Genomic DNA, 143,492 nt, shown 5'->3' on the forward strand with positions numbered 1-143,492 from the left:
TCGTGCCCTTGATATCCTGGCAGCACTGCTCCGACAGCGTGCGGTGTAAAGCGAGTCCAAGGACAGCAGATCGGTCTGTGTGACGTGCTGCGCCGTGTTCACTATCTGCTGCAGCTTCTTTCGGTCTTGGACAGGACAACTTCCATACCAAGTTCTGATGCACCCTAGGAGAATGCTTTCTACGGTGCTTCTACAAATAAATAAATAAATAAATAAAATAGTGAGGCTTTTAGGGGGCAGGACAAATTTCTGTAGTTTTCTCCGGAAGTAAAGGCGCTGGTGGGCCTTCTTGGCAGTGAGCTCTGCTTGGTTGGACAAAGTCAGATCATTTGTCATATTGACCACAAGGAACTTAAAGCTTTTGACCTGTTCCCCTTGCGCACCACCGATGTAAATTGGGTCGTGCGTTCCGCTACTCCTTCTGAAGTCAACAACCAATTCCTTCGTCTTGCTGAGGTTGAGGGATAGGTTATTGTCTTCGCACCATGCCGCTAGGTTCTTAATTTCGTCTCTGTACTCAAACTCAACATTACCAAAAATACGGCCTACAATTGTTGTGTAATCAGCAAACTTATATATTGAGTTTGATGGAAACTTGGCTACACAATTATGGGTGTACAGTAGGTACAGGAGGGGGCTGAGTACACAGCCTTCCGGGCACCGGTGCTCAGAGTGATTGTAGGGGAGAGCTTATCCCCTATTTTTACAGCCTGTATCCTGTCTGTGAGGAAGTTGACGATCCAGCTGCAGATCTGAGTGCTGAGGCCCAGGTTCCGGAGCTTAGGAATTAGTTTATTTGCGATGATGGTATTAAAGGCAGAGCTGCAGTCAATGAGAAGGAGCCTTACGCATGCGTCTTTATTCTCCAGGTGTTTCAAGTAGGAATGTAGGGCCAGAGAGATGGCATCTTCCGTTGACCTGTTGCTCCGGTAGGCGAATTGCAAAGCATCGAGGTTGACCGGTAGGCTGTGGTTGATGTGTGCCATAACCAATCTCTCGAAGCATTTCATAGCAAATGATTTCAGAGCCACAGGTCGATAGCCATTCAGCCATGCCACCTTGCTCTTTTTCGGCCCTGGGGTTATCGTTTCCTTCTGAAAACACGAGGGGAACTTAGACTGAAGCAAGGAGCAGTAGTTGATGTCAGCAAACACTCCAGCTAGCTCACTTGCACACGCCCTGAGAAACCGTCCTGGGACGCCGTCTGAGCCCGTCGCCTTCCTTGGATTTATCTTCAGGAAGGCCCATCTAACGTCCTCCTCGGTGACGATGAATCTCGATGCCACCAGGTCCGGTTCATCCGGAGGGAGCGTGACGCTCCTCTTCTGATCGACTCTTGAGTAAAATACGTTAACTTCGTCATGAAGAGAAACGCCACAGTCATTGATGTAAAGAAAAGTTGGACATCATCGGAAAGGATAAATGCAGGCCTGAAGGTGTTGAATTTGAACGCACGCGGTAACACAAAGATGAACTTGCAGCACAGTTGCAGATTGGCATGCGTGATGTTGTAGGCGTCACTGAATCATGGAGGAAAGATTGCTGTGGGAGCTTCATGTCCCAGGATGCACATTCTGTCGAAGGCACGGGTGGGGATGCAGAGAGGGCGTCTTTGCTTTGTTGGTAAAAATGAAATCAAGTTGTAATAAAGCGAGGACATCCAAGCAACTGACACAAAATGCTGGAACAACTCAGCAGGCCGGCCGGCATCTCTGGGAAAGAATACAGACGACGTTTCGGGCCGAGTCCTTTCAGCAGTAACCTAGGGTCGCTGGGTGTTGAATCACTGAGGTTAGGAATAAGGTAACGCTACGATATGATCAACTGGTCGGAATTCTATACACACACCCAAACAGTAGTAACGATCTGGCCTATAATTTACAAAGGGACATAGAAAATGCATGCCAAAAGGACAATGTTGCTATCGTCATGGGGGACTACAGTGTGCAGGTAGATTGGGAAAATCATGTTGGTGCTGGATTCTAGGAGGGGTACTTCTCGAGTGCATACGATTGTCATTTTAGAGCAACTCTGGATTGGATGTTGTTCAGTCAACCATAACTGATTAGATAGCTTGAGGTAAAAAAAGAAAACAACACTCGGGGGCGAGTGATCATAATATGAAAAGTTTCATCCTTCAGTTTGAAGAGAAGAAGCTCAAATCAAATGTATCAGTATTACAGTAGGGGAAAAAAGAATTACAGAGGTATGAGGGAAGAGTTGTCCAGAATCGAATGGAGAAGAACACTGGCAGGGATGACGGCAGAGCAGCAATGGCTGGAATTTCTGTGAACAATTCGGAAGAAACAGGATATGTAGACCCCAAAGAGGAAGATCTATTCTGAAGGAAAGCTGACACAATCGCGGTTAACAGATGATGACAAAGACGACATAAAAGCTAAAGAGAGGGCATATGATAGAGCAAAGATTGGTGGGAAGATGGACGATTGAGAAGTGTTTAAAAACAAACCTAAAGTAATTTAAAAAGTAACTAAGGAGGTAAAGATGGAATATGAAATTAAACTAGCCGATAATATTAAAGAGGATGCCTAAGGTTTCTTCAGATAGTTGAACCGGAAAGAGATGCGAAAGTGGATATAGGACCGATGGAAAATAATGCTCGACAGTTAGCAATGAGGAGAAAGAAATGGCAGATGGAAGGAATAAGTATTTTACACTAATCTTCAATGTGGAAAACACCACCAGTATGGTGTAATTTACAGGCGTCCGGATGCCTGAAGTGTGAGAAGTTACCATGACGAGAGAGAAGTTTGCTGGGATACGGAAAGGTCTAAAGGCTGATGATCCAAACGGACTTGCTGGTCTACACGCCTAGGCTCTGAAAAAAAAAAGTGGCTGAGGAGATCGTGGAGCCACTGGTAATGATCTTTCAAGAAACACTAGTTTCCGGAATGGTTCCGGAAGACTGAAAATTAGAAATGCCACCACTTTTTTCAAGAACAGAGAAATACAGAAGAAAGGAAACTATAGGCCAGTTAGTCTAACCTCGGCGGCTGGGAAGATAGTGGAGTCCATTATTAAAGATGAGGTCGCAGGTTACTAGAAGGGCACTACTAAGATAGGCTGGGGTTTCTTTGAGGGAAAATCTTCCCTGAAAAATCTGTTGCAATGTTTGCTGGAATAACAGTGAGATCCACAAAGGAGAATCGGTTGAAGTCGTGTTCTTTGGATGTCGGAAGGCCTTTGACAAGGGGCTACACATGAGACTGCGCACAAGCTAAGAGCTCATGGCATTGCAGGAAAGGTTCTGGTACCATGGCTGCCGGTGACTCACCGTGTTCCACAGGGGTCTACGTTTGCAGCGATACGTTTTACATTATATTTCCATAACGGATTTGAAGGACTTTTGGCAAAGTTTGCAAAACATATGAAGATAGGCGGAGGGGCAGGCAGTTTTGAGGAAGTAGAATGTGTAGAGGACGACTTAGACAAAATAGGTGAACAGTCAAAGAAATGTCAGATGAATACAGTGTCGGGAATGGGAACGCCCCGCACCTTGGCAGAAGAAATAGTAGCGTAGCCCATTTTCGAACTGGAGAGAAAATTAAAAAAAAAACAAACTGAGACTGACACTGACAGGGACTTGTGAGTCCTTGTGCAGGATTCCCTGAAGGTTAATTTGCATGTTGAGTCTGTGATCAGGAAGTCCAATGCCATGTGACCATTTATTTCCAGGGAATATAAACACACGGATTTTACGTTCTGAAATCATTATGCACTGGTGAGGCCTCTCGTGGAGTACTGTGACCTGTGTTGGGCGCTTAGCTTACAAAGGCTGTGCGGAATCTGGACAGGGCTTAAAGGAGGTTCACGGAAATAACTTGGGGTTTAAAACGATTGTCATATGAAGAGCGTATTTTGGTTCTGGCACAGTATTGATTGGAATTCAGAAGGAAGAGAGGTGACTTCATGGAAATCTTTCGAATGGTAAAAGGTCTTGCTAAACTGGATGTGGCGATGATTTATCCTGTACTGAGCGTGGCAGAGACCAGAGTGTACAGCCCTGGAAGAGAGGGACGTCCTATTTTCACGTCTTATCCCTCTGAATTCCAGTGAGTACAGGCCCAGACCCATGAAATGTTCCCCATATGACAAGCCATTCAATCCCAGAGTCATTCGTGTCAACCGTCTTTGAACCTTGTCCAATGTAAGCTCATACTCTCCTCGATAAAGGGCCAGAAACCGCCCTCGACGCTCCGAATGAGGCCTCGCCAGTGCCTTATAAAGTCTCAAAATTACATCTGTATTTATATATTCTGGACCACCCGCAATGAATGCTATCACCACATCTGCCTTCGTCACCACTAATTCAACCTAAAATTTACCCTTAAAGGAATCCTGCACGTGATCTCCCAAACCCCTTTGTAACAAAGACATTGTAATTTTCCCTCCGTTTATTCTCCATTTCCTCCACTCTCTCTGTTCACCGGGATTTGTGAGGGGGATGGGGGAAAGTTGGCAACGGGTTTTACTCCTTTTCCCACCGACTATCGGTCCCTCGGTTCTGGGCCTGTGCGCAAATGTGTGTGGATAAGCCAGTCATGTAGCTCCTGTCGTGTGCAATCTCTCCACCCCGCCCCCGTCCACTCCTCGCCCTCGCTTCCTTCCTCTTCCCTCCTCACCACAACGGCTCTCAGACACGCAGGAGCAACTTCTGAGGCAGACACACAATTCAAGCTTCTGGAACTGAGAGAGGTAGGGAGGTGGTGGGGAGGGGAGGAATGGGGAGAGGGAGAGCAGGAACGGGTGACCAGTGAGGGTGGTAGGTGAGGGAGATGGAGGGAGAGGGAGGGAAGGAGTGATGAGGGTGGGGAGTGGGGGAGAGGGTTGCAGTGAAGGGGCAAAGGGAGGGAGGGAGGGAGGGAGAAAAAGATGAACAGTGCTGTGGTAAAGAATGAGAAGCGAGGGAGGGGTCGAAGGAAGGGACAGAGAAAGGAAGTAGGGAAACGGGACGAGGGGAGTGCGGGGAATGGGGGAATCGGAGAATGCGAGAGATGGCTGGGTGTCCCGAGCCAAAAAGCTTCTCAACCCCTTCTCCAACGTAGAAAAGTCGGAATTGACGTGAAAAGTGTTCGGAGAAAATAGGCGCAATAACACATGGTCACGGCGGAAGGTCTGTTGGTGGTAGAGAGGCAAAAAAGAATGGGGCAGACAGATGCGGGAAAGAGAAGGTTCAGATAATAGGGAAGGTGATACTGAACGGGAAAGTGGGGGAAGTCCGACAAAGGTGTGGGAGAGAGTTGGAGGGGAAAAGGAAGAGAAGTGGAAGGAGAGAGAGGGGAGCAGAGAGAAAAGGGGAAAGGGAGGGAGACGGGGAAGAGGGGGAGAGAGGATGGGAGGGTAAAAGGAGAGAAAGAAGGGGAAAGAGGGGAGAGGTGAGAGGAAAAGGAAGTAGTGAAGAGGAGAGAAGGGAGGAGAAGAGAAGGGAGAATGAGACAGCGGAGAGAGAAAAAAGGAGAGATGGAGAGAGAAAAAAAGAGAGGGAAGAGAACCAGAGAGAGAGAGAACAAAGCGAGACAGAGAGAAGGAGCAAGGGAGGGAGAGAGAGAGAGAGAGAGAGAGAGAGAGAGAGAGAGAGAGAGAGAGAGAGAGAGAGAGAGAGAGAGAGAGAGTGAGAGAGAGAGAGAGAGAGAGAGAGAGGGGGAGGGAGGGAGAGAGAAGGAGGGTGGGAGGTTGGGGAGAGGGAGAGATAGAGATGGGACAGTGACAGAGAGTTTTGTATCTGAACCTGAAGTGTATAATGTTGCATGTTAGAGTGTGCGAAGGGATGGTGTGGAGTTGCTGAGAGCGTCCCCTAGTGTCTTATCTCGGGATTGTGTGATTTGGCCAACAAATCGAGTTTCACTGTGAGGACCAGGAGAGAAGACCTGAGGCCCTGGCGATAGGAGGAGAAGTGGGACCGTCCGATGCGAAATCAAGGATCCAACAGAGGATGAGGCAATGGTGGGAATGCAAATTTCCAAGAGAATAGAGAGTCTATATGAAAGACACAATTATCTCCGTATTTCCCTCGTCCTCTCTATGCCCCTCCTTCCATTCTTTTCCTCTTTCTGCCGCCTTCGATTCCCCTCTCCCTCCATTGTGTATATTCCCTCTTTTTCAATCACTTTCCAAATCTCTCCTCCCCTTCTATTTCCACTTTCCCGATACTGCACTCTCATTGCTGTCGACCACCCCGACGCACACCATCAATCCCTCCCCAACCCGCACACCCCACCCCTTTTCTCGGTTCTTCTCTTTATCGCTTGTTGGTGGGCGACGGCCTGGCAGCGCGGGTTTCCTCTATTGACGGTAGCATTCCTTTGTCAGGATCGGAGACTCGACAGGATGGCCGAGAGCGAGACCTACGGGAACATGCAGCTCACAAGAACGGACTCCCGGGCTCCTTTGACAGGTGAGTGGGCGGAGAGAGGGAGAGAGCTTCACTCTGTGTCTGACCCCGGGAGTGTGTAATGGGATGGTGTGGAGGGAGCTTCTCTCTGTGTCTGACCCCGGGAGTGTGTGATGGGACGGTGTGGAGGGAGCTTCTCTCTGTGTCTGACCCCGGGAGTGTGTGATGGGACGATGTGGAGAGAGCTTCTCTCTGTGTCTGTCCGCGGGAGTGGGTGATGGGACGGTGTGGAGTGAGTTTCTCTCTGTGTCCGTCTGCGGGACTGTGTGATGGGATGGTGTGGAGAGAGATTCACCCTGTGTCTGACCCCGGGAGTGTGTGATGGGATGGTGTGGAGGGAACTTCTCTCTGTGTCTGACCACGGGAGTGTGCGATGGGACGATGTGGAGAGAGATTCACTCTGTGTTTGACCCCGGGAGTGCATGATGGACGATGTGGAGAGAGTTTCACTGTGTGTCTGACCCCGGGAGTGCGTGATGGGACGGTGTGAAAGGAGCTTCATTCTCTGTCTAATACCAGGAGTGTGTGATGGGACGGTGGGGAGGGAGATTCACTCTGTGTCTGACCCCGGGAGTGTGTGATGGGATGGTGCGGAGGGAGATTCACTCTGAGTCTGACCCCGGGAGTGTGTGATGGGATGGTGCTGAGGGAGATTCACTCTGTGTCTGACCCCGGGAGTGAGTGATGGGGCGGTGCGGAGGGAGATTCACTCTGTGTCTGACCCCGGGAGTGTGTGATGGGACGGTGCGGAGGGAGATTCACTCCGTGTCTGACCCAGGGAGTGTGTGATGGGACGGTGTGGAGGGAGCTTCACTCTGTGTGTGACCCCGGAAGTGGGTGATGGGAAGGTGTGGAGGGAGCTTCACTCTGTGTGTCTGACCCTGGGTATGTGTGATGGGACGGTTTGGAGGGAGATACACTCTGTGTCTGACCCTGGGAGTATGTGATGTGACTGTGCGGAGGGAGATTCACTCTGTGTCTGACCCTGGGAATGTGTGATGGGACGGTGTGCAGGGAGAATCATTCTGTGTCTGACCCTGGGAATGTGTGATGGAACGGTTTGCAGGGAGATACACTGTGTGTCTTACCCCGGGAGTGTGTGATGGGACGATGGGGAGGAAGCCTCACCCTGATTCTCACCCTCACTGTTCTGTCACCAGCTGAACCTGATGTGTCATACGTGCAACTAGATGTCACGGCCCTCTCAGCACCCCGGGTCCGGAGAGATGGAGGTCAGTTTCATCTTTGTTGGTTTGAATCTTTTTAGCTGATGTGTCCAGTCTTGTCGAGACATCTCAGGACAAGCGCACAGTTGACCCTTGTGATTCCCTCTTTGAGACTATGTCAGAGGGAACGCGTGAAGAGGCGATGAGGAAGGAAATCTGTGGGAAGTTCGGTGTAGAAGGTACCGTGAGGATTGAACACGGTGGAAGCGGGAGCCAGTGATTGGTGGGGATGGTGCCCTCTGTGATGGGAAGAATAGTGAACGGAACGCTGTTGGACTGGGTAGAGGGATTGCTCAGAAGGAAAAAAAAAACATTGAGGAAGGAGTACTATGTAGTGGAGGGAATGCCGAGGGAAGGGTCCGTGAGGAGGCAACCCTGTGGGAGGGTAGGTAATTTGGGAACACCATGGTAGAGGTGGAGAGGAGGGTTGACAGTGGAATCGGCGGAGAGCAGCGACAGAGCTATAAATTTTGAACGACTGTCTACTTTCTAACCCACCTGCTCTCTCCTCTCATCTCCCTTTCTCTCCTTTCCGCCCCTCTCTCCTTCTCTCCTTCCACTCCCCGTCCCCTCACCCCCTCACTGCCCCATCCCTTCACACTCCGCTTTCCTTCCCCTCGGTCAATCACTCCATCTTTTTCACCACTCTTTCCCACTCTCCCCTTCTCTTCTCTGCCTACTGTCTCTAAACTCGCCCAATTATCAATGTCCTTCTCTCTTTCTCGCTTTTTTCCATTTCTCTGTCCCTTTCCCTCTCTCCAAACCTCTCCTGCTTTCCCCCACTGTCTCGCAGTCTCTCAATCCCTCACAAACCCAGGATTTCCGCATTCTTCAAACTCGCCCCTCTATCACACTACCCCCCCTCTCTCTCTTACGCTGTCTCCCCTTGTCTTTGCTCACTCTCTCTCTTCTCTCCCCGTCGCCGTATCTTCCGTTCATTTCCCACTCCGCACCCTATTCTCACTATCGTGCCTTCCCTCCCCCCCCCCCACCTCGCTGATGATCTTCTGCCTCTCGCTTCCCCACTTCGCACTTCCTCGATCTCTTTCCCCGGGCCCTCCCACTTTTCTCCTTCCCTCGCTCTCCCATCTCCCTTCCCTCTCTTTGCTATCTCGCTCAACCCTCTCACTCTCCCCTCACTCTTACCCTCTGCCACGCACTCTCTCCCTCTGCCACCCTCGCCCCGTTCCCTCTCTCACGTTTTCCCACCCATCGCCCTTATCGCTCACCACACTCTCCTCCTTTCTGTCCCTTTCTTTCACTCTCTGTCTCCACACTCTCCCCGTTCCCTCACCTTCTGTCCCCCTGCCTGTAAACTTTCTCCCTCCACTTCACTTTACCCTCTCTCCCGACTCTATCTCCGTCTCACTCTGCTCCCTCTCTCTTTCCGCACTCCCCCCATACTAAAACCGATCTCTCCTCCTGTTATTTCTCTCCACCTCTCACATTCTCTATCTTTCTTTCCCAGACGGCCTGACTTCCACCTACGCAGAGGTGAACTTTCCGAAAGACCAGCGTGTCATCGGTGAGGATGATGCTCCTCCCATTGTCCCGGGGCCCAGCAAGCTGCCAACCAATGCCCAGACAGGTCAGAGTTCACAATAATGACGCCATTGTCGAGAAGGTCACTTGTCAGATGCAGACCTGTGTGTGTGTGTGTGTGTGTGTGTGTGTGTGTTTGTGTGTGTGTGTGTGTGTGTGTGTGTGTGTTTGTGTGTGTGTGTTTGTGTTTGTGTGTGTGTGTGTGTGTTTGTGTGTGTGTGTTTCAAATGCTTCAAACTTATCTCCCTCAACCACATTTCAGCCTGCTCCACATGCGGTCCACACCTTCTGGGTGCCAATATTTGTCACTAGCGTACCCAAATAAATTTATTTTCTCTCTCTCTTTACACCTGTGAGCTCTCGTCCTCGATTCTGCTTGATGTGCACATTTACCCTACCTGTGCCACTCAAGGTTGGATAGCCCTACTCTCCAAGGTATAAAGTCCCAACCTGCCCTACCTCTCTCCGTTACTCAGTCCCCCGAGTCGCGGCAACACCCTTGCAAATCTCCCTCTGCACTCTTTCCAACTCAGTGGCACCTCAAGGGTGGCGTTCTCAGGATTGCTGCCAGTGCTACGTGATAGTGATGGTATGAATTGGAGGAGATGGCAGTTGAATGTGTGGCTAAGGAGTTGGTGCAGGGAGCAGGGTTTCAGATTTTCAGATCATCAGGATCTCTTCTGGGGAGCATGGGACCTGTACAGATTGGATGGGTTGCACCTGAACTCGAGGGGGGAGCAATATCCTTGTAGGTAGGTTTGCTAGCATGGTTCGGGAGGGTTTAAACTAATTTGCGAGTGGGATGGGACCCCGAGTGATAGAGCAGTGAAAGAAGTGCATGCAGTAAAGCCAAATCTAACATACAGACAGGCTTTGAGGAAAGAGAATCAAAATAAACCGTGTAAAGACAGTAAGGTAGACGGGCTGAAATGTGTGTACCTCAATGCAAGAAGCATCAGGAAGAAAGGTGATGAACTGAGAGCTTGGATACATACATGGAATTATGATGTAGTGGCCATTACAGAGACTTGGCTGGCACCAGGGCAGGAATGGATTCTCAATATTCCTGGATTTCAGTGCTTTGAAAGGGATAGAGAGGGCGGAAAAAGGGGAGGAGGGGCGGCATTACTGGTCAGAGATAGTATTACAGATACAGAAAGTGTGGTCAATGTAGCAAGATTCTCTTTTGAGTCAATATGTGTGGAAGTCAGGAACAGAAAGGGAGCAGTTTCTCTCCTAGGGGGTATTCTATAGGCCCCCTGGTAGCAGCAGAGATACAGCGGAGCAGATTGGGGGGCAGATTTTGGAAAGCTGCAAAAATAACAGGGTTGTTATCATGGGTGACTTTAACTTCCCTAATATTGATTGGCACCTGATTAGTTCCAAGGGTTTAGATGGGGCAGAGTTTGTTAAGTGTGTCCAAGAGTGATTCCTGTCACAGTATGTGGACAGGCCGACCAGGGGGAATACCAGACTAGACTTAGTACTAGGTAATGAACCGGGTCAGGTCACAGATCTCTCAGTGGGTGAGCGTCTGGGGGACAGTGACCACCGCTCCCTGGCCTTTAGCATTATTTGGAAAAGGATAGAATCAGAGAGGACGGGACATTTTTTAATTGGGGAAAGGCAAATTATGAGGCTATAAACCTGGAACTTGTGGGTGTGAATTGGGATGATGCTTTTGCAGGGAAATGTACTATAGACATGTGGTCGATGTTTAGAGGTTTCTTGCGGGACTTTAGGGATACCTTTGTCCCGGTGACGAAGATAAAGAATGGTAGGGTGAAGGAACCATGGGTGACCAGTGAGGTGGAAAATCTAGTCAGCTGGAAGGCAGCATACATGAGGTTTAGGAAGCAAGGATCAGATGGGTCTATTGAGGAATATATGTTTCCAACGTCTATACATCATATGTCTGGAACAACAACAAAAAAAAAACAACAAAGCGGGCAAAGAATAATACAACTGTGAAGACTAATAAACTCTGAATCGAAACGGCAAATACCCCCGTGGATCCCATATATCATAATCCTCTGGATAAATCTCCCTGCGGGACCTAGTCAAAAGCCAAAATTATGTTCCCATAGTCAAGATCCACGACTGTAACTTCATGGATTACCTTAGAGAGAGAAACGAAAATCTATAGAATCAGGCAGACGCTTTCAGCAATTACCGAGACAAGGAATTTGAACTCACAGCAATGACGGATAAAAGTAGATGGGAGTGAGAGAGGGAGGGGTTGATCGTGGTGGAAGGAGAGAGTGCGGATGGTGGGTGGAAGGAAGTACCACTGGGGGAGACGGCTGAATTCACGCACACGCTGAATAATCTCTTTACAGGTACGCATAAACAGCAGCCGAAAGAGAACATCGGAAATAGATCGTACCTTAATATCTGCCTACTCTGCCCCGTTACGACCATTCTTGTCGCGATAGTGACCGGGCTCTTGATCTACGGTGAGTCGAACGGGCTCCGGGTGGAGTACGGCAGTAAACAAGCAGAGTGCAATAACATGTTAGCGTAAAGTCTCACAGTGATGACGACACGCCCCTGAACGTAACACAGACACACCCCTCACCGTAACACCGAAGCACCTCTCGCCGGAAACCTGACACACCTCGAATCGTGACAATGACACGGCCGTTACCGTTACACAATCAGGACTCATCCTGACACCGGCACGCCATTCACCTTAACAGCAACGATCCTGTCACCGTAACACGGACACGCCCCTGTACCCGACACGCTTACGGCCCTCACCGTGACACAGACATAGCACTCACAGTGATAGCAACGTAACCCTCACTGTGACATCGACATGCCCCTGACTGACGCACTTCTCAAGGCGATACCGAAACACACGTCACAGTGACACCGACACGTCTCTCACCGCAACACGGACAAGTCCCCCACTGTGAAAGGAAATCCAGAATCACCGTGATACTTACACAGCCCCCATCGTAACGCCAACAAATCTCTTATCGGGATACTGACGTGCCGGTCAGTGTGACACAGACACGCACGTCACGGTAGCGCAGACGTCCCTCGCTGTAAGTCCAACACACCTGCAACTATGATATATACACGATCTCCACCGCGATAGAATCACGCCTCTCGCTGTGACACGAAAGTAACACACTTTCACTGCAACACTCGTCACCGTGACACTTATACGCTGCTGGACATGAACAGCACCGCACCGTGTCACTGACACACCACCACTGCGTCCCGCCCAACACCGTGACGCCGACTCACGGGTCAGTGTAAACTCTAACCGTCCTTCACCATCTCTCTCAGTGTCACAGATTCATCAGTCTCAGATCACCTCCTACCGAGATTACCAGCTACTTTGGGAGCAGTATCAGGAGATGAACAGGACACAGATCCAATATCGACATCAGGTCCATGAGCTGAAGTTAAGACTTGAATTCAAGACATCCGAGAACTCCCGTCTGAATCTCTCCCATGGCGCCTGTCTCCAGAATCTTTCTGTCCTCAACAACCACATCTCCATCTTCGAAACGAAGCTCAGAACTGTCAGCGGAAACAAGGTTCAAATCTGCCAATTCCTGACCAGTAGCAGAGGTGAGGCAACATCATCGCCCTCTCACCACCTCCTCATGAGAGAGAGAGAGAGTGAGAGAGAGAGAGAGAGAGAGAGAGAGAGAGAGAGAGAGAGAGAGAGAGAGAGAGAGAGAGAGAGAGAGAGAGAGAGAGAGAGAGAGAGAGAGAGGGGAGGGAGGGAGATAAAAGAGGGTGGAAGGATTTTTGTTCTTTATATCTGACCATGGGAGTGTGTGATAAGACGGTATGGTGGGTGCGTCGCTCTGCGTCTGACCTCTGTGTGACGGGTCTGTGTCGAGGGAGAGTCACCCTGTGTCTGTCCCCAGGAATGTGTGATGGGCCGATGTCGAGGGAGATTCACTCTGTGACTGAACAAGGGAGTGTGTGATGGGCCGGTGCGGAGGGGGATTCACTCTGTGTCTGACCCCGGGAATGTGTGATGGGTCAGTATGGAGGGAGATTCACTCTGTGTGTGACCCCGGGAGTGTGTGTTGGGACGGTGTGGAGGGAGATTCACTCTGTGACTGACCCCGGGAGTGTGTGATGGGACGGTGTGGAGGGAGATTCTCTCTGTGTCTGACCCCGGGAGTGTGTGATGGGACGGTGTGGGGGGAGATTCACTCTGTGTCTGACCCCGGGGGTGTGTGATGGGACGGTGTGGAGTGAGATTCACTCTGTGTCTGACCCCGGGAGTGTGTGATGGGACGGTGCGGAGGGAGATTCACTCTGTGTCTGACCCCGGGAGTGTGTGATGGGCCGGTGTGGAGGGAGATTCACTCTGTGTCTGACCCCGGGAGTGTGTGATGGGTCAGTATGGAGGGGGATTCACTCTGTGTCTGACCCCGGGAGTGTGTGTTGGGACGTTCTGGAGGGAGATTCACTCTGTGTGTCTGACCCCGGGAGTGTGTGATGGGACGGTGTGGAGGGAAATTCACTCTGTGTCTGACCCCGGTAGTGTGTGATGGGACGGTGTGGAGTGAGATTCACTCTGTGTGTCTGACCCCGGGAGTGTGTGATGGGACGGTGTGGAGGGAGATTCACTCTGTGTCTGACCCCGGGAGTGTGTGATGGGACGGTGTGGAGGGGGATTCACTCTGTCTCTGACCCCGGGAGTGTGTGATGGGACGGTGCGGAGGGAGATTCACTCTGTGTCTGACCCCGGGAGTGTGTGATGGGACGGTGTGGAGGGAGATTCACTCTGTGTGTGACCCCGGGAGTGTGTGATGGGACGGTGCGGAGGGAGATTCACTCTGTGTGTGACCCCGGGAGTGTGTGATGGGTCAGTATGGAGGGAGATTCACTCTGTGTGTGACCCCGGGAGTGTGTGATGGGACGGTGCGGAGGGAGATTCACTCTGTGTGTGACCCCGGGAGTGTGTGTTGGGACGGTGTGGAGGGAGATTCACTCTGTGTGTGACCCCGGGAGTGTGTGTTGGGACGGTGTGGAGGGAGATTCACTCTGTGTCTGACCCCGGGAGTGTGTGATGGGATGGTGTGGAGGAAGATTCACTCTGTGTGTGACCCCGGGAGTGTGTGTTGGGACGGTGTGGAGGGAGATTCACTCTGTGTCTGACCCCGGGAGTGTGTGATGGGATGGTGTGGAGGGAGATTCACTCTGTGTGTGACCCCGGGAGTGTGTGTTGGGACGGTGTGGAGGGAGATTCACTCTGTGTGTGACCCCGGGAGTGTGTGATGGCATCGTGTGGAGGGAGATTCACTCTGAGTCTGACCCCGGGAGTGTGTGATGGGACGGTGTGGAGGGAGATCCACTCTGTGTCTGACCCCGGGAGTGTGTGATGGGACGGTGCGGAGGGAGATTCACTCTGTGTCTGACCCCGGGAGTGTGTGATGGGACGGTGCGGAGGGAGATTCACTCTGAGTCTGACCCCGGGAGTGTGTGATGGGACGGTGTGGAGGGAGATCCACTCTGTGTCTGACCCCGGGAGTGTGTGATGGGACGGTGCAGAGGGAGATTCACTCTGTGTCTGACCCCGGGAGTGTGTGTTGGGACGGTGTGGAGGGAGATTCACTCTGAGTCTGACCCCGGGAGTGTGTGATGGGACGGTGTGGAGGGAGATTCACTCTGTGACTGACCCCGGGAGTGTGGGATGGGACGGTGTGGAGGGAGATTCACTCTGTGTCTGACCCCGGGAGTGTGTGATGGGACGGTGTGGAGGGAGATTCACTCTGTGTCTGACCCCGGGAGTGTGTGATGGGACGGTGTGGAGGGAGATTCACTCTGTGTGTGACCCCGGGAGTGTGTGACGGGACGGTGTGGAGGGAGATTCACTCTGTGCCTGACCCCGGGAGTGTGTGTTGGGACGGTGTGGAGGGAGATTCACTCTGTGTGTGACCCCGGGAGTGTGTGTTGGGACGGTGTGGGGGGAGATTCACTCTGTGTCTGACCCCGGGAGTGTGTGATGGGACGGTGTGGAGGGAGATTCACTCTGTGTGTGACCCCGGGAGTGTGTGATGGGACGGTGTGCAGGGAGATTCACTCAGTGTCTGACCCCGGGAGTGTGTGATGGGACGGTGTGGAGGGAGATTCACTCTGTGTGTGACCCCGGTAGTGTGTGATGGGACGGTGTGGAGGGAGATTCACTCTGTGTGTGACCCCGGGAGTGTGTGATGGGACGGTGTGGAGGGAGATTCACTCTGTGTGTGACCCCGGGAGTGTGTGATGGGACGGTGTGGAGGGAGATTCACTCTGTGTGTGACCCCGGGAGTGTGTGATGGGACAGTATGAAGGGAGATTCACTCTGTGTCTGACCCCGGGAGTGTGTGATGGGACGGTGCGGAGGGAGATTCACTCTGTGTCTGACCCCGGGAGTGTGTGATGGGACGGTGTGGAGGGAGATTCACTCTGTGTCTGACCCCGGGAGTGTGTGATGGGACGGTGTGGAGGGAGATTCACTCTGTGTCTGACCCCGGGAGTGTGTGATGGGACGGTGTGGGGGGAGATTCACTCAGTGTCTGACCCCGGGAGTGTGTGATGGGACGGTATGGAGGGAGATTCACTCTGTGTGTCTGACCCCGGGAGTGTGTGATGGGACGGTGTGGAGGGAGATTCACTCTGTGTCTGACCCCGGGAGTGTGTGATGGGACGGTGCGGAGGGAGATTCACTCTGTGTCTGACCCCGGGAGTGTGTGATGGGACGGTGTGGAGGGAGATTCACTCTGTGTGTGACCCCGGGAGTGTGTGACGGGACGGTGTGGAGGGAGATTGATTTTTCTTTACTCCTGCATTTCAGTGGAAAAATGTTCGAAGGATTGGGTCAGACATGAAGAACGGTGTTATTTCTTCTCCACGTTTGCAACATCTTACTTTGGAGCTAGGCAAGAGTGTTCAAACTTTGATTCAAGGCTTCTCGAAATCAATTCACAGGTTGAAGCGGTAAGTGTCACACCACGAGAAGAGATATTCACACAGCTCCCAACGTTTACCAGCATGAGAAGAACAATGGTGGTCCCTGTAAATAGTGAAGCTTCCGCCACTCCGTCTCATCGCACACTCCCGGGGTCATAAACAGAGTGAATCTCCCTCCACTCCGTCTCATCGCACACTCCCGGGGTCAGACACAGAGTGAATCTCCCTCCACTCCGTCTCATCGCACACTCCCGGGTTCAGGCACAGAGTGAAGCCGCCTGCGCACCTTCCCATCACACACTCCCGGGGTCAGACACAGAGAGAACCTCCCTCCGCACCGTCCCATCACACACTCCCGGGGTCAGACACAGAGTGAATCTCCCTCCGCACCGTCCCATCACACACTCCCGGGGTCAGACACAGAGAGAAACTCCCTCCGCAGTCTCCCTTCACACATTCATGTTGTAATAATCCGAGGGAGGCTCCGTAAATAGTTTCCTATTCTAGGCATTAATCAAATGAATTTAATTTCACAGAGTTTTGTTTACCGCGCTCTTGCCTCCCGTATCCCTATATACTGGATTGGAAAATGCGAAAGAGGGTAAGATTTGGATTGATCTGCGGGGTGAGAGTTTGGGGATGACACGGTACTGACGGGAGAAAATTGGGTCAGTTTACGGACTGAAATAGGTTTGTTGGAAGAAGCGGTGCCACTGGGATTGTTTCAAGTCTGTCCGAGGTTGTCAGGTGAGGGAGGCACAATGGGAATATTTTGGGGAATGATTCGTGTCTGTCGAGGAAGGGTAGGGCACTGGGGACATCTTGAGGACTGGCAGGAACTCTAGGGAGAGATCAGTACCCTGGCATTATTTTGCTGACTGACGCAGGGCTGTGGGGAGTGCGAGATGCACCGTAATTAATTTAGAGAGTGACACGAAGTTATGGGGAGATGGAGGAAACTTGGGACTGAGCTGATTTGTGAAAGAACAGTTGGGCAGCGGGATTACTTTAGGGACTGACAGAGATCTGAGGGGAGAGAGTGGGACAATTGAATTAGTCTGGAGACTGTGTGCAAAGAGTGGGTCAGTGGGATTCGTTTGTGGACTAAAGCAGGGCTGTGGGAGAGGGTTTGTCAGTGGTACAAATTTTGCGACGGACCCGTGTCTGTGGGTTGAGGGCGGTGCAGTGGGATTAGTTTGGATGCTGACACGAAGCTGTTGGGAGAGGAAGGGTCCATGGGATTAATTTGGGAAACGCCAAAGTTTTGCGGGAAGAAAGCAGGCCCTAGGGGTTCATTTCGGGACTGTCATAAGTCTGTGTGGAGAGGGTTGGGCAGGGAGATTTGTTTGGGGACGGAAATAGATTTGGGGGCAAGGTAGAGTTCGTCTGCTGGATTCGTATGGAGACTGATACAGCACTGTGAAGAGAAAGTGGGTCAGTGGGATTAGTCTGGCGACGGAACGCAGGCTGTGAGGAGTCCGCGGTGTTGTAACATTAGTTTGGAGACTGACACAGGGCTGTCCGGACCGATTGGGTCAGTGTGATTGGTTTGGGGACGGTCTCATGGCTGTGAGAAGAGCGCTGTTTAACAAGATTAGTTTCGCGAAGGTCGGGTTTACTGCTGCGCTGTTTTGTCTGTGTTGAAATTTTTTAACCTTCATTGATAGAAAAGTGGCCTCTGGTTTGCTGTACTACGTGTCCTCTGGAACACCCGTCTGCATTCAGTGCCAACCGAGAGGAAGGAACTACCCTTGCAACCGTGATCGTCGTTTCATCTGCGAGAAGTCTACACCTTTATACCCAGCTATTCCTGAAAACATCCAGGATCTGTGTCAACAACCATTGGGGGCTTCATGAATCACGCGACTACCCCCTGTTTCTCCTCCTTCTCTCTCTTCCACTCTCCCTCCATCCATCATCCCAAATTCCCTCCCCACCCTCACTGCCGCTCCCTCCTACTCTGTTCTCCCACTCATTTCGCACTCCCATTCTCAGACACCGTGAAACCTCTCTACCCATCTATCCACTTATTTCTCATCATTTCCCCACCCCGCCCCGCTCTTCCCCAGTCACGCTTGCTCTCTCTCTTTCTCTCTCTCTCGGCACTCTCTCGCACTTTCTTCGCCCGCTCTTTCGCCGCTCCCGCTACCCAATTCTTTACCCTCTCTCCCTCTTTCTGCACCCCTCTACCCAATTCTCTCTCTCCCCCTCCCCGTTCTCTCCACACCCTCCGCCTCCCAGATCAGTTTTTCTTTCTCCTGTTCACCCACTCTCACTTCCATCCTGAGCCGTCTGGTTTTCGATACCCCGACCCAGGGTAAAAAAGTCTGTGCGCCTGCACTCTGTCTCTGCCCGTCTTGGGTTCATGCAACTCTGTAAGATTACAACTACGCTCCCGGGAATAAAGTACCACCCTTCCCTCCCTCTCTCCATGACTCAGTCCCTCGAGTCCCTGCAATATCGCCGTAAATCTCCCTCTGGAGTCTTTCCAGGTCTATGGCATTTTTCCTGGAGCAGGGCGACCAAAACTGTGTGCGGCCTCACCGACGACTTGTACACTGCAATGTGACCTCCCGACTCCGGTACTCAGTGCCCCGACTGGTGAAGGCCAGCGTGCCAAGTGTCCTGCCCACTCGTATCGGATGTTTCCCACCGAAATCGCTATTTCATTTATTATCTGAAACTTATACGGCCTGGAATTTCTTCTTTTGCAGCATCAATACGGTGCAAATATTTAGAAATAATGTAAATTACAACTATTAATAAATACCGCAAACATGTCGCTCATTCGGTCAAAGATGACAATTAATGTAAATTACATAGTATGAATAAATACAGCAAAAATGTCGAGTCTGTGCTCATGCGTTTAAATACGTGACGGCTCAGCGGAAGGAGCTGTTTCTGAATCGTTGTGTGTGGGTGTTTCGGCTCCTGTGACCCCTCCTTGTTAGTACTAACGGACAGATCTCCTCCGGGGTGGTGAGGGTCCTGAGTGATGGATGCGGCCTTCTCGAGGCATCGTCTTACGAAAATGTCCTCGGTTGTGGGGAGGGCTGAGACTGCCAGACTGTCGTCTGAGCTTAGAACCCTCCGGAGCCTATTTAGATTCCGTGCGTTGCAGCCTCCACACCAGGAGGCGATCTGGCAAGACAGAATTGTCTCCAACGTACATGCATTGAAAATTCCTCATCTTCAATGAGAACCCACATGTGCTCAAACACATAAAGCTGTGATCCCTTCTGTAACGAGACAGCTATGGATGCTGTTGAACTCAAATGCAGAATGTGGTCTAGAATTAACTCAGGCTCAGACTCAAAATAAATTAGACTGTAGGAAACCAATCGAAAACCATCACAAATGGTAATACTGGAAATGTAACTCTTACGATTGAGCACTGAGTGCTCAGCTAGATTCCTTTAACAATAGACTTACACAGGAACGTCTGGAATTAACACAACCATCGACTCTAAATAAACTAGACGGCACGATACCAATCGGAAAACATCACAAACAGTTGGACTGGAAACGTAACTCTTACGGTTGATCGCTCAGTGCTCAGCTAGAGGTCTTTAATTACAGACTTACCATGCAGGAATGGGACAGGGAATAATTGCAAGTCTGAGTCGCAAAAGAATAGTAACTTCACCGTACTCTGGGAAATGGAGTTGCGGAAACCTGCATGTCCGTCCTATTCAGTATGACACATGATACCTCCGTGGTTGCATGAACGTGTTGGACCCACTATAGATCCTCTGAGTTACTGACAGCCAGGGACCCTGAACTTCAAATAAGTCTATGCGACGTAGGAGTAGAATTAGACCATGGAGTTCGTTCCGAATTTCATCACGGCTGATCCATTTCCCTCTCAGCACCAAATCTCCCGCCCTCTCCCTGTTACCTTTCCAGCCCTGACTAATCAAGACTCTATCAAACTCAACCTTAAATATACCCAAATGGCCGGGCCTCCACGGCTTCCTGAATTCCGCAGATTCCCCACGCTCTGGTTGTGGATAATCCTTCTCATCTCCTTTCTAAAAGATATCCCTCTGTTCTCAGGCTGTGTCATCTGGTCCGAATCTCCCCTACAATAATGAACATTCTCTGCACATCCACTCTGTCACAGCCTTTCACCATCCGAGAGCTTTCCATAAGGTCAGACCTCATTCTTCTCAATCCCAGCGAGTACAGGTCACTGAGATCACAATACTGCAAATATGACCTCGCAGATCCGTAAAATTCCACCTTGCTTTTACGTCACAGTCCTCTCGAAATGAATGGGTGGAGGGGAGCCACACATAGTGTTTGAACGGCGGCAAGTGTATGACGGGACAGTGAAGAAGAATTTTCGCTCTGTGTCTGTGACAGACAAAGTCTGATGAAACGGTGTGGATGGAGCTTCACTCTGTGTCTGATCCCAGGACTGTGTGATGAAACGGTGTGGATGGAGCTTCACTGTGTGTCTGAACCCAGGACTGTGCGATGGGACGGTGTGGATGGAGCTTCACTCTGTGCCTGATCCAAGGACTGTGTGATGGAACGATCCGGTGGGAATTCCACTCTATGATTTGAGGAATATGTGATAGATTCTTACAATTTTGGCGTCGGGACAGCCTCCAAACAGAGATCAGGAGCGGGGCAAGTAGACTGGCATGCAATGTGTGTGTAGACGAATAGAAGATGTCCTGATCTCCAAAAGTTATTAAGTTAATGTTTAAACAATCTTTTCAACATTTTAATCAACATTAGTGCATTTGTTTTGTTTTGTACAATTTTAGAGCGAAAAAAAGGGAAAGGTTGACGATGCAAAGGTTTGTCACCCCAGGAGATTTGAGCTCTCAGATAACTTTTACCAAAGTCTCGGACCTTAATTAGCTTGTTAGGGTTATGGCTTGTTCACAATCATCGTTAGGAAAAGCAAGGTGATGCAAATTTGAAACCTTTATAAATACCCTGACTCCTCAAACCTTATCCCAACAATCAGCAGCCATGGGCTCCTGTAGGCAGCTGCCTAGCCCTCTGAGAGTTAAAATAATTCATGCCCACAAAGCAAGGAAAGGCTATAAGAAGATAACAAATCATTTTTAGGTAGCCGTTTCCTCAGTTTGTAATGTAATTAAGAAATGGCAGTTAACAGGAACGGGGAGGTTAAGTTGAGGGCTGGAACACCAGAAAATTTTCCGAGAGATCTACTCGTAGGATTAATGGTGAGGCAAATGAAAAGCCCCGTTTGACTGAAAAAGACCTTCAGGAAGATTTAGCTGACTCTGGAGTGCTGGTGCACTGTTCTATTGTGCAGCGACACCTGCACAAGCATGACCTTCATGGAAGAGTCATATGAAGAAAACCTTTCCTGCGTCCTCACCAGAAAATGCAGCGTCAGAAGTTTGCAAGGGAGCATCTAAACAAGCCTGATTCATTTTGCAAACAAGTGCCGTGGACTAATGAGGTGAAAACAGAACTTATTGTCTGCAATGAGCAACGGTATGTTTAGAGAAAAAAATGGTGCAGAATTTCATGAAAAGAACACCTCTCCGACTGTTAAGCACGGGAGTGGATCGATAATGCTTTGGGCTTGTGTTGCATCCAATGGCACTGGGAACATTTCACTGGAAGAGGGAAGAATGAATTTAATTAAATACCAGCAAATTCTGGAAAATAAAAAATAAATAAAACGGCACACTGTTTGTAAAGAAGCTGAAGATGAAAAGAGGATGGCTTCTACAACAGGATAATGATCTTAAACACACCTCAAAATCCACAATAGACTACCTGAAGGGGAGCAAACTGAAGATTTTGCCCTGGCTCTCACAGTCCCCCGACCCAAGCATCATCGAAAGTCTGTGGAAGACCTGAAAAGACACGCAAGACGGCCCAAGAATCTCTCAGAACTAGAAGCGTTTTTCAGGAAGAATGGAAGAATATTCCTGAAGAAGAATTGAAAGACTCTGAGCAGGCTATAAGGAGCGTTTACAAGCTGTGATATTTGCCACAGGAGGTGTTCCTCAGTACTGGCCAAGCAGGCTGCCCGAACTGTAGCTTCGGGCCCTTTTCCTTTTTTGTTATTTTCAAATTGTACAAGATGGAAATAAAGGAAAAGTAATCCGCTTAAAATATGAACCAAACGTGTAATCTTTCAGGTTATGCCTTTTGGAAATCAGGTGATCTTTTACACGCTTATCTTTTCACAGTAAAAGAAATTTTGACCAGGGGTGTCCAAACTTTTGCATTCCACTGTATGTGCTATAAAAAGCAGCGTCTCGCGTTTTTTTTTGAACAACAACCAATCTGTGAAGCGGATTCCCAAGCGGGGGCAAATAAAGATAAGATAGGGGTAAAAGTTGATAGGTTTGATTTAGTAAGAGCACAATTAGAGCAGTAGGCATGCCTGGAGTGATATTTGAATTCTCCTCTTGCGTGACCTGGGACGGCAGGGAGACCTCCAGTGTCTCTGACGACTTCACCTGTGAGAAGTGCATCCAGATGCTGCTTCCAACACTCAGAGATAAAGAAATGGAACTTGATGAGTTCAGGGTCATGCGGGAAGCTGAGGGGGGCGGTGATAGGGAGGAAGTTAGACCAAGGTTCACAGGGAACTGGGTGACAGTCAGGAGGATGAAAGGGATTAAACAGCCAGTCCCAGTGTAGTGTGCCCCGGGTCAAACTCCTCATTAACAGGTATAATACTGTGTAGACTTCTAGGCGAGGGAGAGGGGTGCAAATAACCGGGTAGATGCAAGTCTGGCAGATGATGTCTATGAGGTTGGCTCTGGTGATTCAGAAGAGAAAGGGACGAACGAGATGAGGTCAGCTGTGATGATAGCGGATTCGTGTTATAGGACAGAAAAGAGGTTCTGTGGGCTTGTATATAAAAATCGGCGACAACGCAGCGTGCAGCTCTGGGTCCACTGACTGCCATTGAAATCCGCAGAAGACCAGAACAGAGCTTGTCATCTGCCGACCGAACACTAGGGGGCAGCACATACTCCTGCCTGGAGACCACGTCACACCACCCCACATTGTGCAGCTCATTCATTTTCTCTGCCCCGAGCAACTCTCTCAGTTTACACCCGAACTGGGCGGGAACCAATAACCCAGCGGGAAGTTTTCATATAAGAGAGGGCTTGAAACGGTTTATACTCGAGATGCAGAGGGATGTAAAGCAGAATGCCAAAACTGATAGTGGAGTGGTTATTGGGGTAGATGTTGTTAAGATCTCAGAGAAAGTATGGAAGTAAACATTTGAGCCTGCTGGGTCTCATGTTATGAGCTGAGTGCGTTTTAATGCAGGAAGTATTGTACGAAAGGCAGATGAGCTCAGTGCATGTTTCTATCCTGTAGTTTCTATCTTGTAGCTGCCGACGAGTAAACCATGTTCTATCTCTAATCTATCCTTTAAAGTACCGCTGTAATATTTTCTCTGACAAGCAATGCAACACCTCCCCCTCTTCATCCTCCGGTTCTATCACACCTGAAGCAACGAAATCCAGGAATATTTAGTTGCCAATCACACCGCTGCCTCAGCACGTTTCACTAACAGCTACAGCATCATATTTCCAGATATCAGTCCATGCACTAAACTATCCACCTTTTTTTTGCAATGTTCCTAGTATTGAAATAGATGTATTTAACAAACTCTCCACCTCTTACTCTCTGTTTATCCCTAATGGTGCAAAATAACTTTGTTATCTTTTTCTACCTTCTCCCCTACATCTTCGGTCTGTGTGCTCCCCTTCGCTGTCCTCTGTCTATCCTCCCTCACACTGTCTACTAGCTTTCTCTAATTGTGAGCTAACCTCCTCTCTCCTCGTCTCTTCAATTTGACTCCCACCCCCTAACGATTCTAGCTTAAAGTCTCCCCAGTAGCCTTCGCAAATCTCCCCGCCAGGATATTGGTCCCCCTAGGATTCAAGTGCAACTCGTCGTTTTGGTACAGGTCACACCTGCGCCAGAGAGGTCCAGCTGCCCAACGTTTTTCTCACAAATCAGTTCAGTGCCACGTTCCATCCATCTCCCCATAACTTCGTGTCCCTCTCTAAACTAATTCCGCTGCGTCTTGCATTCCTACAGCCCTGCATCTGTCAGCAAAGTAATCCCAGGGTACTGATCCTCCCCAGAGTTCCTGCCCGTCCTCAAGATATTCCCACAACCCTACCCTTCCTCGACAGACACGTATTGTTCCCCAAAATATTCCCATTGTGCGACCCACTCCCGACAATCTCCTACAGACTTCAAACAATCCCGACAGTCCACTTCTTCCCACAAACATATTTCAGTCCGTAAACTAATCCAATTTTCTCCAGTCAGTATTGTGTCATTCCCTAATTCTAACCCGACAGATCAGTCCAAATCTTACCCCTTTTCGCATTTCCAATCCAGTTGCATGGATAAAGATGACATGAGCGTGCTAACAACACTCGGTGAAATTAAATTCCTTTGATTAATTCCTAGAATGGAAAACAATTTACGGAGTCTCTCTCGGATTATTACAACAGGAGTGGGGGGAAGGGAGAGTGCGGAGGGAGCTGCACTCTTTGTGTCTGACCACCAAATTGTGTAAAAGGAAGGAGGAGGCTTCATTATGTGTCTCAACGCGGGAGTGTATGATGATACGGGGTGGAGAAAGTTTCACCCTGTGTCTGACCCCGGAAGTGTGTGATGGGACGGTGTGGAGGGAGATTAACTCTGTGTCTGACCCCGGGATTGTGTGATGGGTCAGTGTGGAGGGAGATTCACTCTGTGTCGGACACCGTGAGAGTGTGCCGGGACGGTGTGGAGGGACATTCACTCTGTGTCAGACCACGCGACTGTGTGACGGAACCGCATGGGGGAAAATTCACTCTGTGTCTGACCCCGGGATTGTCTGCTGGGACGGTGTGGTAGGATATTCACTCTGTGTCTGACTCCGGGAGAGTGTGTGATGGGACGGTGTGGAGGGAGCTTCACTCTGTGTCTGACCCCGCGGCTGTGTGATGGAACCGCATGGGGGGAAAATTCACTCTGTGTCTGACCACGGGAGAGCGTGTTGGGACGGTGTGGACGGAGCTTCACTCTGTGTCTAACCCTCTCAGTGTGTTATGGGTCGGTGTTGTTCCAAACCCGCAGGTTTCGTTTACTGTGGACTGTCGCTTTCAGAACGCCTGAGGGAGGCAGGATATGACGTCAGTCACTGGCTGCCGTGGTTTGGGCAGATTAAACACAGTGAGAGAGAGAGAGAGAGAGAGAGAGAAATAGAAACATAGACACATAGAAAATAGGTGCAGGAGTAGGCCATTCGGCCCTTCAAGCCTGCACCGCCATTTATTATGATCATGGCTGATCATCCAACTCAGAACCCCGCCCCAGCCTTCCCTCCATACCCCCTGATCCCCGTAGCCACAAGGGCCATATCCAACTCCCTCTTAAATATAGCCAATATACTGGCCTCAACTGCTTCCTGTGGCAGAGAATTCCACAGATTCACCACTCTCTGAGTGAAGAAGTTTTTCCTAATCTCGGTCCTAAAAGGCTTCCCCTTTATCCTCAAACCGTGACCCCTTGTTCTGGACTTCTTCAACATCGGGAACAATCTTCCTGCATCTAGCCTGTCCAATCCCTTTAGGATTTTATACGTTTCAATCAGATCCCCCCTCAATCTTCTAAATTCCAACGAGTACAAGCCCAGTTCATCCAGTCTTTCTTCATATGAAAGTCCTGCCATCCCAGGAATCAATCTGGTGAACCTTCTTTGTACTCCCTCTATGGCAAGGATGTCTTTCCTCAGATTAGGGGACCAAAACTGCACACAATACTCCAGGTGTGGTCTCACCAAGGCCTTGTACAACTGCAGTAGTACCTCCCTGCTCCTGTACTCGAATCCTCTCGCTATAAATGCCAGCATACCATTCGCCTTTTTCACCGCCTGCTTTACCTGCATGCCGACTTTCAATGACTGGTGCGTAATGACAACCAGGTCTCGTTGCACCTCCCCTTTTCCTAATCGGCCAATATTCAGATAATAATCTGTTTTCCTATTTTTGCTACCAAAGTGGATAACTTCACATTTATCCACATTAAATTGCATCTGCCATGAATTTGCCCACTCACCCAACTTATTCAAGTCACCCTGCATCCTCTTAGCATCCTCCTCACAGCTAACACTGCCACCCAGCTTCGTGTCATCCGCAAACTTGGAGATGCTGCATTTAATTTCCTCATCCAAGTCATTAATATACATTGTAGACAACTGGGGTCCCAGCACTGAGCCTTGCGGTACCCCACTAGTCACCGCCTGTCATTCTGAAAAGGTCCCGTTTATTCCCACTCTTTGCTTCCTCTCTGCTAACCAATTCTCTATCCACATCAATACCTTACCCCCAATACCATGTGCTTTAAGTTTGTACACTAATCTCCTGTGTGGGGAGTACCCTTGTGGTACTTTAAGCTTCGGCACACGGTGCACAACGAATGTGTGACTGTCACTTCGAAGGATCCATAGGAGTGGATTTTAGGTTGCCTGGGTATGCTGTGTGGTAACCTCTGGAATACGATATTCCCGTGACAGATCACTATCGTGGATAACTCATATGTGCATTTGAAACGACACGTCAGACAAGTCCGACGGCGACTGCCACCTCGTTTTACCAGCGTGAAACCTGTGGAATATTTTGTACTTACCTTTTCTCTACGTTTTACCTTGAATTACAAATGTCCCTCTCCAATAATTTACTTCGTGGATTACTGAACATTCCTGCTTTTCCATCTAAAGACGCTAAGCCTTTTCCCCCAAACTAAATAGTTATATTTATACACATATCTACACATAACACCGTTAACTTTTGTTTATCTTGGTTAAGTTACTATATTATAAGTAGTTCCTAATAAAGATAGTGGTTTTAACATCATACCGGACTCGCACATTTCTAGGGATGTACGGGGTCGAGCATTCTGGCTTGTCGCATGGCCGCCTGGTGTGGAGGCTGCAACGCAGAGGGTCGCCATGGACCATAGAAGGTTCTGGACTCAGCCAGCTCCATCACGGGCACAACCGTCTCCTCCATCGAGGACATGTTCAAGAAGGAATGTCTCGGGAAGACCGCATCCATCAGCGAGGGCCCTCTCCCGCCGGGAAATGCCCTGTGCTCATGGGTACCATCGGGGAGGGGTACAGGAGCCGGGAAACTGAACAATTTGCAAACAGTTACTTCTCCTCCGCCATCAGATTGCGAACGTTCCCTGAACACTTAAACACTCTCTCGGTACTCACCTCCTTGCAGTATTTATTAATTTTCCTAATTTTCGTGTTTTTTACATCTTTGCACCGTACTGAGGTCACGTTGCAGTTGTACAAAAGGTCGGTGAGGCCGCGCTGGGAGTACGGTGTTCAGTTCTGGTCGCGCTGCTGTAGGAAAGATGCCTCTGAGCTGGAAAAACTGCAGAGGGAGATTTACGAGGATGGTGCCGGGACTCGAGGTTCTGAGTTATGGAGAGAAGGCAAGAAGGATCGGACTTTGCTCCTTGGAGCGTAAGTATGAAGCCAGGAGAGGCACAGATAGGGTGAATGTGCACAATCTTGTCCCCCTGGGTTGGTGAACTGAGGGCCAGTGCGCACAGAATTGAGGCGAGATTGGGTGGAGGGAACCGAGAGAGGAGAGGCGGAAAAAGGGGTCGGAGGTGGAGAGGAAGGGGCAGAAGCGGAATGAGTTGGGAATAAGAAGGGCAGGGAGAGAAGACGGGTGGAAAGGGGGAATAAATGGGGAAAGAAGGAGAGAGTGGGGCCTGGAGGGGAGAAGAGTAGTTCAGATGGGGAGAGGGGGGTAGTGGGGGCAATGTGGATGCGAGTAGAGGAGGAGAATAGGGTAGCAGGGAGGGGCACAGAGGGTGGGAGGGGATGAAATTATGAGGGTTTCAGAGTGGGGTAGATTGAATGGGGAGAAGAAGGGTGTAGTCACTTGATTGAAGTCGGCCCTACAGGCTGTTGACAGAGACCTTGGATCTCTTCAGGAATATCCGGGTATAAATATGCAGACTTCTCGCAGATAAATCTGTATTCACCTTTGCAATCGTAACTCCATGCGTGCGAGTCGCACTTACTGCAGGTGGCCCATCCATACTTCACCTTGTACAGAAGATAAGAGGCGACGTTCCTATCAGAGGTTAAAACAATTTCAAGAGTCAGCAGACAACCGGTGACCGTCGGCAAACTAATCCGACTCATCTCCCCACAGCCCCATGTCAATTTCTGAACTAATCCCATGATACCCTGCTCTTCCCACAGCGCCGAGTACATCGCCGTATGAATCCCACTGCACCGCTCTCCCCTAAGATCCCGAGTCAGTTCCCAAATTAATCTCACTGCACAACCCTCTCTTGACAACGCTGTGTCAGTCAACAAACTAACCCCACTGACCCACTCCCACATCACAGACCAGGAAGAGTCCAAATTCACCTGTTTGCGCATTTTCCAATCCAGTACGCTGTGTATCGAGTGACATCATTGGAAACAAAATTCTGTGAAATTAAATCCCTTCATTAATGTTTAGAACCAGTCTCTCTCAATGCCTGTCCATGTGAAGGGACGGTAAAGAGGGGAAACCACCCAGTCCTGACCCCGGGAGTGTGTGATGGGACGGTGCGGAGGGAGATTCACTTTGTGTGTCTGTCCCCGGGAGTTTGTGATGGGAAGGAGCAGAGGGAGATTCACTCTGTGTCTGACCCAGGGAGTGTGTGATTGGATGGTGTTCAGGGAGATTCACTCTGTGTTTGACTCAAGGAGTGAGTGATGGGAAAGTGCGGGGGGATCTTCACTCTGTGTCTGACCCCAGGAGTGTGTGATGGGACGATGTACAGCAAGATTCACTCTGTGTCTGATGGGACGGTGTGCAGGGAGATTCACTCTGTGTCTGACCCCGGGAGTGTGTGATGAGACGGTGCGGAGAGAGATACACTCTGTGTCTAATCCCGGGAGTGTGCGATGGAACGGCGTTGAGTGAGCTTCAATGTGTCTGACCGCGGGTGTGTGCGACGGGACGGTGTGTAGGGAGCTTCACTTTGTCTCTGATCCCAGTCTTGTTTGATGCAACAGTGTTGAGGGAGATTCACGGTCTCTGACCCCGGAAGTTTGTGACGGGGCGTTATGGAAGGAGCTTCACACTGTGTCTCATACCAAGAGTGTGTGGTGAGATGGTGTGAAGGAAACTCCACTGTGCGTCACACCCCGGGAGTTCTTTATTGTAGATATCTCTTCCCACGGTAAAACATACCTTTTCCACGTTTGAATTTATTTCGAGGAGCCTTGCATCAAATTTTGAACAATGTTCCCTCGCTCCATCATAAGATTTTACGGACGTGGACATAAAATAACACCGGCTTTCCTCTTCGGTCCAGTCCGGGGGACACGTTTGCTCTGAAACTCAGGAACAAGAAACAATGAATCTTCCTCCATTAATCCCGTTGCGCCGACTCGGATAAGAAAAAGTCAATCTCCCTCCACACCGTCCCATTGCACACTCCCCCGGTCAAACACAGATTGAATCTCACAGCGCATCGTCCCATCACACACTCCCGGGGTCAGACACAAAGTGAATCTCCCTCCACACCGTCCCATCACACACTCCTGAGGTCAGACACAGAGTGAATCTCCCTCCACACCTTCCCATCACACACTCCCGAGGTCAGACACAGAGTCAGGCTCCCTCCACACCTTCCCATCACACACTCCCGAGGTCAGACACAGAGTCAGGCTCCCTCCACACCGTCCCATCACACACTCTCCTGGTCAAACACAGATTGGATCTCCCAGCGCATCGTCCCATCACACACGTCTGGGGTCAGGCACAGAGTAAAGCTCCCTCCACTCCGGCTCATCACACACTTCTGGGATCAGACAGAGAGCGAAGCCCGTTTCGTCCGAGCTACCAAAGAGATCTGATGTCAAACGCAGAGTGAAGCTCCTTATGCATCATCTCTTCACACAGTCAGGATCCGACGCAGAGTCAATTTCTGTCCGACATGCGCATCACGCACTCCCGGGGTCAGACACTAGATGTCGCTCCCTCCAGACTGTCCCATCACACTTTCTACAGTCAGAGACAGACTGAAGCTCCCTCCACCCCGTCCCATCACACCATCCCAGGATCAGACACAGAATGAAATTCACTCCACACTGTCCCATCACACTCTCCCGGGGCAAGAGATGGAGTGAAGTTCTCCACTTCCTCCTTCCCCTTCTCTCACCCCACTGTGATGAGGAGCAGGATTACGGGGGGATGTCGTCTCACCTCTTCTCCTGTTGAGGTATTGGCAAATCTGAGCTTTGGTTTCGGTGATGATTCTGTACTTTGTTTCGAGCTGATTGCATTCATGGCGGAGATCGGTGTGTGTTTGATTCAGCTCTGAGAGTTCGGAGTTGAGGATGGTAAAGTTGTTTTCGAGATTGGATAGGTTGTTGTTGAGGGCGGAAATATTCTTCAGACAATTTCTCTGGGAGAGATGCAGGCGGGAGTGTTCAAATGTCCTGGATTTAAGGGTTGAGTTCAGCTCATGGACTCGCTGTTGATATTGGTGTTGGGTCCTGTTCATCTCCTGATGTTGTTCCCAAAGTCTCCGGTAGTTTCGGTTGGAGGTGATCAGAGACTGACGAGTCTGTGATACTGAGAGTGATAGTAAGGGGTGTGTCAGTGACACAGTGTGAGGTGTGTTTCGGTATCACAGTGAAGTGTGTGTCTGTGTCAGATGAGGGTAGTTTATGTATCACAGTGAGAAGCCTGTCTGTGACAAGGTCCGAGGAGTGTCGCTGTCACGGTTTGGGGGTCATACTGAGGTGTGTCTTGGTGCCGCAGTGAGTGGCGTGTCTGTGTCACAGTGAGGGCTGTGTGGGTGTCACAGTGATAGGCCTCTCTATGACACAGTGTGTTGAATGTTGGCGTCACAATGAGAACCCTGTCTGTGACACGGTGTGGGTAGTGTGGGTGTCAAGGTGAGTGGTGTGTTGGTGTCACAGTGAAGGGCCTGAATGTCTCACGGTGTGGAGAGTGGCGCTGTCACGCAGAGGGGTGTATCAGTGTCACGGAGAGGGTTGTGTCAATGTCACAGTGATGGGTGTGTTGCTGTCAAAGAGAGGGTTTGTCAGTGTCACGCAGAGGGGTGTGTCAGTGTTACAGTGAGGACTGTGTGGGTGTCACAGTGAGTGGTGTATCAGGGTGACAGAGTGGGTTGTGTTGGTGTCACAGTGAGTGAAGTATAGGTGTCACAGTGGAAGGAGTGTCAGTGTTTCGGTATGGAGTGTGTAAGTGTCAAGGTGAAGAGAGCGTCGAAGTCACAGAGTGATGGAGTGTCGTGAGGTGGAGTGTCCGTGACACGGTGAGGGGCGTGGCGATGTCACGGTGTGGGGCCTGTTGGTGTCACGGTGAGGGTCGTGTCGGTGTGCCTGTGAGAGGAGTGTCAGTGTAACGGTGTGGGGTGTATAAGTGTCACGGTGACGGGGGTATCGGTGTCACAGTGTGGTGAATGCTGTTGTCACGGAGAGAGAAGTGTCTGTTTCAGGGAGAAGGGTGTGTAGCTCTCACGGTGAAGGCTGTGTCAGTGTCACAGCGAGGGGTGTGTCGGTGTCACGGTGATGGGCGTGTTGGTTTTACAGTGAGTCTGCTGTCGTGCACCGTGTGACGGTACTGTCATTATAATGGTAAGGGTCTTTTCTGTGCTACATTGAGGGTCATGTCACTGTCACGGTGAGGAACGTATCGTTGTCACAGTGAGGATGGTGTCACTGTGAGGGGCGATTCGGTGTCACCGTGAACTTCTGCGCAAACATTTCATTCCACTCTGTTTGTTTATGGTCTGACACCACCCGGAGCCCATTCGACTCACCAAAGATCGAGACCGCGGCCACTATCGCGATAAGGGCGCAGGTAACGAGGCAGAGTAGGCAGATCTTACGGTGCGATCTATTTCCGAAATTCTCTTTCGACTCCTGTTTATGCGGACCTGTGGAGAGACCATTCAGCGTGTGTGTGAATTCCACCGTGACCACCACTAGTGCTCCCTCCCACCCTCCATCCGCACTCTCTCCTACCACCACAATCACCCCTCCCTCTCTCAATCACATCTACTGTCAGCCGTCATCGATGAGAGTCCAAATTCCGTGACTTAGGAAAGGCTGACAGGTGTCTGACGCGTTCCAGAGATCAGTCCGATCTCCCCTGAGTCCCCTCCGCTCCAGAGAAAGCAACCCAGGTGTCCGACCTCTCGTTGTAACACATGCCATCGAATCCAGGCAGCGTCCTGTTACACCTCTCTGGTGGGCTACTAAACGCCTTGACATCCTTCCGATAATGTGGTCACCGGAACTGTAGACAAAACACCTGATTCACACTAAATAGTGAGTTTAGTAAAATTGCAACATAACTCCCTGACATTTGTACTCAATGCCCCAACTAATAAAGGCAAGAATGCCTCTATTATGCTTCTCTGTTTCTATGTTTCAACACTGTTTAGGGTCTTGACTTTGTCAGTGTGTCACTTCTTTCATTTGACCTACCAAGGTGCAATATTTTAGGTCTGTCCGAGTTAAGCTCCGTCTTCCCGGTCTCCAGACCATATCTGTAACTGATCTACGTCCCAATGAATTCTTTGCCAGTCTTCGGCGGATCATCTGGAAACCCACTAACCCACGGATCTGCAATTTCATCCAGATCATTTATATACATTTAAGAGCTGAGTGGTAATGTGCAGCTATATAGGACCCTGCTCAGACCCCACTTGGAGTACTGTGCACAATTCTGGTCGCCTCACTATAGGAAGGACGTGGAGACCATAGAAAGGGTGCAGAGGAGATTTATAAGGAGGCTGCCTGGATTGGGGAGCATGCCTTAAGAGAATAGGTTGAGTGAACTTGCCCTTTCCTCCCTGGAGCGACGGAGGATGAATAGTAACTTGATAGAGGTGTATAAGATAATGAGACGTCATTGATCGTGTGGATAGTCAGAGGCTTTATTTCCCAGGGCTGAAAACGCTAACGCGTGAGGGCACAGTTCTAAAGTGCTTGGAAGTAGGTACAGAGGAGATGTCAGGGGTAAGTTTTTTTTTTACACACAGGGAATGGTGAGTGCGTGGAATGGGCTGCAGGCGGCGGTGGTGGAGACGGAAACGATAAATTCTTCGAAGAGACCCCTGGATGGCTACATGGAGCTTAGAACAATAGAGGGCTATGGGTAAAGCCCAGGTAGTTCTCAGGTCGGGACATGTTCGGCACAACTTTGTCGGCCGAATGGCCTGTATTGTGGGGTATGTTTTCTATGATTCTATGCTTCTAACACACCCAACTACAATATCATCCAGATCATTTATGTACATCACAGACAGGGGTTTAATTGGGGAGCCCAGTGAAAACTTTTTTTTTTTTTTTTTTTTTTTTTTAACCCAGGCAGTGGTCTGTCCGTCAAACGAGCTGCCAGAGGAAGTGGTCAAGACAGATGCATTAGAATTTGAACACTTGCGGTTTATGCATCTACGTCAATCGATCATGGTGCAGTAAATCTAACACTTCTGACACTTATTGCTCTGCTGATCTGGAATACCTGATTATTAAGTGCAGACCTTTTTATCAATCACGAGAGATTACATGCATCATTGCTGTCGCAGTTTATGTTCCACCGGATGCCAAGGCTAAAGTAGCCATGAAAGACCTCAGTGCCGCTATTAGTAAGCTGCAGACATTGCATCCAGAGGGAGTCTTTATTGTCGATGAGGACCTTAATCATTGCAACCTACGTACCGTGCTTCCAAAATTTTACCAAAATGTATTGTGTACCACAAGGGAAATAAAACTTAGATGATGTCTACACAAATGTGGCTGACGCATATAAAGCCACTGCCCTGCCCCACCTGGGACAGTCCGACTATCTTTCATTGTTTCTGATTCCCAAGTACAGCCCCACAATGAAGACTATTAAGATCTGGCTGGAGGGTGCTGACTCTGCTCTTCAGCACCAATTCCAGCACACAGACTGGAGCGCGTTTGCTGCCCGTATCCCCACAGGCTCTCAGGTTAACATTGATTTGTATACCAACTCTGTCCTTGAGCACCTCAGCAACTGTGTAGATAGAGAGTCATCACAAAAACAAATATCCCCCCACCCCCAGTCAGAATCCATGGATGAACAGAGAAGTCCCCTTCCTCTCTAGGTCAGAGATTCAGCCTTCAGGTCTGGAGACCGGGAGGTTACAGCTCAGCCAGGGCCAACCTGAGGAGGAGAATCTCTCAGCTTAAAGAAATATACAATCAGGGAATCGAGGAGCATTTGAACTCCTCGGACCCCCGGCGCATGTGGCATGGTATACAGCTGATTACAGACTTCAATCCACTTAGTACTGTGCTCCCTTCCAGCTCTCTTCTCTTCCTGATATGTTCAATTACTTCTACGCTCGCTTTGAACAAGAGAACAAGGAGGTCAGCCTGAACGCGGATCTCCCACCTGGTGAACTGCATCTCTCAGTTTCCACCCTCGATGTTTGCGTCACCCTGAGCAGGGTGAATGTACGGAAGGCAGCTGGTCCGGATGGAATACCTGGACGTGTGCTCAGAGTCTGTGCAGGGCAGTTTGCGGGGGTTCTCACGGACATTTTTAATATGTCACTGGCCAGGCAGTTGTCCCTACAAACTTAAATCGCCACCATCGTGCCAGTGCCGAAGCATTCCACTGCCACGGTCCTGAATGACTTCCGCCAAGTGTCTCTCACTCCCATCATTACAAGCTGTTTTAAGAGACTAGTTCTATCTCATCTAAAATCCTGTCTGCCCACAATCCTGGATCCCCATCAATTTGCCTAGCGCAACAACAGGTCAACAGAGGACGCCAACTACACGGCACTTCACTCTGCCCTGACTCACTTGGACAGCCCCAACTCTGACGTCAGAATGCTGTTCATTGACTTTAGTTCGGCATTCGATACTGTGATCCCCTCCAAGCTGATCGCCAAACTTCGCCAGATTGGTATCAGCTCATCCCTCTGCAATTGGACCTTGGACTTTCTGAATAACAGACCCAATCAATTAATTTAGACAACCTCCCCTCCTCCACACACAGCCTCAACACTGGCGTGCCTCAGGGCTGTGTGCTGAGCCCTCTTCTGTACTCCCTTTTCACCTATGACTGCATTCCTGTACATGGTTCTAACTCCATAATCAAGATCGAGACCAAAGTAGGGTGGTTGATCTGATCAAAGGGAATGACGAAACGGCCTACAGGGACGAGGTCCAGCACCTGGCCCCGTGGTGTGCCGGCAACACCCTGGCCCTTAACCCCCAGAAGACCACGGAGATCATTGTGCTAACACGGCCACACTCACGTCCCCATCTACATCAACGGAGCTCGAGTGGAGCGTGTATCAGGCTTCAAATACCTTGGTGTCCACATTTCCGAGGATCTCACCTGGGCCCTGAACTCCTCGACCCTGGTCAAAAAGGCGCAACAGCACCTTCATTTCCTGCAGAGCATGAAGAAAGCTCAACTCTGTCCCAGGATACTGACAGACTTTTACCGGTGTACCACTGAAAGCATAGTCACCAACTGCATCTCAGTGTGGTATGGCAATTGTCCCGTATCGGACCGCAAAATACTCCACCGTGTGGTGAAAACTGCCCAGCGGATTATCGGCACCCAATTGCCCACCATTGAGAACATCTACCATAAACGCTCCCTGGGCAGGTCGAAAAGCATTATCAGGGATGCATCTCACCATAACCATGGACTTTTTACTCTAATCCCATACGGTAGGCGCTACAGGAGACTCCGCTCCCGCACCAGCAGGCACAGGAAGAGCTTCTTCCCTGAGGCTGTGTCACTACTGAACCTCACATCACAGCGCTAAGAAGTATTGTATACATATTGCACTGCCTCGGTGCTTTTATATTTGTGTGTCGTAGCACTTTCTTTTCATTCGCAGTTATTTTGTAAATAACATATTCTTTTCATTTCTGGTCTGATGCTAACTGCATTTCACTGGTTTTGTATTTGCACTCGGCACAATGACAATAAAGCTGAATCTAATCTAATCTAATCTACGACACCTGACCTCTTGAGAGTGGTGTCATTATTGTGAACTCTGACCTGCTTGTGCAGTCACTGACATTCCGGCGGGTCCCGGGGCAATGGGAGGATCTGTATACTCATCCCTGAGAAGGTTGTCTTTCCGAAGGTTCAGCACTGAGTAGGTGGAGTTTAGACCGTCTGAGAGAGAATGAACGAGAGAGAGAAATAGAAGGTGGAGAGACCGTACGGAACACACATTGCCTGTCGGTGGCGTCAACAGAGTTTTACCAATTGGGATTTATCGCAGGTCTGCGGCGCTTATTTAAAAAGAGGAATTTGAGAATCTTAGTCCATTGGACGTGGCCTGTCAGTGTCTATAACTGGCGCCTCGATAGTGAGTTGGATCGTATGCAAGGTTTGGGCATAAGAGGGAGATACTGCCTCGCAGAGCCTTCATCAAGGATGTAGTTATCAAAGCAGTGATCTGAGACATAATGGTAGGGATTCTGCTCATTCCGGCCTCAGCGATAACGGGTTGAGGCGAGGTGAGGTATTTTTGAGAAGTAGAACAGGAATTATGTCTGTGAGGACGGTGTTCTCGACTGGGTGATAGATGTGGGAAATCCGGAAGACTCCCAGCCTCCCGGACGGCAACATCGCGCCAGGTGTGTCGAGCTGCAGCTCCTCCGGGATCGGGCGAGGGAACTGGAGATGCAGCTCGATGACATTCGTCTGGGCGGGGAGAGTGAGGAGCTGATAGAGAGGAGCTACAGGCAAGTAGTCACACCGGGGCCTCGGGAGACAGATAAATGTAGAACAGTCAGGAAAAGAAAAGGCAGGAGTCAGATACTAGAGAGTACCTCTACAGCTGTCCCATTTAACAATAAGTACTCCTCTTTGACTACTATTTGGAGGACAGTTTATCTGGGGGAAGCAACAATGGCACAGAGTCTGGACCTGTGGCTCAGAAGCGTAGGAAAAGGAAGAAGACAGAATTACAAGGGGACTCTATAGTTAGGGAGTCAGACAAACGATTCTAGGGACTCAGGAAAGAAAAGTGGATGGTCGTTTGCCTCTCTGTTGCAAGGGACCGGGATGTTTCTGATTCCGTCCATGTTATCCTGAAGTGGGACGGAGAACAGCCAGAGGTCGTGGTATACATTGGTACCAACGACATAGTTAGAAAAATGGTGGAGGTCTTGAATTCAGGCTACAGGGAGTAAGGAAGGAGGTTGAACAGCAGGACCTCAAAGTTAATAATCTCGGGATTACTGTCTGCTCCTCGGGACATGTGAATTTAGGAATATAGTGAGGTGGAGGATAAATTTGTAGCTGAGAGATTGGGGCAGCGACCATGGATTCAGATTTCTGGATCATTGGGTCCTCTTTTGGATCAGGCATGACCTTTAGAAAATGGACGGGTTGCGCTTGAATCCGAGGGGGACCGATAGTCTGGCGGGGAGGCTTGCTAAGGCTATTGGTGAGAGTTTAAACTTGGATTGCTGGGGGGTTGGACCAAACTGAAGAGGTGGAAAATAGGCGGTTAGCTCATAAAAAGGTAAAGCATGGAAACAGCGCTAGAGGGGAAATAGCAAGATGATAGAGATGAACGCGCTCAGACCGATGGTTTTTAAGATGTGTCTATTTTAATGCAAGAAGCATCATGAATAAATCTGATGAGCTCAGAACATGGTTCAGAACCCCGAGCGATGATGTTACATAGAAATGTTACGGCCATTACAGAGACTTGGATGGTTCAGGGATAGGAATGGCTACATAGAGTGCCCGGCTTTAGATGTTACAGAAAGGACGTGGAGGGTGGGAAAATAGTTGGGGGCGTGTCACTGCTGATCAGAGATAGTGTCACGGCTGCAGAAAAAAAAGGAAGTCATGGCGGGATTGTCTACTGAGTCTCTGTGTCTGATGTTAGAAGCAGTAAGGGAGATTTTTGTTTCCCAAATATTGATTGGCATCTCCCGAAAGCAAGGGGTTTAGACGGGCTAGAGTTTATTCGGTCTGTTCAGGAGGATTTCCTGACACAACATGCAGAAAAGCTGACAACGGAATAGACTGTACTTGATCTGGTATCGGGAAATGAACCAGCTCGGGTGTCACGTCTGTCATTGGGAGAGTATTTTCGATATAGCGATCACAATTCGATCTCATTCATCTTGTATTGGAGAGGAAAAGGAACAAATACTTTAGGGAAGCCTTTAATGGGAGTAAGGGGAAATATGACGCTATCAGGCAGGAACTTGGAAGCGTAAATTGGGAACGAATGTTGAAAAGGAAATGGACAGTAGGCATGTGGCAAGTGTTCAAGGGATATTTGCGTTCTGCATAGGTACATTCCAAAGAGACAGGGATAGGGAAAGGACGGTAAAGCGCAGGGACCGTGGTGTACAAAGGCTGTTGAAAAACACAGTCAAGAAGAAGAGAAAAGCTTACGAAAAGTGCAAAATCTAGGCAAAGATAGAGATCTAGAAGATTATATGCTTAGCAAGAAGCACCTTTTTTAGGCATCTGTTAGTCACATGAGACCATAGATTTGCGCCTTGCAATTTTCCAAGGTGTAGGGCTGCGCAAGAGTGTATGAAAGACCAGCAGTTGCCCATGCTGCAAGTCTCCCCTCTCCACAGCACCGATGTTGTCCAAGGGACGGGCATTAGGACCCATACAGCTTCGCACCAGTGTCGTCGCACAGCAATGTGTGGTTAAGTGCTATGCTCAAGGGCACACGCGCTGCCTCAGCCAAGGATCGAACTAGCGACCTTCAGATCACGAGACGAACGCCTTAACCACTTGGCCACGCAGGAAGTAGCTTAATAATGAAATCAGGAGAGCCAGAAGGTACCAAGACAAAGTTTCGGTGAGCAGGATTAAGGAAAACCCCAAGGCATTCTACAAGTATGTGAACAGAAAGAGGATAACGCGGGAGAGAATAGGGCCAATCAATTGTGACAGTGGAAAAGTCTATGTGAATCAGGTGGTCAAAACAGGGGTACTTACTGAATACCTTGCTGAAGTATTCACTACGGAGAAAGATCCAGGCAATTGTACGGATGATGTACAATGGACTGAAAAACCTGAGCATGTAGATATTAAGAAAGAGGATGCGCTCGAGCTTTGGGAAAGCAAAACGTTGGATAAGTTAGCGGGGCCGGACGAGATGCTCCCCAGGCTACTGTGGGAAACGAGGGAGGAAAGGGTTGAGCCTCTGGCAATGAACTTTGCATCATCAATGGGGATGGGAGAGGTTCGGAGATTGGAGGGCTGCAGATGTTGTTCCCTTATTCAAGAAAGGGAGTAGAGATATCCCCGGAAATTTAAACCAGTGAATCTTACTTCTGTGTTTGGCAAATTGATGGGGAAGATCCTGAAAGGCAGGATTTATGAGCATTTGGAAAGGCAGAATATGATTAAGAATAGTCAGCATGGCTCCGTGAAAGGCAGGTCGGGCCTTACAAGCCTGATCGATTTTTTTTTTTTTTTTTTTTGGAGGATGTGACTAAACACATTCAGCCGTAGATGCAGTGTATATGGATTTTTAGCAAGGCATTTGATAAGGTACTCCAAGCAAGGCCTTTTAAGAAAGTAAGGAGGCACGGGATCCAAGGGGACATAGTTTTGCGGATCCTCAAGCGGCTTGACCAAAGAAGGCAATGAGTGGTTGTACACGGGTGATATTCTGCATGGAGGTCGGTGACCAGTGGTGTGCCTCAGGGGATTGTTCTCGGTCTCATTTTCTTCGTGAATTTTATAAATGACCTGGCTGAGGAAGTAATAGACGGGTTAGTAAATTTGCTGATGACACCAAGTTTGGGGGTGTTGTGGATAGTGTGGAGGGCTGTCAGGGGTTAGAGCGCGACATTGTAGGATACAAAACAGGGCTGAGATGTGGCAGATAGAGTTCGGCCCAGATGAATGTGATGTGGTTCATTTTTCTCGGTCAAATATGCTGGCCGAATGTAGTATCAATTGGCAGTGTAGGGGATCAGAGTGATATTTGGCTTAAAGTTCATAGGACACTCAAAGCTGCTGCACAGGTTGACTGTGTGGTTAAGGAGGCATACGGTGCATAGGCCTTCATCAACCGTGGGATTGAGCGTAAGAGCCCAGGGGTAATGTTACAGATCTATAGGTCCATGGTCAGACCCCACTTGGTGCACTTTGCTCAGTTCTGGTTAGCCCACTGCAGGAAGGATGTGGAAGCTATAGAAAGGGTGCAGGGGAGATTTACAAGGATCTTGCCTGAATTGGGCGGCATGCTTTACGAGAATAGGTTGCGTGAATTTAGCCTTTTCTCCTTGAAGCGACGGAGGATGGGAGGTGTCCTGATAGAGGTGTATAAGATGATAAGACGCATTGATCGTGTTGATAGTCAGATTTTTTTTTTCACCAGGGCTTAAAAGGTTGTCAAGAGAGATCACAGTTTTAAGGTGTTCGGAAGTCGGTACTGAGGAGATGTCAGCGTATGTGTTTTACACAGAGAGTGGCGAGTGCGGGAAATGGGCTGCCGGCGATGGTGGTGGAGCCGGATTCGATGGGGTAGGTCAAGAGACTGCTGGAAAGGTATATGGTGCTTCGAAAAATAGGGGGCTATGGGTAACCCGTGGTAATTACATGTTTGCCGCAGCAATGTGGGCCGAAAGGCCGGTATTGTGCTGTAGGTTTTCTATGTTTCAATGTTTCTAATGGTAGGAGAGAGGATAAAGAGACAAATCAGCGAGGGGGAAGAGAGAGTCGTGGGAGAACATAGAACACAGGATAATACACAACATACAGTACAGGCCCTCAGGCCCACAATGTTGTGCCGACTTTTAAACCCAAACTCTCATATATTCCCCACCTTAAATTCCTCCATGTAACTGTCCAGCAGTCTCTGAAATTTCACTAGTGTATCTGCCTCTACCACTGACTCAGGCAGTGCATTCCACGCACCAACCACTCTCTGAGAAAAAAAAAAAATCCGCTAATATCCCCCTTGTTCCTCCCACCCCTTACCTTAAATCCATATTTCTTATATTGAGCAGTGGTGCACTGGGGAAGAGTGGCTGGCTATCCACTCTATCTATTCCTCTTATTATGTTGTACACCTCTATTATGTCTCCTCTCATCCTCCTTCTCTCCAACGAGTAAAGCCCTCGCTCCCTTAATCTTTGATCATAATACATACTCTCTAAACGAGGCAGCATCCTGGTAAATTTCCTCTGTACCCTTTCCAATGTTTCCACATCCTTCCTATAGTGAGGTGACCAGAACTGGGCACAGTACTCCAAGTGTGACCTAACCAGAGTTTTTACAGAGCTGCATCGCAACTCTTAAACTCTATCCCTCAACTTATGAAAGTTAACGACCCATAAGCAAGACATTAATGAGGGGTAAATAGATGCCTAAGTGGCAGGGAGTGAAAGTAACCGGGAGCGGTAGTGAGGCTGAAAGACGAGGATTCCTGGTAGGAGAGAGAGTGTGGAAGGTATGGATGGGGCAGTGATTTGAGAGGGTTCGAGGTTGGTGTGATGGACAGAAAAAAAAAGGTGAGAATGGGCAGAGAGAATAGAGAATAGACAGAGTAGCGGAGGGAGAAGAGGGAGCGAGGTTATGTGTGACGAGGGAGTGCGAAGGGTGACAGCGAACGTGAGAATGAGCAAGAGAGTGGTGGGGGGGAAGGAAAAACGTTAGTGGGAGGAAAGCGATAGAGAGAGCGAGGGAGAATTGGTGAGAGGGGGGAAACAAGAGAATGTTACGGTTTTATTGTTTTTCGTACTTGTATTATTGTTTGCAAGCTTTGTTATTTTTTCAAGCTTTGGATACATGACGGTTTTGTGGGGATTACAATGTTGTGGGGATTTTCGTGTTCCATTGTGTTTCTTTGTTTCATGGCTGCTTACATATTGAAGAGCTTCGTTCACATGATTGCGATTTCTGTGATTCACAATGAACAGGTAATTTGAGAATTTGTTTTAGGAATTGGCTTAAGACGGCAGCGATCATTGCTTGGAATTCCGCGTCTAGTGATGTTACGCTCGACTTCTGATGTCTGTGGCAAGGACTTGGATGGAAATCTAAATATTCAACAAATTTTTGGGCTTTTAGGATGTCCTGCCCCGTAGAGTCAGTAAATTGTGTTTTACATTGTCACACCTAGAACACAAACCAACCCGTACAGCACAGGACAGGCCCGTAATGTTGTTCCAAATTCATTCCTTGTGATATTGGACATTTCATCTTTAGGGAAAAGGCAATGTCTGCCGAGTTAGTCGATGGCTTTTATGATCTTCTGAACCTACGCCAGATGTCCCCTCATCTTCCTCCAGTCCAGAGGAAGCAACCGACTTGTCCAATCCCTCAAATCAGCGAAACCAGGCAGCATCCCGTTAAACCTCTTTGGATGTTATTCAAGGTCTTGAAATCCTTCCGATAATGGGGTGAGTGGAACTCTATACAATAAACCTGCTTCAGCCTAACTGAAGATTTTTATAAAGTTGCAATATAACTTCCTGAATTTTAAACTCACTGCCCCAACTAATAATGGCAAGCAGGATATCCGCATTCTTCACCACCCTATCGGACTGCTTGTCCATGAACAATGATATTGGACCCCAAGATCCCTCTGCCAGTCAACAGTGCTTAGAGTCATGGCTGAAAGAGTGTGATATCTCTTAGCATTTGACCTACAAAGGTGCAAGATTTTAGGTTTGTTCGCTTTAAACTCCATCTGCCATTTCTTCAACCCATATCTGAAACTGATCCATATCCCACGGATGCTCATGATGCTCTACGAGTCTGTGGTGGTCAATGCGATCATGTTTGCTGTTGCGTGCTGGGGCAGCAGGCTGAGGGTGGCAGACACCAACAGAATCAACAACCTCATTGGTAAGGCCAGTGATGTTGTGGGGATGGAACTGGACTCTCTCACGGTGGTGTCTGAAAAGAGGATGCTGTCTAAGTTGCATGCCATCTTGGTCAATGTTTCCCATCCACTACATAATGTACTGGTTGGGCACAGGGCTACATTCAGCCAGAGACTCATTCCACCAAGAAGCAACACAGAGCGTCATAGTACTTAAATCCTGCCTGTGGCCATCAAACTTTACAACTCCTCCCTTGGAGGGTCAGACACCCTGAGCCAATAGGCTGGTCCTGGACGTATTTCATAGTTTAGTGGCATAATTTACATACTACTATTTAACTCTTTATGGTTCTATTACTATTTATTATTTATGGTGCAACTGTAACGAAAACCAATTTCGCCCGGGATCAATAGAGTATCATTATGACTATGACTATGACTAATTCATTGCAGGCCGTCTACACGAACTACAATACTACCTATCTCCGCATCAACTGTAATCTTACCAACCCACCCATCTATATTGCCATCCAGCTAAATTATATACATCACAGACAGGAGGTATCCCAGACACGTCCATAGATACAGATCACTTCATTGGAGTAGAACAGAATGAAATAATAACAGAATGCAGAATAATGTGTCACTATTACAGGGAAAATGCTCTGCAGCAGGCAATGGCCACGAGGAGGTATATTCTGTGGTCAAGTTTAGATCATATCAAGTAGGGGACCGTGCACAATTCTGATTTGATGGAGACGGACGTGAGAGTACGGAGGAATATCTGGAGAAATTTATAAAATGCTCGCTTCGCTGCCGCTGTTGCTGTGTGATCCTGAACCTCCGGAGGAGAAGGCCCCAATTCCTCCGCTTCGCTTGTTTCGGTGGCCAGGACGAGGTGGAAGGTACTCGGCAGAGAATGGCGCTCGGGAGGCTGTAACTGAGGGGCTAGTTGGAGGCTCGAAGTTTCGGACGGACGGACTCAGTGTCGGCTGTGGTCGGTGCCTCGTGGTTTATGGCAGGGAGTTTCTCTCTTCGCCGCCTGCTATCCGGGACTCGGGAGTGGATCGACTCGGGACTTTGAGACTTTTTTTTTTTTTTACCGTGCCCATGGTCTGTTCTTTATCAAATTATGGTATTGCTTTGCACTGTTAATACTATCTGTTATAATCATGTGGTTCTGTTAGTGTTAGTCTCTGGTTTGTCCTGTTTTTCTGTAATATTACTCTGGAGGAACATTGTATCATTTGTTAATGCATGCATGCATTTATAAATGTCAATAAACGAGGACTGAGTGTTCTCATAATCTAATCGTAGTGGCGGACCGTTCAATAGTCTGATCACAGTGCTGTAGAAGCTGTCTCTGAGCCCGGTCAGACATGCTATCGCATCTTCTCTCCGATGGGAGGGTGCAGAGGAGAGAGTGTTCGGGATGGGTGGAATTGTTTTTAATTTTTTTTTTGTTTATGACGCTGGCTGCTTTACCGAGGCAGCAGGATGTGCAGAAAGAGTTCATGTTGGTTAGGCTGGTTTCGGAGCTGGGTTCAGCTCTTTCCACAACGCTCAGCAGTTCCTTGTGGTCATGGGCCGAGTAGTCTTTATATTTTTAGTAAGGAACCAAGACTGTTCATGACAGCAGGGCAGTAGTCATGGTGAACAGGGAACACAATAAGACATTTTTTTTTTTCAACTTGCTAGACTACTCTGCAGAATGCTGTGGGACCCAGGGGAATTTGAAAGGCTGATATGTCCAGATTGTTAGATATAATAGATAGTTAGCAACTCCCTTATTCACATCCCAGATGCTAGGTCAGTCTGAAAAATGGGAAAGAGGGATGTAGGGGGAGATGGAGAAGGAATAGGCGGTGGGACTCGGCGGGAGAACGAAAGGTGGGGAGAGCAGAAGAGAGAAAGGGGAAGCAGATGATAGGTGGTGTTATACCCAGGGAGATTTGACTGGGGAGGACAGACTAGTAATTCGTAGTAAATGTACCATACAGAGGGTTTAACAAATCTATAAAAAACGCTCAGATGGTAGACTGCTCTGGAGGATGATCTGGAACTAGAAACCATAGAAACCATAGAAAAACTACAGCACAGAAACAGTGCTTTTGGCCCTTCTTCGCTGTGCCGAACCATTTTCTGCCTAGTCCCACTGACCTCCACACGGACCATATCCCTCCATACACCTCCCGTCCATGTTTCTCTCCAATTTATTCTTAAATGTTAAAAAAGAATCCGAATTTACCACCACGTCTAGCAGCTCATTCCATACTCCCACTACTCTCTGTGTGGAGAATCCAACCCTAATGTCCCCTTTAAACTTTTCCCCCCTCACCCTTAACCCATGTCCTCTGTTTGTTTTCTCCCCTTGCCTTAGTGGAAAAAGCCTGCTTGCATCCACTGTATCTATACCCATCATAATTTTATATACCTCTATCAAATCTCCCATCATTCTTCTACGCTCCAGGGAATAAAGTCCCAGCCTATCCAACCATTCTCTGTAACTCAGTTTCTCAAGTCCCGGCAACATCCTTTTAAATTCTTTTAAAACTGAACACCACACTCCAGATTCGGCCTCAGCAATGTCTTATACAACCTCATCATAACATTCCAGCTCTTATACTCAATACTTTGATTAATAAAGGCCAATGTACCAAAAGCTCTCTTTACGACCATATCTACCTGTGACGACACTTTTAGGGAATTTTGTATCTGTATTCCCAGATCACTCTGTTCCACTGCGCTCCTCAGTGCCTTACCATTAACCCTGTATGTTCTACCTCAGTTTGTCCTTCCAACGTGCAATACCTCACACTTGTTAGTATTAAACTCTATCTGCCATTTTTCAGCCCATTTTTAAAGCTGGTCCAAATCTCTTTGCAGGCTTTGAAAACCTTCCTCACTGTCCACTACACCGCCAATCTTTATATCATCAGCAAATTTGCTGATTCAACTCAAGGAGATCTGTCAGATTAATTTGATTGCGGACTAATCAGGACGGGGTGGTAGACGTAATGTACACAGATTTTAATAAGTTCCCAGACGGTATACCGCACTGAGAGATGGTGTGCGACGCTGGGAGGGATGGTTGACTGGATATACGATTGCCTTGGCGATAGGAGCAAAAGTTTAGGGATGCAGTTCGTTCCTCAGACTGGAAGCCCGTCATAAGCGGTGATCACCGGGGAGTGTGTGTGTGTGTGGGGGGGGGGGGGTGGTCTGTGGTGGCACCAGTGATTTTTGTCAAATATATCGGTCATTATAGCAGAACATAAATCATGCGGTTGCTAAGCTTGCAGACAACACTAACGTCGGTGGTGTGGTGAACAGTAAAAGCAGTTTTCACTTACACTGGGATCTCGATTGGCCGGGGAAGTGCAGGAGCATATGCAATTATGTTCAAGCTATCGTATTTCAAGAAGGCAAACAACAGCGTAGAACTTACACAGTGAACGGGAGGAAACTTGGGAAATGTTATAGAACAGAGAGACCCAGAGGTACAGGGACACGGTTCCCTGAAAGTGGAATCACAGGTAGACAGGGACTCTGGAGAGTGTTGTCGAACAGAAGGACCCAGAGGTACAGGGACACGGTTCCCTGAACGTGGAATGACAGGTAGACAGGGACACTGGGGAGTGTTGCAGAACAAAGGGACCCAGGACTCGAGGTGCACAGTTCTCATAGTGTGAAGTCGCAGATAGACAGGGCGGTGGAGAAGGCGTCTGACCTGCTACCCTTCATCAATCACGGCAATGAGTACAGGAGTAGGGGGTGACGTTGCAGTGAACAAGACGTCAGTGAGGCTACATTTGGAGTACAGTTTTCCGTTTCCGTTGTCCTCCTCTAAATAAGATGACACTAAACTGCAGAGAGTGCGGAGGAGATTTACGAGGATATTGCCGGGACCTTGGTGACTGAATTATGAAGATAAGTCAGGTAGGTTGGGACTTCATACCATGGAGCGCAGAGCTGACCTTACAGAGTTGTATAAAACCACAGGGGACATGGGGCACAGACTAGGTGAACGTGCAGAGTCACTTTTCTCTAGGTTTGGAGAAGCATGGAACAGAGCGCTCAGGGATAAGATGATAGCAGAAGGTGATTTAACTGGGGACCTGAGTGAGAACTTTTTGTTGTTTAACACAGACGGCGGCCCGTCTATGGAACAAGCTGCCAGAGGAAGTGGTCGATGCAGATGCATTGGAAAATGAACACTTGTGCGCATAGCACGTGACTCCTTCAGAGTGACGTCGTTAATGTGAACTCTAACTTGGTTGCGCAGACACTGACACTTCGGCGGGTCCCGAGGCGATGGGAGGATCTTCATACTCACCAATGAGAAGTTTGTTTTTCCCAAAGTTCAGCGCTGTGTAGGTGGATGTCTCACTATCTGGGAGAGAAACCGAAAGAATGTGAGAGAGGGGGAGAAATGGAAGATAGAGAGACCGGTAAAGAATGGGAGGAGGTTTGGAGTGATAACAGAGAACAGCACAGAGTGTTGTAGAGAGAGGAGGAGAGACAGGGATTAATGAGGGAGATAAAGTACTGAGAGACAGGGGGAGAAGGAGAAGGAGAGGAGAAGTGACAGGAAAAGACAGGGAGTCTGAGTAGGAGAGAGAGTGTGGAAGGGATGGATGGAGGATATGACGGCGGAGAACGTGATGAATTGGTGCGATATGCACGAAATTTCAATAGAATGCGGCAGAGAGAACAGGGAGAGAATGGGAAAGTGAGTGGCGAGGGAATGGAGATGGCGAGGTTATGAGAGAAGGGGGAGTGAGAAGTGTGAGAGTGGTAGCGGAAGGGCGAGGGTGAGAGGGGAGGAAAGAAGTGTTAGAGGGAGCAGAGAGATTTATTTGCTAATCAACGCTGTTTAGTGTCTTGGTTTAATAATGTGCACTTGCTTTGCATTTAATCAACCAAGGTGCAACATTTCACGTTTGTCTGGGTTAAGCTCAATCTGACATTTGTCCATCCCATATCTGTAACTGATTCATATCCCACTGAATTTATGCAGTGGATTTCGGAAGGCAACTAGACGGCAAAGATCTTCTGTAAATGTTACTTCGTTTTCCCAGCGTGGAACATGTGAAATTCTTCGTGATCTCCCTCTCGTTGCATTTTAATGTGCATTTACAAGTTTATACACTCACCTATTCCGTGGATAGCTGAAACTTTTCAGCTTGCCGTCTTAAAACTTTAAGAACTGCCTCTAAGCCTGACTGTTTGGGAGCCACAAACGCATTCCATTGCTAACCTCTGTTTAGAAGAGTGTTTTTGCTTATTTTTCTTTATTTTGAGTGCATAGAAAGAAATATACTGGTTTAACATTAAACCCTGACTCAGTTTGTGGTGTATTGCTGCTGGTACGTAACACTGAGATGCCGCTAGTTGTTTTATCGAGGCGCCGGGAAGCGTAGACAGAGCTCATGAAGGATAAGCAACACACATCAAAGTTGGTGGTGAACGCAACAGGCCAGGCAGCATCTCTAGGAAGAGGTATAGTCGATGTTTCAGACCGAGACAAGTGATCTTTGTCAAATATTTCGAACAATTTTAGCACATTATACAAGATTGGTGGACGGAGACACAGAGCAGAGAGAGGGGAAGAGAGAATGGGAGAGGGAGGGAGGTGAACGGCTGCGAGGCAGGGACAGACGGTGAGGGAGAGGGAGAAGTGAAGGGGAAAGTCGGTTAGAAGGGATAGATGGAAGACGGGAACGAGGGGGAGAGACTGGAAGATGGAATAGAATGGTGAGAGAGAACACAGAGAGATTGGGAGAGAGAAGGGAGAGAGAAGGGAGAAGAAGAGGGATAAGTGGTGCGAGGTTATAAGTGAAGTGGGAGTGAGAAGTGAGGCAGAGATAGCGCAAGTGAGAGAGAGAGGTTGAGTGAGGGGTGGAAGAAGTGGGGCATGGAAGGACAGGGACACAGGGAGCGAGACAGAATTGATGAGAGAAGTTTGTGTTATTACTCGTCATGGTTGAATTATTGTTTGCAAGCTTTGTACTATTTTTACTCGTTGGATATATGACGATCGTGTAGGGGTTAACATGTTGCGATTTTCGCGCTCCTTTGTGTTTCTTTATTTCTTGGCTGCTTGCAAGAGGAAGAGCGGAAGGTAACGTAGTGGTTTACAGTACCAGCGACGCGGGTTCAATTCCCGCCGATGGCTGCAAGGAGTTTGAACCTGTGACAGAGTGGGTTTCGTCCCGGTGCTCTAGTTTCCTCCCACAGTGCGCAGACAGAACGGTTGGTAGGTTGATTGCTAATAGTAAATTGTACAGTCATTCGGCCGGTATTAAATGGGGGAATTGTCGGGCAGCGCCGCCTGTAGCGCCGGAAGGGCCTGTTCAGCAGTGTTTTTTATCCCAATACATATATACATCTAAATATATTGTTTAAAAAAGATTAATCTCAAGGTTGATTATCGTTGACATATGCAACCTCGTAGTCGGTTGTTTCTGACGTGTAAGGCAGACTTGAGTGGTCGCTGAAATCGCAGACGACGCAGAGATTGGTGGCGCTGTGGAAAGTGCAGAACACCGCTGATGCATTCCGTAGGGTATAGATCAGTTGTAGATGGGTGGAGAGATGGCAGATGGAGATTAACCGTGTGTGGCGTTGCGCACTGGGAAGTCAAACGCGAAAGGACAGGGCACACTTCACGGCAGGACACTTAACAGGCAGCATCCTGTTAAACCTCTCCGGTAGCCGTCCATAATTTTCACATCAGTCATATAATGCGGTGACCTGTACTGTGTAAAATACGCCCGTTCAGCCTGACAAGAGATTGTTTCAGGTTTCAACATAACTTCCGAACTTGTTAACTTAGTGTCACAAATGTTAATGGCAAGCAGGATATCCGCCTTATGACCACCTTATCGGGAAGCATGGCCATGAGCAATGATATTGGACGCTAAGATCCCTCTGCTAATCAACACTGTCTAGGGTCTTGGCTTTAAAAATGTATTGCACATGAGGTTGCTTAGCAAGATAAGAGCCCATGGAATTACAGGGAAGTTACGAGCATGGGTGGACCAGTGATCGCTGTCAACTATATCGAACATTTGTAGCAGATTTTACAGGAGGCTGTTGGTGACCTTGCAAACGACGCTGACGTTGGCGGCGTTGTTAACAGTAAAGACAGTTATCACTTACAGAGGGATATCGGTCAGATGGGGAAGTGGGTAAAGCAGTGGCAAATGACGTTTATTTCAGAAAAAAAATAAACTCTTGTCTTTGAAGAAGAACACTAACAGGGTAGGATTATCACAGTGAATGGGTGCAACCCTGTGAAATTTTATAGAACATAGGGGCCGAGAGGTACAGGAACACGGTTCCCTGAAAGTAAAGCCATAGATAGACAGGGCGGTGAAGAAGGCACTGAGCACGAGAGGCAAGCGGTCACGATTCAGTTTTACAAGACGTCGGTGAGGCCGCCCTTGAAGCACGGTGCTCAATTTTGGTCGCCCTGATGTCGGAGCGATGCGACTGAACTGGCAGAGTGCAGAGGAAGATTTACGCGGTGCTGCCGGGACCCGAGTACTGAGCTACAGAGAGAGGTCGGGCATGTCGGGACTTTATAACTTACAGAAGAGTATAAAACCACGCGGGGCACAGAAAATATGAGTGCGCGGAGTCTTTTTCTCGCGGTTGCAGAATCGAGAGCCAGAGCGCATTGTTCAAAACTGATAGCAGATAGTGATTTAACCGGGGAACCGTGTAACGACTTTTTTTTCTACCCAGACGGCGGTCCGTCCACCGAACGAGTTGCCAGGAAAAAGTGATTAATGCAGATACATCAGGACTTGAACATTTGAGCGTACACACGTGACCCCTCCAGACTGACGTCATTGTTGTGAACTCTGACCTGCGTGTCCGGTCACTGACATTTCGGCTGGTCCCGAGGCAGTGGGAGGATCTTCATACTCATCGATGAGAAGTTCGTCTTTCCGAAGTTTCAGCACTGAGTAGGTGGAGTCCAGACCTTCTGGGAGAGAAAGCAACAAAATGAGATTGAGAAATAGAGGATGAGAGGTCGTTAGAGAACGGGACGAGTGACGATAGACAGACTGAACAGAGGTAGAGAAAGAGATTCGGGAGAGACGGTTATGGTCATAGTCATAGTCATACTTTATTGATCCCGGGGGAAATTGGTTTTCGTTACAGTTGCACCATAAGTAATAAATAGTAATAAAACCATAAATTATTAAATAGAAATATGTAAATTATGCCAGAAAATAAGGCCAGGGCCAGCCTATTGGGTCAGGGTGTCTGACCCTTCAAGGGAGGAGTTGTAAAGTTTGATGGCCACGGGCAGGAATGACTTCCTATGTCGCTCTGTGTTGCATCTCGGTGGAATGAGTCTCTGGCTGAATGTACTCCTGTGCCCACCCAGTACATTATGTAGTGGATGGGAGACATTGTCCAAGATGGCATGCAACTTAGACAGCCTCCTCTTTTCAGACACCACCGTCAGAGAGTCCAGTTCCATCCCCACAACATCACTGGCCTTACGAATGAGTTTGTTGATTCTGTTGGTGTCTGCTACCCTCAGCCTGCTGCCCCAGCACACAACAGCAAACATGATAGCACTGGCCACCACAGACATGTCGAACATCCTCAGCATCGTCCGGCAGATGTTAAAGAACCTCAGTCTCCTCAGGAAATAGAGACGGCTCTGACCCTTCTTGTAGACAGCCTCAGTGTTCTTTGACCAGTCCAGTTTATTGTCAATTCGTATCCCCAGGTATTTGTAGTCGTCCAGCATGTCCACTCTGACCCCCGGATGGAAACAGGGGTCACCGGTGCGGTGCCTTAGCACTCCTCAGGTCTACAACCAGGTCCTTAGTCTTGTTCACATTAAGCTGCAGATAATTTTGCTCACACCATGTGACAAAGTTTCCTACCGTAGCCCTGTACTCGACCTCATCTCCCCTGCTGATGCATCCAGCTATGGCAGAGTCATCAGAAAACTTCTGAAGATGACAAGACTCTGTGCAGTAGTTGAAGTCCGAGGTGTAAATGGTGAAGATCAAGAAAGACAAGACAGTCCCCTATGAAGTCCCAGTGCTGCTGATCACTCTGTCGGACACACAGTCTTGCAAGCACACGTACTGTGTTCTGCCAGTCAGGAAATCAATAATCCATGACACCAGGAAAGCATCCACCTGCATCGCTGTCAGCTTCGCCCCCAGCAGAGCAGGGAGGCTGGTGTTCAACGCACTGGAAAAGTCAACAAACATGACCCTCACAGTGCCCGCTGGCTTGTCCAGGTAGGCGTAGGCACGGTGAGGGTTGAGAGGCAGGGGCAGGAGGTGAGAGACAAAGAGTGAACTGAGATGAGAAACACGGGGAAACCGAGCAGGAGAGCATAGGTGTTTTGGGCGGATGGAGGGGGAAAGATGCTGACAGATGGGGGCGATAGGAGGGAAATGAGAGACAATGGAGAAAGGGAACGGAGAGAGAAATGGGAGAGGGAGTGACGAATGGAGAAGAGGGAGCGATGTTCGTGTGAAGGGGGAGTGAGAGGTGTGAGAGCGATAGCGAAAGAGTGAAGTACAGAGCGGTAGAGTGAGAGGGTTAAAAATGGAGAGGGGAAGAGGGAGAGGGACAGAGGGAGCGAGAGAGAACTGTTGAGAGAGTGCGAAATGCCAGAGTGTTATGTTTGTATTATTTTGCTCGTTGTTATATTGTTGTTTGAACTTCTTCTGCACACATTGGATATATGACGGCCTTGTGGCTAGGGAAATTCTCGGCAGTCTGAATTGTAGTTTAGATCGTCGGCACAACACTGTGGGCCGATGGGCTTGCTATCTGCTGTAGATTTCGTTGTTCTCTGTTCTGGTGATACATGCTATCATATCTTCCTTCCCATGGGGTTGGTGCAGAAGCGAGCTGCGTGGGCGTGTGTGGATGTGGACTTTTGATGATGCTGCCTGTTTTACCGAGGCAGCAGGAAGTTCGGACAGAGTTCATGGAGGGGAGCCTGGTTTAGAGCTGATCTCAGCTGTGTCCACAGTGCTCTGCAGTTTCTTGTGGTCACGAATGGAGCAGTTTCTATATTCTGAGAGAAGATCCAGGGCGGACCATGAGAGCAGGGAGGTAGATGTGATGTGTAGAGTACTCAATAAGGCGTTTCCACATTCTAGGCTATTCTGTAGAATGGTGTGGGACCAAGGGTGATTTGTCAGACTGTTTTGAGAGTAGTGGTAGGTATATTGTACATAGAATTTAACAATTCCATTCACAAGGTTCCAGATTGTAGATGGCTCTGGCAGATGGAAGAGACAGAGGTAGGGAGAGACGGAGAAGGAACGGAGCAGATTTAAAGAGAGAGAGGGGGAGATGAGGGATTGGAAGATAGAAGAGGGAGGGAGGTGTTAGATGGTGTGTGACCCACGGAGAGTAATCGGGCCTATTGAACCAGGAACGTGAACAGGCGCCAATAGCAGAATTTAACGGGGCTATTTACAAGGTCCCAGAGGTACACCGCTCTGGAAGATGGTGTGCAAAACCGTGAGGGGTGGCTAACTGGATATAAAATTGGCTTTGTTGTAGGAACAAAGCTTTAACCTTATAACCATATAACAATTACATCTCGGCCCTTCTAGCCCATGCTGATCTCTAACTCTCACCTAGTGCCACCTACCAGCAGCCAGACCATAACCCTCCATTACTTTCCTGCCCATATATCTATCCAATTCAACTTTAAAGGACAACAACGAACCTACCCAACCACTTCTGCTGGAAGCACGTTCCACACAGCTGCCACTCTCTGAGTAAAGAAGTTCCCTCTTCGGTTACCCCTAAACTTTTGCCCTTTAACTCTCAACTCATGTCCTCTTATTCGAATTGAGAACAGACGGCAGCAGTCTAAGGGGATAGCAGAAAGAGATTTAACTGGGGACCCGAGTGACGACATTTTTTTTTACTCAGACGGCTGTCCGTCTATCGAACGAGCTGCCAGAAGAGGTGATTAATGCAGATACATTAGGACTTGAACAATTGTGCGTACACACGTGACCCCTTCAGAGTGACGTCATTGCTGTGAACTCTGACCTGCTTGTCCAGTCACTGACATTTTGGCTGGTCCCGAGGCAATGGGAGGATCTTCATCCTCATCGATGAGAAGTTCGTCTTTCCGAAGCTTCAGCACTGAGTAGGTGGAGTCCAGACCTTCTGGGAGAGAAAGCAACAAAATGAGATTGAGAAATAGAGGATGAGAGGTCGTTAGAGAACGGGACGAGTGACGATAGACAGACTGAACAGAGATAGAGAAAGAGATTCGGGAGAGACGGTTATGGTCATAGTCATAGTCATACTTTATTGATCCCGGGGGAAATTGGTTTTCGTTACAGTTGCAGCATAAGTAATGAATAGTAATAAAACCATAAATTATTAAATAGAAATATGTAAATTATGCCAGAAAATAAGGCCAGGACCAGCCTATTGGGTCAGGGTGTCTGACCCTTCAAGGGAGGAGTTGTAAAGTTTGATGGCCACGGGCAGGAATGACTTCCTATGTCGCTCTGTGTTGCATCTGGGTGGAATGAGTCTCTGGCTGAATGTACTCCTGTGCCCACCCAGTACATTATGTTGTGGATGGGAGACATTGTCCAAGATGGCATGCAACTTAGACAGCCTCCTCTTTTCAGACACCAACGTCAGAGAGTCCAGTTCCATCCCCACAACATCACTGGCCTTACGAATGAGTTTGTTGATTCTGTTGGTGTCTGCTACCCTCAGCCTGCTGCCCCAGCACACAACAGCAAACACGATAGCACTGGCCACCACAGACATGTAGAACATCCTCAGCATCGTCCGGCAGATGTTAAAGGACCACAGTCTTCTCAGGAAATAGAGACGGCTCTGACCCTTCTTGTAGACAGCCTCAGTGTTCTTAGACCAGTCCAGTTTATTGTCAATTCGTATCCCCAGGTATTTGTAGTCGTCCAGCATGTCCACCCTGACCCCCGGATGGAAACAGGGGTCACCGGTGCGGTGCCTTAGCACTCCTCAGGTCTACAACCAGGTCCTTAGTCTTGTTCACATTAAGCTGCAGATAATTTTGCTCACACCATGTGACAAAGTTTCCTACCGTAGCCCTGTACTCGACCTCATCTCCCCTGCTGATGCATCCAGCTATGGCAGAGTCATCAGAAAACTTCTGAAGATGACAAGACTCTGTGCAGTAGTTGAAGTCCGAGGTGTAAATGGTGAAGATCAAGGAAGACAAGACAGTCCCCTATGAAGTCCCAGTGCTGCTGATCACTCTGTCGGACACACAGTCTTGCAAGCACACGTACTGTGTTCTGCCAGTCAGGAAATCAATAATCCATGACACCAGGAAAGCATCCACCTGCATCGCTGTCAGCTTCGCCCCCAGCAGAGCAGGGCGGTTGGTGTTGAACGCACTGGAAAAGTCAACAAACATGACCCTCACAGTGCCCGCTGGCTTGTCCAGGTAGGCGTAGGCACGGTGAGGGCTGAGAGGCAGGGGCAGGAGGTGAGAGAGAAAGAGTGAACTGTGATGAGAAACACGGGGAAACCGAGCAGGAGAGCATAGGTGTTTTGGGCGGATGGAGGGGGAAAGATGCTGACAGATGGGGGCGATAGGAGGGAAATGAGAGACAATGGAGAAAGGGAACGGAGAGAGAAATGGAAGAGGGAGTGAAGAATGGAGAAGAGGGAGCGATGTTCGTGTGAAGGGGGAGTGAGAGGTGTGAGAGCGATAGCGAAAGAGTGAAGTACAGAGCGGTAGAGTGAGAGGGTTAAAAATGGAGAGGGGAACAGGGAGAGGGACAGAGGGAGCGAGAGAGAACTGTTGAGAGAGTGCGAAATGCCAGAGTGTTATGTTTGTATTATTTTGCTCGTTGTTATATTGTTGTTTGAACTTCTTCTGCACACATTGGATATATGACGGCCTTGTGGCTAGGGAAATTCTCGGCAGTCTGAATTGTAGTTTAGATCGTCGGCACAACACTGTGGGCCGATGGGCTTGCTATCTGCTGTAGATTTCGTTGTTCTCTGTTCTGGTGATACATGCTATCATATCTTCCTTCCCATGGGGTTGGTGCAGAAGAGAGCTGCGTGGGCGTGTGTGGATGTGGACTTTTGATGATGCTGCCTGTTTTACCGAGGCAGCAGGAAGTTCGGACAGAGTTCATGGAGGGGAGCCTGGTTTAGAGCTGATCTCAGCTGTGTCCACAGTGCTCTGCAGTTTCTTGTGGTCACGAATGGAGCAGTTTCTATATTCTGAGAGAGGATCCAGGGCGGACCATGAGAGCAGCGAGGTAGATGTGATGTGTAGAGTACTCAATAAGGCGTTTCCACATTCTAGGCTATTCTGTAGAATGGTGTGGGACCAAGGGTGATTTGTCAGACTGTTTTGAGAGTAGTGGTAGGTATATTGTACATAGAATTTAACAATTCCATTCACAAGGTTCCAGATTGTAGATGGCTCTGGCAGATGGAAGAGACAGAGGTAGGGAGAGACGGAGAAGGAACGGAGCAGATTTAAAGAGAGAGAGCGGGAGATGAGGGATTGGAAGATAGAAGAGGGAGGGAGGTGTTAGATGGTGTGTGACCCACGGAGAGTAATCGGGCCTATTGAACCAGAAACGTGAACAGGCGCCAATAGCAGAATTTAACGGGGCTATTTACAAGGTCCCAGAGGTACACCGCTCTGGAAGATGGTGTGCAAAACCGTGAGGGGTGGCTAACTGGATATAAAATTGGCTTTGTTGTAGGAACAAAGCTTTAACCTTATAACCATATAACAATTGCATCTCGGCCCTTCTAGCCCATGCTGATCTCTAACTCTCACCTAGTGCCACCTACCCGCAGCCAGACCATAACCCTCCATTACTTTCCTGCCCATATATCTATCCAATTCAACTTTAAAGGACAACAACGAACCTACCCAACCACTTCTGCTGGAAGCACGTTCCACACAGCTGCCACTCTCTGAGTAAAGAAGTTCCCTCTTCGGTTACCCCTAAACTTTTGGCCTTTAACTCTCAACTCATGTCCTCTTATTCGAATTGAGAACAGACCGCAGCAGTCTCAGGGGATAGCAGAAAGAGATTTAACTGGGGACCCGAGTGACGACATTTTTTTTTACTCAGACGGCTGTCCGTCTATGGAACCAGCTGCCAGAAGAGGTGATTAATGCAGATACATTAGGACTTGAACAATTGTGCGTACACACGTGACCCCTTCAGAGTGACGTCATTGCTGTGAACTCTGACCTGCTTGTCCAGTCACTGACATTTTGGCGCATCCCGAGGCAATGGGAGGATCTTCATCCTCATCGATGAGAAGTTCGTCTTTCCGAAGTTTCAGCACTGAGTAGGTGGATTTCAGAAGGTCTGAGACAGAAACGAACGAATGAGAGAGAGAGAAATAGAGGAGGAACGATCGGTAGAGAACGTGGCGTGTGACGATAGAGAGATTGAACAGAGAAAGAGAGACTGTTATATGAGGGGGGAATTAAGGGCTGAGAGGCAGGGAGAGGAGGTGAGGGAGAGAGTGAAATGAAACACGGAGAAACCGAGCAGGAGAGAAAAGGTGTTTTGGGTGGATGGAGAGGGAAAGATGCTGGGAGATGGAGGCGATAGGCGGGGAATGAGAGAGAGAGTAGAGAAAGGGAACGGAGAGAGAAATGGGAGAGGGAGCTACGAATGGAGAAGAGGGAGCGAGGTTCGAGTGAAGCGGGAGTGAGAGGTGTGAGAGCGATAGCGAAAGAGTGAAGGTCAGAGGGGTAGAGGGAGAGGATGAAAAAGTGGGGAGGGAGAGGGACAGAGGAAGTGAGAGAGAATTGCTGAGTGAGTGCGAAAAGCCGGAGAGTTATGGCTGTACTATTTTGGTCGTTGTAATATTAATGATTGAAACTTTTTTTTTCACACATTGGATATATGACGGTCTTGCGGCTAGGGAAATTCTAGGCAGTCTCTATAGTAGGTTAAGTGGTCGAATAACACTGTGGGCTGATGGGTTTGCTATGTGCTGTAGATTTCTATATTTTATGTTCTGCCGAAACATGTTTTCGTATCTTCCTTCCCATGGGGTTGGTGCAGAAGAGAGATGCGTGGGTGTGTGTGGATGTGGATTTTTGATGATGCTGGCTGCTTTACCGAGGCAGCAGGAAGTTTAGACAGAGTTCATGGAGGGGAAGCTGGTTTAGAGCTGATGTCAGCTGTGTCCACAGTGCCCTGCTGTTTCTTGCGGTCACGGGCGAAACGGTTTCTACATTTTGATTGAGGAACAAGGATGAGTCACGAGAGCAGGGAGGTTAGACTTGACCTTTGGGAACTGAATAAGGCATTTTATGTTCCCACTTTGTAGGCTACTATGTATAATGGTGTGGGGCCCAAGGAGATTTGACTGACTGGTTTATGCGGATTGGGAGGGATAGTGTACGCTGAATTTAACATTAGGTTCCTGATGGTAGATCGCTTTGGAAGCTGGAAGAGAGGGATGGGGGAGACGGAGAAGCAACGGGTCACTGGCGGAGGGCCTGAGAGGCAAAGATAGGGAGGGTGGAAGATAGAAGAGTCAGGGAGATTCTAGATGGTGTGAGACCCCGGGTGAGCTGTTGGGCTGATTTCACCGGGGGAGACCGATCAGGCACGGAAACGAGATGTTCCCTACATTGAATTTAATACGGCTATTAACCAGGCTTAGATGGTTGTCTATTCTGGAGGATAATGTGGAAACGAAGGAGATCTGTCTGACGAATTTGATTGCGGAGGACGGATCAAGTCGGGGTGGTAGTTGTAAAGTACACAGATTTTAACAAGGTCCCAGAGAGTATACCGCTGTGGAAGATGGTGTGCGACAATGGGAAGGATGGCTGACTAGACATAGAATTGGCTTGGCGTAAAGAGCAAAGGCTTCGAGTTGAAGTTCTTTTCTCAGACTGGAAGCCCGTCACTAGTGGTGTTTACCAGTCGTTCGACGGTGGGACTAGTCATCACTGTCAACTACACCGAACATTTATACAATACGCAGTAGGCCAACTTGCAGACGACAGAAAAGTTGGAGGTGTGATAAACAGTGAAGACAGTTATTTCTTACAGTTGGATCTCGATTAGTTGGTAAGAGGGCCTAGAGCAGCAAAACCAAATTAGACTCTAGACACTAGAATACTACAGCACAGTATGGGCCCTTCGGCCCTCCATGTTGTGCCGACCGATATATTCCTTTATAAACACGTACTAAACCAACACTGCTTATGAATACTCTATTTTACTTTCATCCATGTGCCTGTCCAAGAGGCTCTTAAATACCCCTAATGTTTTAGCCTCCACCACCATACCTGGCAAGTCATTCCAGGCAAGTACAACCCTCGGTGTAAAAAAAACTTACCCCTGATGTCTCCCCTGAACAACCCTCCCTTAAATTTGTACATATGCCATCTGGTGTTTGCTATTCGTGCCCTGGGAAAGATGTACTGGCTATCCACCTTATCTATGCCTCTCATAATCTTTTAGACTTCTATCAAGTCAACTTTAATCATTCTACTGTCCAGAAAGAAACATCCCACCTCTGCGAAACTTGCCGTATAAGACTTGTTTTCCAATACAGGCAACATCCTGGTAAATCTCCTCTGCACCCCCTCCATAGCTTCCACACCCTTCCTATAATGAGATAACCGGAACTGAATACAATACTCTAGGTGTGGTCTCACCAGCGATTTGTAGAGTTGCAACATGACGTCTCTACTCTTGAACTCAATCCCCCTATTAATAAAGCCTAGCATCCCATAGGCCTTCTTAATTAACCCATCAACCTGTGCAGCGAAATTGAGGGATGACTGGATTTGAACCTCAAAGTCCCTCTGTTCATCCCCACTCTTAAGTAACCGACCATTTTCCCTGTACTTCTCCTTCTGGTTTGTCCTTCAAAATTGCATCAGCGCGCAATGATCCGAATTAAACTCCATCTGCCACTATTATGCCCGACTCTGCATCCCGTCAGTATCCTCCTGTAAGCTTCGACAACCTATAGCTCCATCCATAACTTCTCCAGCCTTCATGTCATCCGCAAATTTACGCACCCATCCTTCCACCTCTTCATCTGGGTCATTTATAAAAATCACATGAGCAGGGGTCCCAGCTCAGATCCTTGCGGTGCTCCACTAGTCACCGAGCTGCAACACACACTTTCCTTCCAGTACTCCCGTCTTCTTCCTCCTTTAAGCCATTTTTTTTTAAATCTGAAGGACCAAGGTTCCACTAATCCCACGCTTCATGACTTTCTGGATGAGTCTCTTGGGTGGGACCTTGTCAAATGCCTTGCTAGAATCCATGTAGACCACATCTACCGCCCTACCCTCATCAATTTATTTTGTTACTTCTTCAAAGAACTGAATTAGCCTTGTGAGGTAGGACCTTCCCTCCATAAAGTTATGTTGACTATTCTTCAGTACACTATACGGCTCCAAGTACTCGTGGATTCTATTCTTAAGAATACTTTCCACTAGTTTGCAGACCAACGACATAAGACTCACCGGTCTATAGTTCCCAGGATTCTCCTTATAACTTCTGTAAAATTAGGGAGATACATTTGCCTTTCTCCAATCCCTCGCACCTCCTATCATAACTATTGCTCCAGCGATCTCTTCTCCCACGGCAAACTGAGGTATATCACGTCGGCCCTGGGACCTCATCATCTTGATGTTTTTAAAAAGATCCAGCACTTCTTCTTCCTTTATCTCCACCTTGTCCAGCACATAGGTCTGTTCTATTTCGACCTCACCCTGATCAAGGTCCTTTTAATTTGCCAATCCTGAACCAAAGTATTCATTTAGGACCTCCCCAACCTCCTCCACCTCCATGCACATTTTACCCTCTTTACCCTTTAGCGACCCCACCTTTATTCTTGTGTCCTTCTGTTCTTCACATACGTATAGAACGCCTTGGGGTTCTCCTAAATCCTAAGTGCGAAGGCCTTCTCCTGAACTCTTAGAGCTCTCCTTATTCCTTTATTCAGCTTCTTCTTGGCTGCCCTCTATGTCTCATGAGCCCATCTGCTCCCTGCCTCTTATATGTAATGTGTATTCCTTCTTTCCCTTGACGGGTTGCCTCACGTGTTTCGTCAGCCACGGTCCCCTTTTCCCACCATTGTTTTTCCTTGTCTCAATAGGCCAAACCTATCCTGAACCCAGTACCAGTACTCCCTAAACTTCTTCCACATTACTTCCGTGCTTTCACCTTTGAACATCTGTTTCCAATTTACCGTCCCAAGTTCCTGCCTCATCCCTTCATAGTTAGCCCTTCCCCAGTTAAGCACTTCACCATGTTGTCTGTTTTTATCTTTTTTCTATAGCTATGCTAATTTTAAGGGAGTTGTGCTTACTCTTACCAAAATGCTCCCCACCAAGACGTCTGCCATCTGACTATGTTCAAGAACAAGATCCAGTATGGCCTCTCCTCTCGTCGGCCGGTCCTCATACTGTGCCCGGAATCCTTCTTGAATACCCCTGAGAAAATCAGCCCCATCTATCTCCCCTGCAGTCAGGAGGTGCGAGTCAATATGAGAGAAGTTGAGATCACCCAGAACTACAACCCTGTATTTCCTGCACCATTCTAAAATCTGCCTGTTTATCTGCTCCTCGGTGTCCCGAGGACTATTTCGGTGCCTATAGACTACTCCCAGTAGAGTGATTGATCCCTTCCTATCTCTGACTTCCACCCACAACGACTCGGTGGACAGTCTCTCTGCAGGGTCGCACCTTTCTATAGCTGTGATACTATCCCGGACAGCTATGCTTCTCCACCCTGCCCTTCCCCCCCCACGCCCACACCGCCTTTTCTACACCTCCCTTCCTATTCCGTTTGAAACGCCTAAACCCCGGTACCTTCATCAAACAATCCTGCTTTTCCTCCAGCCAAGTTTCAATAACGGCCACAACATCGTAGTTCCACGTACTGATCCATGATCTACGTTCATCCCCTTTTTTCCCCAAATACTCCTATCGTTGCGGTATACATATTTCAACCCCTCTACCTGGCTACATTTATGTTTTGTCTCCTGCCTGTCCTTCCTCACCAACTCAGAACACACAGCATCATGCCCTTGTCCATCCACCCTCATCTCTGCACTCACATTCTGAATCCCACCCCACTGCCAAACTAGTTTAAACCCTCCCCAACAGCTCCAGCAAACCTGCCCGCCAGGATATTGGTCCCTTTCCAGTTCAGGTGCAGCCCGTCCTTTTTGTACAGGTCAGACCTTCGTCAGAAGATATTCCAATGATCCAGAAATCTGAACCCTGCCCCCTGCACCAACTCCTCAGCCACGCATTCATCTGCCGTAACCCTCTCTGTCTCGTGTCACAGGCAGCAATCCCGAGCTCACCACCCTTGAGGTCCTGCTTTTTAACTTCTTTCTTAACTCCCTATTTTCCTTCTTCAGGACCTCATCCCTACTCCTATCTATGCCCTTCGACCCCACGTGGACCGCGACCTCTAGCTGCTCACTGTCCCTCCTGAGAATACCGAGAATCCGATCCGAGATACCGTGGAACCTGGAACCAGGGATTCGAAAGACCAGCCGCAATTCTCCATCTCTCCCACAGCACATCGTATCTGTCCCCCAAACAATAAAATCCCCTATCACTACTGCTCTCCTCTTTTCCCTCCTTCCTTTCTGAGCTAAGGGTCCAGTCTCGGTGCCAGAGACGCGACTAGTACAACTAGACACTGGTAGGTGATCCTCACGAACCGTATCCAAAACTGTGTACTTATTATTGATGGGAACTGTCACAGAGGTGTTCGGCTCTTTCTGTCCATTCCCCTTCCCTCTACTGACAGTCACCCAGTTATCTGTCTCCTGACTTTTAGGGGTGACTGTCTCCCTAAAACTCGGATCTATTTCTGCCTCTGCCTCCAGAATGATCCGAAGTTCATGCAGCTCCAGCTCCAATTTCCGAACTCAGTTTAACAGGTGCTGCGGTCCTCAGAGACAACTGCGCTGTCCCTGACTTTCCACATCCTACAATCGGAGCACTGGACTGCCCTATCTACTGCCTCCATCACCAACTCCTAAGTTAATTAAATTTTAAATAACTACCCCGGCATACCTCTCTAGGAGCAAGCTCGTTCTCCGCCTCTTCTCGCCGAAGCCTCTCGAGCCAAAGCCTCAAAGCGCCACTCCTTCACTGGCCGCTCTGCTTCAGCTATCCCTCTTTTTATTTGTTTGAGCTGTTCAATTTTCGGTTGCCCAATCAAACTGTTTGGCCACCTGAACTCGATTGCCCATTCAGCTGCTTTCTGATGTGTCTGAGCTATTCCGATCTTGTTTGACTTGACTGCACAATCCAACTGACATAACTGCCGGAACTTCTTGAGCCAAAGCCTCAAAGCTCCACTCCTACACTGGCCCATTCACTCGCTGGCCGCTCTCCGCTTATCTTAGATCGGATAAGTGCGAGCTATCGTCTTGCAGTAAGACAGCCTAGAGTAATACATTCACAATGATGGGGAGGAACGCTGAGATGTGATGTTGAACAGAGTGACATACGGTTCAGGAGCACCGTTCCCAGAAAGTGGAGTCACAGGGAGGCAAGGCGAAGAAGAAGGCGTCCGACGCGCAGGCATTCATCAGTCAGCGCACTGAATACAGGAGTCGGGAGACTATGTTGCAGTTGTACAGGACCCCGGTAAGGCCGCACAAGGACTACGTTATTAGCTTTGATCGCCCTGCTCTTGGAAAGGTGCAATCGAACCGGAAAGAGTGCAGAGGAAGATGTTGCCGGGACTCCAGTGACTGAGTAATGAAGAGAGGTTGGGCTGGTTGCGACTTTATACCTTGTAGCGCCCAGGTGACCTATCAGGGTCTTCTAAAGCCACAACGGGCACAAACAGAGTGTATGCACACAGTTATTTTCCCTGAACTTGGGGAATCGAGAACCAGAGCGCACAGGAATAAGGAGAGAAGGGAAAGCAGATTTAGTTGGGGAACCTATCGACAACCTTTTGTTACCGAGATGGTGGTCAGTCTATCGAACGAGCTGACAGAGATGCGGTCGAGGCGGATGCATTACTTATTTGGACACGTGAGCACCTGACACGTCATCCCTCCGGAATGACGTCATTGTCGAGGAATCTGACCTGTTTGTGCAGTGATTGGCAACTCGCCGCATCCCGAGGCAAAGGGAGGATCCTCATCCTCATTGATGGGGGGTTCGTCTTTCCTAATGTTTAGCTCTGAGAAGGTGGAGTTCAGACCGTCTGCAAGAGATAGCGAGAGAAGTGAGAGACAGTGTCAGAGAATGGGGGGACAGCGAGAGAGGGGAAGAGAGAGTAGGGAAAGAGGATATCACCGAGGGGGGGAGAGGGATGGGAGACAGCAGAAGGGGTGAGGGAAGACAGCAGGGGAGAGAGGGTAAAAGGCATCGATGGGTTTCTTGAGACATGCGTGATCGAAGTGGGCGAAATTGTTAGAGAATGGTGGACTGTGAGAGAGGGGAAGACAGAGTATGGAAAGAGGAGATAAACGAAGGGGAGAGAGGGATGAGAGACAGTAGGAGGAGTGAGGGAAGACAGAAGCGGAGGGAGGGTAAAAGAGATCGATGGGGTGGTTGAGACATGCGTGATCGAAGTGGGACACACACACGGAAGAGACCAAGTGAGCGAGGGAGAAGGGAAGAGTGCGAAGGGGAGAGCACGTGTGGGAGACCGGGAGACTGTGACAAGGGAAGAATATTGAGAAAATGGGCAATGTGAGAGGGAAGAGATAATGGCGAAGGGGGAAGGAGAGGTTGAGAGATGGGTAGAGAGTAGGGAGAAAGAGCGAGCGAGAGTGAGTGGGAGGGGCAGAGAGAGGGAGGAAAGAGAGGGGGGAAAGAGAGATGGAGAGTGTGAGAAGGAGTGGAGACGGGGGAGGGAGAGTGAAAGTAGAACAGATAGCGTGAGTTACAGGGGACGGGGAGCTAGGAAGAGGAAGAGAGGGGGGAAGGGGCCGATAGAGAGGAGGGGCAGTGATGCGGAGATAATGGAGAGAGGGGAAATGAGAGACTGAGATAAGGGACAAAGCGGAGAGAGGACGAGAGAGGCGAGCGTGGATGAGAAGGGGGCAAATAGAGGTAGAGGGGAAAAGAAGGAAAGAGTGGGTGGGAGAGAAAGGAAGAAAAAAGAGGGAAGGGATATGGCTTGTGTTGGGATCGAGAGAAGAGAGAAGGGAGAAAAGGGCGAGAGAGAGAGGAGAGATTTTGGGTTTTGAAAGGGGAGAGAGAGGAGTATAACATTTTACAGAGTACTCCCTCATCACCGCCTCCCCCCGGCATTCCTCCTACATCTGCCATCCCACCGCTCTCCCTCCTTCGACCCATCAGCCCTCCCTCTGCAGTTACATTTCCACCACACTGCGCCTACTACGACAGTGCAAAAACACCGCCCCTCCCATGGGAATCCATCCTCCCACACAACCCCGATTCGCCGGCCCTCCTTCTATACCGCCCTCCTACGGCGCTCCCTGCACTCCGCCCTTCCCAATGCGCACCATCCCCACTGACGCCCTTACATTGTTCGCTCTCCGAGGATTTCCCTCTGACTTATCCTCAAGCAGGGAACCGTTGGGATTAAGGGCACTTTCGCGCTGAGATCTCAGGACAGGAATTGAGTCATCAGATAAACACCGTGAAACTAGCAAAGATGGAACTGAGTTCCATCTCTCTGGACCCGAGGCTCAGAGAGGATCTTGACGTTGGGGGTCAGGGACGATACAGCAGCTTCAGCCTGGATCAGAAGAGTGAGGGTCAGAAGCTGTCTGAGGGTCTCCCAACACAGTCCCGTCACACACTCCCGGTATCAGACGCATAGTGTAATTCCCTCCACACCGCGCCATCACACACTTCGGTAGCCAGTCACAGTTATCTTCCCTCTGGAGCGACGCGTCACACAGTGTTAGGTTAGAAACTGAGTGATTTTCATTCTGTACTGCGCCATCGCATACTTTTGGGGTCAGGCAGGCAGTGAACCTCTCTCTGTACCGTCCCATCACATACCCTGGGGTCAGGAACAAACTGAATCTCCCTTCACGCCGTCTCGTCCCACACTCCGGTGGTCAGACACAGAGAGAAGCTCCTTCTACACCGTCTCAGCAGACACTCCCGGGGTGATACATGGAGTGAATCCCCCTCTGCAACGTCCCATCACACACTCCAGGGTCAGGAACAGACTGAATCTCCCTTCACGCCGTCTCGACCCACACTCCAGTGGTCAGACACAGAGTGTAGCACCCTCCGTACCGTCCGATCACACACTCCCGGGTCAGGAAAGGAGTGAATGTCACTCCATCCCGACCCATCACACACTCCTGTGGATCAACCGGAGAGTGAAGATTCCTCCAGACCGTCCCATCACAGACTCCAGGCGTCAGACACAGAGTGGATCTCCCCCAGCACCGTCCAAACACACATTCCCTAGGTCAGACACAGAGTGAAGCTCATTCAGCCCGGTCGCATCACACACTCCCGGAGTCAGACACAAAGTGAAGTTCTCTCCACGTTGTCCCATCACACACCTCCAGGGTCAGATACAGAGTGCGGCTGCTAACACTCAGTCACCTCACAGACTGCCGAAGTCATTCACAGGGCGAGCTTTTCTCCCCTCCCCACGGTCCCATCACACACACTCGGGGTCTGACACGGATTGAAACTCCCTCCGTCCGTTTTTTCTGCCCCACTCACCTCGGGAAGGAGACTGTGTGTCCGTTTTTTCGAACTTCACGTTCATGTAAGTCTGGCTGTCGTCCATCCTCTCGACGATTCTCTGCGTCTCTGAGCTCAAAGGGGGAAGCGACCGTTGTCAGAGGAAGCCTGTGTTGACAGGAGAATCAGACCGACACCAGCTCCAGATGGATAGCTGACAAGTAGAAGAACCGAGAGCCGGGGCGGGGGGAGCGGCAAGTGTTGGGGAGAGAGTTTGAGGGCGTGGAAGAGGATGGTCGAGAGAGATGAGAGTAGCGGGGGTCGGAGAGTCGGGAGAGTGGGGATAAAGTGGTGGAGGGAGAGAGAAGCGAAGATTGGGGGTCAGCAGAGAGAATGAGGGAACTGTGTGATGGTGGACTGAGTAGGTTATAGGGAATAAGAGAAGAAGGAGTGATGGGAGAGAGGTGGGACAGCATGGAAGATAAGAGTGTTGGAGACGGGGAAACCGGAGAGGACGAGGTATATGTGTGCGAACTTAGAAGTCGATGAGATTGGGAGAGAGAGGGAGAAACCTGGAGGCGTTTGAACGGGAAGAATAGAGGGAGAGAGAGAGAATGGAGGGAAGCGGAGAGGAGGATTAGGAGAGCGGTACAGAGAGGAAAGAGGAGTGTAGAACGGGAGGGTTGAGGGAAAAGGATATAGACGGTGGAGGGAGAGATTAGTCGAAGGGGGAGAGAAAGGAAAGGCACGGAAGGAGGGATTTCGAGAAGAGAAGCGGGTGTAACGAATGTCGGAGCGATTTGTGTCATTCATACAAAGTTTATATTGTCCTGAATATTGGTAACAGCCCTTCACCTTTCTCTTCCGATCCCTCTTCCCCACTCCCCAACCTCCTCAATCCCTCTCTCTTTATCCCACACCTCCCTCCACCCCTTCCACCACCCTCCCTCCTCACTCCCCTTCTTTCCCTATCTATATCTCCCGTTCGCTGCATCTGTCCCTCCCTCCCAGAAAACCCTGCCCACCCCCCTGCGCACCTCCCTTACTTTGTAACCCGGTGGCAGGATGGGTTTCCAATTATCCTCCGCTGTTCTCTGTGGAGACGCGAGGAGAGGAAGCAAAAGAGGGGAGGGTTTTGCAAGGGAGGGGGAAATGCGGCTGCAGATGGGATAGGATGTGGGAGTGGAGAGGGGGGAGGGAGGGACGTGCAAGAGTTATTGGAAGCGGTAGATTTATGGCAGGGAAGTGGAGGGTAGAGATGGGTGGGAGGAAATTATCGTTTCGAGAGGGGTAGACAAAGGGCAAAAGGACAGAAGGAGGTAAGATCCTGGGAGGTAGAGGAGCGATGGTTATGGTGTTATTCCGATAGAAGGAGGGGCGCTAAACCACCCCTGTCGGTCAAGATGAGGAGTGGAATATAGGGTCGAAATGGGCCTTGAAGACACAGGCGAGAAAGTCTTTCTCCCAATCTCATGTCTCCCTCGCTCGGAAGCAGGATGTAGTTCTGAAAAAAGATGGGGAGATTGACGGGATACAGTGGTGAGCAGGGGGACATAGGAGCTGGGAAGGGTGTCGGGGTGGCTAACAATGGGGAGAATTTCGCCTCGTCCCCAATCCTCCGCACCTGCCGACTCTCACTCTGTGTCTCTGCCTCTCTTTGAAGACTCGGAAAATCCGGAGGGGAATATCGCGGCACGGCACGGCGCACGGCAAGGTGAGGGCCAGAGTGGAATCCTCTCCACCTCCCTCTCCTATTCATTACACCACTTCGTCTCTTCTACCTCTTCCTCCACCCTTGATACGAACATAGAGTTCTCCAACTTCGTGTTATTCCCTCCCCCTCCCTCCCCTACCCAATTCCACTCTGCCCCCTCCCCCAGCTGCCTGTCACCTCCCTCATGGTTCCGCCTCCTTCTTTCCCTTATTCCTTCTTCACCTTTACTGCCACCACCTCCCTGCCTCCCCTCCCCCACCCCTTTATCTTTCCCCTTACTGGTTTTTCACCTGGAACATACCAGCCTTCTCCTTCCCACCTTCCCCCTACCTTCTTTATAGGGCCTCTGCCCCCTCCCTCTACAGTCCTGACGAAGGGTTCCGGCCCGAAACGTTGACTGATCGTTTCCACGGATGCTGCCCGACCTGATGAGTTCCTCCAGCGCGTTGTGAGTCTTCCTCCAAACTCCCTGTCTCCCTCTCCCCTCGCTTTACATCCTCACGCTCATTTCCATCTGCCTCTCTCTCAGTCTCCCACCCGCTGCGCTATCCGTTCAATCTGCCTCTTCCTCCCCTCTCCCTCCTTATCCTCATGCTTCTCCCTCACTCTCGCTTTCTCCTTCCTTGTCCAACGTCCACCTCCTCCCTCTCGTTTTACCCTCTTCACTCTCCATATCCGGCTCACCGATCTCCCCCCACCACTTCCCCAGAAGTGACATCCTCATCTCTGCCTCTCCCTCCCTCTCTCCAAACCTCTCTAACTTTCTCTTCCCCCTCTCCATCCCATCATCTCCCGCTCTATCGCATCTTTTTTTTCTCTCTCCGGCCTCCCTCAGTCTTCACTCTCCCTACCTACCGCTTTCTTCTCCTACTCTTTTTTCCTGATGCCCACTCACCATCTGTGCCCATTTCCCCTTTCCCACTCCCTCTCCCTCTCCCCTCAATCTTCCCTCCCCACCGTCCTTCCTTTTCTCTCCTATTACTTTCCCCTTTCCCGCCCTCTCCCTCTCTCTTTCCATCCTGCTGCCCTCTCTCTCAGTCCGAGTCCATTTCCCTCAATCTACCCTCTCTCTCTCCGTATCGCACGCTGCCCGCCTCACTCAGTCCCTCTCTATCCCCCATGAATGTCCCTAACCTGCTTCAATTTCTCTCCTCTCTCCTGTTCCCTCACTAGTTCTGCACCCTCTCTCCAATGCATTTCCATCTCACTGCCCTCCTCACTTAGCCCGCTGTTTCTACCTACCCTCTTCCTTTCTCCACCACCCTCAGTTTCATCCTTCCTCTCTTCCCGGTCTGTCCGTCCTCACTGATATCTGATAACTATACCGGTCGGCTGTTCTGTACCCAGGAAAGGCGCCACCCGCTGGCCAGGTCGTGAAATGCTCGTACACCCTCGTCACCATTTTTTATCACTGCAGTCGGGTTCTATCACGTTCTCCATTGTAAGTCAGGCGCGAGGGGAAAGGAGGAAGAGTTTCAGCGCTATACAAACACTCACGATCTGGGTTCAGACACAGAGTGAAGCCCCTTCTGCCTTGTCCCGCAACACACTAACGGAGAAACGGCAGAGTCGATTCGATGGCTAAATCTCTGTCGGGATGGATTTAATTGAATTTCCTGGATTCCTGGGTCTCAGAAACTCAGAGTCAGGTGGGGTGCGGGGGTTCTGTGGCACGGCTGAAAGAAAGAGGTGGGGGTGCGAGAAAATAGAGAGACAGAGAACCTCTGCCCTGTCCAAACGCATACGATCGGGGGCCAAAAACAACAATAAATTCACCATCCATTATCAACATATTACTCATTTAAACTAGGGAGAGGAGTAAATAAATGCTTAAAAATTCAGGATAATCCACGATTGGAGCATAGGCATTAAACATAACGATTTTTTAAATTACAAAGTAACCCAGTAATTACCAAAAATCTACCATTCCGATCTGAAAAAAATGTCATGATGTACACATATAATTGAGGAATCTATAAAAATGAAACTCCTTAGACTGTGGCCTGAGAGTTGGATTGGTGATCTATTCCTTCCAAAACTTAAAGAAGAGCTGATTATCCTCTCCCCTCAAATGAGTTCATTGTGCAAAAATAATATGAGCATTCAATCTATGGAATACTTTAAAATACTTTTTTTCCCGTTTAATCGGATGGTTTAAACCGTTTGTATTCCAATAAACAAAATTAATGGTCTGATCCATATGTTCCTAGAATCAACTCTTTGGTGTGCAAAAAGTTAACCAAAATGCAAACTCATGAAATCGGAAGAGGAACAAAAAATCTAAAAGGAACTGGAAGCGCGACAGTGCAGACATTTTTGTAGTTCTAAGTCAGCCCATTTGAAAAAACTAATAGTAAAAATCCTTTACCCTCCACCCACAAAGTCCCGAAACTAGTCCAAGAAAAGGCTAGAGAATAAACGAACACTAAATCTGCCTCCATTTCTGCAGAAGGCAGCTCAAAAGATATACGTTGAAAAGAGAACCACCCAAAACCCAAAAGAAATTAAACACTGCAATATAACAAAAACAGAAAAACACGAAAAATTGACATATACAACAAAATAAGACGTCTTAATGTTGCAGTTTCTAAAATGAGAGAAAAGAGTAAGCGCCAATCGATATTATTATTCATTTACAAATATAAGCAACTATTAATGGCACTTCAAGAAAAAAGAAGTGGAATACGAGAAATGGCTCAGTAAAAAAAAGACAAAAGGTATTATGAAAGAAAAGGAAAAGAAAACGCTATTTTATTGTACGATCAAAAAAAAACACAAGATATTCCCCAGTGCAATACAAATTCTACATCAAACAATTAATGGCAGTTTTAAAACTCATATAGTTAGAAATTAACAAAACGAAACAAGGACGTTTTTCTTTGTTGATGATAAACTCATCAAGGCGACATCGAAACACACCTCACAATGACACCGACACGCTTACCGGGACAGTATTGTCCCTCAACATAGCACGATGTACCGCACTCTGAGGCAATTACCTACACCTCACACTGACGCAGGCAAACCCGTCAGCGTGGTACCGACACCTAAATTGACAATGACGCCGATATAGTACTCTCCGTGACATCGACACACACTTCAGTATGACACCCTCACACCCAGCGTGGCCATGACATGCCTCTTACTGTGGCTTAGACACACCCCAGACCATGACACAGATACTGCACTCACCGTGACACCACCAGAGACCTCACTCTGACATATCCCCCACCGTGACATCGAGATTCACTTCATTTTGACCCGTTACACTTCTACCGGTACAGAAAAAGAAGGCTTGTCACAGTGACACCACCACGTCCCTCACAGCAACTCGAACAAATCCCGCACTGAGACAGGGAATCAACCATCACCACGATTGTGACGCAGACCCCATTGTAACAAAAACAAAATACCTTTACCGGGACACTGATATACCCCTCAGCGTCACACAGACACGACCCTCACGGTGGCGGCGCCGCCCCTCACTGTGCCACCAGTACACCCATCTCTGTGACACACTTCACCGTGACAGTGACACGGTACTCTCTGTGACTAGTTCGGTAGCGTGACGCTGACACACTCTGAACGCTGAACATCGTTCCCCATCTCTCTCAGTATCACAGATTTGTCAGTCTCAGATCACCTCCGAAGTAGACAATCTGCTCCAACGGGAAGATTCTCACGAGATGAACAGGACCTAGCGCCAATGTCGACTACAATTTGATGAGTTAAACTCAACTCTTGTATCCAAGATATCTGAGATTTCCTTCCTGGATCTCTCCCAGAGAACCTGTGTCAAGATTATTTCTGCTCTCAGCTCTAATCTGTCCGTTCTCAAACGAATGCGCACTGAACTCCGTCACCAGTTCACTGACATGGAAACGAAGTACAAATCCGTCAACGAAACCAAGGCTCAAATCTGTGAATTTTTGATCAGCAGAAGAGGTGAGGCATCATCTCCCTCTTTAACCCGCTCCTCATCACTCAGCAGTGCCTCTCTCTGGCAGTGTGTGATGGGATCGCGGAGAGACAGCTTCAGTCTGTGTCTGACTCCGGGAGTGAGTGATGGGATAGTGCAGAGGGAGCTGCTGTATGACACCGTTTTGAGTGATTGGATGTTGTGGAAGGGGAATGACACAGTGAGAGTACCATGGGAAGGTGTGGATGGAATTTCACTATCTGCTTGGCCCCCAGGGGTGGGCGTGTCATGGGAAGGTTCAGAGAGAGGTTCCCTCAGTTACATACTAGAGAGTGTATGTTGGGACGCTGTGGGGGGAGCTTCACTCTGCGTCTGATCCTCGGAGTGTGTGGTTCGGCCGCGGGGAGAGAGCCTCATTCTGTGTCTGACCACGGCTGAGTATGATGGGTCAGTGCCCGGCAACAGGTTGTGTGATGAGAAGTTGCGGAGGGAGCATCACTGTGTTGCTGACCACAGGAGTTTGTAAAGGGTAGATGCAGAGGGAGCTTCACTCAACTTCTGAACCCTGAAGTGTGTTAGGGATCCAGTCAGCCAAGTTGGCTCAGGGTTAAGAAGGCATACGGTACATTGGCCGTCATCAATCGTGGGATTGAGTTAAAAATGGCGAGATCTAATGTGCAGCTATGCAGGACCCTGGTCAGACCCCACTTGCAGTACCGTGCACTCCACTCCAGGAGGGACGTGAAAACCACAGAAAGGGTGCAGAGGAGATTTAGAAGGATGTTGCCTGGATTGGGGAGCATGCCTTATGAGAATAGGTTGAGTGACCTCGGCCTTTTCTCCTTGGAGCGACGGAGGATGGGAAGTGTCTTGATAGTGGTGTACAAGATAATTTAGAGGCATTGATCGTGACATTCAGAGGCTTCTTCTCAAAGCTGAAATGGCTAGCGCGTGAGGGCATATTTTATGGTGCTTGGAAGTAGGTACAGTGGAGATGTCAGGTGTTACTTTTTTACGCAGAGAGTAGAGAGTGCGTGGAATGGGCTGCCGGCGAGCAGTGCTGGAGGCGAAACGACAGGGTCAGTTAAGAGACTCCTGGAGCTTAGGAAAATAGAGGGCTATGTATAAATCTAGGAGGTTCCATGGTAAGGAGATGTTCGGCACAGCATTGTGGGCCGAAGGGCCTGCATTGTGCTTCAGGTGTTCTGACACTTGATGTTTGCGATGGACAGTGTGGAGAGACCTTCACTCTGTATCTAACCGCTGGAATGTGTGCTGGGACGGCTGGAGGGAGCTTCACTTTCTGTCTGACCCCAGAAGTGTGTGCTGGGACGGTGTGGACGAAGATTCACTTTATGTCTGACCCCAGGAGCGTGTGATGGGACGGTATGGAGGGAGATTCACTGCATGTCTGACCCCGGGAGTGTGTGACGGGACGGTGTGGAGGGAGATTCACTGTACCTCTGATCCCGGAAGTGTGCAATGGGACGGTATTGTAGGGAGATAAATTCTGTAATTAACTGCAGATGTGTGTGTGATGGACGGTGTGGAGGGATCCCCATTCTGTGTCTGACTCCCGGCGGATGTATTGGGCGTACGGAGGGACATTTACTGTTCTTTTTTTTTCTCAGTTCCAGAGCAAGCATGTCCCCAGGACTGGATCGGAAATGAAGACCGCTGCTATTTTATATCCACATTTGCAAGATATTATAATGCAGCGAAAGAACATTGTGATAAATCTGAATCAAACCTTTTTGAAATCAGTTCAAAAGAGGAAATGGTATGTGTCATATCGACGGAAGTTTTATCCACGCTATAGTGAATCTCCCTCCACACCGTCCCATCGCACACTCCCGGGGTTATATACAGAGTGAATCGCCCTACACACCGTCCCATCACACTCCCCCGGGGTCAGACACAAAGTCAATCTCCCTCCACACCGTCCCATGACACACCTCTGCGTTCAGACACAGAGTGAAACTCCCTCCAGTCGGTCCCATCAAACATGCCCGGGGTCAGACACAGAGTGAAGCTTCCTCCAAACCATCTCGTCACACATTCCCTGGGTCAGACACGGAGTGAGTATCCCTCCACACCGTCCCATCACATATTCCCGGGGTCAGACACAGAGGGACTCTCCCTCCACAGCGTCCCATCACACACTCCCGGGGTCAGACACAGAGTGAATCTCCCTCCACACCGTCCCATCACACACTCCCGGGGTCAGACACAGAGTGAAGCCCCCTCCACATAGTCTTATCACACACTCCAAGGATCAGATACAGAGTGAAGCTTCCTCCACATAGTCTTATAACAAACTCCCTGCGTCAGACACAAACCTCTACCTCACGCACAACCGGTGTCAAACTTAGAGTGGCACTCCTTAAATTGATCCTGATTTCAATTATAAATTGATCACACTTTAATTTCACAGAATTTTATTAACAAAGCTCTCCGCGAACAAGGCAGTTCGTACTGGATTGGAAAATGCAAACCCGTGTGAGATTTCAGGTCACTCAGGTTTCTGATGCGAGTGTGGGCCATGGGATTAGTTTGGGGACTGACACAGGTTGCGAGGATGGACTGTGCAGTGGGTTTAGTTTTGGGACTGAGACCGTGCTTGTGGGAAGTGGGATCTGTTCCGGGACGCACACAGGACTGTGGCGAGAGAGTGTGCCGATGGATTCATTTGTGCAGAGGCACTGGTCTATGGGGAGAGACTGGGGAAATGGAGGGTGCTTGGGGACTGACTCATGTCTGTGGCGGAGGTGGGGTAAGGGGAGCTTCTGCGAACTGGCAGAGTTCAGTGGTGAGGTGTGGCCCAGTGAGGGTATTATGGGGATAGAGATGGGTCTGCGGGGAGAGAGCGGGGCAGTTTGATTTGTTTGGGGACTGGCACAGATCTATGGGGAGAAAATGTGTCAGTTGGGTATTTTAGGAACGGACACTGTGAGGAGATAGTAGGCACCAGGCTCAATCTGGGACTCACACAGATCTTTAGGGAAAGACTGGGCAATGAGATTAGTTCAGGGACAGACACAGGCTCTTTGTAGAGTGCGAGCAGTTGGATTAATTTGTGGACTGACATAGACTGTGGGTGGAAAGTGCAAAGCGGGAGTGTTTTGAATATCTACACGGAGAAGGTTGGGCAGTGGGATCACTTTGGGGACTGGTACAGGGCTGTGGAGTAAGAGTGGGAAATGCAGGTATATTCTGCGCGCTGTCGCGGAGCCGTGGGAAGACAGTGGATCTGTGGGGCTCTTCCGGAAACTGACACGAGGCTGAGGGGAGAGATAGAGGCAGTGGAAGTAATGTTGGATTGACACGGGGCCGTGGGGAAAAGGTGGGTTACTGGGATTATTCTGGGGCCTGACACCGGTCTGTGGGGAGAGGCTGGGACAAGAGATTAATTTAGGGACTGACACAGGGGTGCAGGGAAATAATGTGTCAGTCGGAGTATTCTGGAGACTGACACAGGCCTGGGCTGGGGAAGTGGAGTAGTGAGAGATTTCGGGGTCTTCTATAGTTCAACGATGAGGGGGTGTATCAGTGATGTTAGGGACTGACGCAGGACTGTCTGCTGGCGCTGCGTTGTCCCATTTCAGATTGTTTATCCCTCCTTGATAGGAATGTGGCCTCTCATGTCCTGTACCAGATCAACGCTGGAAAGTCCCAGTGCAGTGAATGTACATCACTCAGTTGGTCTCGCCGTTGCAGTGCTCAGCGCCGTTTCATCTGCGAGAGGTCTGCCCCTTTGTGCCTGGATATTCCTGAAAAGATCCAGGATCTCTGTCAACAGCCCGAGGAGCCGACTTGAAACAAATGAAAATACACTCCTTCTGCCCCATTTATGTCTCTCCGCCAGTTATTACCCCACCCTCTCTGCCACTTCGACCCTACCCTATTATCCTCCTTCCTTCCATCGTCCTCTTACTCGCCCTCCCGACCTCTCTTTCCCCTGCTCCATCTAAACACTATCACCCTCCCCCCCTCCTACCTCCTCTATTTTATCCCCATTTCCTTCCCCTCGCTTTCTTGCCTCCTTCCCCGCAACTCTTCTCCCGTCTCTTCACAATCTCTGTCCCCTGATTCTCTACTCCCTGTCTAGCGCTTTCTCCCCATCCCACTCTTCTTTCTAAATCTAACCCCACTCACTCTCTCTCTTCTCTCTACTGCTACTGTCACCTTAATCATGTGCCCTAATGTTCTCGATACCCCAGCCCTGGGGAAAAGGAGTGCTTGCATTCGCCTTATTTGTTACCCTTCTGGTTATATACACTTCTATAACGTCACAGAATAAAGTCTCAAAATTCCTGACATCGCTCCATAACTCAGTCCCTCGAGTCTTGGCAGCATCCTCGGAAATCTCCCTCTGCATTTTTTTTTCTTCCAGCTCAGTGCTCTTTCCCACAGCAGGGCGACCAGAACTGAACACCGTACTCCAAGTGCGGACTCACCGACGGCTTGTACAACTGCAAAGTGACTTCCGGTCTCCTATACTCAGTGTCCGGACTGATGAAGGCCAGAGAGCCAAATGTCCTGTCCACCTGTCTCGCATGTTTTCTGCCGGATTCACGTTCTCTTTTATTACTGTGAATTTACCATTTGAGGTTTGTTCTTTTGAAGCATCAGTATGGCGCAAATATGTAAGATTATTAGAAAATATAAAAGGATAATAAATACCGCAAACATGTGGTGGTGGAGTTTATGCATTCAAAAATATTATGGCGCTGGGGAAGAAGATGTTCGCGAATCGTTGAGTTTTCAGTATCCTGCGTCTCTTCCCGGATGTAAGAAACAATCTTGGAGCTTGTCCCGGTGTGAGGGGCATCTGTAATGGATGCCTCCTTTTAGATGCATTCCCTCTTGAGGATGTCCTGGATACTGGGGGGCGGGGAGAGGTTAACCGTGATGGCGCTGGTTGAATCTACATCCACATACAACATGGGTGTCATTATACAGCAGTCATTGAAAGTGGGCATGCAGGTACAGCAGGCGGTGAAAAAGGCGAATGGTATGCTGGCATTTATAGCGAGAGGATTTGAGTACAGGAGCAGGGAGGTACTACTGCAGCTGTACAAGGCCTTGGTGAGACCGCACCTGGAGTATTGTGTGGAGTTTTGGTCCCCTAATCTGAGGAAAGACATCCTTGCCATAGAGGGAGTACAGAGAAGGTTCACCAGATTGATTCCTGGGATGGCAGGACTTTCATATGAAGAAAGAATGGATGAACTAGGCTTGTACTCGTTGGAATTTAGAAGATTGAGGGGGGATCTGATTGAAACGTATAAGATCCTAAAGGGATTGGACAGGCTAGATGCAGGAAGATTGTTCTCGATGTTGGGGAAGTCCAGAACGAGGCTCACAGTTTGAGGATAGAGGGGAAGCCTTTTAGGACTGAGATTAGGAAAACCTTCTTCACACAGAGAGTGGTGAATCTGTGGAATTCTCTGCCACAGGAAACAGTTGAGGCCAGTTCATTGGCTATATTTAAGAGGGAGTTAGATATGGCCCTTGTGGCTACGGGGGTCAGGGCGTATGGAGGGAAGGCTGGGGCGGTGTTCTGAGTTAGATGATCAGCCATGATCATAATAAATGGCGGTGCAGGCTCGAAGGGCCGAATGGCCTACTCCTGCACCTATTTTCTATGTTTCTATGTAACATCCTGCGACCTGAAGGTTTGCGGCCTCCACACCAGGCGGCGAGGCGACCCGTCATAATTATCCCAATGATCATTTGCTTGTCTTCAATGAAAGACCGTATCTTCTCAAGCTCCTGATGTTGTAATCCCTTCTGTAACAAGAGAGCTATGGATGGTTGAGAAGACAATTTCCGAGACTCAGACTCGTAATAAACAAGAGGACACGAACGAAATTCAAAGGTAAAATCACAAGCTGGAGGACAGGAAAGTGATCTCATACGGTTGAGCACAGAGTGCTCAGTGCGAGGCCTTCAACTACAGAGATTCCGTGAAGGTATGTTACAGACAATAATTGGCAGTCTGAGGTTGAAATTGAAAGACGCAGCCTACCAAGCTCCGGGGAATGTCCTCATGACATCTTCGAGTTTGCATGAATATGTTGGGCCCAGGATAGATCCTCTGAGATGGTGGAATATTGAGGAGGAATAGGGAAAGGTGACGTGTGATGTTACATTACCCCGCCCCCGACCCCCGGTCCACCACCACCACCGGATATCGATCTCTCGGTTCTGTGCCTCTTCATCGTTCGGTGTGGACAGGCCGCTCGTTAGGTTCGACACAGCTTCCTCCCAGTGACTGCTGTCTCACCAGCACGTCCCGGCTGCCATAAACACCACCCTGCTCCTCTTCCAATTCTCTTCTCTTCCCTGCACATCATCTGAACACAAACACACGGACAATCTCTGTGTCCGACACACAATTCAAGACTATTAGAACGGCGGAGTGCTGGGGATTGGTGTCTCTGGCACTGAGTACGTTTCTGTAGCTCAGAAGGAAATAAGGGGTTGTAAGTTGGAAATGTGACCAGCTGTAGCGATCGGGTTATCTTTGTTGCGCGAGCAGAAAGTGGTTCCATAAACGAGAACGAGATTACTCGATGGTATGTGGTCGTTTTGAGTACCAGTAATATCGATATAAAAGGGGAGGTAGTTCTATAAAGTTATGTATGCGCAGGTGTTGCAGTAATAGAGAAAAAAAAATCAATTTAACATGGAGCTAAAGAGTTGCTTTCCGAACGAGGGCTTCAGATATGTGGATCATTGGACTGTCTTCCACGGAAGGTGCGACCTCTACAGGACGTGACGGTTTCATTCAATTCAATGTATGTTTAATTGTAATTCCCTCATATATGAATACCCATGAATACAGCCAGGACCAAGCTGCAAAACACAATACCAAGAGTCGCACACGGCACAAAGCACAAATAATGTAGAAAAAAAAACAGAACGATACCTACGTACTTTGAATGTCTCCGAATGTCTTGTACTGGTCAAAGAACACTGAGGCTGTCTATAAGAAGGGTCAGAGCCGTTTCTATTTCCTGAGGAGACTGCGGTCCTTTAACATCTGCCGGACGATGCTGAGGATGTTCTACGAGTCTGTGGTGGCCAGTGCGATCATGTTTGCTGTTGTGTGCTGGGGCAGCAGGCTGAGGGTAGCAGACACCAACAGAATCAACAAACTCATTCGTAAGGCCAGTGATGTTGTGGGGATGGAACTGGACTCTCTCACGGTGGTGCCTGAAAAGAGGATGCTGTCTAACTTGCATGCCATCTTGGTCAATGTCTCCCATCCATTAAATAATGTACTGGTTGGGCACAGGAGTACGTTCAGCCAGAGACTCATTCCACCGAGATGCAGCACAGAGCGTCATAGGAAGTCATTCCTGCCTGTGGCCATCAAACTTTACAACTCCTCCCTTGGAGGGTCAGACACCCTGAGCCAATAGGCTGGTCCTGGACATATTTCATAATTTACTGGCATAATTTACACATTACTGTTTAACTATTTATGGTTCTATTACCATTTATGATTTATGGTCCAACTGTCACGAAAACCAATTTCCGCCGTGATCCAGAAAGTATGACTGTGGCTATGACTATGACTATCTACAATCTACACAAAAGAGCTTGTCTTCTGCCGAACGAACACTAGGGGCAGCACAGACTCAGGTCTGGAGGCCGCCACACACCACGCCCACGTTGCGCAGCTCCATCATTTCCTGGGCCAGCGATCAACTCTCTCAGTTTATACCTGAACTGCAGTGGAACAAAGATCCCAGTGGGAAGGTTTGTCATTAAAAGGGGGTCGGTGTGGAGTTGCAGGGGACGAAAACCAGAATGGCATAACAGATAGTGGAGTCAAAGCAACACTATCAGTACGCTGGATGAACTCATCAGGATGGGCAGCATCAGTTAGAAACGACGAGTCGACGTTTCGGGCCGGAACCCTTCGTCAGGACTGAAGATTGAAAGATGGGGAAGGATTTGAAGAATGCTTGTCGCGTCAGTTGAAAGACCAGTAATTTGAAAGACAAAGGGGTGGAGGAGGGGAAGCATTGACGTCATAGCCCTGAAAACAATGGGTGGTAGAAGAAGGAGGCGGAACCATGAGAGACCTGGGGGAGGGGCTGCAGTGAAATAGGGATAGAGGAAGGGAGGGGGAGGGAATTAACGGAAGTTGGAGAATTCTATGTTCATACCAAGGGGCTGGAGACTACCTGGACGGTATATGAGGTGTTGCTCCTCCAACCTGAGTTTAGCCTCGTCATGGTAGTAGAGAAGGCCTGTATGGACATATCTGAATGGGAATGGGAAGCAGAGTTGAAGTGGGTGTCTACTGGGAGATCCTGTCTGTTGTGGCGGACGGAGTGGAGGTGCTCGACGAAGCGGTCCCCCAATCTGCGTCGGTTTTCACTGATGTAGAGGAGGCCGCACCGGGAGCACCGGATGCCATAGGTGACCCCAACAGACTCACAAGTGAAGTGTTGTCTCACCTGGAAGGACTATTTGGGACCCTGAATGGTTGCAAGAGATGAGGTGTAGGGATAGGTGCAGCACTTACGCTTACAGGGATAAGGGCCGGGTGGGAGATCAGTGGGGAAGGACGTGTGGATCAGGGATTTGCGTAGGGACCGATCCCTGCACAAAGCGGAGAAGGGTAGAGAGGGAAAGATGTGCTTAGTTGTGGGGTCCTGTTGAAGGTGGCGGAAGTTGCGGAGGATAATGTGCTGGATCCGGAGGCTGGTGGGGTGGTAGGTGAGGACAAGGGGAACTCTGTCCCTGTTGTGGTTGCAGGAGGATGGGGTGAAGGCCGAAGTGCGGGAAATGGAGGAGATGCGGGTGAGGGCATCATTGATGACAGCAGAAGGGAAACCACGATCCTTAAAGAAAGACGACATTTGAGATGTCCTGGAACGGAAAGCCTCATCCTCGGAGCAGATGCGGCGGAGACGGAGTAACTGGGAATAGGGAATGGCATTTTTGCATGTGGCGGGGTGGGAAGAGGTATAGTCGAGGTAGTTATGAGAGTCAGTGGTCTTGTAGAAGATGTCAGTGGACAGTCTGTCTCCAGAGATGGAGACCGAGACATCGAGAAAGGGGAGAGAAGTGTGCGAAATACAGTAAGTGAATTTGAGGGCTGGGTGGAAGTTAGAAGTAAAGTTGATGAAATTGACGAGCTCAGCATGGGTGCAGGAAGCAGCACCAATGTAGACGTCAATGTACCGAAGGAAAAGTTGGCGGGCAGTACTACAATAGGTCTGGAGTACAGGCTGTTTTACATAACCAACGTAGAGGCAGGCGTAGCTGGGTCCCATGCGAGTTCCCATAGCTAAACCCTTAGACTGAAGAAAGTGAGAAGAGCCAAAATAGAAGTTATTGTGTGCGAGAACCAGTTCCGCCAACCGGAGGAGGGTAGTGGTGGTGGGGAACTGGTGAGGTCTACTGTCCAGAAAGTAGCGGGGGGGGGGCCTTGAGGCCTTCTTGATGGGGAATGGAGGTGAATAAGGATAGATAGTGGGGTCGTATGGGACAGATGTTGGTACGAGCTCAACAAAGTCAGGAAGCAAAAAGTTGAGCCTGCTGAGGCTCGAGTTCTGAGCGGCGTACATTTCAATACAGGAAGTACAGCAGATGAGTTCAGGGCAGGGTTCAACGCCTGGAAGCGCGATCTTCTAGCCATTAGTAAGACTTGGGTGCAGGAGGGGCAGGTCTGTTAGCTCAACCTTCCAATTTACAGCTGTTTATAGTCGTGCTAAGGCATAAGTAATTCAGGCTGAGGGGCTGTTTTACCCGTTAGGTAAAACATCACGGCGGTGCTCAGTTAGGACAGACTGAATAACTCGGCTAGGTGAGGCTTTAAGGGTGTAGGTGAGGAATAAGAAAGACATAAATTCGTTCATGGGACTACATTATCGACCGCCTAACATTCCCGGGCACTTCGTGGAACAAACCTGTAGAGATTTCGCAGACTGTTGCAAGAGACATTAGTTTATGATGTTGGGTGATTTTATATTTCTAGGGATCGACCGTCATCCTCATATTGTGAAAGGACCAGTGGGTTAGTTTTTCAAATGTTTTCAAGAGGGTTTCCTTATCAGTGCATAGAAAGTACCAACGAGACAGTGCAATAATCGATCTCTTCCTGAGGAATGGGACAATGCAGGGGACAGATGTTTGTGTAGGCGGCCGCTTTGCTTCTAGTGATGGTAATGCCAATAGATACAAGATATTTATAGAAAAGCATAGGTATGAACTCGGGTTTAGCTTCATATTGAAGTTTACATCACAGTCAGACACAAATAGAACAGGCAGCGTGTATCTTTTCACCCAGGGTAGAAATGTCTATTACCAGAGTGTCCTCATTAGCGTGATAGGGTGAAGGGTCAACGGAGATGAGTTTGGCAAATTATATTTTTGCACAGTGTTGCGGGGTCTTGAATTACCCCTATCAATTGTTTCTTTGAAAAGAAAGAGAGAGAGCGAGAGAGCGAAGACGGCTCACAGCCTGCTTACACTTTCTACAAGGACACTGGCAGCTTCTGTGTTCTTACGAGAGAGAAGGGAGGAGCCGCCTGATGGACAGACAGTGTTCAGCGCGGTGAGATAAACAGACGGGCAGCTGTTAGACCTACAGACATATGGTTTTGGACACTGAATGAGCTTTGTTGCACCCACAGAAAAAAAGTGGGTTTTGGAGGATCTCGCAGTGTGAAAAGGGTGTGACCCGTTGGGAATAATTCGTGTGACCGACCCTCGCCTGGGTTGATAATTCCACCACAGAAGAAGGGTGCCTTTTGTTGTGGACACAGTCGGTGACTTCTAAAGGATTTCCGAGGACAACGGGAAGATCGGCGTCGTCAGCTCACCTGAGGACTCAGATCTTTCCCTCTCTCTCTCTCTTCATCACTACTCAACTAAATACCTCGACCTGAACTGAACTTTACTCATCATCGTAAGACTATCTATTTACCCCTAGACGTGAAGAAGCTTGGTTTTCATATATTTCCACGCTCACTAATATATAATCACTGCTAACCTGTGTGAGATATCTGCATTTATACGACTGTATTGCGTGGTTACTAACAAATATCATTAGTTAATGGCAATGCAGGACTCCAAAGTGTTTTCCATTGCAGCTGGTACTTTAACCCGTCACAGGGCACGTGACAGAATTGGGGCCTACGTCCGAGACATGAACAAATTATTTGGGCTGCTTGTTTGAATTGATTGCGGAAAATCCCATTTGATTTCGTCATGTGGAAAAAGAGCAGAGCTGGGTGTTAGGAAATTTCTGGCATCGCCAAAGTCTGTGGTTTTGAAGAGAACTAAAAAGGATGAGCTGCGGACAATTGTTGAGGAATTGGAACTTAAGGCAGTGAAGAAGGTTTGACTAAGGTAGAAATTCAAAGAAAAATAGTTGAATATTATATTTCGACGAAACAATTTACTAAGGATGTGTTGAAAATGTTTGCTGAAGGTAAAGTACTTACTGAAGCTAAGCTTCAGTTTCAGCTGGAAAAATTAAAATGCAGCATGAGTTGCTCCTGAAACAGCTCGAGAGAGAAGAGGCAGAAAGACAGAGACAGTTCGAGAGGGAGATGTGGCAGCTGAGAGGTTCAGTGTCGGACCCTGCTGACTTTTACAGCTCGAGAGATCTTGTGCTGTTTGATGAATTTAAAAGTTGAGTTCCTGATGATGTAATGGCACACCTCGGTGAAGAGGATGCCGCCACCCTGCGGGGGTCTGCTAAGACAGCAGAGGAGTTTGTTTTCACCCACGGGGTTGAGTTTACTCCAGATGAGAGTTACCCAGAGAGTATCTGGGAGGTTCGGAGTGACCATGAATATGAAACTGGGGGAAAGGATGAAGGTCCAGAAGAGGCAGCTTTCCCAATTGTCTGTGTTCAGGCTGTTGAAGTACCTGTGGATTCACAGGGTACTGAACCTTGTGTTGAAGCTCAGTTAAAACCTGAAGTGTCTGACTTGGTTGGAAAGGAATGCAGTTCATTTGTGTCAGATGATCTTGGGGTTAACTTTGGTACCAGTGGAAATTGAGAATTCTCAGTCACTTGCATTAGGTAATGTTCTAAAACATAGTAATGAGATAAAATTGGTGAAGTCAATGCCACTGAAAATATTGGTAAAAGTGTTGTTCCTGGACTATTGAATAAAGTACTTGTGAAGGTTGGATTGGCTTTGCAACCTTTGGCCCTGTTTGCAGGAGTGCTGAGGAAGTATGTGCCATTCTGTTGAATTTTGATTTGACCTTTGGAGGTAAACATCTTCAAGGTTATGATGTTGTTCAAGTTTGGGGCGTTGAGAGACAAAATTTGTAGTGCTGTTGTGACCAGGAGGGACTATCGGTAGATGTTGCTATTCAGACAGGTCTGAAGAAAAGCCGTAGGAATAAGATAGAAGGATTGCTTGGCCTCTTCCATAACATAAACATGGTAGTTATAAATCTGGTGATCATGCTAAGTTGAGGAAACAATGGGGGAGGTGCACAACTCTCCATGGTAAGGTTGACTTAACAGTTCAACGCATGAGCATGCTGCTGCTAATGATTCACACAGAGGGACTGGTGTTGACTCTTGTAGTAAGTCAGAGCATGTTTAGAAAGTCTGCTGAGGCCCATGATAGCAACACCAAATGGTTTAAAGTACGATGATGTGTCACAGACTTTTCTACCTTCCATTTTCCAGCAGGACGTAGAGGGTAGCAAAACTGATGAGAGTAAGGTGTTTGAGAAAGGTTTGTCCTTATCCAGGAGGGACTTTATAGAGGAACAGAATAAAGATTCTGAAATGGTAGCGTTAAAGGAGATAGCTCTCATAGAACAAGTGCTACTGAGAGAGTCAATGGGATATTATCTCAAAGTTGGGGTGTTACTGAGGAAGTGGAGACCAGCCACTGGGCCTGCAAGTCAGGATTGGGCTATTGCGTATCAGGTAGTAATTCCAATGGTTTATAGGCTGAAGTTTTAAAGCTGGCCCATCGTCTGCCTTAATGTGGACATTTTTGAGAGAGAAAGACAGTGAACAGATTATGAAGGAATTCTGCTGGCCTAATTTAAGAAAGCATGCTGTGATTTTTTGCTGGACATACCATACCTGCCAGGTTGAAAGGAAACTTATTCAGGTTATTCAAGTAGCAACACTTAAACTGATACCTAGTTTTGGTGAAACTTTTTCTAGAGTCATAGTGGAGTATGAAGGCCCATTGTCAAAGACTGCAACTGGTCATCAGTATGTGCCAACTGTTATGTGTGCAGTGTCTGAGTTCCCTGAGGCCGTGCCTCGCGGAAACATCAAGGCTTAGACTGTGGTAAAAGCATTCAGTAAGTTTTTTCACACTGGTAGGTCTGCCCAAAGGAATTAAAGTTGAGCAGGATAATAACTTTACTTCGAGAACATTCCTGGGGATGTTGGAGAACTGGGAGCTAAGCTGGGTCATCTGCATATCACACAGAGTCCGAGGGAGACTTGGAACTGTACAGCTCCACGCTTAAGACCATGGTTAAAACATATTGTGTGAAAAATGGGAAAACTGAGATGAAGGGGCTCTTGTACTCTTATTTACTGTTAGAATATTAATTCAAGTATCCCTGGGGTTCAGTCCATTTGAATTCATTTTCGACTATAGGCCCAAAAGACATTTTACCTTGCTCAAGGAGCAATGGTCGAAACCAAAAGTGTGTGGCAGCGTGTTAGATTATGTTTCGAAATTCTGTAAAAGGTTTAATAAGGTGTATGACGTTACACAGCACGTTTGCAGAATGTTCAAATTAAAATAAAACACTTGCTTGATTGGATAGCAACCGTGAGTACAGTTATAAAAATAAATGGAGTCGTGAATGCTGTTTTTGAGGTGGAAAATCATTTATTAAGCTTCTTTCTTGCTGCCCTATATTCCTCAATAGACCCATCTGATCCTTGCTTCCTAAACTTCATGTATGCTGCCTTCTTCCACCTGACTAGATTCTCCATCACACTTGTCACCCATGGTTCCTTCTCCCTACCAATCCTTATATTCCTCACCGGGACAAATTTATCCCTAACATTTTGCAAGATATCGCTCAAAATCGTACCATGATATCACTCCCTGCAAAAACATCATCCCAATTCACACCCGCAAGTTCTAGCCTGATAGCCTAATAATTTTCCCTTCCCCAATTAATAGTCTTCCTGTCATCTCTGATTCTATCCTTTTCCAAGATAATATTAAAGACCAGGGAGCGGTAGTCACTGTCCCCCAGATGCTCACCCACTGAGAGATCTGTGACCTGACCCTGTTTGTTACCTGATACGAAACCTAGTATAGCATTCCCCCTAGTAGGCCTGTCGACATACTGTAACAGGAATCCGTCCTGGACACTCTTAAAAAAACTCTGCCCCGTCTAAGCCTTTGGAACTAAACAGGTGTGAATCAATATTAGGGAAGTTAAAGTCACCCAAGATAACAACCCTGCTATTTTAGCTCCTTTCAAAATTCTGCCTCCCAATTTGCTCCTCGGTATCTCTGCTGCTACCAGGGCGCCTATAGAATCCTCCCAATATTGTAACTGTTCCCTTCCTGTTCCTGACTTCCTCCCATACTGACTCAAAAGAGGATCCTGCTACATTACCCACCCTTTCAGTAGCTGTAATAGTATCCCTGACCAGTAATGCCAACCCTCCTCAGCAGCCCTCCCACCCCATGCCCATTTAAAGCACTGAAATCCAGGAATATTGAGAATCCATTCCTACCTTGGTGCCAGCCAAGTCCCTGTCATGGCCACTACATCATATTTCCATGTATGTATCCAAGCTCATAGTTCATCACCTTTGTTCCTGATGCTTTTTGCATTGAAATACACACACTTTAGCCCTTCTACCTTAGTACCTTTACACCGTTTATTCTGCTTCTCTTTCCTCAAAGCCGCTTTATATGTTAGATTTGTCTTTAGTCCATGCACTATACTTGCAGTTCTCACATGACCTTCATCCTCCTCCCTCTCACTTATCTGCTCTAACACATTGGTTCCCCTCCCCCTGCGAATCCAGTGTAAACTCCCCGGAGCAGCACTTGCAAACCTTCCCGCAAGGATGTTAGTCCCCCTCCAGTTCAGGTGCAAAACTGTTCCCGTCGAAACAGGTCCCACCTTCCCTGGAACAAGGACCAATTTTACAGAGACGTGGAGCCTTCCCTCCTGCACCGACTCCTTCGCCATCGAAAGATAAAAAGGAGAAAGGTAATAGCGGGGTGAGGTGAAGCGAAGAAAATTCATGTGTAAAGAGAGAAAGTTGACATGATTTGAAAAGCACAATGAGTGTAAAATCACTTTATCTGAACGCCCGTAGTTTTCGAAATAAGGTCAGTGAACTTGTGGCACAAATCAGTACACAGGGGTGTGATTAAGTGGCCATTACGGAGACGTGGTTGCAGGGTGTAGAGATGGCAAATTGAATATCCAAGTATATCAGGTAATACAGAAGGATAGGCAGGAAGGTCAAGGAGGACGCGTAGCACACTTCATTGATGATGAGATCAGGGCGACTGTGAGAGACGATATAAAGTCTAAGGAGCAGGATGTTGAATCCATCTGGGTAGAGATAACTAATAGTAAAGGGAAAAAAAATAAATCACTGGTGTGAGTTGTCAGTTGGTCAACGAATAATATCTTTGCAGAGTCACAGGCGAGAAGCAGAGAAACATCTGGGCATATAAGAATGGAAGAACAGTTGTCATGGGGGACCTTAACCTGCACAATCAATTTGTTCGATGCAGTCCTGAGGAGGACATCATAGACTGCAGCCGTGATGTCTTTCTGGAACTGCATGTTATTTAACCTACGAGGGCACGTTCATCCAGGTTCGTCACTCTCGTTCCCCGGAGTATGGAGAGCTGTTACTTTCCATTTGAGACTCAGCCTGACAATTATTGCCTCCCTCATTCCCTCGTGGGATGTCTGTAGTTAAAAGACTCGTGTTGAGCACTCCGTGCTCAACCGCACGAGATCCATTTCCTCCTGGGTTTCCTTACTGTCCTCTTGGATATTTCTAGTCTGAGTCTGACTCTGCAGGTACCTTCACCAGCGTCCATATATCTGTCGTTATAGAGGGGATTAAAACGTTAGGAGTTTCAGGAGTTGTTGTCTGTCATTGAAAACTCGCGAATGTCTCAGGTTGTACGGCGGTGAGCATTCTGGTCAGTCGCATGGCCGCCTGGTGTGGAGGCTGCAACGCAGAGGGTCGCCAGAGGCTGAAGACGTTTCTAGATCGATCAGCTCCATTGCGGGCACAACCCTCCCCTCCATCGGGAACATGTTCAAGAGGAACCGCATCCATTACTGAGGACCCTCACCACCCGGGAAATGCCCTGTCATCATCAGTACTATCGGGGAGGAGGTACAGGAGCCTGACGGCCCGCACTCAACGATTTAAAACAGGTTACTTCCCTTCCACTATCAGATTATTAAACGCTTCCTGAATCCATGAGTACCCTCGATATTCAGCTATTTTTGTTTTTATTAATTTTTGGAACTTACATTAAAAATTTACATTTTTCCACCGTACTAATTGTGCAAATGATCAACTCTCAGGTGGTATCAGTCACAGACAATAGATCAGACCGTGATTGCGGTTACAAATATGCGCTGCAGACAGACAGGACATGTGGCACGCTGCTCGTCACTGAGTATAGGATTCGGGAGGTCACATTGCAGTTGTACAAGACATTGGTGAGGCCAAACCTGGAGTACTGCGTTTGGTTCTGGTCGCCTTCGTGTAGGAAAGATGATCTGGAAAGAGTACAGAGGGAGATTTACGTGGATGTTATGGGGATTCGAGTGGCTGCGTTGTGGAGACTGGACTGACGTGAGGAGTTTATTCTTTGGAGAGCACGGGTGACACAACAGAGGTGTATAAAACCCCGAGGGGCATAGATAGACTGAATGCGCACAGTCCTTTACCCCAGGGTCGGGAATCTGTTTAGCAGAGTGCACAGGAGAGAGGTGAGAGTGGGTGGAGGAGAGATAACAGAGAAGGAGGTGTGGGGAACGGTGCAGGGAGGGGAGAAGAGTGGGAGAGATGGCGAGAAAGAAAGAAATTGTTGGAGAAAGAGGAATGTGGGAGAGTGTTGGGGGAATGGGATGCGAGTAGTGGAGGAATAATGGTTGGAGGAGGGACAGATTGGGTGAAGAGGGAATTTGAGGATGACGTGGATAAGAGAGGGGAAGAGAGACGGGCGCGAAAAACAGATTGTAATGTGAATCAAGTTTGCCCTACGGACTGCTGACAGAGACCCTGGATCCTCTCAGGAATATCTGTGCACGAATGTGCACACTTCTTGCAGATGAAACGGTGTTGATGATTGCAATAGTTCCTCCATCCGTCCGAGTCGCAGTTCACGCAGACGGGCCTTCCAGTGCTATACTTGTAAATAAGACTAGAAGTCTCTTCCCTGTCAAAGAAGGTTAAACAATATCAACAGAGTCAAGACAGCTCCAGGAGGACAATCGAGACCGTCAGCAAACTGATCCCACTGAATCGCACTTTCCACACAACCACGCGTCGGTCCCCAAACTAACCCCCTGAACCATTTTCTCCTCACAGACCAGTATCTCTCCCTAAAGAGATGCCACTGCCCCACACTTCCTGAACAATCTGCGTCAGAATCTAATATACGATCGTGACCCCCTCACTTCCCACAGCCCCAGTGTTTTCCCAGACTAATCGTACTGACCCAGTCCCAAGCCACATGGCAGTAATAATCCGAATCTCACCCGTCTTCGCATTTTCCACACCGGTATGCGCCGTAGTGATGGCTGACAGCGTTGAAAACAATATTCTGCGAAATTAATTGTTTTAATTAATTTTAAGAAGGAACCTCCCTCAATGCCTCAAACCGGGAGTGTGGGATGGGATGGTCGAGAAAGAGGGAGTTTCATTCTTTGACTGATCCGGGGAATGTGTGATGAGACAGTCTGGAGAGAGCTTCACTCTGTGTTTGACCCCGGGAGTATGTGATGGGACGGTGTGGAGGGAGATTCACCCCTTGTGCCTGGTCCTGGGAGTGTGAGATGGGACTATGTGATTGGAGCTTCACTCTGTGTCTGACTCGTGTGTGATGGGACGGTGTGGAGGGAGTTTCACTCTGCATCTGACCCCGGGAGTGTGTTATTTGACGGTGTGGAGGGAGCTTCACTCTGTGTCTGACCCCGGGAGTGTGTGATAGGACGGTGTGGAGGGAGTTTCACTCTGTGTCTGACTCCGGGAGTGTGTGATGGGCGGTGTGGTGGGAGCTTCACTCAGTGTCTGACCCGGGAGCGTGTGATGGGACGGTGTGGAGGGAGATTCACTCTGTGTCTGACCCCGGGAGTGTGTTATGGAACGGTGTGGAGGGAGATTCACTCTGTGTCTGACCCCGGGAGTGTGTGAGGGGACGGTGTGGAGGGAGATTCACTCTGTGTCTGACCCGGGAGTGTGTGATGGGACGGTGTGGAGGGAGATTCACTGTGTGTCTGACCCCGGGGGTGGGGGGGGGGGTGGTGCGACAGGACGGTGCGGAGGGAGATTCACTCTGTGTCTGACCCGGGAGTGTGTGATGGGGCGGTGTGGAGGGAGATTCACTCTGTGTCTGACCCGGGAGTGTGAGATGGGACGGTGTGGAGGGAGATTCACCCTGAGTCTGACCCCGTGAGCGTGTGATGGGACGGTGCGGAGGGAGATTCACTCTGTGTCTGAGCCGGGAGTGTGTGTTGGGGCGGTGTGGAAGGAGCATCAATAGACAATAGACAATAGGTGCAGGAGTAGAGCATTCGACCCTCCCAGCCTGCACCGCCATTCTGAGATCATGGCTGATTATCTACTACCACTCTGAGGCTGATCCCGGGGAGCTTCTGATGGAGCTTTGTTCTGTTTCTGACCTTGGCAGTGTGTGATGCTGGGCTATGTACTGGACTTCACTCAGTGTCCCACACCGGGAGGGTGAGATAGGACATTTTAGAGGGAGTTTCACCCTGTTCCAGACCCAGGCAAAGTGTGATGGAACACCGTGGACGGACTGTCACTCTGTAGCTGTCACCACGAGGTGTGACTGGTCGTTCTGGAAGGATTTTATCTCTGCGTCCGATACCTGGGAGTATGTTATGGGAGTTTTACTCTCTGACTGACTCCGCGAAAGTGTGTTAGGACGAGATGGAGGCATCATCACTCTGTGTCTGACACAGGGAGTGCGTCATGGCACGGTGTGGAGGGTGGGTTACTCGGTTCTGTACCGGGATGTGTGTGATGGGACGGTGTGGAGGGAGCTTCACTCTGTGCCTGACCTCGGGAATATGTGATCGGATACTGTGTTGGGAGATTCTCTCTCTGTGTGTCCCCGGGAGTGTGTGTTGAGACGGTGTGAACGGAGCTTCACTCTGTGTCTGACCCGAGAGTATGTGATGGCATCGTGTGGAGGGAGATTCACTCTGAGTCTGACCCCGGGAGTGTGTGATGGGACGGTGTGGAGGGAGATTCACTCTGTGTCTGTCCCCGGGAGTGTGTGATGGTACGGTGTGGAGGGAGATTCACTCTGAGTCTGGTCCCGGGAGTGTGTGATGGGACGGTGTGGAGGGAGATTCACTCTGTGTCTGGCAAATGTAGTTTATGATGGGACCAAGTGGAGGAAGATTCACTCTATGTCTCACCCCAGGAGATTCTGATTGTTGTAAATATCTCCTCTCTCGGTGCGACACATACCTCCTCTGCTTTCGAATTTATTTCCAGTAGCCTTGCATCAAAGTTTGAACAATGTTCCTTCGCTTCAATGTAAGATGTTTTCAACGTGGATATGAAATAACAGCGGTCTGCCTTTCTGATCCAGTCCTGAAAACACGTTTGCTCTGCAAATCAGGAACAAGAAAAAGTGAATATCCTACCACACCGTCGCATCACACACTCCCGGGGTCAGACACAGTGTAAATCTTCCTCCATACCGTCCCATCACACACTCCCGGGGTCAGACACAGAGTGAATCTCCCTCCACACCGTCCCATCACACACTCCAGGGGTCGGACACAGAGTGAATCTCCCCCCACACCGTCGCATCACACACTCGCGGGGTCAGACACAGTGTAAATCTTCCTCCATACCGTCCCCTCACATACTCCCGGGGTCAGAAACGGAGTGAATCTCGCTCCACACCGACCCATCACACACTCCCGTGGTCAGACACAGAGTTCATCTCCCTCCATGCCGCCCCATTGCACACTCCCCCGGTCGGACACAGAGTGAATCTCCCTCCACACCGTCCCATCACACACGCCCGGGATCAGACACAGAGTGAATTTCCCTCCATTCCGCCCCATTACACACTCCCGCTGTCAGACATAGAGTTAAACTCTCCACCTCCACCCTCTACCCATCCCTCTCTCCCCTGTGATGAGGAGCAACAGAGGCGGGGTACATTGTCTCACCTCTTCTCCTGGTGAGGTATTGGCAAATCTGAGCTTTGCTTTCGGTGATGTTCTTGTATTTCATGTCGACGTGATTGAATTGATGACGGAGATTGGTGTGCGCTCGATTCAGAACAGAGAGGTCCGAATTGAGGACGGTTATGTTATTTTCGAGTGTGGAGATGCGGGAATACTCTGAGATTCTGGACTCAAGTGTTGAGTTCAACTCATGGACTTTTAGTTGATATTGGAGCTGGGTCCTGTTCATCTCCTGATGCTGTTTCCAAAGTCTCCGGTAGTTTCGGTCGCAAATGATCAGAGACTGACGAAGCTGTAACACTGAGAGTGTTGTTGTCAGGTGACGCCGCCGTCAGTGTCACGGTGAGTGATGTGTCCGTGTTATGGTGAAGGCAGTGACAGCGTCACGGTTTCGGGTGTATCGGTGTCACGGTGCGGGCAGCGTAGTTTTCACGTGTGGGCTGGACGGTGTGACGGTGCGTGACGTGACGGTGTCACTGTGAGGGGAGTGGGAGCGTTACTGTCACGTTGTCATGGTGAGGGGCGTGCAGGTATCTCCTGGAGAGCTGTGTTGGTGTCAAGGTGTTTGCTGCTTCGGTATCACGGTGTTGGGAGCGCCGATGTCGCAGTGTGAGGGAGTGTGGGTGTCACGGAGAGGTGTGTATCGGAGTTACGGTGAGAGGTGTGTTGGTGTCACAGTGAGAGCGTTTCGATGTCACGTTGATCGTCGTGTCAGTGTCACGAGGTTTTACGACAACTTTTCATTACAATCTCTTTACGGTCCGACTCCACCCGGAGCTCCTTCGACTCACCATAAATCGAGAGCCCGACCACTATCGCGACGAGGACGAACATAGTAAGGCAAAGTGGACAGATCTTACAGTGCCATCTATTTCCGATGTTCTCGCTCGGCTCCTGTTTATGCGCATCTGTGGAGAATCCATTCAACGTGTGCGTGAATTCAACCATGACCCGCAGGGTAGCTTATTTCCACCCACCATGCCTCATGTCTGACTGATTCCATTGATCTGGTAAGAGTGAAGACGAGATTTACGAGGATGTTTAGTGGCTGCTTGCAAGAGCCGTACCGTAAGGGAGTGGTTCGCACGACGCGTTACAGTACCAGGGACCCAGGTTCAATTCCCACAGCTGCCGCAAGGAGATTGCACTTCTTCCCCGTGACCGGCAGGTGCTCCAGGTTGCTCCCATAGTCAGTAGACAGACCAGTTGTAAGATAATTGGTCACTGTAAAATGTACAGTGTCTAGGCCGGGATTGGGGAATTGCTGGGCATCGCGGTCTGAAAGCCTGGAAGGGCCTGTCCGCACAGTTTTTCAATAAATAAATAAATCTAAATATTTGTTTTGGGGAAAAAATGAAATTCAAGGTCGAATATGTTTTACATATACAACCGGGGTTGTTTTAGTGGGTAGCGGATCAGCTGCAGATCGGTGGAGAATTTGCTGATGGGATTAAATCCGGGTAGGTTCTGGGAAGTCAATTTTGCGAAGGAATTGGACACATTAACGGCGATATACTTAATTGTCGACGTAGAAAGGGATCGAGTGTTAAACGCGCAGGTCAATGGGATGTTGAAAAGTTGAGATTAGACAAGCCTTTGTCAATATCCCTCTCATGGGAGTTTCATTCGCAAGATTGCGATGACCGGAATTCGCGGTTATTTGGGAATTTGCGTTAAGAATTAGCTCGTGCTAATTTAGACATGTGCCGGTTGCCAGTTCGCAGTCCGTGACTGATGGTGTTATGTACCGATCCGCACTGAGATCTCTGCTGTCTGCGGCAAAGACTCGGATGAAAACCTGTGTGTTCAGGACATCCAGCATCCTAGATTCAGTAAAGTGTTTTGTTTTTGTCACATAAAGACCAACAGTACAGCATGAGATAATTCGGCGCACAATGTTGTCCCAAATGCATTCCCGCTACTCTTAGATATTATATCTCTGGAAATAAAAGGTAACTGTCTGTCTACTCTGTCTATAATCTTATAACCCATTATCAGATCTCCCCTCAGCTTCGAAACCTCATCTTATAACCCATTATCAGATCTCCCCTCAGCTTCGAAACGTCATCGAAACCTGGCACAGACTTTTAAACACTCTACAGAGACTATCCAAGCACTTGACATCTTTCCTATCGTTGGGTGACCAGAACACTTTTCAAAACGCATGATGCAACCCGACCAGTGATTTTCATAAAGTTGCAACGTAACTCCCTGACTTTTGAACTCATTATGGGGACGAACAATGGCAATCATGATAGACGCCTTCTTCACCCTATCAGAAAGCCTGACCATGAGCAATAGCATTCGACCGCAAGATCCCTCTGCTAATCAACACTGTTTACAGTCTTGGCTTTAATAGTGCGCTATCTCTTAGCATTTAACATTGTCACCAACTGATCCTCGTTACATCCAGAGATACAGAAAGTAGTAGAACAAGGTAAGTCAATAACACGATGGAAACTAAAGTACCACAGTTTCAGAGAAGGTGCACTGCAGGAAGGCAATACGGTACAAGGGCGCAGGTACCCAGATCAAGACGTGAAGAGAGCCTGCTATCGTAATAGGTGATCGTCTGATACCAGGGCGACAGAAGCTGTGCTTCAGCCGAGTTACAGCTATTTAAGACCTTGGTCAGACTTCCCTTGGAGTACCGTGTTCAGCTCTGGTCACCTCACTACAGGAAGGATGTGGATGCTATAGAGAGAGTGCAGAGGAGACTTACAAAGATGCTGCCTGGATTGGAGGGCCTACCTTATGAAAATAGGATGACTGAACTTCGTATTTTCTCCTTAGAGCGACAGAGGATGAGAGTGACGGGTAGAGGTGTACAAGATAATGAGAGGTATTGATGGAATGGATAGCCAAAGGCGTCCCGCCCCAACTCCCCCACCCCGCCCCCCAGGGCTGAAGTGTCTAACACGAGGAGGTAGAGTTCAGTATAGTCTAGATACCGAGGAGGATGTCAGGGATAAGATTTTCTCAGAGAGTGGTGCGTGTGTGGAATGCACTGCCAGCGGCAGTGGTGGAAGCGGATACAATAGGGTATTTTAAGAGACCCTTACAGCTTAGAAATAATAGAGGGCTATGAGCCAGGAAAATTCGAGGTCGTTTCTCGAGGAGGTCTCATGGCCGGCACAACATTGCGCTCTATGGTCAATGAGATTTCCATGTTTCCATGAGGCAGTCACAGATGAGAGCTACAGGGGTGTAGTCACGCCTAGGCTGTCGAAAGCAGGTCGTTGGGTGACAGTCAGAGGGGGGAGAGCGAAGATGAGCAGACAGGTAGTGCAGAGCACTCCTGTAGCCATTCCATTGAACAACAAGTTACTGTCCTAGATACTGTTGCCGGGGACGACCGTCCAGGTGTGAGCCACAGAGGCAGGTCCTCCGGCACTGAGTCTGACCTGATGGTGCAGAAGGGTGGGACGGAGAAGAGGAGAGCTGTCGTCATTGGAGACTCTATAGTCAGGGGAGCAGACAGGAGATTTTGTGAACGTGAGAAGGACACCCGCATGGTTTGCTGCCTCCCGGGTGCCCGGGTCCGGGATGTCTCTGACCGGGTGCACGACACCCTGGCACGAGAGGGAAAGCAACCAGAAGTCGTGATACATGTTGAGACCAAAGACATAGGCAGGAAGAGGGATGAGGTCCAGATGTGTGAGTTTCTGGACTAGGCAGAAGGCTGAAGAACAGGACGTCAAGGGTGGCGTTCTCAGGATTGCTGCCAGTGCTACGTGACAGTAATTGTAAGAATTGGAGAAGATGAAAGTTGAATGCGTGGCTGAGGAGTTGGTGCAGAGAGCAGGGGTTTAGATTTCTGGATCAATGGGATCTCTTCTGGGGAAGGTGGGATCTGTACAGATTGGATGGGTTGCACCTGAACTCGAGGGAGAGAAATATCCTTTGCATGTAGGTATGCTAGCATGTTTCGGAGGGTTTAAACTAATTTGTAAGGGGATTGGACCCAGAGCGATGGATCAGTGAAAGAAGTGCATGGAGTAAAGCCAGATCTAACATACAGAGAGGCTTTGAGGAAACAGAAGCAGAATAAACCGTGTAAAGACAGTAAGGTAGAAGGGCTGAAATGTGTGTACCTCAATGCAACAAACATCAGGAGCAAAGGAGATGAAATGAGAGCTTGGATAATTACATGGAATTATGATGTAGTGGCCATTACAGAGACTTGGCTGACACCAGGGCAGGAATGGATTCACAATATTTCTGCATTTCAGTGCTTTAAATGTGATAGACAGGGCGGAAAAGGGGGAGGAGGGGTGGCATTACTGGACAGGGATACTATTACAGCTACAGAAAGGGTGGGTAATGTAGCAGAATCCTCTTTTGGGTCACTATGGGTGGAAGTCAGGAACAGGAAGGGAGCAGTTACTCCATTGGGGGTATTCTATAGGCCCCCAGGTAGGAGCAGAGATACAGGGGAGCAGATTGGGAGGCAGATTTTGGAAAGGAGCAAAAATAACTGGGTTGTTATCATGGGTGACTTTAACTTCCCTAATATTGATTGGCACCTGATTAGTTCCAGGGGTTTAGATGGGGCAGAGTTTGTGAAGTGTGTCCAGGACGGATTCCTGTCACAGTATGTGGACAGGCCGAGTAGGGGGTATGCCATACTAGATCTAATACTAGGTAATGGACCGGGTCAGTTCACAGTTCTCTCAGTGGGTGAACATTTGGGGGACATTGTCCACCGCACCCTGGTCACTAGCATTATCATGGAAAAGGATGGAATCAAAGAGGACAGGGACATTTTTAATTGGGGAAGGGCAAATTATGAGTCTATAGGGCTAGAACTTGCGGGTGTGAATTGGGTTGATGTTTTTGTAGGGAAAAGTACTATGGACATGTGGTCGATGTTTAGAGATCTCTTGCACGATGTTAGAGATAATTTTGTCCCCGTGAGGAAGATAAATAACGGTAGGGTGAAGGAACCATGGGTGACAAGTGAGGTAGAAAACCTAGTCAGTTAAAAGAAAGCAGCAAACATGAGGTTTAGGAAGCAAGGATCAAATGGGTCTATTGAGGAATATAGGGAAACAAGAAAGGAGCTTAAGAGGGGGCTGAGAAGAGCAGGAAAGCGACATGAGAAGGCCTTGGCGAGTAGGCTGAAGGAAAACTCCAAGGCATTCTTCAATTATATGAATTAAAAAAAAAACGATGACAGGAATGCAGACAGGACCGATTAGAGATAAAGGTGGGAAGATGAGCCTGGAGGCTGTGGAAGTGAGCGAGGTCCTCGATGAGTACTTCTCTTCGGTATTCACCAATGAGAGGGAACTTGATGATGGTGAGGACAATATGAGTGAGGTTGATGTTCTGGAGCATGTTGATATTAAGGGAGGGGAGGTGTTAGACTTGTTAAAATACATTAGGACAGATAAGTCCCTGGGGCCTGACGGAATATTCCCCAGGCTGCTCCACGAGGCGAGGGAAGAGAATTCTGAGCCTCTGGCTAGGATCGTAATGTCCTCGATGTCCACAGGAATGGTACCGAAGGATTGGAGGGAGGCGAATGTTGTCCCCTTGTTCAAAAATGTAGCAGGGATAGTCCGGGTAATTATAGTCCAGTGAGCCTCACGCCTGTGTTGGGAAAACTGTTGGAAAAGATTGTTCGAGATAGGATCTCAGGGCATTTGAGAATCATGGTCTGATTTTAATAAGGAATTTGACAAGGTTCCACACGGTAGGCTTATTCAGAAAGTCAGAAGGCATGGGATACAGGGACGTTTGGCCAGGTGGATTCAGAATTGCCTTGCCTGCAGAAGGCAGAGGGTCGTGGTGGAGGGAGTACATTCAGATTGGAGGATTGTGACTAGTGGTGTCCAACACGGATCTGTTCTGGGACCTCTACTGTTCGTGATTTTTATTAACGACCTGGATGTGGGGGCAGAAGGGTGGTTTAGCAAGTTTGCAGACGACACAAAGGTATTGTAGATACTGCAACGGATTGTCAAAGATTGCAGAGAGTAATTGATACGATGCAGAAGTGGACTGCGAAGTGGCAGATGGAGTTCAACCCGGCGAAATGTGAAGTGGTACACTTTGGAAGAACAAACTCCAAGGTAGAGTACAAAGTAAATGGCAGGATACTTGGTAGTGTGGAGGAGCAGAGGGATCTGGAGGTACATTTCCACACTACCTTGAAAGTTGCCTCACAGGTGGTTAGCGTAGTTAAGAAAACTTTTGGGGTGCTATATTTAATAAGTCGAGGGATAGTGTTTTAGAGTCGCCGTGTAATGATGCAGATCTCTAAAACCCAGGTTAGGCCCCACTTGGAGTACTGGGTCCAGTACTGGTCGCCTTTCTATAGGAAGGATGTGGAAGCACTGGAAAGGGTACAAAGGAGATTTACCAGGATGCTGCCTGGTTTAGAGAGTATGCATTATGATCAGAGATTAAGGGAGCTAGGGCTTTCCTCTTTGGAGAGAAGGAGGATGAGAGGAGACATGATAGAGGTGTACAAGATATTAAGAGGAATAGATAGAGTGGATAGCCAGCGCCTCTTCCCCAGGGCAACACTACTCAATCAAGAGGACACGGCTTTAAGGCAAGGGGTGGGAAGTTCCAGGAGGATATTAGAGGAAGGTTTTTTACACAGAGAGTGGTTGGTGCGTGGAATGCACTGCCGAGTCAGTGATGGAGTCAGATGCACTTGTGTGGTTTAATAGTCTACTAGACAGGTATGTGGAGGAATTTAAGGTGGGGCTTATATGAGAGACAGTGTTTGAGGGTCGGCACAGCATTGTGGTCCGAAGGACCTGTACTGTGCTGTACTATTCTATGTTCTATGTTCTATGTTTTATGTTCTGGTGAGACATGTTTTCGTGTCTTCCTTTCCGTGGTGTGGGTAAAGATGAGAGAATATCGGCTGTGGGTGGGGGTCGTTCTTTGATGATACTGGCTGTTTATCGGGTCTGCGGGGTGTGCAGACAGACCTCATGGGAGGGGAGGCTGGTTTCAGAGTTGTGCTCAGCTGTGTCCACAGTTTCTTGCGGTCACAGTTTCTATTTCTGATTGAGGAACCAGGACGTTTCATCAGAGCAGTGAGGTGGATGGGAACTCAATAAGGCATTACATTTTTCCACTGTCCACTACTCTGTATTATGGTGTCGAACCCAGGGAGATTTCACTGACTGATTTGTGCGGATTGGTAGGCATTTGTAGAATTGAACAGGTCCATTTACAAGGTCCCAGATTGTACATCACTCTGGAAGATGGAAGAGAGGGAGGTAGGGAGAGACGGACAGGGAACGGAGCAGATATAGGGGGAGGGATGGGGACGAGAGGGGGATTGGAAAATAGAAGAGGGAGGGAGAAGCTGGATGGTCTGAGACCCAGGGAGAGTAATCGGGTCTTTTTAACCGGGAAAGACAGAATTGGCACTGATAGCAGATGTACCATACATAGACTTTAATAGGACTATTAACAAGGTCCTAGATGGCACACCGCTCTAGAGGATGGTGTGCGAAGCAGAGAGGGGTGGCTAACTGGATGTAAAATTGGCTTTGTTGTACGGGCAAAGCTTTAAGGTTGAAAATCGCTTCTCAGGCTGGATGCCCGTCACTAGCGGTGTTCACCAGCAGTTCGGTAGTGGGACAAATGAACTTTTACAAATATATCGACCATTTGTAGCAGATTATACAGGATGCTGCTGGTGAGCTTGCAGACGACACTAACGTTGGTGGAGTTGTTAAAAGCGAAGACCGGTATCACTTACGGGGGATATCGGTCAGATGGGGAAGAGGGCTGAGCACTGGTTGATGCAGTTGAATTCAACAAGGGCGAGCTGTTGTATTTCAAGAAGTGGACTAACAGGGTAGAATTATCACAGTGACCGAGTGTAACCCTGTGAAATTTAATAGAACATAGGGCCGAGGGGTACAGGTGCACGGTTCCCTGAGCGTGAAGTCGCAGGTCGACAGGGCGGTGCGGAAGGCGTCTGACGCACCGGCCTTCATGTGTGGGCACTGAGTACGGGAGTCAAGAGTCACGTTGCAGTTGTACAAGACGTCGGTGAGGCCGCACAGGGAGTACGGTGTTCAGTTTCGGTCGCCCTGCTGTCACTGAACTGGAAGGAATGCAGAGGGAGATTTAAGCGGATGCTGCAGAGAGCCGAGGACTGAGTTACGGAGAGAGTTCAGGCAGGGCGGGACTTTATATCTATGGGCGCAGGGGTGACTTTATAGAGGTGAATAAAAGCACGAGGGTCACAGAAAAGGTGAATGCGCAAAGTCGTTTTCTGTAGGCTTGGAGAATCGAGAACCCGAGCTCACAGGTCTGAGGTGATAGCAGAAAGAGATTTAATTGGGGACCCGAATGCGACTTTTTTTTCACCCAGACGGCGGTCCAACTATGGAACGAGCTGCCCGAAAAAGAGCGACAGCGAAAGAGTGAAGGGGAGACATGTAGAATGGGAGTAGCAGAGAGCGGGACAGAGGGAGCGAGATAGAATTGGTGAGAGAGAGGGAAAAGATAGAGGGTTAACTGCACACTATTTTTGCTCCCCGCTATATTATTGTTAAAACTTTGTTCTTTTTTTCACACATTGATTATATGACTGTCTTGCGGCTAGAGAAATTCTAGGCAGTCTCTGTTGTACGTTAGATAGTCGGAATAACATTGTGGGCCGAAGGGCTTGCCATGTACTGTAGATTTCTATGTTCTGATGATACATGCTTTCATTTCCTCCTTTCCATGGGTTTAGTGCAGAAGAGAGATGGGTTGGCCTGTGCAGATGTGGATTTTTGATGATGCTAGCTGATTTACCGAGATAGCAGAAAATGCTGACAAAGTTCCTGGAGGGGAGGCTGGTTTCGGGTTTCGGAGATGTTCACAGCTGTGTCCACAGTGCTCTACAGTTCCATGTGGTTAATGGCGGAGCAGTTTGTATATTTTGAGTGAGGAACCAGGACGGGATCTCAATAAGGCATTTCATGTTTCCAATTTGTAGGTTACTCTGTATGATGGTGTGGCGACCCGTGCGCCGACACTGGTATCAAGCGTTATGGGTCCTACCCTCCTTCCCTTGGAGAAGATTGGTGTCGTGGAGAGGGGAGACTTGCAGCATGGGCAACTGCTGGTCTTCCATACAACCTTGCCCACGCCTACGCCCAGGAGAGTGAAGACTTTCCAGGCGCAGATCCATGGTCCCGCAAGACTAACGTTGTGGTGACCTGGGAGATTTGACGGATTGATTTGCTCGATTTGGTAGACATACTGCACACTGACTTTAACACATCCATTCACAAGGTCCCTGAAGGTAGATCGCTCTGGAAGATGGAAGATAAGGCTGGTAGAGATACAGAAGGGACAATGAGATCTGATAGAGGGTTGCGAGGGGATGAACGGGCGGGTGGAAGATAGAAGAGGCAGGAAGATTCTCGATGAGAATCAGAGTGAGTTGTCGGGCTGATTTGACCGGATAAGACAGAGCCGGCACGGAGAGTAGACTATAACAGGGCAATTAAGCAGTCCCAGATAGCTGTCTATTCTGAAGGAAGATATGGAACACAAAGAGATCTATCTGACTAATTTTAATTGTGAAGGGTTGATCAGGTGGATGTTAGGTCCCAGAATGTGTACCGCTCTGGAGAATCATTAGACCATAAGACCGTCAGAAACGGGAGGCCATGTTGCAGTTGTACAGGACGTCGGTAAGGCCGCACAAGGAGTATGTTATTCAGCCTTGATCGTCCTGCTCCAGGAAAGATGCAAACGAAAAGGCAAGAGTGCAGAGGGAGATGTTGCCGGGACTACAGGGACTGAGCTACGAAGAAAAGTTCGGCTGGTTGCGACTTTATACGTTGTAGATCAGGAATGACCCTTCAGGGGGTTCTAAAGCCAGGATGGGCACAGACAGAGTTGACGTTCAAGGTTATTTTCGCTGAACTTGGAACCGAGGGCCACCAGAGCGCACAGGATTAAGGTGAGAGAGGAAAGAGATTTAATTGGGGTGCCGATCGAGAACCTTTTGGTATCGAGATGATGGTCAGTCTGTGCAACGAGCTGACAGAGAGGCGGACGCATTACACACTTGGCCACTTGGGTATCTGACACGTCATCCCTCCAGAATGACGTCACGTTTGAGAAATCTGACCTCTTTGTTCCGTGTCTGGCAACCTGCCGGGTGCGGAAGCAATGGGAGGATCCTCAATCTCATTGATGGGGACGTCGTCTTTCCGAAAGTTCAGCTCTGAGTAGATGGGGGTTAGACCATCTGGTAGAGAAAGCGAGAGAATGTGAGAGAGAGTGCTAAAGCATGAGGGACAGCGGGGGATTAGTATGGATAGAGGAGGTAACCAACGGGGATGGGAGAGCGCAAGACGGGTGAGGGAAGACAGAGTAAAATGGATCGATGAGGTGGCTGCGACATGCGTGATCGAAGTTGGAGGGAGATGGTGGAAGAGACCAAGTCAGCGAGACTGCGAAGGGGAGAGCGAGAGTGGGAGACCGTGGTACTGTGACAGAGGGGAGAGGATTGAGAAAGTGGGCAGTGAGAGAGGGAAGAGAGAATAGGGAAGGAGGAGAGAGAGGTTTAGAGATGGGTATAGAGCGGAGAGAACGAACGAGTACGAGTGGAGAGGGAGGAGCAGAGAGAAGATGGAAAAAAAGGAGGAAGAGAGAGGGAAAGTGTGAGCGGGAGAGGAGACAGAGGGAAAGAGAGAGAGAGAGAGAATGGAGCAGATTGCGTCAGTGGCAGAGTAGGGGAGAGGAACGAGAGATTGAAAGAGGGAAAGAGAGTCAATGGGCCGATAGAGGGACGGGTTTGAGGGCAAGAGAATGGAGAGAGGAGAAATGAGAGGCTGAGATGAGGAACAAACCGGACAGAGGACGAGCGAGAGGAGAGGGCATGAGTAGGGGGGAAAGAGGGAAAGAGAAGGATAGAGTGGGTGAGAGAGAAAGTGAGGGAAAAGCGAATCGAAGGGATACAGCTGGAGATCGGACAGAGAGGAGGGAGAAGAGAGAGAGGGGCGAGAGATGAGAGAAGGGGGAGAGAGAGATTCTAAAATTTTATAGAGCTGTCCTTCATCACCGCCTGCCCACGGCGTTCCTTATTCAGCTGCCATCCCACAGAGCTCCCTCCTTCGACCTCTCAGCGCTCTCCCCTCAGTTACATTTCCACCTCACCGTCCCGACCAAGACGCTCCCACAACACAGCCCCTCCGATGACATTCAATCCTCCCACACTATTCTCACTTCACCCCGATCCACAGCCCTCGTTCTGTACCGCCCTCCCATGGCGCTCTCTCCACTCCGCCCTTCTGAAAGCGCACCGTCCCCACTGACACCTCCACGCCCTCACATTCCTCGCTCCCAGCCGCCTCAGCGACAAATTCCCTCCGACTCATCCTGCAATAATAGATCTAGTACTAGGTAATGAACCAGGACAGGTCACAGATCTCTCAGTGGGTGAGCATCTGGGGGACAGTGACCACCGCTCCATGGCCTTTAGCATTATCATGGGATAGGAGAGAATAAGAGAGGACAGGATTTTTTTTTTTAATTGGGCGAGGGCAAATTATGAGGCTGGAACTTGCGGCTGTGAATTGGGATGATGTTTTTGCAGGGAAATGTACTATGGGCACGTGGTCAATGTTATAGACCTCTTGCAGGATGTTAGGGATAAATTTGTCCCGGTGAGGAAGATAAAGAATGGGAGGGTCAAGGAACCACGGGTGACAAATGAGGTAGAAAACCAAGTCAGGTGGAAGAAGGCAGCCTACATGTGGTTTAGAAAACAAGGATCAGATGGGTCTATTGAGAAATATAAGGAAGCAAGGAAGGAGCTTAAGAAAGGGCTGAGAAGAGAAAGAAGGAGGCATGAGAAGGCCTGGACGAGTAGGGTAATGGAAAACCCCAAGGCCTTCTACAATAAACTGAAGAAAAAAAGAAAGGATGACAGGAGTGGAGGTAGGACCGATTAGAGATAAAGATGGGAAGATGTGTCTGGAGGCTGTGGAATTGAGCGAGGTTCTCAATGAATGCTTCTCTTCAGTATTCACCAACGAGAGGAAACTTGATGGTGAGAACTATATGAGTGAGGTTGATGTTCTGGAGCATGTTGATATTAAGGGAGAAGAGGTGTTGGAGTTGTTAAGATACATTAGGACAGATCAGTCCCCGGGGCCTGACGGAATATTCCCCAGGCTGCTCCACGTGTCGACGGAAGAGATTATTGAGACTGGCTAGGATCTTTATGTCCTCGTTGTCGACGGGAATGGTACCCGAGGATTGGAGGGAGGCGAATGTTGTCCCTTTGTTCAAAAAAGGTAGCAGGTATAGTCCGGGTAATTGTAGACCATTGAACCTTACGTCTGTGGAGGGAAAGCTGCTGGAAAAGATTCTTAGAGATAGGATTTCTGGGCATTTAGAGAATCATGATTTGATCAGGGACAGTCAGCATGTCTTCGTGAAGGGCAGATCGTGTTTTACAAGCCTGATAGAATTCTTTAAGCAGTTGACCAGGCATATAGATGAGGGTAGTGCAGTGGATGTCATCTACATGGATTTTACGAAGGGTTTTGACAAGGTTCCACACAGTAGGCTTATTCAGAAAGTCAGAAGGCATGGGATCCTGGGAAGTTTGGCTAGGTGGATCCAGAATTGGCTTGCATGTAGAAGGCAGAGGGTCGTGTTGGAGGGAGTATATTTTGACTGGAGGATTGTGACTAGTGGTATCCCACAAGGATCTGTTCTGGGACCTCTACTTTTCGTGATTTTTATTAACGACATGGATGTGTGGATAGAAGGTGGGATGGCAAGTTTGCAGACGACACAAAGGTTAGTGGTGCTGTACATTATGTAGAGGATTGTCAAAGAATGCGGAGAGACACTGATAGGTTGCAGAAGTGGACTGAGAAGTGACAGATGGAATTCAACCCGGAGAAGTGTGAGGTGGTACACTTTGGAAGGATAAACTCCAAGGCAGAGTACAAAGTAAATGGCAGGATACTTGGTAGTGTGGAGCAGCAGAGGGATCTCGGGGTACATGTCCACAGATCCCCGAAAGTTGCCTCACAGGTGGATAGGGTAGTTAAGAAAGCTTATGGGGTGTTAGCTTTCATAAGTCGAGGGATAGAGTTTAAGAGTCGCGATGTAATGATGCAGCTCTATAAATCTCCGCTTAAGCCACACTTGGAGTACTGTGTCCAGTTCTGGTCGCCTCACTATAGGAAGGATGTGGAAGCATTAGAATGGGTACAGAGGAGATTTACCAGGGCGCTGCCTGGTTTAGAGAGAATGCATTATGATCAGAGATTAAGGGAGCTAGGGCTTTACTCTTTGGAGAGAAGGAGGATGAGAGGAGACACAATAGAGTTGTACAAGGTAATAAGAGGAATAGATAGAGTGGATAGCCAGCGCCTCTTCCCCAGGGCACCACTGCTCAACACAAGAGCACATGGCTTTAAGGTAAGGGGTGGGAAGTGCAAGGAGAATATTAGAGGAGGATTTTTATTTACTCAGAGAGTGGTTGGTGCGTGGAATGCACTGCCTGAGTCAGTGGTGGAGGCAGATACACTAGTGACGTTTAAGAGTCTACGAGACAGCTATATGGTGGAAATTATGGTGTTGGCTTACATGGGAAGTAGGGTTTGAGAGTCGGCACAGCATTATGGGCCGAAGGGCCTGTACTGTGTTGTATTATTCTATGTTCTATGTTCTAAACAGGGAATCGTTAGGATTAATGACATTTTTGCCCGAAAACCTTTCGACGGACTCATGAGCAACGTCAAACTAGCAAAGTGAAACTGACCTGCATCTGTCCGGACCTGGAGCTGAGAGCGGGTCTTGAATTTAAGTTCTGCATACGATACATCAGGTTCAGCTTGGACAAAAAAGAGTACGGGTTAGAAACTGCCTGAGGCTCCCTCAACACCGTCTCATTACACATTCCCGGCATCACACACACAGTGAAATTCACTCCACACCACGCCAGGATCAGACTCAGGGTCTGACTCCCGGGGTCAGACACAGTGAATTTCCCTCTGCAGCGTCGCATCGCACGGTCCTAGGCTGGAAACTGAGTGAAGCTAACTCCATACTGTGCGATCACATGCTCCCGGTGTCAGGAACAGAGTGAACTTCCCTCCACACCGTCCCATCACACGTTCCCGAGGTCAGACACAGAGTGTTAGCTCCCTTCCAACTTTTCTGTGGTCAGACACAGAGTGAATCTCCCTACACACCGTCGCATCATACACTCCCGGGGTCAGACACAGAGTGAAGCTCCCTGCACACCGTCCCATCACAGACTCCCGGGGTCAGACACAGAGAAAAGCTCGTTGTGCACTGTTGCATCACACCACCCCCGTTGTATGATCAGACGTAGAGGGAAGCTCCTTCCACAGTGTCCCATCACACGGCCTCGTGGACAAACAGAGAATGAAACTCCCTCTCTCCGTGTTTCTGCCCCTCTCACCTCGGGGAGCAGACCGTGTGTCCGTCTTGGCGAACTTCGCATTCCTGTGAGTCTCGCTGTCGTCCATCCTGTCGAGGATTACACGCGTCTCTGAGTTCAGGAACGGGACGTGACTATTGTCAGAGGAAGACAAGGAGTTTTGACAAGGAGTCAGATCGAAACCAGCAAACACCAGATGAATAGCTGATAAAAAGAGGAAACAAAAGCAGGTGGTGGCGGTAAATGTGGGTTTGGAGAGACTGAGTTTTTGCGAGAGGGTGGTCGTCGGAGCTAAGAGTGGCGCGGGAGGACTAGTGAGACTGAGGAGAAAGAGTTGGAGGGACAGAGTGGGGAGATTGGGGGTCGGCAGAGAGCGAGGGGGAACTGTGTGGCGGTGGACTGAGTAGGTAGAGGTAATGAGAGAACAGGGCGTGGTGGGAGAGAGGTGGGAGAGAGGAGGGAGAGAAGGGAAAGTAAGAGTGAAGCCGATGGAGAAAGAGAGGGTGTTGGAGGGAGCGGAGAGGAGAATAGAGAGGAGTGAGTATGTGGTACAAGGCGGAAAGTGGAGTGCGAGAAGGGGAGGGATGAAGGGAAAGGAATGTAGACGATAGAAGCAAAGACGAAGGGGGATAGAAGAATAGAAATGGGAGGAAGGAAGAAGCAAAGGAGGGGGGAGTGGGGAATGAAGGAACGTCGGAGGGATTTGTGTCACTTATCTGATCCTCGCTACCTCAACCTCATGTATGCTGCCTTCTTCCACCTGACTAGATTTTCCACCTCACTTGTCACCCATGGTTCCTTCACCCTACCATTCTTTATCTTCCTCATCGGGACAAATTTATCCCTAACATCCTGCAAGAGATCCCTAAACATCGAACACATGTCCATAGTACATTTCACTGCAACAACATCACCCCAATTCACACCGGTAAGTTCTAGCTTTGAACAAAGCGGATGAGCCTAGAGCGTGGATCTGTACTTGGAGCTATCGTGTTGGGTCGATTACACAGAGCTGGATGACTGAGTATCAGGAATGGTTACTTAGAGTGCAGGGCTTTAGCTGTTTCAGAAAGTACGGGGCGGAGGGTGGAGGCAAGGGTGTTGAGGCTTTGCACTGCTGCTCAGGGATAGCTTCACGGCTACAGGAGGGGAGGCTGTACTTGATCTGGTATTGGGAAATGCACGTGGTCAAGTGTCAGGTCTCTCAGTGGGTGAGTGGAAAAGTGCGTATGGAGCCGTGGGAGATAGCAGACGTACTTAACGAATAACTTGCTTCAGTATTCACAACGAAAAGGAATTTGGCGATTGTAGGGATGACTTTCAGCGGACGGAAAAGCTTGGGCATGTAGGTTTATAGAAAGAAGGTGTCCTGGAGTCTCAGGAAAGTCTTTGGAGAGGCATAATATGTTTAGGAATAGTCAGCATGTCTTGGTCAAAGGTAGGTCGTGCCTTCCGAGCCTGATTGAGTTTTTTTAGGTGATGTGCCATAACACATTGATGAAGTTAGAGCAGTAGATGTAGTGCATAAGTATCTCAGCAAAGCATTTGATAAGGTACCCCATCCAAGGCTTTTGAGAAAGTAAAGAGATATGGGATACAAGGGGAACAAAGAGTGGTTGTAGGCACGTCATACCCTGCATGAAGGCTGCTGATCAGTGGTGTGCCTCAGGGATCTGCTCCGCGACCCTGAGGTCCTACTATTTGTGATTTTTATAAATTACCTGGATGAGGAAGTGGAGGGACATGTTAGTAAATTTGCTGATGACACAAAGGTTGGGCGTGTTGTGGATAGTGTGGAGGACTGCCTTGTTTCATTCCGCAGTAGGAGATCAAGTATTCCTCGCTCTCTCTGGTTGCGACCGTCCAATCCTTTTCAATAATTACCTCGAGACAAATGGATCTATAATCACTCCAAGGCAGATTACAAAGTGAATGGCAGGATACTTGATAGTGTGGAGGAGCAGAGGGATCTGGGGGTACATGTCCACAGATCCCTGAAAGTTGCCTCACAGGTGGATAGGGTAGTTAAGAAAGCTTAGTTAGATTTCATAAGTCGAGGGATAGAGTTTAAGAGTCGTGATGTAATGACGCAGCTCTATAAAACACTTGGAATATTGTTTCCAGTTCTGGTCGCCTCACTATAGGAAGGATGTGGAAGCATTGGAAAGGGTACAGAGGAGATTTACCAGGATACTGCCTGGTTGGAGAGTATGCATTATGATCAGAGATTAAGGGAGCTAGGGCTTTAGTCTTTGGAGAGAAGGAGGATGAGAGTAGACATGATAGAGGTGTACAAGATAATAAAAGGAATAGATAGAGTGGATAGCCAGCACCTCTTCCCCAGGGCACCACTGCTCAATACAAGAGGACATGGCTTTAAGGTAAGGGGTGGGAAGTTCAAGGGGGATATTAGAGGAAGGTTTTTTACACAGAGAGTGGTTGGTGCGTGGAATGCACTGCCTGAGTCAGTGGTGGAGGCAGATACACTCGTGAAGTTTAAGAGACTACTGGACAGGTATATGGAGGAATTTAAGTTGGGATCTTATATCAGATGCAGGGTTTGAGTGTCGACACAACATTGTGGGCCCAAGGGCCTGTACTGTGCTGTACTATGCTATGTTCTAGGTTCTATGTTCACTCGGTACAAAGTGTACCCCTGTACAAACCTGACCTGCCTCATTCCGCAGTAGGAGATCAAGTTTTGATCTTTCTTGTTGGGACCTTTACATACTGATTAAGGAAAATTCCCTGAACTTTTTTGATAAACTCTATCCCACTGCGCCTTTTGCAGGATGAGACTCAGTTAATACGTGGAAAGTTAAAATAAACCGGTTACCACAATCTTATATTCCCTGCAACAGTCTGCGATCTCTCCACAGATGTATGCCTACTAATCCAGCGGACTGCCGGCTGGTCTATAATGTAGCCCCATGAACATTGTAATACATTTCATAATCTTCATTTCCACCCACACCGCCTCACTTACACGAGTTATTTTATCTCTTCTGACTGTGCACGGCTGTGAGATTTTCTCTGCCCAGTAATGTCAGCCCTCTTCCTTTATCCCTCACTATATCCCGTTTAAAAATAGGGAACCCAGAAAAAAAATGTGCTGTCCTGCTTTCTCCTCTTACAATCAATTCTCAATAATGGTTACACTATCATGATTCAATGTGTTGATTCATGCCCTGAGCTCACCTGCCTTTCTTAAAAAGTTCCTGCATGGAATTATACGCAGCACAGGACACCAGTCGCATCATGAACATCCTTATGATAGTTGCCTTTGCCTGAGGCCTTTCCAACATCTGTCTCCACACCGACTCGTTATCTGCTCTGAAGCTCTGAATCCCAGCCCCCTGCAACTCCAGTTTAACAACTGTGCACCAACCTCTCCTGCACAGTCCTGGCAAATCGTCCAGCTCAGATATCAGTCCCACTCCAGTTTAGGTGTAAATCGCCTTGTATCTCTTATGTACAGATCCCACCTTCCTTGGAAAAAAGATACACAATTCTGAAGACCTCCCACCCACATCAACTCCTGAGCCACGAGCTAAACTGTATAGTCTTCCTAGGTCAGGAAATAATGTGACGGATAGTGGTCCGATCCTTTAATTTAGTAATTAAATCTCTGACCTGACTTTGCAGAAGCACCTCCCGATTCATACCAACGTTATTGGTACCGATATGGGCCAGGACCTCTGACCGCTGACCCGCCCGCTTAGGAACCAGAGAGAAGGAGTGGTGTGCTGAGAGAAGAGGAAGGAAGGGGAGGAGAGTGGAGGCCACAGAAAGGGTGTTCATATTGCAGACTTTGGAACAGAACGTGTGAGTTACCATTTTCTTGCTCCCTATCTCAAGTCTATTTGAACGCCGAAATCTTCTGACCTATGAGTATGAATCAGAAACAGATCCCTCCTTTCTTGGAATAGACGCACTGATCGCAAATTCTGAAGCCCTCCCACCTAAAGCAACTCTTGAACTCTTGCTAAACTGTGTGGCCTTCCTGTGCCTGACATCGGTGGGTGGGGCAGTGGCCCTGTCCTTTAATTTAATGCCTAAATCCCTGACCACACTGTGCAGAACACCTGCCTATTCATGCCGCTATCGTTCGTACCGATATGGACCCTGATCTCCGGCTGCTCACTCACTCACTTTAGAATCATAGAGAAGGAGTGGTGTGCTGAGAGAAGAGGAAGGAAGGGGAGGAGAGTGGAGGCCACGGAAAAGCTGTTAAGATTGCAGCCTTTGGAGCAGAACGTGTGAGTTACCATTTTCTTGCTCACTCTCTCTGATCGGAGCCCACTGACCCATGACTGTAAGTCAGAGACAAAGCGAGGCTCTGTCCATGCAATCCCACCACACACTCCCAGGGAAAGACTCAAAGTGAAGCTCCCTCCACACCGTCCCACCACACACTCGCGGGGACAGACACAGAGTGAAGCTCCCTCCACAGTGTCGCATCACACTATCCTAGGGTCAGACACAGAGCGAAGCTCCCTCTCCCGATCTCCCCACTCACCACTACCTGGCCCTCGGCGTTCCAGTACTCTCGAATGGAGTGTGTCTCTCGGAGATGGTGTGTGTGTGTGTGTGTGATCGGATGGTGTGCTGCGAGAAGAGGAAGGAAGGGGAGGAGAGAGGAGGCCAGGGAAAGGGTGATGAGACTGCAGCCACTGATATAAGTGTTGTTCCACCACATGACCGCCCCGTGCATGCAGAGCTTTGACAGGCTCAGATCCTGGTGATAGACATCCGGTGGAACGGGGGAGCTGTAACACCAGACGTCATCTCTCCCTCATTCTCCCCTCAATGGCCTGTGACACAGAGAGAGAGAGCAGAGTGGCGGAGGGGGAAACGTAGATGGGAAGAGTTTAGCGGATGGAGTGTATCACGGAGACGGGGAGGGGCGTAGAGAACGCTCGGTATAATGCAGACGGCGAAGTGTGCATGACAGGAAGATGATCACGGAGCCGGTGTGGCTTCTTAGTGAGGGATGGGCGACGGGGTCAGGCATGGTGTACTGAAGGCAGTGTGTGACGGTGGCAGGGTATAGTGTAGGAGAGGGAGAGTTTGACGAAGCCGTCAAGGTTTGGAGACGGAGGGTGTTATCCATACGTGTGAGTATTTCAGAGTTACAGTGCGGGTCGTGACTATGCGTCAGTATCGTTGAGTAGTGAGTTCCGAATACGGTACAGACCCTGTCAGTGTGTTGGTGTCACGATGCGGGGCGTGTTCGTGTCAGATGGGGGTTGTGTCAGTGACACCGAAACACTGTAACGGGTCTTTCAATAGCCCTTTGAAGACGATCTCGGTGTCACAGTGAGGTTCTGTGAATCGTTCACAGCTTATGCCGTCTCTGAGGTGGTCGTTCCCTGTGTTTATCGCCAAATTCTCTGATCTAACCAACCCCACTGCCCTTCCCACCTGATGAGTTCAAATCACTCTCTGCTCTTGCTACAGAGCAGAGAACGTAATCACAGAGCAGAGCAGCCCGTCGGCCCAGAGAGTTGTGACCTTCCAATTCAACTCAATCCCTTATGCCGACACAATGCCCGTCTGCACACCCACGTGACTGTTAAAGAGACGCTTTAACTCCCCTGTGGATCTTCCCTCACCACCAGCGCTGGCAGCGTTTTCCAGTCACACACCACTCTCTATGAAATAAATCCTGCCAAACTCATCTCCCTGCAACATACTCCCTGCCACCTTAATTTATGTTTCTGCTATTAGATATTCAAATCCTGGGGGTAAAAGAAAACCAGCTCCCTCTTCTACCTGTGTCTTTCGTGATGATATAAACAACGTCAGGTGTTCCCTCAGACTCCCCCGCTCCACAGAAACGAAGCTAAAAATATCCGACCACTGATTATAGATTTTGTTCTCTGGTCCAGGCAGCGTCCCGTTGAACAGCTTTTGTGTCGTCTCTAAAAATCCCCACTTTCTTCCCGTAACGGGGCGGCCAGAAATGAATTAGTGAACTCTTAAACGTCAAATCCATTCCCAAATCCTATGTACATTGTCAGTCGGCTCCTCGGCGCCCCAGTCATGTACACTGAAGTCGCTCTCTCCTTCAATGCTTCCCATTATTCATGGACTGGGCCCTCCCTGTCTGCAGTTGCAGATCAATCCCCTCCCCAGTAAAGTTGGCCTTTATCCAATTTCGAAACCAAACCCTAGGTTAGACCTATCATTTTCCATAATGTCTTGTATCTAATAGCATTACCATCACAAGAAGCAAAGTGGTCCAATAGACAATAGACAATAGACAATAGGTACAGAAGTAGGCGATTCGTCCCTTCGAGCCAGCACCGCTATTTGCTGTGATCATGGCTGATCATCCACAATCAGTACCCCGTTACTGCCTTCTCCACATATCCCTTGACACCGCTATCATCGAGAGCTCTAACTCTTTTTTAAAAGCATCCAGAGAATTGGCCTCTACTGCCTTCTGAGGTACAGCATTCCACAGATCGACAATTCTCTCAGTGACAAAGTTTTTCGTCAACTCGGTTCTAAATGTCCTACCCCTTATTCTTCAACTGTAGCCTCTAGATCTGGACTTCGTCAACATCGGTAACATGTTTACTGCATGTAGCGTGTCCAATCACTTATAAACTTATATGTTTCAATCAGATCCCCACTCATCCTTCTAAATTCCAGTGTATACAAGCCAGTCGCTCCAATCTTTCAACATATGACAGTCCAGCCATCCCGGGAATTAACCTCGTGAACCTACGCTGCACTCCCTCAATAGCAAGAATATCCTTCCTCAAATTTGGAGACCAAAACTGTACACTAATAACTCCCTAATGTTGCCCACTAATCTCCTATGTGGGACCTTATCAAAGATTTTCTGAAAGTCCAGGTACACTACGTCCACTGGCTCTCCCTTGTCCATTTTCATAGTTACATCCACAGCAAAATTCCAGAAGCATGTTTTCCCCTTCGGAAATACATGCTGTCTAGGGCCGATCCTGTTACTGCCACACAAATGGTCTCCTAAACAAAATTCTGTCACATGCCTTGCCCCATTTCGGTAGGAGACATTACACGTACTGCTTAAGGCAGCTTTTCTTCAAACACTTGACAAACTATCCCATTGGTCCTTTCACAGTATGGGACTCACAGTCAATTCCTGTTAAGATCAACCAAGATCACAACCTTTTGCTCCTTGCAACAGACTGCGACTTCATACAGATTTGTTCCACTAAACCCCCAAGACTGTAAGGTGGTCAACTATGTGGCCCCATGAAAGTGTTTATATTTACCATAGAAACCATAGAAAAACTACAGCACAGAAACAGGCCTTTTGGCCCTTCTTGGCTGTACCGAACCATTTCCTGTCTAGTCCCACTGACCTGCAGACGGACCATATCCCTCCATACATTTCCCATCCATGTGTCTATCCAAGTAATTCTTACATGTTAAAAAAAAGTAACCCGCATTTACCACCTCGTCTAGCAGATCATTCCATACTCCCGCCACTCTCTGTGTGAAGAAGCCCCTCCTCCCCGCCAATGTTCCCTTTAAACTTTTCCACCCTAACCCTTAACCCATGTCCTCTGGCTTTTGTTCTCCCCTTGCCTCAGTGGAAATAGCCTGCTTGCACTCACTCTATCTATACCCATCATTATTTTATATACCTCTATCAAATCTCCCCTCATTCCTCTACGCTCCAGGGAATAAAGTCTTAACCTGTTCAACCTTTCTCTGTAACTGAGTTTCTCAAGTCCCGGCAACATCCTTGTAAACCTTCTCTGCACTCTTTCAACCTTATTTATATCCTTCCTGTAATTTGGTGACCAAAACTGAACACAATACTCCAGATTCGGCCTCACCAATGCCTTATAACAACTTCATCATAAGATTCCAGCTCTTATACTCGATACTTTGATTAATAAAGGCCAATGTACCAAAATCTCTCTTTACTACCCTATCTACCTGTGACGCCACTTTTAGGGAATTTTGTATCTGTATTCCCAGATCCCTCTGTTCTACTGCACTGCTCAGTGCCTTACCATTAACCCTGTATGTTCTACCTTGGTTTGTCCTTCCAACGTGCCATACCTCACACCGGTCTGTATTAAACTCCATCTGCCATTTTTCAGCCCATTTTGCCAGCTGGTCCAAGTCCCTCTGCATGCTCTGAAAACCTTCCTCACTGTCTACTACACCTCAAATCTTTGTATCATCAACATATCTGCTAATCCAATTTACCACATTATCATCCAGATCATTGATATAGATGGCAAATAACAATGGACCCAACAATGATCCTTGTGGCACACCACTAATCACAGGCCTCCACTCGGAGAAGCAATTCTCTACTACCACTCTTTGGCTTCTTCCATAGAGCCAATGTGTAATCCAATTTACCACCTCTCCATGTATATCTCGCGACTGAATTTTCCTAACTAACCTCCCATGCGAGACCTTGTCAAAAGCCTTACTGAAGTCCATGTAGACAATATCCACTACCTTCCCTTCATCAAGTTTCCTGGTAACCTCCTCGAAAAATTTCAATGGATTGGTCAAACATGACCTACCACGCACAAAGCCATGTTGACACTCCCTAATAAGTCCCTGTCTATCCAAATGCTTGTAGATTCTGTCTCTTAGTACTCCCTCCAATAATTTACCTACTACCGACGTTAAACTGATCGGCCTATAATTTCCTGGATTACTTTTCGATCCGTTTTTAAAGAATGGAACAACATGAGCCCCTCTCCAATCCTCCGGCACCTCACCTGTAGACAGGGGCATCTTAAATATTTCTGCCAGCGCCCCTGCAATTTCAACACTAGTCTCCTTCAAGGTCAGAGGGAACACCCTGTCAAATCCCGGGGATTTATCCACTTTAATTTTTCTCAAGACAGCAAGCACCTCCTCCTTTTCAATCTGTACAGTTTCCATGATCTCACTACTTGTTTCCCTTAATTCCATAGACTTCATGCCAGTTTCCTTAGTAAATACAGACGCACAAAACCTATGTAAGATCTCCCCCATTTCCTTGTTTCCGCACATTGCCGACCACCCTGATCTTCCTGAGGACCAATTCTATCCCTTAGAATCCTTTTGCTCTTAATATAGCTGTAAAAGCTCTTTTGATTATCCTTCACTTTGACTGCCAAGGCAAGCGCATGTCTTCTTTTAGCCCTCCTGATTTCTCTTTTAAGTATTTTCTTGCCTTTCTTATACTCCTCTGTCAATTTATTTAATCCCTGTTTCCTATACATGTCATATGTAATTTTATTCCTTGACTTTAAGCTAACGGGTGTGAAGATCAAGGGGGATATTAGAGGAAGATTTTTTTACTCAGGGAGCGGTTGGTGCGTGGAATACACTGACTGAGTCAGTGGTGGATACACGAGTGAAATGTAAGAGACTACTTGAAACTGAAGAAGCAGTGCAATGTGGGGGCGGTGTGGCGCGGCCTCCAAACTGGCGCATGTGCTGCCCCCTAGTGCTCGCCCGGCAGAAGATATGTTCTGTTGTGGTCGACTGCAGATTTGCATATATGTGTATGTATTTAAAGCAGTATAACAGGGTGATCGTATAAACTACTGATACCAACCGTGTGCTTGATATCTTTCCATCCCAGAAGTATTGCGTGTACTTTGAGCCACGTGTGACTGTTGGTATTATCTGTTTTATTTTATTATTATTTTGTTTTTTTTTTTCTTTTACTGGAGTAACGCTGGCCCGTTTGTCTGTATTCATGGATATTACCTGTGGTTGAATGAAAACTAAACTTGGATTGGATTGAAACAGTCTCTTATGCACCGGGCTCACATTCCTTGGAAGAGAACCCAATAATCGAGCTATCTGAAGACTTCATTCCGACCCCGACAGCTTGGCCACGTGTTAATCTGTGTGATTATCCTATTTCTGGCCACACCAACCCGGGCAGAGATTTGGCTGCTCAGCGTCCCACTTGAGATTGCTGAGGACCCGATCGGAGAAGTTGCAACCCTGGCACGCAGGAGGGAAACATACCATCCAGTAATCACCCTCTCGCACACAGATCTGTTCCCCGAACAATGACCCCGCAAGCACCACAGCGCATTTCGCTCTCCTCCCTTCCCTCCTGAACCACAGAACCGAACTCAGTGCCAGAGTCCTGACCTGTGAGACACATCGCTACTTGGTCGTATGCACCCATCTCCCCCACCCAGAAGAATACAAAGTGCTATACCTGTTTTTCAGCCGGTTGGCCACAGAGGGCTCTTCGCACTGGGCCTGGCTGGTTAACCCCTTTCATCCTCCTGACTGTACCCCAGTCTCCTGTGAACTGCACATTGGGCATAACTTCCTCCCAATCTGTCCTCCCTATCTGTCCTCAGCTTTCCGAATGATTCTGAGTTCATCCTGTATCACTTCCAACTCCTTAACGCGAAGTGTTAGCAGTTGCAGCCGGATGCACTTCTGACAGGTGAAGTTATCAGAGACACTGGAGGTTTCCCTGCCGTCCTACGTCCTGCAAGAGGAGCATTCATCTTTCCTCTGAGCTGCCTTCGTGCCATACCATCACACACTCCTGGCGTCAGACACACAGTGAATCTCCCTCAACACCGTCCCATCACACACTCCCGGCGTCAGACACAGAGTGAATCTCCCTCAACACCGTCCCATCACACATACCTGGGGTCAGACACAGAGTGAAACTCCCTCCACACCGTCCCATCACACACTCCCGGGGTCAGACACAGAGTGAATCTCCCTCCACACCGTCCCATCACACACTCCAGGGGTCAGACACAGAATGAATCTCCCTCCACACAGTCCCATCACAGACTCCTATGTTCAGGCAGAGAGTGAAGCTGCCTCCACACCGTCCCATCACATATTCCTGGGTTAGACATACAGTGACTCTCCCTCTACAGCGTCCCATCAAACACTCCAGGAGTCAGAGACACAGTGAATCTCCCTCCACACAGTCCCATCACAGACTCCCATGTTCAGGCACAGAGTGAAGCTGCCTCCACACCGTCCCATCACAGACTCCCATGTTCAGGCACAGAGTGAAGCTGCCTCCACACCGTCCCATCACATATTCCCGGGTTAGACACAGAGTGACTCTCCCTCTACAGCGTCCCATCACACACTCCAGGAGTAGGCACAGAGTCAATCATATCCACACCGTCCCATCACACACTCTCCTGGTTAGACACGGAGTGACGCTCAATCAGCAAAGGTATATCACACCACTAGTCGTGTGACGCACGGTGAACACCCCTTCACACTGCACCATGTCATTCTCTCTGGTACCACACAGAATGAAACCTCTACTTCCCCGCCCCGTCACACACTCGCGGTTCATACATGATATGCAGTTCCCCTCCACCTATCCATTTCGAGAGGTCGAGAATGTAAAAGCAAGTATATAATGCTAAGACTTAGAAGGAGACTGTGCGGCCGCATTTGCAGTATCGTGAACAGGCTTTGATCCCTTATCGAACGAAGTCTGTGCTCCTGTTTGAAATTGATTCCAGGATTGAATGGCTTGTCAAGTGAAGGCGGGTTCATGTTTCTGGGGCCTGTACTCGCTGGAATTCACAAGAATGAGGGGTGATCTTATGAAAAGCTCTCTGATTGTAAAAGGCCATGACAGAGTGGATGCGAAGAGATGGTTCTCTGTTGTCGGAAAGTCTCGTACCAGAAAACACAGCCTTAAAATCACGGGATACCTTTAGGAAGGCGTGGAGGAGGAATTTTCTTCGCCACAGAGCGGTGAATCTACGGAATTCATTGCCGCAGGCAGCCGGGGATGCCCGGCCATTCAGTATTTTAAGGCAGAGTTTGAAAAATTCTTCATTATTCAAGAGTTGAAGGGAAACCGGGGGAAGGCGGGAGACTGGAGCTGAGATGAGAATGGATCATCATTGATGAAATGGCGAGCAGAATTGATGGTCTGATTCTGCTCCTATGTCTTATGGTCTTAATTGAAGTCCATGGGTTCCTGCTTGTGAACAACTCAGAGGATCTACAGTGACCTGAACACCTTCATGCAGACACGAAGAAGGTGTCATGTGGCCGACTGAACGGGACAGGCATCCGGGTTCCCGCAGCCCCATTTCCCGGGGTACGGTTATGCCACTTTCTCTTTAAGACTCAGGCTTGCAATCATTCCCTGCCACATTCCTTCTAAGAGACTCTTGGACCGGTACATGGAGCTCAGCAAAATAGAGGGCTATGATTAACGCGAGGTAATTTCTCAGGTAAGGACATGTTCGGCACAGCTTTCTGCTCCGAAGCGCCTGCATTGTGCTGTAGGTTTTCTATGTCTCTACCTAAAGGCACCTTGCTGAACACTCAGTGCTCAACCGTAAAAGTTCAATTTCTCGGACTACTGCTTGTGATGTTGTCTTTCCATTAGCTTCGTGTCGTCTTGTTTTTTTTTTTTTTCCCAGTTTGAGTCTGAGTTAATTCCAGACCTTACTCGGTATTTGGGTTCAACACCATCCTCAACTGTCCCGTGACAGATGGCATTATAACTTTAGGAGTTTGATGAGATATGGTCTCTCAATGAAGACAAGGAAACTTTTACGGATGCACGGTGGGGAGCATTCTGTTTTGTCGCATCGCCGCCTGGTGTGGAGTCTACTACGCCCAGAATAGCAAGAGGCTACAGAATGTTTTAGACTTAGCCGACACTCTGACGGTCACACCCACCCCCACCCCACCATCCAGGACATTTTCAAGCGGCGTTGCCTTGAAAGTGCGGCATCCGTCACTGAGGGCCCTCCCCACCCCGGAGAAGCCCCCTGATCGTCACTACCATCAGGGAGGAGTCCCGGGAGACTGAACACCCACACACAGCGATTTAGGAACGGCGTCCTCCACTGCGTCATCACATCTTTGAACGCATGAGCATTAAATCGATATTTTTTGCTGTATTTATTCTTTTTTTGGTAATTTACATTAATTTTATATTTTACATCATACGGTTGCAGCAAAAGAACAAATCTCAGACCATGTAAATCACAGGCAATACAGCAGATAGTGATCCCTGTGTAAAACATGCGAGACAGGTGGACAGGACGTTTGACACACCGGCCTTCATCAGTCTGGGCAGTGGGTACTGGAGCCGGGAGGGCACGATGCAATTGTACATGGCGTCGGTGAGGGTGTACTCGGAGGATTCATTTGGACAGAGATCCGGAATGTTGGGACGTTACTCCTTGCAGTCTTGGGGTGATCATTTGGATTTGCAGAAAACAAGAGGGACATAGACAGAGTGAATGCGCACAAAATATTTACCCAGGTTGGGAAAAACGAGAGCAAGAGGGTATGATATTGCGCAGTGTGGCTAGAGAGGAGAGAGAGATCAGGGAGTCGGAGGGGTTAGAGAGAACTGAGAGGGGAGGGCGAAAGTAGGACAGTGAAAGGAGGAGAATGGGAATGGAGGGGAAACAGCTGCGCAGAGGGAGCGGAGAACGAGAGCGGGTGGAGAAAGTGCGAGGAAATAGGGGAAGCGAGAGCTCGGACAGAGAGCTAGACGGAGCATCGGACAACGGGACATGGGGGGGGGTTACGATAAGGAAAAAAACAGATATATTGTGAAAGAGTTTTGTCAGTATGTGGTGGGGGAATTGGTGTTGCGACAAGAGGAGAAAAATGCAGTAGGAGGGAGCAATACAGAGGGTGGCGACGGAATTTGGGACGATCTGGGAGTGAGTGGGGAGACAGAAGCAGGAAAAAACAAGTATTCATTTGATTCAGGTCCATCCCAGTGTCTGTTCACAGAGTACCTGCTTGTCTGCAGGAATGTCCCAGCACAACGACTTCTCGCAGACCGATTGCCAGTGAAACCACATACGGACGAGTCGTATTCATTGCAAGTGGATTTTCCAGAAATCATCAGAGGCCACATTGCTGTCAAAGAGCGTTAAACATGTTCAACAAAGAGAAAACAGCTCCAGCAGACAACCCGAGACAGTCGCCAAACTAATGCCATTAAACCGCCCTCTCCTCAAAGTCCTCTGCCAGCCCCCAAACTAATCCAACGAATCCATAAACGTCGTTCACTGTCATCGATGAAGACCTCGACACGATTAGTACTTTCTACGAGGTCGAGTTGCTTGTTCGGCGCTTAACCCAGCACGGATGGAGATTGTGTAACGGAACCGGCCGGATTCGAACTCGAGACCTCTCGCCCCGAAGTCCAGCGGTGATGCCACTACGCCAGCAGCCGGATTATGATGGTGTCGAGACTAGCGCATGACTTGGATTTAAGTGGGGGAGAGTTGCGCAGCGTCAGCCTCACTATCTCTTCCCAATCCCCATCTGGATCCAGTGGCAAGACAAGAGTCGAGATGGCTGGAGATGGGTGTAGGACCAATGGATGACCAGGACATGTTCTGTGTCTTGTCCTGCTCTACACGTTCCACGACGCTTGCAGAGACCGATTTCTTGACCGTTGGACGTTCCAATGGTCTCGTCCGCTCAGTCCGCCGGAGTCTGTCTTCACATATAAAAATTGCTGGTGAACGCAGCAGGCCAGGCAGCATCTATAGGAAGAGGTGCATTTGACGTTCCGGGCAAAGACTCTTCGTCAGGACTAACTGAAATAATAGATAGTAAGAAATTTGCAAGTGGGAGGGGAGAGGGAGATCACTACTCCTTGAATTCCTTTCACTTTCTCACGTCTAAATCAACGGAACACCGAAATTCTGTGTTGTCAGCATTGCTCATCCTGCCGCCAAGCTTCAATAATGGCTCTAATATCATTATTCAATGTGTTGATACAGGCCCTGAGCTCACATGACTTTCTTGTAATATAAGCAGCTCAGAACACGAGTCGCATCATTTCCAGCCAAAACGCCTCACTTACACGAGTTGTCTTGTCTATCCTGACTGTAAACTGCGGTGACATTTTCTCTTCCGAGTAATGTCAAGGATCCTCCGTCAGTTACTTCCGCTCCGGCACGTCTAAAACAACGGAACATCGAGATATTGAGCTGTCTGTCTTGCTCCCCCGAAACCAAATTTCAATAATTCCTACAATATCATTATCTGATGTGCCCTTCTTTTAAACTTCCTGTATTGAAATACACTCAGCCCATGGCCCCAGTTGCAGTATGCTCACCATTTTGATTCCTGCCTTTGTATGAGGTCTTTACAACACCTATCCCCACATCGACTCCGCTATCTGTTCTGGAACTCGGAATCCCATCCACCAACAACTCGAGTTTAACAACTCTCCGAAAACATATTCAACACCGTCCTGGCAAACCTTCCCCCTCGGATATTAGTTCACCACCGGTTTCGGTGTAAACCTTCACTGATTTACAGTTACCAACTTTCTTGGGAAAGACACAATGATCCCAAATTCAGAAGCCCTCCCACCTACACCAATTCCTGAACCACGAACTAAACCATCAGACCATTAGACCATAAGATATAAGATATAGGAGTAGAAGTCGGCGACAAATCCATGAATCCCACAGATAAATTATTGGGGTGTACGTCGGAAAGAGCAGCGGTCCCAACCCCGAGCCCTGTGTGACTCCACCGGTGACCGGCAGCCAGCCAGAATAGGATCCCTTTACTCTCACTCTCTGTTTCCTACCGATCTGCCAATGCTGCACGCATGCGCAACTTCCTTGTAATTCTATTGCCTCTTATCTTTCAAAGCAGCCTCATGTGCGACACATCAGCAAAAGCCTTCTGGAGATCAGTACACCTAATCTACTGTATCTCGTTTGTCTAACCTGCTTATAATTTCCTCAAATAATAGCAATAGATTTGTCAGGCAGGAGTTTCCTTTCAGGAAACCATGCTGGCTTTGGCTTATCTTGTCATGTTCCTCCGGGTACTCCGGAATCTTATCCCGAACAATCGATTCCAACAACTTCCCAACCACTGAAGTCGGGCCAATGGTCCATAGCTTCCTTTCTGCTGCCTCCCGCCGTTCTTAAATAGTAGAGTAACATTTCCAATTATCCAGTCATCTGGTACAATGCCAGAATGTATCGATTCCTGAAAGAGCATCGTTATTGCCTCCGCAATCTCGCCATCTACTTCCTTCAGAACCCGAGGATGCAATTCCATCAGGTCCAGGGGATTTATCCACCGTCAGGCCAATAAACATCCTGAGCACCTTCTCTGTCGTAACTTTCACTGTACAAACTTCACTTCCCTGACGCATCTGACTGTCCTTTTCCCTCCAGGTGCCTTCCAATGTGAAGATTGATGGAAAATATACACTCAGTTCTTCTGCCATCTCTGCCTCTCTCATTACAGTATCTCCAGCATCAGTTTCGATTAGTCCTATATCTACCCTGAACTATCTTTTACACTTTTGCACTTAAACAAAAAAACTGTTCTAGGATCTTCTTAGATATTAGTGGCTCACTTCATTTCATATTTCACCTTTTCCTTCCCAATGACCTTAGTTTCTGTCTGCACGTTTTTAAAAACTTCCCAATCCTCTTCTTTCCCACTAGCTTTGCGAACTTCTATACCCGCAATTTTGCTTTTACTTTGGCTCTGACTTCACTTGTCAGCCACCGTAGTGTCACTCGTCCATTGGAAAATTCATTCTTATTTGGTGTATATCAGTCTTGCACTTCCCTCATTTTTCTGCAGAATCTCCAGCTATTGCTGCTCTGCTGTCCTTCCTGCTTGTGTCCTTTCCAGTCAACTTTGGCCAGATCCCCTCTCATACCATTGTAAAGGGGCAAGTGTAAACTCTGCACCATTCTCCCCGCAATGCCACCAGAACACCAGCAGAGAGATTTGAAGGTGCGGGGAGGCGATGGGGATGTGGAGGGCTGTAGGGGATCGAGTGGCTTACGGAGCCGGGAGGGAAGTCGGGGGTTCAGGGGATGACGGAGACAGGGAAATGTGCAGGGGGGCGAGAGGGTCACGGACACCGGTATGGGGGGTGGTTCGAGAGGGAACGACAGAGATGAGAAGTGTGTAGCAGAGGGAGTGGGTCACGGACACGGGGTAGCTCGTAAGGGAATAGGGGTGACGGCGACGAGAGTGGTGAAGTGGAGATAGTGGCAGAGACGGGGCGGAGTGCAGGAGAGTAACGGGTTGACGGAAACAGGGGCGAGTTTTGGAGTGGGAGTGGGTTATGGAGACAGGGAGGAGTTTGTCCGTGTTACAGTACAGGGCGTGTGGGTTTGTCGCCTTCGTTGAGGTCTATGTCTGTGCTACGGTGCAGGCAGTGTCATTTTGTCGACGTCACGATGAGGGGCGCGTTCTTGCCACGGCGAGCGATGTGTCAGTGTCACGGTGAGATGCCTGTCGGTGTCACGGTACGGGGTCCCTCAGTATCTGTTAAGGGTTGTGTCACTGTCAAGGTGAGGGTTGTGTTGGTGCCATGGTGAAGGGTGTGTCGTTGTCATGGTGAGGGCTGTGTGCATCGCTCACTGCCTTTGCTGTCTGTGTTGTGTTATTCCCTGTGTTTCGCAATATGTCGTTAAATTCCTTGATCTACTCCAATCCCTGCTATTCGCACCTGATGAGTTCAAATCTGTGTTTTCGCCCTTCCTGCAGAGTAGGGGAACGTAAATCACCGAACAGAACATTCCCGTCGGCCCACAATGTTGTGATGTACCAATTGAGTTAAATCACTCTTGACTGCGCAACAACCATCTCCCTGTATTCCCTGGTCATTAACGTCCCTGTCAAAGAGCCACTTGAAGCCTTCTCTCCTCGAGTCTGTCAATGAATCGAAAGTGACTAACAGAGCCGCTTCTCAACTTTGAATTCTTCCCACTGCATCACGACGAATAAACCCAAAACCGGGAATGTTGAGCTGACGGTCATGCTCGCCCTGTGCCGACGTCTCACTGATATCTACAATATCATAATTCCAGCCTTGATCCCTGCTCTGAGCTCATCTGTCTTTCGTACAATACTTCCTGCATTGAAATGTAGGCATCTCAGAACACAAGTCCCAGCAGGCTCAAACTTTTGCTTCCTGACTTTGTCTCTGGTCTTACCAACATCTGTCCCAACAACCGCTCCACTATCTGTTTGGCATTCTGTTTTTCATCCCCCTCCATCTCTAGTTCAAACCCCACCCCTCCTCCTTTTTTAATGCCAAAACCACCCGCTGGGATGTTAGTTCCAGTCCAGTTCAGGTGGAAACTCTGAGATTTGCTCGGTGACGGAGTAAATGAAAGGGCGGCGCATTGTGGGTCGGTGGGGCGCGGCCTCCAGGCCTCCTCCCAATATGTCCTCTCTATCACCCCTCAGTTTACCGAATGATCCAATTCCAGCTCCAACTCCCGAACGCCCGGTGTTAGACGCTACAGCCGGATGACATACTTACAGGTGAAGTTGTCAGACACTCTGGAGGACTCCCTCCCGTCCCAAGTCCTGCAAGAGGAGCACTCAACTCTCCTGCCAGGCATGTCTACTGCTCTAACTATCAGAAGCCCTCAATCCTACCTCGAACACTTAACCACCTCTTAATGGGTGCTGTCTTCCTATTTCTGGCCACACCAGCACGTGTCACACTTTTCCTGCTGACACTCCCACTTAAGATGGCTGAGGACCCGATCCGAGTGGTAGCGTCCCTGACACCCGGGAGGCAAAATACATCCTGGAATCTCTTGCTCATAGAACCTCTTTTCTGTTCCCCGAATAAATAATCGTCTATCACCACAGCTCGCCTCAGCTGGCCCTCCCCTCCCCTTCTGAAACCACAGAGCCTAAATCATTGCCAGAGACCTGACATGGGAGATTTTCCTCCACTTGGTCATTAGACCCCTCCCCCACCCCACCCAGACGTACGCAAAGTGTTGTACCTGTTATTGAGGGGGTTGGCCACAGGGGGCACTCTGCAATGGGCCGGGCTGTTTAACCCCTTTGATCCCCCTGACTGTCACCAAGTTTCCTGTAAACTGCACATTGGGTCTAACTTCCTCCTGATATGTCTTCCCTATCACCCCTCAGCTTCCCGAATGATCCAGTTCCAGCTCCAACTCCTTAATGCCCAGTGTTAGGAGCTGCAGCCGGATGACCTTCTCACAGGTGAGGTTGTCAGAGACTCTGGAGGACTCCCTCCCGTCCCACGTCCTCCAAGAGGAGTATTCAACTCTCCTTCCAGGCATGTCTACTGCTCTAACTGTGCAATTGTAAAGAAGAAAACAACACATAAACTGAAAACAAATCCACCAGCAGTAACCCCTGTCTTATCTTAATTTTCCCTTGCTGATGAACCAGCCTTGCTGATTGGATGTCGCTCCCGATCTCTGATTGGAAGTTGTGCCAAAGCCTTAATTATGTGGATCTATGACTCCGTCAGTCAGCCACACAGTGAGGCAACACACAAACCATCCCATCGCACGCTCCTGGAGTGAGACACTGAGTGACACTTCCTAAGCAACGATAACCATGCAAAGTCGGGGAAAGAAAAGGTGTGAAGTTCCCTCCGCGCTCTCATCCCACACAGTAAGTTTCGCAGAAGGTGTTAGGCACGCATTTCGGGAGTAAGACACTGACTGAAACTCCCTTCACACTGTCCCATCACATGCTATCGCGGTCAGATAGAGATTGAAGCTCCCAATACATCTTCCCATCACACAATACCGCGATCAGACACAGAGTGAAGCTCCCCCCAAACCCATTACAAAATTCCACAGTCAAACACAAAGTGAATTTCCCTCCCCAAAGTCCCATCACACACCCCCAGTATCAGACACTGAGTGAATCTCCCTGCACACCGTCCCATCACACACTTTCGGGGTCAGACACAGAGTGAATCTTCCTTCAACACCGTCTCATTACACACCCCTGCGGTCACACACAGAGTGAACCTCCCTGCACACCGTCCCATGAAACAATCCTGGGGACGGGCATGGAGTGAATTCCCTCCTGTCCGTCCAATCACACAATCCCGGTTCAGATATTATCTGTATTCTCCACACCCCGTCCCCCTCCACCACGAGGCCCAAGCGCATGACAGGCTACCCTCGTCAAAATCAGAGCAAAACCCTCTCCCTCCCCGGCTCTCCGCTTCCACCAATCCTCAGCACGATTTTTGTCTCAATATTTTGTGTGCGTGGACTGGATGTGATGACTCAGCACACACATGCTGTCAGTCCTAATCACCAACTCCAAATCCTGGGATATCACATCTTTCAACACATTTCTAGCTATTTATTATTTTTAGTAAAGCACCTTAATTTTACATATTTGCGCCATACTGATGCTGTAAAAGAACGCATTTCAGGCCATATAAATCAAAGCTAATAAAGCGGATCGTGATTCCGGTAGAAATCATGCGACAAGGGGGATCGTACATCGACTCGCTGGCCTACATCAGTCAGGACACTGAGCACGGGAGTCGGGAGGTCACGTTGCAGTTGTACGAGACGTCGGTGCGGCCACACTTTGGAGTACGTTCAGTTTTGGTCGCCCTGCTGTGTGAAAGAGGCCACTGAGCTGGAAAGAGTGCAGAGGGAGATTTACGAAGATGTTGCCGGGACTCCCGGGACTGAGGTATAAAGAGAGAGAAGGAAGTTTGGGACTGGACCCCCTGTGATGGAATGAAGGGATAAGTAAATAGGGGGAAAAACAGAGGACAACGATTAACTTATAATCGATCAACTTGTAAGCGTCTTAGCTTACTGCTTTGGACAAGTTTGGACAAGTCAGAAAGAAGCTTCACTCTGCAACGGGTGAAGTACCAGTCATTATTGTCTAAAGCTCGGCAAGGGCTCAAATAAGGAACTATGCTCTCTTCAGAAGCAGCTCACGGTGTAGCTAAATATGGGAAGTATACTGTAAGGGCAGGAATGTTCTGGAGAATAGGGGAAGGGTCCGAATGAGGAACTGATGAGCTAGCTTTGGCTTAGAATAATTATAACTAACTGACCAATGATTATTTTACATATAGTTGTATCTTAGCATGTGATTGAAATGATTCTAATATTGTCTAATCTTGCAATCGTAAGATTTTCTTCTACCTGATCAGTGTTATAAATTGTGGGGAATTGTGTAATTCGGGGGCAGTGTCTGGACTGGTTCTTTTGGGAGATCAGTCTGTAACTTCCCCTATGACATGTTATGAGTAGAGAATGAAGGTTTGAAAAGAATTACGTGTGTCAGTGTATTTGTGGTAAAATTGCTATTGCATCGCTCCGATCAAGAACGACACCTGGAGCGTATCTGTAACCTCACAGATTTGCGTAAAGATAGGGAATTCAGGGAGACGGAGGGGTGAGGGAAAACGGAGAGCGGAGTAAGAGAGTGGAGTAGAGAGTGGGGAGAAAGGGGGAGAGAGGGGAAAGGGATAGACAGAGGGAACGGAGAAATACAGCGGGATTAAAAAGGGCGAGGAAACAGTGGGAGAGGTGTGGAGAGAGAGGTAGAGGGAGAGGAGAGGAGCGGGACCGGGGCGGTGGAATGACGAGAAAGAATGGGATAGCTGGGGAGAGTTCTGTAGGTGTGTAGTGGGGAGAATTGGGGTGAACAGGAGGAGAGGTATGGAGTAGGAGGAGGGTCAGAGAGGGTGAGGATGGAATTTGAGAGGATGGAGGAGTGAGAGTGGACGAAGGGAGAATGGGGAGAAAGAGGGGTGGTCTCTTGTTTCAAATCGGCCCCACTGTCTGTTGACAGAGACCCTGGATCTTTCCAGGAACATTCGGTAACAAAGATACCGACTTCTCGCAGATGAAACCGTGATATCGAGTGCAAATGTCATTCTCTGCGTGCGAGCCGCAGTCACTGCAGGCGGACATTCGATCATACACCACGTACAGGAGACCAGAGGCCACTTTCCTGTCAAAGAGCGTTAACTAATTTCAACAGAGACAAAACAGCTCTAGCAGTCAATCCGCAAAAATAATCCCATGAAACAGCACTCTCCTCGCAGACTGTGTCATCAGTAAAATAATCCCTGGGCACTGATCCTGCCAGTCCACAAGATATCCAGTATGCAGGGATATGCGTGACATGAGCGTGGGAAACAAAATTCGGTGAAATTAAATTCCTTTGTTAAATGCCTAAAATGGAAAACAATCTACGGAGCCTCTCTTGGACTATTACAACAGGAATGTGTGAAGGCAGAGTGCGGAGAGAGCTGCACTCTGTCTGACCACCAAATTCTGTGATAGGACGGTCTGGAGAGGGCTTCATTCTGTGTCTAACCGCGGGACTGTGTGTTCAGACGGGGTGGAGGAAGCTTCACTCTGTGTCTGACTCCGGTAGTGTTTGATGGGAAGGTGCGGAGGCAGCTTCACTCGATATCTGACCCCGGGAGTGTGTGCTGGGACGTTGTGGGCGGAGATTCACTCTGTGTCTGACCCTGGGATTGTGTGATGGGACGCTGTGGAGGGAGGTTGACACTGTTTCTCACCCCGGGACTGTGCAGCCAATCCGTGTTGTGGAAAATTCGCTCTGTGTCTGACTCCGGGAGTGTGTGATGGGACGGTGTGTAGGGAGCTTCACTCTGTGTCTGACCACGGGAGTGTGTGGTGGGTCGGTGTTGTTCCGAACACGCAGGTTTCGTTTACTGTGGATTGTCGCTTTAAGAGCGCCAGAGGGAGTCGGGGCAATGATGTCAGTCACTGGCTGCCGTGGTTTGTGAAGATTAAACACAGTGAGAGAGAGAGGGAGAGAGAGAGCGAGAGAGAGAGGAGAGAGAGAGAGAGAGAGAGAGAGAGAGAGAGAGAGAGAGAGAGAGAGACGGAAACACTGGAAGCCGATACCTCAGCTTGTCGCAGCTAAGACTTCGAACTTTCCTCTGCCCACAGAGGGGGTTAAACATCGGAACACGGTGCACAACGAATGTGTGACCGTCACTTTGTCGGATCCATGGGAGTGGATTTTAGGTTGCCTGGGTATGCCGTGTGGTAACCTCTGGAAGACGATATTCCCGTGACAGGTCACTTTCGGTGATAATTCGTATGTGCATTTGGAACGTCATGTCAGACAAGACCTACGGCGACTGTCATCTCGTTTTACCAGCGTGAACCCTGTGGAATATTTTGTACTTAACTTTTCTATACGTTTTACCTTGGATTACAAATGTCTCTCTCCCATAATTTATTTCGTAGATTACTGAACATTCCTACTTTACCACCTCAAGGCATTAAGACTTGCCACGCCCCACGCCCCTTCCAGGCTCAATAGTTATATTTACACACACACCTACACATAATACCGTTAACTTTTGTTCATCTTGTTAAAGTTACTATATTATAGGTAGCTACTAATAAAGATAGTGATTTTAATATCAAAACCGGACTCGCACATTTCTAGGGATGTACGGTGTCGAGCATTTTGTCTTGTCGCATGGTCGCCTGGTGTGGAGGCTGCAACGCAGAGGGTCGCCATGGACCATAGAAGGTTCTAGACTCAGCCAGCTCCATCACGGACGCAACCCTCTCCTCCATCGTGGACATGTTGAAGAAGGAATGACTTGGGAAGACCGCATCCATCAGCGAGGACCATCTCCCGCCGGGAAATGCCCTGTGCTCATCGGTACCACCGGGGAGGGGTACAGGAGCCGGGAAACTCAACAATTTACAAGCAGTTGCCTCCCCTCCGACATCAGATTGCGAACGCTCCCTGAACACTTAAACACTCCCTCGGTATTCACCTTTTTGCAGTATTTATTAATTTTCCCAATTGTCGTGAATTTTATATCTTTGTACCGCGCTGAAGCCACGTTGTGGTTGTACAAAAGGTCGGTGAGGCCGCGCTGGGAGTTTGGTGTTCAGTTCTGGTCGCGCTGCTGTAGGAAAGATGTCACTGAGCTGGAAAGAGTGCAGAGGGAGATTTACGAGGATGGTGCCGGGACTCGAGGGTCTGAGTTATGGAGAGAGAGCAAGAAGGATGGCACTTCGTTCCTTGAAGCGTAGGTATGAAGCCAGGAGAGGCACAGACAGTGTGAATGTGCACAGTCTTTTTCCTTTGTGTTGGTGAACTGAGGGCCAGTGCGCACAGAATTGAGGCGAGAGCGGGTGGAGGGAACCGAGAGAGGAGAGGCGGAGAATGGGGTCCGAGGAGGAGAGGAAGAGGGAGAAAGGGAATGAGTTAGAGAGAAGAAGGGGAAGAAGAGAAGAGGAGTAGAAAGGGGGTGTAACTGGGCGGGAGCGGGGGAGGGCGGCACAGGGAGGGGAGAAGTGTGGAGTAGTGGGGGAGAATGGCGATGCGAGTAGAGGAGGAAAATAGGATAGGAGGGAGGGTAGAGAGGGAGGGAATGGATGAAATTATGGGGGAGTGAGAATGGGGTAGATTGAATGCGGAGACGTGGAGTGTCGTCACATGATTGAAGTCGGCCAGTCAGGTTCTGGACAGAGACGTTGGATCTCTTCAGGAATATCAGGGTATAAAAGTGCAGACTTCTCGCAGATGAATCTGTGTTTCCTTTCGAAAATGATACTCTGTTGGTACGAGTGGGACTTACTGCAGTTGGGCGATCCATGGGACATCTCGTAGAGAAGATAAGAGGTCACATTCCTATCAAAGAGGGTTAGACAGTTTCAACAGAGACAAAACAGATCTAGCAGACAACCGGAGACCGTCGCCAAACTAATCCCACTAATTTGCGCTATCCCCACTGCCCCATGTCAGTCTCTAAACTAATTCCATAACACCGCGCTCTCCCCACAGCCCCGACTACATCGCCGTGCGAATCCCACTGCATCACTCTCTCCGACAGTACCGAGTCAGTTTCCAAACTAATCCCACTCTACCACCCTCTCCCGCCAACCTTGCATCAGTCAACAGACTAATCCCACTGTCGCACTCTCCCTAAAACCCTGTATGAGTGTCCAACCTTCTCCCACTGACCCACTCTCTCCCCACAGATCTGTGTCAGTACTCAAACTAATATCAGTGCCCGACTCTCTCCCCACGGACCTGTGTCAGTCTCGAAACTTATCCCACTGACCCACTTTCTCCCCACGGCCTCGTGTCAGTCTGAAAACTAACCCCACTGTCCGACTCTTTCCCTACGGCCTCGTGTCACTCCCACACCAACGACCCGTAACAGTCCAAACCTCACCCGTCTGCGCATTTTCCAATCCAGTAGGTTCCGTGCTCATTGCCGGTAGAATTGGAAACAAAATCCTGTGAAATAAAATCCCTTCAATTACTGTGCATGTAACGCCCTGGGAAATGTTACTGCTGATGTAATGGTTTCTCTGCAGCAGCAGTGTTTTGGGGTTTTATTGTTGTTAAGTGCGATCGTGAACAATAGCCAGATCAGAAATGCTGCTCAAGTCAACTAGTTCCCAGAGAGAACTCGGAAAGGCCAAACAGGTGGTTCACTGCTGCTCAGCGATAAAACATAAAAATATCATATATACTCTTAAGAAGCATTAAAAAGTAGTAGAAATACTGGAGCCATGATGATTATGATGGCCTCCGCTGGACAGAGAGAATTATGTTGTTCTCCTGTAAAGGATCCGGCCTGGACACTGGGTCGAAGGGCCTCTGCTGGTAGCTCTGGATCACGTCAGTCTTTAACTTCTGTTATCTTTCACCTGGCCATGTGGATTCTGGCCCAGCCCCTTTCCTTTTTTTGGAATTCCTCCAATTACCTGCTCGTCTCCTCATTTGCGCCCACCTGTTTCTAATTTTCACTCATTACCCCGCCCATTTCAACCCCGCCTTGACTGGCATTCTCTGCCAGTTCGTCCCAGTTCTGACCTGTGTCGTTCCAGCCCGTCATCACGGCTTCTGCCAACCGATTTTGCCTGATTCTGCGTCTTGGATTTTGCCCGTTCTTGGACCTGATTTTTGGCTGTGCGCTCTGGATTTGTCTGCTCTCGCCTGACTGCCTTTCCTGGTTAAGACCTCTGCCTGCCATTTTGGATTCGTGTCTTCATTCTGTTTTTGAAAGACTGTTGCCTTTGTGGTCGCTAATAAATCCTGGTGAAAAAGTATTCATTGGTCTGCACTTGAGTCCCACCGAAACCCGACACCTCCATAATTCAAAGAAATTGAAGGATAAGTTTTTAGGGCGACAAAACGTGACGGGAGCACTTGGAACTAACAACTAATCCCTATCGGGATAAAACAGCACCTGTTTTTGTTTTTGATTTTTTTTTTCCCACACTTTTTTCCGGCAGTTTAAGGATTAAGTCCAGCTGGAACATAACTCACAAGCGCTCTTGAAAGTCAGGTATTAACGCTACCTGCGAAAAACCAAACATTGCCATCCGGGTCCCCTTCATGATCGCTTATGAAGAAGCATGTAACTTCCCTCCCAGAGAGGATAGGAGTTTGTGCACCCGGCTCTTGAAGGCTTGGACCCATCGTCGCAGTTGTTTCCAACCACAGCATCTGGAAGGCTGTTCCACATTCTGATCGCACAGTGAAGGAAGCTTCTATCCAGTGTCTCGCATCAGGCATAGAAAGAGCATGAACATGCACAGATAAACTAGATCGTGCGGTGCGCCGTCTCTCAGAAGCTGAAGACAGCATGACGCGAGGTTCTGCAGGGCTGTGGCTGGTCTGCATTTTGTATAACACACAGCTGCAGCAGGCTGTCGTCTGTGCTGGAAGCTACTGACAGATAGATTCTCTCGAGCTGTTCTGACTAGTGATAACGGGCCCTTAGGACTGTGTGGCCTCCCAAGATGGGGATGGTTTAATTTCTTGTGTGTACGGGAGCCTGGGTTCGATGGCTTTTGTTCGAGAAAAGATGCCGAGAGACGATGCCAGAACGGGGAAGTCGGAGACTGCAGGCTTGAGCGGACTTGGAATGGCGTCGAGAGGTGACGACGCCCGTTGGAAATCGATGGAGAACGAACGGACGGGAAAAGAGTGAGCTACAGCGAGCGCTTTAGACTGTTTCGTTAAAATGGGCCCTTTTTCTCTTCGTTTTCGATGCTAACCCTACAGTTAAATTAAGAATCATGAATATCTATCGTTTAATTGCAGACGGTGCACTGCTCGTTATTTCGTGGGATTGATTTGTAACCGTACAACACATCACACAACATCCACACAAACGAGATTTCTCAGTTTGGCCGGGCCGGAGGCAGTGTTCCCCCCGACCCCCAGACAAACGTACGCTGGTCGAACCTGATGGTAACAATTACCCTCTCTCCATGCCTGACGGCAGGAAAAAGTGAAGAGATGAGACAGAGATGGAATGACCCAGCGTCTGATCCTTGGACTGTGTGATGGGACTTTGTGGAGGGAGCTTCACTCTGTGACTGACCCCGGTACTGTGTGATGGGGCGGTGTGGAGGGACTTAATTGTGTCAGACTCAAAAAGCTGTATATTTGTACCGTGGAGAGCATTCTGACAGGCTGTATCACTGTCTGGTATGGAGGGGCTACTGCACAGGACCAAGAGAAGCTGCAGAAGTCCGTAATTCTAGTCAGCTCCATCTTGGGAATTAGCCTGCAAAGTACCCAAACTGTCTCAGAAAGGCAGCGTCCATTATTAAGGACCACTACCACCCTGGGCATGGCCTTTTCTCACTGTTACCATCAGGTAGGAGGTACAGAGGCCGGAAGGCACACACTCAATAATTCAGGAGCAACTTCTTCCCCCCCCACGATCCGATTCCTGAATGGACTTTGAGGATTTGGACATTACTTCACTTTTTACAACATTGTTTCTACACAATTTAAATAATTAATATATGTGAATGATTTGTTGTTGTTTTTTTCATTATGTTTTATATTTTTATTATTCTCTCGCTCTCTCTCTCTGCTGGATTATGTGTTGCATTGAACTGCTGCTGCTAAGTTAACAAGTTTCACGTCACATGCCGGTGACAATAAACCTGATTCTGATTCTGATTCTGGAGGGAGTTCCACTCCGTGTCTATCCCCGGGATGTGGGAGTGACGGTGTGCAATGATTGAATCTTTGTTAAACCCTGGAAGTGTATTATTGTTCTCCATATCGCTTCTCACGGTGTGACACATACCTTTTCCTTGTTTGAATTGATTTCGAGGAGACTTGCATCAACGTTTGAACAATGATTCCTCGCTGCATCATAAGATTTCTCCAAGGTGGATATGAAATAACACCGATCTGCATTTTCGATCCAGTTCCCAGGACACCTTTCCTCTACAAATCAGGAACGAAGAACAGTGAATCTCCCTCCATTGCTCCCATCGCACCGACTGGAATGAGAAAAAGTCAGCCTCCCTCCACAACGTCCCATCCCGGATTCAGACAGCAGGTGTCGCTGTTTTCACTCCGTCCCGTCACATACCCTGGCATAGAGTACAGCTTCCTCCACTCCGCCCCATCACACACTCTCGGGGTTTGACACAGAGTGAAGCTCCCTCCACACCGTCCCATCACGCACCCTCAGGGTCAAACAAAGTGAGAAGCCCCCTACACTCCGTCCCATCACAAACTTCCGGGGTCAGACATAGAGTGAATCTACCTCCACAATGTCACATCACACACTCCCGGGGTCAGGCACACAGCTCCACACCTTCCATTCACACCTACTAGGATCAGCAACATAGTAAAGCTCCATTCACACCGACCCATCACTCACCATCGTCGTCAGACAAACATGAAGATCCTTCCAAACTGTCCCATCACACAATGCCGGGATCAGACACAGAATGAAGCTTCCTCCACTCCGCCCCATCACATATCCTCGGGGTTGGACACAGAGTGAATCTCCCTCCACACCGTCCCATCACACACTCTCAGGGTCAAACGCAGAGTAAAGCTCCTTCCACACCGTCATCTCACACAATCCCGGGGTCAGACACAAAGTGAAACTCCCTCCACTCCATCCCATCTAACAATATGGTTGACAGACACAAAATTATGCTCCGCCCACAACATCCAGACACACAACACGTTCTCAAACAGAGTGGAGCACATCCACACCTTCCCATCACAGACTCCAAGGATCAACTTTAGGGTGATGCTCACTCCGTGGCATTCCATCTCACTCACACTGTGTCAGTCACAGAGTGAAGCTCCTTCCACAGCATCATTTCACAGCCCACAGAGGTTAGACGCAGATTGACACTCCCTCCGTACAGTCTCATCACACTCCCAGGTGTTGAATACAGTGTGAGCATCGCATTGCACTGTTCCACCAGACACTCCCGGTATAATACAGAGTGATTTCCCTCCGCACTCTCCCAAGACAAATTACTGGGGTCAGAAACAGAGTGATGCTCCCTACATAGCATCCCATCGTAAACTCACTATATCATTCACAGAGTAAAGTTCACTCCACACTGTCCCGTCTTGCATACCCAAGTTTAGACACAGAGTGAGCCCGGGGTCAGAGGTGGAGTGAAGCTTCCTCCACACCGTCCATTACAGACTCCCAGGATCACACACAGAATGAGGCTCCCTGTGAACTGCCCCAGTACACGTCCCCGGGGTCTGATACAAACTCCCCCCACAGCCTCCTATACGCATTCCCGTGGTCGGACTGAAATTGAAGCTCATGCGCAATGTCCCATTACACTCTCCTGGTGTCAGACTCAAATTATATCTCCCTACACGACACCGAATTACACACTCTCGGAACCCGTCACAGGGTGTCGGTCCCTCAACTGCGTCCCATCACAAACTTCCGGAGTCAGTTACGTGCTCCTTCCCGCCATGCTGTCACAGATTTCCTGAGGGATGGACGCAAATCGAATTTGAATCCACAGCGTCCGGTCACACACTCCCGGAGTGAGAGCAGACTTTAGCTCCCTCCGCAACTTCCAATCATGCAACTCGTTGCCAGACACCGAAGGAGTCTCCTTTAGCACTGTCCCATCACAGAATCCAGTGGACAAACACAGAGTAGAACTCCCTTACACTGTTACATCATACCCAGCCAGGGTCAGGCACAGACTGAAGCTCCCTCCACTCCGTCCCATCACTCACCACCGTGGTCAGACATAGATTAAGATCCCTCCACACCTTTCCATCACACACTTCCGGGATCAGACATGGAGAGAAGCTCCCTCCACACCGTCCCATCACACACTCCCGGTGTCAGACACAGAATGAATCTCCCTCCACACCGTCCCATCACACAATCCCGGGGTCAGACACAGAGTGAAGCTTCATTCAGTCCATCGCATCACGCACTCCCGGGAGTGAATCTCCATCCACACCGTCCTGTCACACAGTCAAGTGTCGACACGGAGTGAATCTCCCTCCACACTGTCCAATCATGAATCCAGGGAACAAACTAAGAGTGAAACTCTCTTACACTGTTACATTATACCACACCGCCCCCCCACTCGGGGTCAGACACAGAATGGATGTCCCCACATACCGTCACATCACACACTCCTGGAGTCAGACACAGAGTGAAGCTCCTTCCACACCGTCGCATCACACACTCCCGGGGTCAGACACAGAGTGAAGCACCCGTTCGCATTGTCCCATCACACACTCCCGGGGTCTGACACAGAGTGATGCTCCCTCTGCACCGTCCCATCACACACTCCCGTGGTCAGACACAGAGTGAATCTCCCTCTGCACCGTCCCATCACACACTCCTGGGGTCAGACACAGAGTGAAGCCCCCTCTGCACCGTCCCGTCGCACACTCCCGGATTCAGAGTAAAACTCTCTCTCCACGGTGTCACAACACCATTCATTGGTCAGACATGGGGTGAAGCTCTCTGGATCCTGTCATATCATACAACCCGCCTGTCAGAAACAGGGTGAAGCTGGATCCATACCTTCACATCAGTGATTCCCGGAGTCAGACATAGCGTGAAGCAGTAATGTTACGTCTCACAATCCCGTGGGGAGACACAGAGTGACACCACCTCCACAACGTCCAATCACACTCTCCTGGGTTCAGTAATAAAGTGAAACTTCCTCCACGCAACACCATCACACACTCACCGGTCAAACACAGAGTGAATCCCCTTCCATAACATCTCTTCACGCACTCACGATGTCAAGCACAGAGTGACGCTTCCTCTCTCTATGCCTGGTCTGTGGTGAAGAGCGGGTTAATGAGGGGGATGACGCCTCACCTCTTCTGCTGATCAAGAATTCACAGATTTGAGCCATGCTGTTCTTGACGGATCTGAGCTTCGTTTTTATCTCAGTGATCTGGTGCCGGAGATCGTTGTGCATTCGTACAAGAACGGACAGATTGGTTTTGAGCGCAGTAAGATTCTTGAGACAGGTTTTCTCGGAGTGATTCAGGTGGGATATCTCAGAGACCTTGGTTTGAAGGGTTGAGTTTAACTCATGGCAGTTTTGGTCGAGGGCGGTCTGAGACTGACGAATCTGTGATACTGAGAGAGATGGTGAAGGATGTTTAGCGTTTACAGTGACATGCGAGTCAGCATCATGCTACCGAGCGGGTCACAGAGAGTGTTATGCCAGTGTCACGGTGAATGGTGTCACACTGAGAGGCGTCGGCGTGTCGTTTCACACTGAGGGGTTTATCAATGTCCCAGTGAAGGTTTTGTTGTTATATTGGGTGTCTGCGGCAGTATCGTGAGGTGCATATTCGAGTTGCAGTGAGGGACGTGTCGGTGTCACTGTGATAGGTGTTTCTGAGCCCCGGCGAGAGTTGTGCCGGGTCACAATGAAGTGAATCCCGATGGCACGGCGAGGGAAATGTCAGAGTGAGGGACCTTGTGACGTCACGGTGAGTGGAGTAACTGTGTCATGGTGTGGGGTGTGCTACTCTCACAGAGAGGGGTGTGTCTGTGTCACGGTGAGAGGCATGTCATGGCCACGGTGCGTGTGACCGTGTCAGAATGAGGTGTGGGAACTGTGTCCAGTTCTGGTCACCTCACTATAGGAAGGATGTGGAAACATTGGAAAGGGTACAGAGGACATTTACCAGGATGCTGCCTGGTTTAGAGAGTATGCATTATGATAAGAGATTAAGGGAGCTAGGGCTTTACTCTTTGGAGAGAAGGAGGATGAGAGGAGACATGATAGAGGTGTACAAGATAATAAGAGGAATAGATAGAGTGGATAGCCAGCGCCTCTTCCCCAGGGCACCACTGCTCAATACAAGAGAACATGGCTTTAAGGTAAGGGGTGGGAAGTTCAAGGGGGATATTAGAGGAAGGTTTTTTACTCAGAGAGTGGTTGGTGCGTGGAATGCACTGCCTGAGTCAGTGGTGGAAGCAGATACACTAGTGAAGTTTAAGAGACTACTAGACAGGCATCTGGAGGAAATTTAAAGTGGGGGCTTATATGGGAGGCAGGGTTTGAGGTTCGGCACAACATTGTGGGCCGAAGAGCCTGTACTGTGCTGTGCTAGTCTGTGTTCTATGTTCTATGTTCTGTGTAATTGCCTCAGTGAGCGGTGCATCGGTGTTATGTTGAGCGGTGATACTGTCTCGGTAAGGGGCGTTACAGTGAAGTGTGGGCCTTTGTCATGAGGCGGTGCTGAGAGGATCACGTTGAGGAATGTGAAGGTGCCACGGTGTACGGTACCTCAGTGTCAGAGTGAAGAACGTTTTGGTGTCATTGTGAGGTGTGTTTCGGTGTCGCCTTGAGGAGTTTATCAGTGATACGGTCAGGGGCATGTCGATGTTACAGTGAGTGTTACGTTGCGGTCAATGTGACTGCCACGTGTTGTCACGGCGATGTTCCGCATCCGTGCTGCGGTCAGCAGTGTATCTGTGTCTCGTGGATGATCGTGACAGTGCTACAGTGACAGCATTGTTCATGTTATGGTGAATGGCGTGACGGTGTCAGGGTGTGTCTTCATTGTGTTCAGGTGAAGACCGTGTCTTTATCACGGTTAGGGATGTGTCCGTGATATGGTGGTCGGTTTTAATCCTTGTTACAGTAAGGGACGTGTCGGTGTCGCTGTGGTGTTTTACAATAACAATTTATTCCACTCTCTTTATTTATGGTCTGACTCCACACGGAGATCGTTCCACTCACCATGGATCGAGAGTCCGATCACTATCAAGATGAGGGCGGACGTGACTAGACAGAGCAGGCAGATCAAACGGAACGGTCTATTTCCGATCTTCAGTTTCGACTCCTGTTCATGCTCACCTGTGGAGAGACCATACGGCCATAGGACCATATGATATGGGAGCAGACGTAGGACATTCGGAACTTCGAGTCTTCTCGGATATTGAATCATGGGCTGATCTAATTCTACCAGTCATCCCCACTCGCCTGCCTTCTCCCCATACCATTTGAAACGTTAGCTAATCAAGAACGTATCTATCTCTACCTTAAATGCACCCAATGACTTGGCTTCCACAGCTGCTTGTGGTAAAGAAAATCCACGGATTTAACACCCTCTGACGAAACGAATTTCACCGCATCTAAGTTCTAAAAGGACGCCCTTCAATCCTGAAGTCGTGCCCTCTTGTCCTAGACCCCGCTACCATGGGAAATAACATTTCCATATCTAATCTGTTCAGGCCTTTCAACATCGGAAAAGTTTCAATGAGGTCCCCCCTCATTCTACTCAGCTCCAGGGAAGGCAGCCCAAGAGCTGCCAGATGTCCCTCATCAAGATCTTCTCTGAACCATGTCTTATGTCAGTATATATCAGGAGCCCAAAACTGCACACAATACTCTAACTGTGGTCTCGGGGGTGCTTTTTGATGCCTCAACGTCACATTGCAGTTCTTACATTCTAGACCTTTAGAAATGAATGTCAACATTTCTTTCGCTTTTTTCACCACCCAGTGAACCTGGAGATTACCCTTTAGGGTACCTTGCACAAGTACTTCCAAGTCCCTTTGCATTTCGGCATTTTGAATTCTCTCATCATTCAAATAGTAATCTGCGTGCTTATTTCATCCACAATAGTGCATGATCATACAGTTTCCAGCATCGCATTTCATTTGGCACGTCTTTTTTCCATTCCCCTAAGCTGTCTAAGTCTCTCTGTTTCCTCAACACCAGCTGCTCATCCACATATCTTTTTATCATCGGAAATTTATACAAGAAATCCATGAATCCTATCGCCTAAATCATTGACAAACATCGTAAAGATCAGCCGTCCCAACACCGACCCCTGTGGAACTCCTGATGCCTCGACAATCTCTCCGCCCAATTCCTTCACAGCCCGAGGGTGTATTCCATCAGGTCCAGGAGACCACAAGATTATGATACATGCGATCTACAAACTATTGGCCGTCTGGATTCAGAGATTATTATTTGTTCACAGTTCTATTACTGTTTGCCCGCTTTGTTCTTTTTTTCACACTTTGGATACATGACGGACTTAACTCTGTCATTTCTCCAACCGTATCTGTGACTGATTTATGTCCCATTGAATATTTTTGCCAGTTTTCAACACGGTCCACAATGACACCCATAGAACATAGAATAATACAGCACAGTACAGGCCCTTCGGCCCACAATGTTGTGCGACTCTCAAACCCTGCCTTCCACATAACGCTAAACATTAAATTCCGCCATATACATGTCCACTAGTCCCTTAAATTTCACTACTGTCTGCCTCCACCATTGACTCAGGCAGTGTATTCCACGCACCAACCACTCTCTGAGTAAAAATACTTCCTCTAATATCCCCCTTGAACTTCCCACCCCTTACATTAAATCCATGATCTCTACAATTGAGCAGTGAGGCCCTGGGGAAGAGGCACTCCATCTATTCTTCTTGATATCTTGTATACGTCTTTCATATCTCCTCTAATAGTCCTTCTCTCCAAAGAGTAAAGCCTTAGCTCCCTTCATATCTGATCATAATCCATACTCTCTGAACCAGGCAGCATCCTGGTAAATCTTGCCCGTACCCTTTCCAATGCTTCCACGTCCTTGCAGTAGTGAGACGACCAAAATTGGACACAGTACCCCAAGTGTGGCTTAGCCAAAGTTTTATAGAACTGCATGGTTACCTTACGACTCTTAAAACTCTATTCCTCGACTGATGAAAGCTAACACCTCATACGCTTTCCTAACTACCCTATCTACCTGTGAAGCAACTTTCAGGGATGTGTGGACATGCACCCCCAGAGCCCTCTGCTCCTCCACACTATCAAGTTTCCTGCATTTACTTTGCACTCTGCCTTGCTGTTTGTCCTTCCAAAGTGTATCACCTCACACTTCTGCGGGCTGAACTCCATCTGCCTCTTCTCAGCCGACTTCTGCATCCCATAAATGTCTCTCTGCAATCTTCGACAATCCTCTACACTATCTACAGCACCTCCAACCTTTGTCTCGTTTGCAAACTTGCCAACACACCCTTCTACCCCAACATCCATATCGTTATCACGAAAAGTAGAGATCCCAGAACCGATCCTTGTGGGACACCACTAGTCACAACCCTCCAATCCGAATGTATTCCTTCCATTATGACACTGTGCCTTCTGCAGGCAAACCAATTCTGAATCCACCTGGTAAAACGTCCTTGGATCCCATGTCTTCTGACTTTCTGAATAAGCCTACCGTGTGGATCCTTGTTAAGTGCCTTACTAAAATCCATATAGATCACGTCCACTGCACTACCCTCATCTATATGCCTGGTCACCTCTTCAAAGAACTCTATCAGGATTGTTAGACACGATCTATCCTTCACAAAGCCATGCTGACTGTTCCATGATTCTCTAAATGCCCATAGATCCTTTCTCTAAGAATCATTTCCAATCGTTTTCCCACCACCAACGTGAGGCTCACTGGTCTACAATTAACCGGACTATCCATACAACCTTTTTTGTACAAGGGGACAAACCTCATTGCCTCCAATCCTCCGGTGCCATTCCCTTAGACAACGAGGACATAACGTTCCTCGCTAAAGGCTCAGCAATCCCTTCCCTCGCCTCGTTAAGCAGCCTGGGGAATATTCTGTCAGGCCCCAGGGACTTATCCGTCCTAATGGATTTTAACAACTCCAACACCTCCTATGCCTTGATATCAACATACTCCAGAGCATCAACCTCCCTCATGTTGTACGCACCGTCATCAAGTTCCCTCTCATTGGCGAATACCGTCGAGAAACATTCATTGAGGACCTCTCTCGCTTCCACAGACTCCAGGAACATCTTCCCAACTTTATCTCTAAACGGTCCTGTCATCCTGTTGTTCTTCATATCACTGAATCGTCGCATCGTGCAACTCATGAAACTGAGCAACGCACCCATCTACAAATTCATCCCGATTATTTATAAACAGCACAGTCTGGAGGTGCAATGAGCTCCCAGGAAAGTGGTCGAGGCAGATGAATTATTCCAGTCAAAGGGAAAAGAATAGAACAGAATAGAATAGAAAACCTACAGCACAATACAGGCCCTTCGGCCTACAAGTTGTGACGTACATGTCCTCCCTTAGAAATTTCTGGGCTTACCTATACCCCTCTATGTTACTGAGCTCCATGTCGCAATCCAAAGGTCTCTTAAAAGACTCTATCGTATCCGCCTCCACCACTGTTGCCGGCAGCCCATTCCACGCACTCACCACTCTCTGAGTGAAAAACATAGCCCTGACATCTCCCCCGTACTTACTCCCCAGCACCTTAAAACTGTGTCCTCTTGTGGCGA

The 143,492-nt window shown here is 48.7% G+C and overlaps 4 protein-coding genes across 19 annotated transcripts in view; 1 reads left to right on the forward strand and 3 right to left on the reverse strand.

Annotated features, from left to right (window-relative positions):
• The first annotated feature begins 6,348 nt into the window (after positions 1–6,348).
• LOC140208137 (uncharacterized) lies at positions 6,349–18,945 on the forward strand. The gene is made up of 8 exons (XM_072276620.1): positions 6,349–6,415; positions 7,573–7,644; positions 9,107–9,226; positions 11,520–11,636; positions 12,478–12,765; positions 15,995–16,137; positions 16,647–16,711; positions 17,778–18,945. The coding sequence occupies exons 1-8, from the start codon at positions 6,349–6,351 to the stop codon at positions 17,965–17,967; spliced, it is 1,062 nt and encodes a 353-aa protein (XP_072132721.1). The 3' UTR covers positions 17,968–18,945.
• An 8,410-nt stretch (positions 18,946–27,355) lies between these two features.
• LOC140207269 (uncharacterized) lies at positions 27,356–69,608 on the reverse strand. 16 transcript variants are annotated; one of them, XM_072275727.1, is made up of 13 exons: positions 69,591–69,608; positions 66,674–66,802; positions 64,095–64,214; positions 57,228–57,347; positions 54,037–54,156; positions 50,846–50,965; positions 47,306–47,362; positions 36,195–36,314; positions 31,954–32,070; positions 30,366–30,737; positions 29,349–29,491; positions 28,535–28,596; positions 27,356–28,232 (listed from the first exon to the last, which is right to left on the reverse strand). In XM_072275727.1, the coding sequence occupies exons 2-13, from the start codon at positions 66,738–66,740 to the stop codon at positions 28,034–28,036; spliced, it is 1,617 nt and encodes a 538-aa protein (XP_072131828.1). In that variant the 5' UTR covers positions 66,741–66,802; positions 69,591–69,608; the 3' UTR covers positions 27,356–28,033. The 16 variants fall into 16 exon arrangements, with proteins under 16 accessions (XP_072131828.1, XP_072131831.1, XP_072131827.1 ...); XM_072275730.1 differs by lacking the exon at positions 69,591–69,608 and adding an exon at positions 68,679–68,875 and having other exon boundaries at positions 66,674–66,768; XM_072275726.1 differs by lacking the exon at positions 69,591–69,608 and adding an exon at positions 68,679–68,874.
• A 19,136-nt stretch (positions 69,609–88,744) lies between these two features.
• Positions 88,745–111,706, reverse strand: LOC140207274 (uncharacterized). The gene is made up of 10 exons (XM_072275745.1): positions 111,645–111,706; positions 107,141–107,253; positions 106,475–106,546; positions 102,818–102,937; positions 93,498–93,614; positions 92,689–93,006; positions 91,973–92,115; positions 90,013–90,077; positions 89,516–89,690; positions 88,745–89,028 (listed from the first exon to the last, which is right to left on the reverse strand). The coding sequence occupies exons 2-10, from the start codon at positions 107,205–107,207 to the stop codon at positions 88,855–88,857; spliced, it is 1,251 nt and encodes a 416-aa protein (XP_072131846.1). The 5' UTR covers positions 107,208–107,253; positions 111,645–111,706; the 3' UTR covers positions 88,745–88,854.
• A 19,041-nt stretch (positions 111,707–130,747) lies between these two features.
• The window catches only part of LOC140207785 (oxidized low-density lipoprotein receptor 1-like), a 19,790-nt gene continuing 7,045 nt past the window's right edge, over positions 130,748–143,492 (reverse strand). The window contains exons 3-7 of the mRNA XM_072276347.1: positions 139,912–140,028; positions 138,027–138,293; positions 134,982–135,124; positions 132,096–132,160; positions 130,748–131,548 (exon numbers count right to left, since the gene is read on the reverse strand). Coding sequence (XP_072132448.1) covers positions 131,350–131,548; positions 132,096–132,160; positions 134,982–135,124; positions 138,027–138,293; positions 139,912–140,028 — 791 coding nt within the window. The 3' untranslated portion in view covers positions 130,748–131,349. The remainder of the gene's footprint in view (positions 131,549–132,095; positions 132,161–134,981; positions 135,125–138,026; positions 138,294–139,911; positions 140,029–143,492) is intronic.

Source organism: Mobula birostris, chromosome 13, assembly GCF_030028105.1.
Source record: "Mobula birostris isolate sMobBir1 chromosome 13, sMobBir1.hap1, whole genome shotgun sequence".
Taxonomy (NCBI): Eukaryota; Metazoa; Chordata; class Chondrichthyes; order Myliobatiformes; family Myliobatidae; genus Mobula; species Mobula birostris.

What these genes read in the sequence shown, in the direction of transcription:
- LOC140207269 (XM_072275727.1), bottom strand. Translation starts at nt 66,740, where the DNA reads ATGGACGACAGCCAGACTTACATGAACGTGAAGTTCGAAAAAACGGAC. An exon ending in GTCAGTGACCGGACACGCAG is followed by an intron (nt 47,363 to 50,845) that starts GTCAGAGTTCAC and finishes TTTCTCTCCCAG; the next exon opens with ATAGTGAGACATCCACCTAC. An exon ending in TAAATTCAAACGTGGAAAAG is followed by an intron (nt 28,597 to 29,348) that starts GTATGTTTTACC and finishes TTAATTTCACAG; the next exon opens with AATTTTGTTTCCAATGATGT.
- LOC140208137 (XM_072276620.1), top strand. Translation starts at nt 6,349, where the DNA reads ATGGCCGAGAGCGAGACCTACGGGAACATGCAGCTCACAAGAACGGAC. An exon ending in GCCAACCAATGCCCAGACAG is followed by an intron (nt 9,227 to 11,519) that starts GTCAGAGTTCAC and finishes ATCTCTTTACAG; the next exon opens with GTACGCATAAACAGCAGCCG. An exon ending in GACCGGGCTCTTGATCTACG is followed by an intron (nt 11,637 to 12,477) that starts GTGAGTCGAACG and finishes CATCTCTCTCAG; the next exon opens with TGTCACAGATTCATCAGTCT.
- LOC140207274 (XM_072275745.1), bottom strand. Translation starts at nt 107,207, where the DNA reads ATGGACGACAGCGAGACTCACAGGAATGCGAAGTTCGCCAAGACGGAC. An exon ending in CCAGGTCCGGACAGATGCAG is followed by an intron (nt 102,938 to 106,474) that starts GTCAGTTTCACT and finishes TTTCTCTACCAG; the next exon opens with ATGGTCTAACCCCCATCTAC. An exon ending in ATACCTCACCAGGAGAAGAG is followed by an intron (nt 92,116 to 92,688) that starts GTGAGACAATGT and finishes CCTGATTTGCAG; the next exon opens with AGCAAACGTGTTTTCAGGAC.